The sequence below is a fragment of the Colius striatus genome, chromosome 15 (genome assembly GCF_028858725.1).
Source record: "Colius striatus isolate bColStr4 chromosome 15, bColStr4.1.hap1, whole genome shotgun sequence".
Classification (NCBI taxonomy): domain Eukaryota; kingdom Metazoa; phylum Chordata; class Aves; order Coliiformes; family Coliidae; genus Colius; species Colius striatus.
This window is the reverse complement of record NC_084773.1, coordinates 10,062,927-10,201,648: the sequence shown is the minus strand read 5'-3', so window position 1 is coordinate 10,201,648 and position 138,722 is coordinate 10,062,927. Positions and strand designations below refer to the sequence as shown.

The window sequence follows — 138,722 nt, the reverse complement described above, 5'->3', positions numbered from 1 at the left end:
CAGGAAAAATCCTGTCCTATAAAACACTGGTGCATTGTTCCAAAAATGCATCTCCTCACTACCTTTCATTCTTCACCCCTCCCCCTTCTTTCTCTCATTTGAAACTCAAATTTACATCTGTTCAGTCCCCACTCTGTTGCTCGCAGCATCTTCTCACAGCAGCTTGGCAATGTAGATTTTGAGACCAACGCCTAGAGAGACACACCTCGTTACAGTAATGTATCTAGACTAGGGCTGCACAGCAGCCTCCACACTCTCGCTGGTTCTGGGGCTCACTGGATGGTGCTCTGAGTCTGCTCAGGATGCTGAGCAGCAAAAAGAAAGGCATTTTTGCTTGTGATAGTTTTATGCCAGCTCAATACATTGAGGTAATTCCTTACAGGGTCAAGTGAGAAAGGTAGTGGAAAACAGGGAGACAATGTAGGACAGCATTGCTCAGTAGAGAGGCCGGCTAGGGCTGCTGCAGAGTTGCTGCCTCAAGCCCCATTTTTTAACGCTGGTACATTATATATCTTGTGTGTGTGTTTGTCCTGGTTCTTGCTCAAGGCATTGACCTGAACACACTGTTTAACGGCACTTCTCCACTTAGTCCCGTTCCAGTGAAGATCCATGAGGCTTCTGTGGTTTACAGCCCATTCAATTTAGGTCTTCTGCAAGCAGGACTCTTGATAAAACTGGGGGAGTGATGACACAAATAGTTGACAACATAAATAGTTATGCTGGCAGATCAGAAGAGGTGGCAACCTCTGGATGGGAGCCATGAAAAGCAGCTGTGGACAGACACCTCTGCATGGAGCTCAGCTGCAGCTGAAACAGGATGCAAGGCCCAAGGCTTCAGTCACCGTTTCATCAGGTCAAAGGAAGAAGCAGGGTGAATCAGTCCAGAGCAAATGAAAACTATTCTGAATGCCTGCTCATAAAACTGAAGGGAACTTATTTTGCTGAGATTTTTAAAGATTTGGCTATTCCTCCACCATTCTGTTATTTCTATTGTCAATCTGGTGCCCGGTTTAATTCCCATCCCAGACAAAAGCAGAAATGCCAGGATACCACAAGTAGTTGTTGGTCTCTGTAGCAATTCAGGCCAGGTAGAAGCAGAAGTAGTGGGGATTTCTCATGAATTATCCACTCAGTTTCTAAAAGTGTATCTGAGCAGCCTTGAATATCTCAGCCTCATATTCTCAGTCTCAGCAGATAGTGTAAGGCACTGGCAACGGCACCATTTCTGGCTGAATTCACTCTGATTTGGCTGCAACCATATCTCAGATGCCTCAGATCCCATAAGCTCTTGAGAGGCATCACCTCCATGCATTGCTTCAGGTCTGACTGAGCATTCATTGGAAAGTGAAGACAAAGCAAAGGGGAAACACACTATGTGACACAGAGCAAGGAATGGTGGCAAGACCCAGCAAGACTAAAAGATGCTGCTTGAGGGCAATTCCCAACCATTGTAACAGCCCTCAGGAGAGCTGCTACAAACCAGAATAGCTTGTAACAGCCCTGAGGGACCTGGGCGAGCAAAGGAGTTATCAGCCAGCTTTGTCCCTGTCACAGGACTGAAGCTCAGCATGACTTGGAAAGCAAAAGGTCTATTTTTTCTCTCTGGGAAATGGGGATCTAAGGATGCCCTTAGTCCACCAATCACTTGCTCTCTTAGATCTTTCTCACTTTTGCAGAGCATTGGTAATTCATGATACCATGCTGATGCAGGCTTCGGGGAGCCTTGCTCATTCTAATGGCACCATCAAGGGAAAAACCATCCTTTAGCTGCAGCCAGCCCAGCCCTGGAGGAGCCCTTAACCCTCAGGCCACTGGTGACAGGATGCCTGACACCCACGTAGCCCCAGAAGCATGCAGGGAGATCTCCCGATGCAAAGCCCCCCTGGCCATGTGTTGCTATGCAAGGCAGCCTCCATGCTCTTTGCATTTCAATCACATCCATCTACATCCAATCATCTGGGAATCTTATCCTGACTGGAATAAAGTCCCCTCTGCTCTGTAATTACCCGGCCAAACTAAGAGGGTCCTTAAACTGCTTGTGAGTCAGCTGATTGAGATGTGGCCTAAGGTATCAAGACTTCCAGCAATAAAGGGGACATCATTGTTAGCTAGCCCCCTTCAGGGGCTGGTATGTGGCAAGCACTGGAATCCACCACTTTTCTTCATCTTGCTTGATATAATTACTTTCAGTGTTATTTAAAGCTCTGAGTAATCAAACAGCAATGGCCAGGTTTATAATGCAACAGTGTGTAGCCTGGAGCAAATTCTGGCATAATTACACTGTATAAATTCCCCCATTAGAAATGACACTGCATTGGCATTGTGTACAAAGCAGCCATGGTCCAGTCAACTGGCTCTGTGAAAATCTGTCTGACAATTGTTTACCCTGTTGGTATCTTATTGACACTTCCTACAATGATGAAACTGTTACATGACAGCCAGTGGGAGCCAAAGGCTGAACAGTCTCTCATTTCCTCTCCTTCCCTTCAAGTGTGGTTGTTTTCTTGCCTGGTTTTCTCTGGATGAGGGCTTGCTCAGTTCTGATCGCTCTGAAATAGAAAGAGAAGCATGTGGTTATGGTAAAAATCACAAAAGCCCATAGAAATCCTGGTTGGGGTTGCATCATTTGCTACGAGGAGCACTTACACTCTCCTAGGCCCTGTCCCTTCATTGCAGTGTGGTTGGGGGCCATTGTGGGATTCGTTCCGACCTGGCATCACCGTGTGCCATGGCAGGGGAGCGGCAGCTCAGCTGCTCTCCCGCTGGTTCTGGCACGTGCCAGCAGAGTGGCAGGGCGTCACGATGGGCTAATTTGTTAGACCCTGGCACGCTGCTCTGCAAAATGATTGCATGGCATGTTTGTTTCCCACCACAGTGTCAGGGCCGTGGCACATCTGAATGGCCTGATGAGGGAGAGGCTGCCCTCCTGGCTGGGAGGAGGACAAAACTTTCAGGGCTGTGGCCAACCCTGTTTGGGCAAACGAAGTCAAACTCATTTCCAGTTTTAGAGCACTGTTTCAGTGTGGGACAAGGAAGGATTTTGTCCTTTTCGGTTATTATCTTGTGTGTGTGGGGGGGGAAATGGGGTAATGCTCAGTAACCTGGAGAAACTCAATGAATGTGATGAACATTGGTTATGAAAGCAAAAACTTGCAGAGTGCTTCAAAGGCAGTTTTATCACCGCTCTGAGGGAGGTTCAGGAAGAACCCACTGAAAACATACCTTAAACAACAGGCTTGCTAGCAACAGAACAGCAACAAACAGCTATGTGGTTCAGAGGGCAGGACATGGAGGAGTGTGATTCCAGTCACCTTCTAACCTGGGAGACCTGAGAGAATGTGAAGTACAAGGAACGGGATCTGGAGCCTTTTCAGATCAGTTTCAAGCTGGACCAGGAGAACTCCATCACAGGCAAACTTAAGACAGAAATCAGGGAGGGATGGGGTGGTAGGTGTTGAGCTGCTAAAGTAGGAAAAGTTGAATACCTGTACCCCTACCTGTAGAAGTAGCATGTTGTCTATACTATTTAATTTACAAAATCCCAGACAACTGAGCTTCATTTCCCCACGGAACAGACTATTCTTTAAAGGAGGTAATGCCTTGTCCATTTGGAAATCTTTGGTGTTTTGTGCAATACAAGTAACATTGGTGGAGTTTGCCCATTTTCACCAGGTAAGAAACAAACCACCATTAACTGCCCTCAAACCTGGAGCAATAACTACCAGGTAAGAAACAAACCACCATTAACTGCCCTCAAACCTGGAGCAATAACTGATATTTTTGGTCTGTTTGGTTGTTTTCAGTGTCATCAGGAAAGCTGTGACCTGGATGTGCCACACAGTCTCCTTCCTAAGCAGTAAGTAATGCCCTCTAAGAATGAGATTTTTCTTGATGGTATTCAAAGGCTGGAGCAAAGTACTGAGATGCTGTTGCATGAATGGGAACAGTGGTATGGTCTCTTGCTTGTGTTCCCAAACCCCAGTGTCCCCACATTGAGCTGGGTCCCTGTGTTTCCCCTAGTCCCACTAATGGTATGGTAGGACCTGAGCAGTTCCCCCTCTCTGGGCTGCCTTGGTGAGAAGCAGCATGGAAGAAGTTAGCACTGCTGTTCCCTATGGCAAACCAAGCTGTGGCTAAAGGAGTATTTAGATATCCTGGGCTGCCAGATTGCAACTTCTCTAAAACCAGCAGCAAAATTTGCCTCTGATTCCTTTTTAGGAAAAGAAGGCTGTAGTATAAAGTCCCATTTTCTAGGCATTAAGAGTTTATAACCCGCACCACTAACAGCAGCATTCTATATCTAACTTAACATTTGGTCTTCAGGAACAGCTAGGAGGAAAAGAGAAGGTTCCGTGTTTGTTCTACAAAACAGGAAAGCAGTTGCTTTCTATACTGTAAATATGCATTAGAAAGCTCTTATAGGCTCGTGCTGGGGATTTGATGTTTTTAACTGACTACATTCCTTACATTTTTGTATAACTGCCAAGAAAGCGAAATAAAATGGCTTTTTTAGTGTTTTCTCTAAGAATAGCCCTGCTTCTTTGTAAATATAGCGAAGGAATTGTTGATAATAATTCTTGAGGAGAATAACTGGCGTTATTGATGTTAAAAGGAGAAAGATTACTGTTTCTCTCACTCAGAAATACAGTTAACCAAGCTGGCTCAGGCTTCAGAAAGCCTGAGCATTCCTTAGCCAGTTACTGAGATTAAACTGATTTCATTCCTGTGCCAGAAGGTGTAGAATCAGAGGAGACTGGTACTGAAGATTTGCATTTTATTTCAGAATGCAAAACTGAACTTTTTCCCTCCTTGTTTGCATTTCTCAGTTTGCTGATGATTCTTCCTCCTGCCAACTTACCCTGAAACGCTGGGGGTTAATCTACCCAGTCTGACTCAAATATGCACAATTAACACCTGGGCACCTCTAAACCTCTGCCCTGTTAGGTGAAATCCCATGCTGCTGATATACCAGCAGGCAAAGGCTGTCATTCTTATCTAGAAGTTGACAAGTTGAGCCAAATTTTAGACTAGAGGCTATTATAGACTACATGCCCATCATATGCCAAGACCTTAGATGTGTTTTGTAATGCCATAAGATAAACTAGTGTAAAGCCAGGACTGTAGCATCAGTATTTGAACCCACATCATGCTCTGACCTAAACTTTGTTGCAATCCATGAGTATCAGAAGGTGGAAAGCTCATAACCCACTCCTATGTCACTTCCAGGAAACAAAAAAAAGGCTAACGTTATCTTTCTAGGGTTGACTGAAAGTATCTCTCTTGCCTGCAGTTCAGGCAACCTCTCACACGGGTTCCCTGTCGTGAAGCAGACCTGCCCTCAGTTAAGCCTGCAGAGACTGGGTCCTTGTTCAATTAGGCTTCATCAGGGCTGGAGCCCCTGTCAGGATTATTTTTCAAAGCAGAGACTCAGTGGGGCCAGGCTGTAGTGTACACTGCCCAGATGCTGCCTTCTGTTTGTGCTGGCTCTGGCTCTGACTGACTTCCCTAGCTGCTCCTTACCTGTGCCAGAAAAGGTGGTAAATGATTGTTCCTGATTCACCCTTGCCAGTGCCACACAGCTCTTTTATAGACCTCTATTATGCTCTCTCTCACCTGTTTACTTTCCAGATTGAAACACCTCAGGCCTATTAACTATTCCTCATAGAGATATTGTATGTCAAAACAAGATAATTTGGAGAAAACAGGTGACCATTTGATCCTGTCATGACTTTTTTTCCCCCTCTATTGTCAGACGAGTTACACGGTCTCCTTGTCAGTGACATCTGCATTGTGCCAGATGGCAGTTGAGGCCAAACATCTTGGCATCTTGTGAGCCAATGGAATCGTTCTGCATTTCACCTTTGAGCCTATGCTGGTACCATAGTTTTGATGCTATTCTTTACCCAAAGCTATGATATCTAGAATGACACCAACATTCATGGAGCCTGTAAGGGAAAGGCATCTAATCATTTCTAAGAGTGACTTGTGAATGTGAGGTGAAGAAGGGTGGAAGGCTGAGTTCCCACCCTACCAGGACTTTCAAGGTTTAAAATATTGAAACACCTCCCAGTGGTCCCCACGTCTACCGAGCTAAAAACCAAACACACAAACAAAAAGCCAACAACACTCAAACCCAGTTTGTTTTTATCAAGATTGATTCAAAGGCTGAACTAGAGCACCCATGAGCTTGTCTGTGGTTTAGGAAATTCAGACTCAGATCCTTTACCTCCTTCACTATCATTTCCACTATGCATCTGAGTTGTTGGCTGCTCTGCCTGCATTCCTGCTAGTTCCCAGTTTGGGTTGAATCTCAAGCAGGTAGGACCTTATTCGGGTCTAAACAGCAGCCAACTTAACCAGACTCTCAGAACTTAAATCATAAATGAGGACAAAATCATGAAAATTCCTTGTCCTATGAGGTTTCTGTCATTCTAAGCCAAATGCACATGCTAAGCTTTCTTTCTCTGTTCCTTTTACTGCTCTTTGGAAAAGTCTGAGCACGGTGATAAGGACCACGTGAAGTACAATGGAAGAAGAGCAGGTTTAACATTGCAGATGTGCACAAACTGGGGTTAGGGACAGACTTTCTCCACTGAGAAGCAGTCTGGGATGCAAAACGCTTTGTGACTTCTGCATAACCGGAGAACTGGGCTGTAACAGGATGCAGAGCATCTGAGTGTCTGCCCACGAGAGGCACAGCTTCTTTTAAGCTGCCTGTACCACAGGCCCCAAAAGATCTTGTACTAACTATAGGATAAAATAACTGTTGCTCTACATGCACCTGAGTAAGAGGGATGTGAGCAAGGGCTGAGTTCCCAGAGTGGGTGCTGAGAGCACCGGGTGAGAGCGTGAGATGCTGTGCAGAAACACGGCTTAAGGTCAGACTCAGCTCTAAAGCTTCCCCAGAATCCCAAATCCTCTTTTTATATGAGTTTCACTCAAACACAAACAATTAAAGAATTTCATCTTCTCCTACTGTGGTGGGAAAGCCTGGATGCTTCTCTGATCTCTAAACTTTATTAAATAGCTCCAGAGTGTTCCCTAGATGAGGGTCCCACTTGGCTTCAGACAAACAGTATCTTCATGTTTGATGCCAATAAATTGGTCACTGATGGCAGTTGGCAGTCAGGGAGAAATAACATTTTGTTGCAAAAAAAGGAAAAGGAACAAAAAAAGGCAGCTATGAGCCTCCTGGCTGCTCATCTGGTTGTAGTCATTTGACAAGGACTCCCACGGACAGCAGCTTTTCAGAGACCTCAGTGTGGGCCATTGCACATCTCTGCTATCTGCCTCCTTTTATGCTTCCCCTCCTTAGGACAATGCCCATGGCAGCTGAAGCAGCAGACACGTGTTCTGACACCTGCCTGGAGCACGGGGAGACGCTTTGTGCAGGTTAAATTTTGGAATTTGCCCCATTAATAGCAACGGTCTGGTGGAACGGGGAGACATTCTCCTCCTGGGCTGTCTGGCTCTGGACGCCAGCAGCTCTCTCATCACCAGGGGTTTGTTGAAGCGTGCAGTATGCTAACATCCTGCCAGCTCACCTTTCGCAAGCTCAGTCCAAAGCACTAGTCCCACCAGTGCAAATAAGGTGTCTGCCACATGTCTACTGGCTTCTTCCTGGTTCACTGAGGCAAAGCAGCCCTTCCTTGTCAGTCATTGACCAAAACTGTTGATTCTGGAACAACTGACTGTGCTGGTTTGTAAAGGATGCCAAAACCTCTTGAAAGCTGGGGGGAAAGGTGTTTTCTTTCTAAATGAATTAAGCTGTAGAAGGAATTTCCTTGAGAGCTTGTTTGATACCTGGCTTTCCTTCTCCGTTTCTACCTACTCAACACTCAGAGTCACATCCAGAAAGCCTCTAGACACATCTCTCCTCTCCAGACCCCCTGCATCGCAGTTCCTCTGCATTTATTTCTAGACAGCTGCCAAATGTTCCAGGTGAGTCTAACTTGAATTTGCTTGCCAGCTTAGTGTAATGGACTTAGTTCAGCCTAGGGAGCAGTTGTAAAGCAACTTCTGTTGTGTCAGAAGTTTCTGGCAGGGCTGAGCTGCAGAAAGTTTGGTCCAGTTTGGTTAAACTGTCTGTTAAAATCACAGCCAGTTCCTGAACTACTTGTTGAAGCCTAGGTCTGGTACATCCCACTTTATGTATGTGCTTGATGCTTTCCAGGGAGCCAGCCCTACTCACTTTAGCAGGCAGTTCTCCCACTTCACCTCCCTACAAAGAATTTCTGGCCAGTTCCATGTCCCAGGGTCCCCCAGATGCTTCATGACCCTCTCTGCTTCCCCTGAGAAATACAGCTGTGCAAAAGGAATGCACACCCCAAAAATCTGCATGTGCCCAATGCAGCACAGATCTGTCATATTGCTAAATGTTATCATCTGTTGTGTGACTGACACAGCACCTTGCAAGGCAGAAGGTATTCTGCAGGCACATAGGAGAGCACCCCCATGATAAGTGGCTTGCAAAGAGCAAGAGAGCAGTGGTAAACCCAACTCTACCCATACCTAAAGACACAGATAACACTCGGTGGCACTGAAAAAGCACTGGAGCTGTGAGGCTAATGCCCCTTGGTTTCAGTAGGAAATAGGGCCTCTACCAGCATCCTTAAGTAAATATCCCCTTGTGTCTTAACACAAATACCTTTGCAAACCTTGCTCCTTGCCTGTTCCCCTGTACTCCTTGCTGCTTCTTTACTTTTGCACAGCAGCAGGAGCAAGGAGCTCAGCTGTAATTTGGAGTTGTGTTGTGCTAAGTGCTGTACAGGCACAGAACAAAGGACCTCTAACTGCTTCCCAGCATCTAGTTCTTGTTTTTAAAACAACCCTCCCTTTGGTCTGTTATTCATTGTTTTCTTGATGCCTTTATATTCCTGGTGCCTCCAAGCTAGAATACCTTTGCTGAGCTCCTGAGTAAGCCAGGCCAACCCAGCCACATGGAAAGGGCCTTTTACCTGTGTCCTGCTTGAAGCTGCAAGGGCTGAAATGAAAGGTGTTAGTGGTAATGCTGCACAACAGCTTAGTACTTCAAGGTTCCCACTGGGATTAGGGAACATATGCACTGTTGTGGGGGGAAATAAAAAAGAAGAAAAATAGGCAAAAAAAGCACAAGTGTTTAGACCAGAGAGAACTGAGCAGATGCAAACATGTGCCACAAAACTGAAAAGCTGTGCTCCATGAGAGGCAAATGTACCCCAGCTGTGCCTGGAGTGGGTGAGCCCTACTTTTCCTGTGCCCACACTGTTTATTCGACAGCAACTAGCAAGATGGGATTTCCTCCAGGTTTACGTCAAGGAGCTTCATGTTTTGTGTCTTGACCCTTAACTAGGTGAAAGTTATTGTATTAACAATCAACCAACCTTGGGTTCCATCTCTGGGTGATGATTTGCATCCACCCCCAAATTATGTAAATCTAAGCCACCATATTTTACAGAAAAAGCTCTTGAGCTGGTGTTTCTCGTGAAATCCCAGTGAGGAGAGGTGTGTTTTCTGGGTGCTTTGCTGCATTTTCAGGTTCACTTTGGTGCTCTGCAATTCATGGCAGCTGGTTCTCTGATTATTTTATATTAAGGACCAACTTCCAGTAACATCAGTGGGAGCAGGATTTTAGCTCTAAAGCTATTATTAACTAATGCAGCACAACAATGCCTGGCTTTGGTTCTGTTTTGTTTTCTCCCAGGGTCGGAACGTGTGTATATCCCATTAACTCTGTCCTCGCTGCTCTCATGTTCTGCACAAATGATTTTATTTTTTTTGTAAGAAAATATATTTTACTAGGCAGTTTTATGAGAGCTGACAAAATGCCTCGTAAATAACCCAGCAGGAAATATGGGGTAAATAAAATTTTTACAACTTTATCATAAACCTGAGAAGTCTTTGGTTCCCTTTCGAATGGAATGAGCAAGGTATTTCATTAAAGGAAAAGGCTTGCTCTCTAAAGCCCAACAATTACAGACACAATGCCTTTTTAACCTGCAATTCAGTCAAACAGGTTTGGTGGCAGTGGAAAATGTTAAAGGCCCTGTTTTGATGCTTTGGGTCATGCTCCCCATAGATCGGTTTGTGCTGCAGGTTCCCCACACAGCAGAGCTGGAGAACTGATGTGTCTCTGACCTGCCCCCAAAGCATCCAAGACCTCTCAGGAAGCACGTATGTGGGGCAACATGCTTAGAAAAGGCTGAGGTTTTCAGTTGCCTTTGTGAATCTCCCAGTCAGGGGGCTGTGTCTGGGCCCCTAAGTGCAAACAAATATGGTCCTCAGGTCTTCAGCACAAGCCTGAAATGTGATGATTTGGTCAAAGACCAAGAGTCTGAAATAGAAACGCTTGGAACAAGCCTCAATTCTTGAAGTTTGCGTGAAGCGGGAATTCAGCTCTCAGCAGGAGGGTCTTTGACGTGTGATATTTTGGTACTGTGGGAAGGGGGTGGGGGAGAGTGTCACTTTTAAATCCTTTGCACTTGTAAAAATTCATATTGACATCTATGACTATTTTCTACTTGCAGTGAAACAGAAATTTGGCAAAATGCAACCTGTTCCCGGGTGCAGAAGAGGTACGGAAACTACCTCCCAAAGGAAGCCATAAAGTGCCATTGTGTGCCTGCCTGGTCTGATGAAATACCAGAGTAAAGGTCTTCACCATTTCTCACATCTCTGGTTCTGTGATCCACCCTATTTGTGTCTCTGTTGGCTAAAAACTGAGAGAGAACAGACCTGGGAAGGCCAAGCTTCACAGAAGGATTGGGGATGTTGAGATGCACGTTAATCTTCCCTGCGTGTAGAGCTGGGCTCGCACACTCATCAGAGGAAATCAGAGTGGACTCCACCACCGAGGACTCACCTCGCTGGCACCACAGGTTGTACTGCACAGCTAAGGCTCCTGCCCCTGCTCCAGGGCTGTATTGCATAAAGCCCACCACTCAGGGTGGTATGGGTCTCACCTTCCCTTAGAGGCATTGCATTCCCCTGCATCCCCTCCCAGTCCCTCCCTGCTAGATAGCCCTTCTCCACCCACCCACCAGATCACCTAGGTCCTCAGGACACCAACAGTAACTTCCTACAGGAATGTCATGTAGGGAAAGCATTTAAAGCCTTTGTAGCTCTAATGACATGTAAACAAGGAGGTAAGTCCACCCTGCACCACCACTACAAAGCCCTTTTGGTGTTGATTTCTTTTATGGCTGCCAGCTACACTTTGGGAATGAGGCATCTACAGGAGAGCTGGTCTCTGCACCAATAGGTTTTCAGTCCTGCAGCCTGATTCTACATAATGCTGAGTGCTGGAGTCCTAGCTGACTTTGAAGCCAAGTCAGGGTGTCCCTGGAAGGTTTGCCTGTATAAGGGCTTCAGCCTCTGGCACGTTGTCTGGAAAGCACTGTGTAAATAGGAGAGACAATTATCACAGCCCTTTCCCGAAAGGAAATTCCATATTGGCACTGAAGAGCACGCTAGTATGGCAGAGCACAGCCCTGACAGAGCACAGCCCTGACAGAGCAGGCTGGGCTGCGTGCAGGGCTCTGCCCTCCCCCGGCAGCCACTCACAGAATGTTGAGGGAAACTGGCTTTGTGGTGGGACACGCTGCTTTAGTGAAAGCCCACATGTTACTGAGTTATCTGTTCTGCATCTCCCCTATTATCCCCACACCTTTGTCGCCACCCCCCTGCCTCTACCCTCCCCTCAGGCCCCCACCCTGATGCAGAGGTTAAATAAAATATCGTTTCCTTCTGATTTAACCTTTGTCTTTGGCAATCTAAATGCTCTTCAGGCCCCTGTGGATTCAACCTTCCAGGTCAGGGTAGGACATGGGAAACCCCTTCCCAGGCATTTCACTGTAGATAGTGTCGTGGCTGATTCATGAGATCATTCAAAGCGCTGCCTTCCGCTGCGGCTGCTGCTTTTGGGGCTGATGCTTCTTGGCTTGGGCTCTACCTTCTTTTCCCTCCCGCAACACCACCTCTCCTTCTGGCTGGATTTTATAAACCATCTCCTAAGCAGCTAGGAGACACGGGGGAGGGGGGTGCTCAGAGGAGAAAAAAAAAAGGATAAAGGGCGGGTTATGTTTACTGCAGTGTCTCAGTGCAGGGGAGGAACAGGCTGAGTGAGTCAGAGAGACAGCGAACTCTGTCCCTGCTCCAGGAGGGGCTGAGCCAGGGAAGCAGCAAAGCTCTTGCAATCCTGCTGCTCCCGTTTGAGTCCCTGAGTGCCAGAGTGGACAGAAGAAGCGTGAGGACTCGTGATACTGTTGGGCAGATACAGCAAGAGATGGGAGAATATGTATACCTGCCTATAGACAACTGCACCCACAGCTTGAGGGTGCAATACAAACAATGGCATACATTTTCACTTATTATACTCCCTGTAAACTCCTACTCAGCATCTTGAGGAGTCCTTCTCTAACAAACACCCAGCATGCTGCTAAAAGGACCAGTGGTGTAAGGAGAAGACTTATAGAGGACAGTGATTACCCGTATTTTATTACAGAGTGCTGTTATTTTAACCTTTCCTTCCCTGTGCAATTTTACATACTGGGGTTGAAAGCGCAGAGGCAGCAGGGAGAGGGACAGCACTGACTTCATCTTGTAATGTGCAACCTAGGTAAAAAGGAGGGAAGGCTGGCAGTGGTTTTTTGGCACTTTTAGGGTCTCCAAAGTGAATAGGATGAACATGTAAGGAAAGTCTCCAGTGCTGGTGTCTCATGCATTTTGTTGGTTGTTTGTTCATTTCTGACACGAGTGCAAGTGTGTGGTTGAGGGGAAGCAAACTGCTGTCATGGATGTGCAGCAGGTATACATATTGATGTACTCCAGGTGAAAGCCTCTGTGAGTGCAGAGGCTCTTCCCGTCTGATCAAAACCATTCAGGTTCAGCCCCATGCAGGGATATATGTTATTAGAAAATCACACAAGTGAAAATGAGTCGTTGTCATCCCCCAACTGGTGTCTAGTGGCATGGCTCAGTTTCTGATCTAACTGCTCAGTTAGTCCTAGGACTAGGCCACAGGCATCTCCTCACTGTCTGCTCTCTGGAGGAGACCAGGTAAAGATACAGTAAAAGGCAACGTGTGCATCTGCATTACCATGAGGTTATCCGTGGGTCAAAGCACTCTGTATCTTTGGTGGATAGAGCTTTAGGGAACTAGCTTGAAGGAGTTCAGGCTGTGAGGCTGTTTCCCTGGTTTTCCTTGCAGAAATAGAGCCTGTTTATCTATTTATTTATTTATTTTTAATCATCAACCTCCTAAATAACTATCTAAAGCATTTCAAAAAGCTAAGCTGGCAAGACATGAAAATCAGAGGGGGTCAGCAGGGATGGGAAAGCGCCTGAGTGCCGGGAACAGGGGACAAATGGCCCCCGCCCCAGCAATGGTCCCAGCCCCCCATTCTCACCCTGCTAACATCCCTCCCTTTGGTAAACAGAGACAGGCAGGTTGGCACCTTGTCTGCTGGGACAAAGGAGCTGGCCCTTTGTTTCCCTGTGTGACTCCCTGGCAGATGGGGGCTGGAGGGTGCCTGAGGGGTCTTGTTCAAGGAAAGCCTCCAGTATGCAAAACGCACCCACAGGCAGACAGGAGAGCTATGGGTTTCCTCCTGTGAAAGAGCTGGCTGAAACAGTTTCTATCTCCTGACAGGTTTTTTAGAGATAGTTTTTTCTTTTGACTTTGAGAAAACGTAAATAGGCTGTAGTTTTCCCAATTGAGCCTCTTGTTTTTATAAGAACTGAGAGGGAAACCTGGGATTTGGAGAGAACTTTCTTTCTGAAGGGGGAGAAAGCCAAAATCCTGAGGGCAGGAATGTGTGATATCTTAAATATTTAAAATTCTTGTGAAAAATTTCTTAGGAGGTGAGAATCTGGCCCACAAATCAGTGATTTGCAAGTTGTGATACTGTAAGTCTCTGCTTCCAGCCCCAAGGAATTTACTGGGTTTTATTCTTGTTGCTTTCAGGGTGAGTACGGGAAGCAGATAGAGAGGAAACAGCCAAGCCAGGCGTAAGAGTTGATGAAGAAGTTCACAGTTAGTTGCTCAGCTGGTCTATTACTGACTGGTGTGTTTTAACCAGGTCTTCTTCCAAGGTCATTGCACCGTATATGTGGCCTAACCTTGCTATATATGCTTTCTCTACCCCACAAAAAAAAAATTTAAAAAAAGCCAGGCTGAGGCAATTAAATCACTGAAAAATATATTGATTTCTTCAGGGAAGGTGTCAGGCCTTGCATGGAGAGATTCGTGGCACATTTCCATACACCGCTGTATTGTGATGGCAACTCAGATCTGTCTTTAGTGCTGGGGATTCTTTGGGTTGAAACCAGTCTCGGTTGATGGACCTGACATGCTGGCTTGGAGGTCTCAGACCAGGTGGTAGCAGGAAGATGCCCACACTGCTGTTGGCATGATTTGTCCCCTTGTTTCATTATTTTCCTTTCTTACTCTGACCTATTATTAACAGACCCACCTTCTACCTAGCGCTTCTGTTTCCCCTGATATATTTGTAAAAGGCCTCTTATTCTCCTTAATCCCTTTGGCTATAATTAACTCATTCTGCATTTTTGCTGCCCTTATCTTTTCCCTGCAAGCCTTAACTGACTGAATATTCTTGTTTGGTTGCCTCCCTGTTTTCCATTTCTACTAAAGGTTTTCTGTCTAATCCTTAGATCTCTAAGCAGGCTTTGCACTCTTATTTCTTACATTCTTCTCCTTTATTTACTCTTCTTTTTCTCTCCTACCTTACTTACTGTGTGTGTAAGGATCCCTATTTGACTCACACAGGGGTAGATTTCAGGACTGCCTCACATAGCCCCTTACTTGCTCAATTGTTAAACTCCCTTCAGTGTGTTTGCCTTTTTCCTTTGGCACTGCAGGATTTTTTTGGCAATGTTGAATTTATCCTTCCCACTTGGGCCATTCCCATCTTCTCAGGCATTTCTTTTCTTTCACTCAATACCTTTAGTTCTACAGAAAACATGCAGAGTAGAGTGTATGTTGTTGTTCTGGGGTTTTTTTTAAAAAAAAAAAAAGGTTTTAGTTTGGTTTGGTTATTGCACAGGGTTTATTTTTGATCCAGAAAACTAGAAGGACTGACTTGGGCTCAGTGCTATTCAGGAAAGTGGATCTTGGCTCCCAGTAACAAATTTGTTTTTAAAACCTGGGTTTTTATAACATCCTGGCATCTCTTCCCAACAGGACTCTGCCTTTTACACACCTCAGTCTCCAGCTTTTCCACCCTTCCTCTCAGCCGGGTTTGCCTTTATTGTGATGGATTTGAGCAGGTTTCATGATACATTTTACCTCTTGTGCTGACAGCAATATTACTGAGGGGGCTGTGCTCCTGCTGCTGAGGTTCAGCTGGGAATTGGGAACAGATCTGTGGCACATGGTGAGGATCCATTGCGTTTACCTGAGGGGAAGGTGCCAGGGGCTGGGCTGATGCTGTGTGTTTGAAGGCCAGGGTGGTAAAGGTCCACAGGGGATGGTGGAGGCCTGCTCACCATTGCAGCGCTGAGGCAACTTGTCCTGACCACCACTGTAGGCTGCAGGAGGGGGCTTGGGTCACCCTCTCACTCTTTAGCCCACTGCTAACAGCCACACTGGGAGCAAGCATGGCAAGAGGAAACTCCCACTGCAAGCAATGAGATGGTAAGCAGAGCCATGCTTTTCCTCTCCCTCCCACAAACCCTGCCTGGGCACCCGAAGGAGAGGCCACCAGACCATGCAGGTATGCTGTGGGATTTGGTGGGTAGGGATTGCGAGGTGGAAACAGAGGCTAAAAGAGATTTCCTTGGAGGAGAGTCACAGCTAAGCTTGACCCGTGTGCTGTCAGTGCCCAGGAGGCTGCCAGGATGTGTGGTGAGGGTCTGGCCCAGATGCCTTCTCCATGGGAGGACAGAGATGCCTGAGGGCTGCAGCCCATGCTGCTCACCCTTGGGAGAGGGCAACCAGCTTACCATGGTTTGAAGAGGGCAGAAAGACCATCAAATGAACTGCTCTTACCCAACTAGGGTCCTTCCTGCCAGGTTTCCTGGGCCTCCATGGAGGCAAGGACTTCTCTGCTTGGACAGCCATATGGCAGCAGGGAAGAGGGAGGTTTGAGGGCTGATAGTTGAACTCGCTATCTGTTCCACTCCGTGCTCAGGCCCAGTGAGGGCAGCAGTGGCTGTAAATGGCCATGTCCCCAGCCAGTTTTGCTAGCCTTGGCTCCTGGTATTGCTCTTTCTGCAGTGGTTGGGGACATCTTTTTCCCTTTGCTCAGCACTGTGGTTCAGTGGGGCAGAGTAAGGGGAGGGAAGGAGGAAGAAGTGAGGGGGCTGCTTTATAGAAAAAAAAAGACGAAAAAAAAGTGAAAAGGCAGTCATTTGGGGCCTGGGCATGTTGGTGGTTTTGCTGCTTCCGTTGCCTGATCCACCTTTTCAGACACGCATGAGGAGACTTCTGAGTAACAGCCCCAGGCCAGCGCTGAGCGCTTCGGCACGAGCGCGCACACGCATGCGTGCACACACGCACGGCCCTGTACGCCGAGAAGGAGCCCACCAGGCTGGGCTGCTCCCCAGCACACACTCACACATGCACACCTACCATCCTCCTGCCACAAAAGAGGCTTCTTTCATTTCCTGCGAAAGGAGGAGGTGGGAGAGAGGGAACTTGAAGGCTGCAAATTCCTCAGCCGCATATCTCGCCTCCCTCTCCTTTCCGATGCTGCCTGCCAGCTCCATGTTCAGGAGCTGTGATTCTCGTTTCCCATATAAATAGGCAAAGCTGGGCAGCTGTGCTTTTAAACCTTGTGAGACATTTCTGTTGCTTTATTGGTTGCTTTTTTCCACAGCATTTGTGTGCTTTGCCTGTCAAGAGCCACCTCTTGTTCTGCTCTAACTCTATAGGAGCAACATGCTGGTTAGGAGCGCAGGCATGTCTTGTGCTGTGGTTGAAGCATTTTTTCCACCCAAGCTGTCCCCTTCTTGCCCCCAGCCAACCCCAGGAAGCTTGTCGTCGTGCATATTGACAATTACCCTGTGCTGGAGCAAGGCTTTTCCAAACCCTGCTGCAGTATACATGGCATTTCAAAGGGATATTGCTGTCAAGCACCCAGCTTCTCACAAAACTGTGAGCCGGAGCCACTAAAGCAGCAGGTGGTACCCAGGTGTGTTAGGCTAATCTGCAGCTCCCCTAAGCCAGAGTTACTCTCCCCGGTGAGTACCTAAGACAGAAGAGGCAGAGAGTGTTTCTATCTCACAGCTATTTGGTGCTTTCAGGCTGTCCCTTATTTTTTACAAGGCAGGTAATATTGTTTCCCCTGTGTCATGAACAGAGACATCAAGGATAGTGGTTAAGATCTTATTCTCTCCAGAGCTGTGGCAAAGCAGCATACACCAGCCACCCCAGGGCTGTGATGGCTGTGGGCTGATGTTTCTTAGCCGACTGGGAGCATCCTGATGCTGTGCTGTGACTCAGTTAGAGTTGCTGTTGATGTCAGTGGGAGTCCAGTTGGCTCTCCTGTTCCTTTGCCTGACATTGCAGGCATAAAGAAGCAGTATCAACCAGAAACTATGCCTGAAAGGCTAGTAGATTTTGTGCTTATCTAAATAGGGGACATCCTGTGCATGGAGATTTCAGGACCTGGTGGCTGGAGTGCAGAATGCATGGGGAGAAAGTCTGCTTTTGCAGAACGTTTCCCAAGGCATCCAAGGACTCTCTGAAACCCACAAAGCCTGCTCTGAAAACCGCAGCTTGCAGCAAAAGAGGAAGAGTCCACAGCAGAACTTGGAGCATATTAAACCTTGCAAAATAGGTCTCTCTCTGTGGTGGGGGTTATGTGTATAAATACATACATACGTGTACATGAACAGGGAGCTCGGTTTGCTCGGCATCAGGGGCTAAAAGTGAAAGCAGACTGCAGGAGCGCTGAGCAGGGGCGGTAATTTGGGCAGGGCTATAGCACTGGCGGGGCTGGATCGGAAGGAGGAGCAGCCCACGGCCGTGGCTTTGCAGGGAGAATGACTTCCCAGGCCTTAGTGCAGCAAAAGTAAAGGACTCTGGCTGGTTTGTGAGCCACGGAGGTAAATTCATCAAGGATGTAAACGGGAGAGTGAGATATCAGAAAGAAAGCACCAAGAAAGAGAGTGCGGATGAGAGAGGTCCAGCTGGTGCAGGCTGCATAGGCCAAAAGGAGTGTAATTTACATGTGTCACCAGGGAAGAACATAGGAAAAGAAAGCAAAAAAGAGTGTGTTAAAATGTAGAGAGCTGTCTAATGTGTTGGTATCATCTCTGTCCTTGTCAGTCCAGACACAACCAAGTACAGCTGCTGTTTGGAGTTGTAGACTCTCCCATGAAAGCGATGTTCAAGGCTGGCCCCAGTGAGGCTCTACCTGAGGTGGCTGCATTCTTGTACATTGAGTCAGGAGCTCAGGGTTAACTCTTTTAAGAATTAGAGTCTTTGCTGAGCAGATATGAGTCTCTCATAGTCAGCTTTGCTGGAGCTGGAATGACACCAGACAAAGAGATCTCACCAAAGAAAGAAATTCAAGGACTTTGTGCCTGGACACAATGTCTGTGAGAGCTGTTGATTTATCTGGACAAGCCTCTGTCCCACAGTGCTGGTGCATACTTTGTGAACATGCCTATGGTATGGGTTTCAGTCAGAGCTTCATATTTTGGCTGCTGCATGTATCCAGCTTCAAGTTTGCATTTTTAGGACATGACCATATCCAAGGCCTGCACTAACACAGACTAATGGATTGCCACAATCCTACATGAGGTAGATAAATCCTACCTTAACTGAGAGGGCAGAGACACTAAGCCTCTGAGTTAAACAGGTATAGAGCCTATTTTAGATCTCAGGAGTCTGTAGTTCCTGGAAACAATGGACTCACATTCTGGATCACTTTAGAAAGCACAGAAGAAGGAAATACACTGGAGATCCCACCTACTACCTCTGTTCTTCTGAGAACAAGGTCAGCAGAAGAAAAGCTCTCCATGCTATGTCTGGCTTGCAGGTAGACAGGCTCCACTGGGCAAGTCACAAACGTTTCCCAGTCACCTCATCCCAGCCAGGGATGTGGTTGGAGCTCTCTGACCTCCTTTAGCCCCCACACCCAGACTTTCTTCCCAAGAAGTCAGAACAGAGTTGCTGTAACCCTTAAGGTGGGAGGGTCAAGGGATGGCTGAGACCAGGGTTTACAGTAGCATTTCTATCTCTGGGATTATCTCTGTCTTTCTTTCGACTGGATCATAATTCACTTGCACATCCGTCCAAGTCAGGCTGCTGTGGAAGCGATGGGGAAAGCGAGTAAAGCAGGCAGATAATGCAGTGGGGGGCATTTCTTTGCATCTTTCCTGGGTAGGAACATGTCTCTGTTCCCATCACTTGCACGACCAGCTGTGGCTTCTGGCAATGCCAGACACAGCCATCACCCTCTGCGTTCCTTTCCCTTTCATTGTCCCTCTGGAGAACAGAACTCCTGTTAAAAACCCTGCAAGTGTCACTGAGAGCCAGCTCTATTATTCACCAGCCAGTGAAGCAAGACAGGCATACTCTCCCACAACCTAGGGATGCCCCTCTGATCTATTACCAATGAGGCTATCTTTAATGGGATCAGAGCCTGCCCTTTTCCACATCCCAGTGGGGCAACACCTGCCCACCAGAGAACAAAGAGGAAACCTGTTGTGATGGGAAAAAAGACAGAGTTCTCCCCAGAGAGGCAATGAGGCCATTTGATTAAGAGCATCTTTCCCCCAGCCAGCTGGTTTGCTAGCAAAACAACCAACTAAACTTCATCTTTATGCAAGAGAGAAAATATCTATGAAGCAAATGCCACAAGTCCAGTTTTACTCATCTATATAAACCGTGAGAAATCTGATGAAAACGTTGCAGAAAAAGACTGTAGGAGCAAGAGGGGAAATATTTCTGCCTAAAAGTAGTATTTAAGATATATTTTTAGCAGGTAAATTCAAAGCAATATTTGAAATGCTGCACAACGAGATCTAACTAGAAGGTTCATCTCTTGTCCTTCTCAAAGGACCTGACGGTTACCCATGGCTGTATGTTTCTCTCAAGCCCCAGTCTTTGCAGAGGTGCAGTGTCCTGGTCAGGCAGGTCTAATTCTAGCTGTGCCTTCTGCATGAATGTCCTCTGGAGACTGTCTCACGTGTGCACATCTGCCCAGGAGTGCCTTTCATCTGTAGCGCTCCCATCCGCGTGCAAAGAACTGGGACAGGACCAACCAACCCACATCTCCTCAACGATAGTGCCAAACTCCAGATCAGACTGTGGCTTCGTTTTCTCTCATCACTTCTCAATTCAGAGACCACAGGCTTGGTAGCTAGTGCTGGTCTCATGAGCTGCCCAGGACAAAACTGACATATGAGCATAGGTGCAGGCTCCAAGGGGGTCAGAAGAAAGTTATACGTGACCCAGAGGCCACTTCGTGGTACATGGTTCATTAGCCCTGTCCAGAGTAGGAGCGGAAGGACTCAGGCGCACTTGGATGTGTTTGTGCATCCTGGTCTCTTCAGTGGCTTTCTGATTCTGGCAGAAGTGTAATTGTGAGCAAAGTATAATTGTGGCACATAACAAGAAGTTCACCTTCAGTTAGAGAGGATTTTTAACATGACCTTCCATAAAAAAAGGGGCATTGTTTTGAGTTCTTAAACAGCTGCTGTGTTCCACCCCAGGAATGGATGCAATTCAGCAGTGAATAATATAAGCCTTAGATAAACAGCCGGTAAAATAATTTGGGATCTTTCCTGGCGGGGGAAAGCAGGCAAGTTACACTACAAAAATAAATGATTATTCTCTCTGCTTAGGAAATGAAGTGTTCTCCTTTTCATCACCAAGTGGGCTGTCGCACAAACTCTCTTCCCGCCCTGGTGTGCTGGAAGCAGCCCAATGCCATTCGCGGGTCTCTCCCACAATCTGCACCTTCACAGGAGGCAAGAGGCGGCTTTCGTTTGGATTCTTGCATCCTCTCCCCTTTCTCCTATGACCCTCGTCTGCTTTGCCATCAGTCCCCGATCTTCTTTAAAACAACCTTTCCGTACTGCCCGTATCTAGGGTTCTGCACGGGCACAAACCCCTTCTCCTTTCTCGAAGCAGCCGCAACGTGGCTGCAAGAGAAGCAAAAGTTTCCCTAAACCCCTCCCTCCTGCCAAAGGCCGAGCGGCCGTTCGGGACACGCCGTGTCTGCCTGTGCTGGGGCAGGACTGAAAAGCGCCGGGCCTTGGGTCTTGGCCTCCATCGGATGAACAATTTCCCGTTGAAGGTTACTCACTTCCTGTTTTCTGTATTTAGACAATCTGGGCCTATAGGGAGGCTTTGATTTGTTGTAAACTTCAGCTGGTTTAAACGTTAAGTCGCGGGAGACCGAGGCGGGGGGGAGGAGGGGAAAGGCCTGGAGACAAATTAGGGCTATTTAATACCGTGACTGTTCTCTCCCAGTTTTCTAGTGACCATTAGAGCATGTGAAAGGAAGGTCAGGGGCTGACAGCATGGGAGATGGTGAAAGAGCTGCTTCACAATGGGCTGGAAGCCGTGCATGCCTGTGTGTGTCCGTGTGTGGGGCTCTGTGTGTGTGTACATGTACAGCAGTTGGGAGCAGCCGGGTGACATGCTCCTATGACTAATTTCGCCAATGTGTCATTTTTGCCACAGACAGCCGTATAGACAGGCTAAGGGCAGTGCAACAGCTCTGCAGAGAAGGCAGGGAGGAGCCCCTAACCTAGAGTCTCTGAGAGTGCTGTGCCCTTTCCCAGTGCCTATCAGCACACACCACACATCTGTTAGAACTTGCCCAGAGGTCTGTGAGATTGGAGTCAACACTTGCACGTAGCTGATAGGGCAGGTCATGTCTTTTCTATGCCTGTTTTGCAAGGGGAAACTGAGGCATAGAGTGCTGTGACTTTGCTTGTTATCGGAAAGCTTAGTGAGTGAGGGACTGAGGCGAGTCCTGGCACCAGTCAGGAAGTGGTCTGTCTCCTGAGATGGGCTTCATCATGAAGAACATCTTCCCTGGCTTGGTGGGAGTTATGCTTGGAAAGGGAAAAATAGTGTGCAGCAGCCTAGATTGCTTGTGGGCACAAAGGTGGTGGTCTTGATCTGTTCCTTTTCATTCATCTAGCTCTTTTCTAACAGATCAACTCTCAGAATGGTGTTTTTATTTCAAATTTTTACAAGAATCTACAAAAAAAGAAAAGAAGAAACCTATCAGACAGGCAGAAATGCAGCAGGAGATGGTAAATTAATCTGGATTTTACAGCAAAAGCTAGTAGGGATTTACAGGGTTGCCCTTAAATCACTCTAGCAGTATAACCTGCTGCCAACGTGGGCAGATGGGAGTGAATGAAAGAACGAACCACAGATAAAAAAATCATAAACAAAGCAGCCAGCATAATGGTCTGTGTTCCAGGTAAAGAACTCTGCCATTTCCCCTCTGCCTGATGGAGAGCAGGCAGGAGCAGAATCAACCTTAAAAAACACCAGGGAAAACCTTGGTGAAACACTGAAGTGCTTAGGAGAAGCAAGGGTCCATGTTCATGCTCTGGCATTGATAGGCCCAACTCCAAATGATTTATATACACTCTCAACCCTCCTCAGCCAGAGCCAGTTTCCTTCCAAATTACTTTGTGCAGCCCAGAGTGCAGAAGCACAGAGATGCGGCAGGATACAGCAGGTAGCTGGTCTCTCCCTGGCTTCACTGCGTACGCTGGGTTAACATTATACTGCCCTGATTCAGTCTTTATAGACCAAACAGTAGCAGTTCCCTCACTCGGTGGTATGTTGAAACCTTTCCCTGAAGGAGGGGTTAGTTCTCTAATGTGTTACTACCTGCTGGATGTTTTTTCTGCTGTATCTCCTACGCTGTGATTGCGTGTTGCTCAGCTGAGTTTTTGGTGCTCCAAAATGCTACGTGGCTCTTACTGCAGCTGCAGTGTAGTTCTTACTGCTGCCTCTCCCAGAAGTTTCCTCTGACGGGGCCCTTGACCTCCCAGCAGCACCTTGGTGCAATTTAGGACAAGCTCTGGTTCTGACAGAGGCTCATCAGACCAAATCAGGATTGACTGCAAAGCCGGCATCATGGAGAATTGCACCCAAAGCTGTTCAAGCAAATGGTGTCTCTGAGTCGGCACCAGCCGGCTGCCCTGATGCTGAGGTTTGATCTGTTGGATCCAGAGCAGCCCAGTTTGCATTCATATCGCCATGCTTAAAGAACAGTCACTTAATCTCACTTAGAAATGTTTACTTGTGAGGACCAGATGGCCCAGGGAGTTGGGCTAAACAAAGCATTTCACTCCTAGGTCACACATTCTAATCCAGTCCAGGTTGGTGATAAATTAACATATTCACCTGATAGACTGGCTTCATTTTTTGGTGTTTTTCAGGCATGTTTCCAAGGGGAGATGTCACACCATGAAATCTCCCTCTGTGCCCCGCCACAGTTGGTACTGATTTGACTGTCTCTGTGGAGAAGCCGAGGATCAAATGCTCCATGGCGCCAGACTGTTTTCTTTTGCAGCCTGCAGGTAAGGGGAAGTCGTCCTGGGTCTGGCTGTGTCACGCCTGCTCTGTGGATGGGCAGGATTTCAGTTTGCAAAGCTGCCAGGCCAGCCCCCTCCACCAACGTGAAATTCATTTTAAAAGAATAGGGAAATGTTTAATTGCAGTTGACATATAGGCACTCTCTGCTATGAACTTTACACGCAATCACAGATAACAGCATCAAAATTAATGCCTGCTTCCCACTTGTCCTGCTATAAGCAATAAACGTTTGGCAAGTCAGTAAATAACAAAATTCTCATGTGGCCATCTACAGGTCACCAGGATACTTAAGAAGTTTGCGTTAATTATACTATGTTTGCCATCAAAGAGGGGATGTTAACCCTTTGGAGCTGCTGCTGCAAGAAAGCAGCAAGGCCATTTGGAAGTAAGCAAATGAAATCTTGTCACGAAAAGTGCAGCCTTTGCAAAATTAAAAAGAAAATAAAAATTAAAAGTGTTTCAAGCAAAAAAAACCCCTCACTAGACAGCATAGAAAATACAGTACCTTTTCGGTTTTCCTTTTATTTATTTTGTATTTTGACATCAAACACTCCCTGTAACCTAATCTTCTCAGCTTTTGATGTGGCCGTGGAGACATGACAATTAAGCACGGCTTAAAACAATAATCCCAACAACGGGAACCAAAGGCAAGTAATGTCAGGGTCCCCCCCCACAAAAAGCTTATCCCCCAGTGTTTGGTGGGAGTGAAAGGACCGTAAATCCCAATTTGTTGCCTCGATATCTGCTCTGTGCTTACACTTTACGTTGAACTTTACACACTTGCTCCGTTTCCATTCCCTCCTGTTTGTTTTTCTTCTGCTATGCAAAATGTCTGGAGACAAACGCGATACACGCTTGCAGAGAGATGGTTTGATCTTTCACAGATTAGTGCCACCTGACAAACACTAGATTATTTGTTATCTATGTTGCAGGAAGCGCCGAAGACCCCGCTCAGAAGAGGCTCCTGCGGGCACTGGGGCTGCAGGACCCCTCCTGACAGCTGATGGATTGTGGCCCTGACTCCGCCAGTGGATCAGACCCACCCAGCAAAATGTCTGCAGAGAGGCACCACCAAGGAAAGCCCTCAGCAAAGCCTCATCAGCTGTGTGAGGTACAACCAAAGCCAATAGCTTGATTATTCCATACTAATTTAAAGAGACGTTATTGGTTCTCCTGTTCTCTCCTTGCCTCAGCTGTTCAAATATGGAGGCAGAGTTGCCGAGTTTAGTTCTAACTCCATTTTAAACCTGTCTGAAAAGGAACATGTTTCTTCTTAAGTGAAGCTTGCATGGTATGCCATAAACTGCTTGCCCTTTTTTTTTTTTTGTTTAATGGGTGTTTGCTCTAAGCCTGGCTAAACAAGTTAGAGAGATGATTAACTCGTCTGAAACGATGCGGGAAGGCCTCATCCCAGTGGCGTGTGCTTCCTTCAGCACACGTAGAGCGGCTGCGACGCCTTCTTGCCAAGCAGGGCCTGCAAACAGGGCTGGGGAAGAGGCTGCATAGTGAGAGAGAACCACTGAGAGAAAGGGATGGAAAAAGGAACTCGTTTGGGGTTATTTTTGCTTAATGAGTAAGGAGCTATCCCCAAGTTGGTTTCCACAGAAGTGAGGTGCAACTCGTGGGGAGTCAAAGGAGGAAACCCAAAGTTCATTAGCAGTTTTCTTGAAAATACTGTTTTAGTAGCAGCAGTACCCACCCCTACACACACAGAGGGAGGACTTTGCAAGACTTCACTTTCTAAGGCCCCAAGTTGTTCCTTATGCAGGTCAGACTCCACCGTTTGACAAAAGCAGCCACAAAGTTTTGGCCATGGGAGCGCTGCCAGGTAAGCCCTCTTCCCCATCCTCTCCCCCTGCACCCATGGCAGCACCCTTTGTTTCCAGGACTGTGCTGAGCAGCTCTGGGCTGGCCGTTCCCCCCTTGCTCCCTTCACAGCACAGACGATGCCAAGTGGCAAGAAGCAGGTTTCCAGGTTGACGGTGTTGCCCGTTACAGCAGTGCAAGAACCTACGGAGAACTGTGTCCCGCCTAATACAGGCCCTGCCTTGAAGCCCAATAGGCAGCTGCCTGCTTTTCTGCATCTACAGCGCTTTTAAAACTTGGTTTTCATTGAAAAAGATTTCTCCAAGCACCTTAAAAAACCCAAAAAAACAACCAAACCCCAAAATACCTCCTGAACCTGCAGTTCATCATCTGCACCGTGGCTGCTGCCTGGAGATTTTAAACTGATTTAGAAACGTCAGTGCGCTTCACGGCGTGACCTCATCTCCCCAAAACAACACCCCAGAATGAGCTTTTGTACCTGTGCTTTTTTATACTAAATCATTCACCTTGTTGGGGTTTTGTTCTCCTACCCTGCTAGGTTTTCAAAATATCAACAGGCCGTTCTGTGTAACCTTGAAGCCAATAATTCTACTGGCAACAATGCCGACGGTAATTTCTCCTCTCTCCCAACTCAAAGCAGCCTTTATGACACGAAGCTAGGCACAGGCACTTTCACAAAAAAAAAAAGGGTATTTTATTATTCTTAGCAATATTCACCTTGAAGGAATATGAGGAAAGCATACACTTTTTACAGACAATATATAAACATGTTGTACATAATTAACAATAACTTAGTTCACTAATCAAAAAATAAGCAAAATAAAAATAAAAACAGAAAATACTGAAGATTTTTTTTATGCTGATACAAGTACAAAATAATTTAAATCTCGACTGCCGTTGTCTATGCTGCAGTGACTGACAATATATTGCACTTTGTCAACTGTATCAGTAATCCCTGTCTTCCACCCACGTCCCTTCCCCGCTCCCCTGCCCAAATCCCACAGAAATTTGAGTTGGGTACAACTAATGTACAACTGTACCATCGTAAAAGGTAAAAAGCGAAAAAGGACCCAATTTTTTACCTCAGGAGATTAAAAATCCTTATGATTTCTCCCAACCAATTTAGCTTCCCGTTTTACTTCCACTTCTTTACAAAGTGCACCTACATGCCTATGCAGACCAGAAAAAAAAGGAGGAAAGCAAGATTTTTTTTTTTGGTGGCTGCTTCGTTCTTAATTCATTATCAAACATTTGAATTCCACGTTAAAAAACAAAGCAATTAACGTCCATCCGTTTTTGTTTCATTGTGGTTTTTCTTTTAAGCAGGACTTTTGCAGTAAAGATACAATTGGCTTGATCCAAACAAACAAAAAAAAAACCAAAAAATAAACCCCCAACAACAAAAGTTAAAAATTTTAAAAAATAACAAGCTTGTCACAGAGTTAAGCTTACGTGGTTTACATTATCAAACCCCTCTGCTCATGGGGGCATTTCCATCAGAAGTATAGCTAAATATGTACACTGTATGTTATACTGGAGCTTGTGTTCACGAGAGGCATCGGATCATAACAATCAATAGAATACACTTCACATTGGCAATAGCTTTGTTTTCGCTCATTTACGTACAATATGGTTTCATAATGGGAGATTGGCTTTTTTTTTCTCTTTTTTTTGCAGTTTTTTTTTCATTTTGTTTGTTTGTTTTTCATACAAAACACGCTGCGGGAAACGGCCGTTCCCCCTCCAACCAACGATGCTTTCCCTCCTCTCATCAGCTGGCACTGGGGTTTGATGGATGTGTGAAGCTCAGAAGTGATTGTCTCTCTCTTTCCCCTCTGCAGTGATCTCAACCTCATTTCTGCCCTTCCTCCCTGTGAAGCCCACCGAGGCCCGGCTGCCCGAGACAGCACACACTGCCTGCGTGGGGATTGTGGTGGTGGCCACACTGCCCCAAGTTTACCCAGGCAGCTAATCTGCATTTTTAAGCAACAGCTGCCAACACAACAGAACAAAATGCTTCAACCTCTAAAGTCTACAAGTTGGATGTTCTTATGCCCTGCGATGGGTTTTGCTGCGATAGAAGTCAGCTGCGACACGGTAACTGCCCGTAGCTCACCCCTGGGCTAGTGCAGGATTGCCTTCCCGAGAGTTTCTTCCTCCAACAGTTTGTCTGATCGAGCTGCCTGTTTTGAGGAATAACAAGGTAGGTGGGAATGGGGGCTGTCTTTTAAAAAACAAATCTTTTATGTTAGGGAAAAGAATGAAGAAACTGTGGCAAAATAATCACCCATCTTGGGCACGTTAAAATCCCATGTTATGGCTACATGTTTTGCTTTGTGTGTCTTCCTCTCCCCCACCCCGCTCCAATCTCGTCCTCCTTCCTAGCTCTTTTGGTATGGAAGATAGATGGAGCAAATCCAAGGGGGCTGCTGAGTATATTCCCCACTCTCCCCCTGGTTTTGAAGGCAGGTTTTCTTACAGCACAAAAACATGCAATCGGAGGGGTTGAGGCTTTTGTGGAAAAACAAGAGCAAAATAAATATGACTTTGTGTCAGATTTCATTTTCAAAATTACTGTTTTATAAAGATGTTATTTTCTTTTTTCCTTTTCCCCCTCCCTCCCCATCCCAAACAAAGTCCACGATAGAAATCCAGCATGTCTGGCTTCCAGTGAGCCCGTTCCATCCTGGGAGGCTGCTTATATCTCTTTACAATATTCACAGTAATAACAAAGAGAGAAAGGAAAGCCAGTTCCAAGCCTTTTCCTTCAGCTTCTGCCACCTTTTGCTTCCTGCTGGACAATGAAGTATCAAACAGGTAAGTTCTTTTTCCTTATACCTGAGGGGGCAAAGTGCATTACAGGCACCACTAGACGTTTCTGCAGAAGACCCATCATTTGCAAGGTTTTAGTCCACTTGGGAGCAAAGATCCTCTTTTGCCATCCCTACATTCTCCTCTTGGCAGAACATTTTCTTACTTGGTGTCATCTTAGGCAAAGCCCTGTGTTCTTAATCTCTGGGTGGGTCTCTTGGTCACTGGGTTTTATCCCATGGCTGTAACCATGCTGGATGGGTGTGGATGTCCAAATGAGATGCTGGAAGATGGGTGGATGGGGGTAGGTGTTGGTAGGATGTGTCCAGAGTGGCTGAAAGGTGGCAAGTGCCCCATAGGTGCCATGTGACTAGCGAGGGCAGCAGCGCTGAAGGGAGACGATTTCTCCTGCATGCACTTGGACAGTTCCTCAAAACACTCGGAGCCTTTCTTGCTTTTCTTTGATTTGTTGGACATTTTCCTATTCCGGGTCTGAATCCCTTCCTTCTTCATGGTCAGAGGCCTGTTCACCTGCAAGAAATGAGAAAATCAGGCTCATGCAGACAAAATGACCTTATTGTGCAAAAATGAAAATATTTGGACAGCCCCCATGTGTTTTTCCTGAATGGAGACCTTTCTCTGGCCAAAAAAAAATGGTACTTCTCTCTGCAGAACTTGTTTATATTGATTTGTTTAATAAAACCACACACACAAAAACCCCCTAGACATGAAAAACAAATTGAACTGGATTTGGCAGCTGATGACTCTCTTTCCCGCAGGCTCACCCTCAGTCCTCATCCATTTCCTAATAGAAGGGATCAAACTGGGAGGCACACATTGACCTAACATTCGGTCCCGAGACATGAGCAATCTTGTACTGCTAACCTCTGTTGCTTACACTTTAAATAATTCCAGCAAGTCGAGTGATTCCTGATTAGAATTAATTTGTGGGGTTTTTATAAAATAAAACAAAGCCATATATATATATATATATTTGTTGAAAGTCAAAATGAAGATACTCCATCAGGATTAATGTTTGCACAGAGCCCAGTCCAAATGGCCTCTGTGTTTCTGGAGGGAAACACAAAACACACTTAGTTAACAGCAAGTGTGGTAGCTCTTTTTTTTCCTGATTTGCCCCAGCGTTAGAAGCCAAGCTAATACATTGTAATGTCACTGAACTTAGCATCACTATGCTGACAAAGAATGGCTGTCACTTCCCAGGGGAACCTCAGAGACAGGGGGAAGGAATAAAACAACAACCAAAACCCTGAAACCAATAAAAGCCCAGTGTACACCATGCAGTTAAGACATCAATCCCAGCCAGGCAAGCAGTGACACATGAGATGAGTAAATACTCACATTGTGCAATTTATAGTAGAGTCCGCAGGCATTACAAACCGGGTCCCCGTTTGCATTGCGTCGCCATAAGGTCGTGGTGGTTGTCTGACAGTTGGCACAACAAGTCCCTGCTCTCCGGGCCGCTGACTGCCCAAAAGAAAAGGAAAATTACAAACGGATCAGCAGGAGGAGGGAGATCATGAGAAAGGTCAAGTTGGGCTCAATCCGTAGGTTGGGGAGAAGCAGTTATTAAGAGCGTCAGGGCTGAAGGAAAGCTCCTGGCAGTGTTACGGGTTCGTGGCCATTAGATTTTTGTTTAAATTCAAGTATTTCCCTGGGCAGACTGCAGCTCTGAGCATGGTGGCACTGCATGTGCAGGGGAAGTAAGGAAAGAAACAGGGCATCTCTAACTCCACAAACATTTTGGAGGGGGAAACATCATCTGATTTGTTCAGGGCTTCCCTTTATACGTTTGAGAATGCATCATGAGAACACATTTGTTTATTTTCGTAAATGACCCATTTAGTTTGTGCCAATGATGGGACTGGGTTTGAAAGGAGAGAATGGTCTTAAGGAACGTGATTTTTACTCCTACTCTGTCACTTTAGAGGTGGACACAAAAGAAAACCAACCATATTACTTAACTGGGTGCAGTATTTATCAGAGCCCAGTCACTGAAAATTCAGTTTCCATTTACAAGTGAAAGGGAGAAAACAAAACTGGCTCCAACTTTCTTTAAATATGTAGCAAACCAAATTTCATGCCTTGAAGCAATGATTCCACTGACCCTACTCAGCTCCTTGGCTGACAAGCCCTCACACAACTGTCTCAAAAGAGAAAAAAACTAAACCCAAAACAACTCAACCAAAAAATCCACCACCCTTTCCTAAAACTATTGTTCTGCTGAAACCAAGGTGGGGGGAAAGAAAAATGCCCAAACATTCACCCACCTCCCAAAACAAGAACAGGAAAAGTGGAACAGCAGGCAGCCAGTAATTTCTGGATGGGCCCTTATCTGGCACCCCCCACAATAATAGGTTCTTTGTGCTCGCCTGGTATGGTACCGAGTGTTATGGACTGACTAATTGCACCCTATATTTTGGGAAATATTTTTGTCTTAGAAAGCTTCATCCCTGCCCCTGGAAGCAGCCACAATACAGTCCGTTTGTGCAATTGGGTTAACGCTGAGGACTCACTACTTTCTTTACTTAAATTAGCTGAGTTGACTTTCTAATGCGTATCAATCGCAGTAATTTCCCCAGGGCCTTTCTCCCTGGAGACTTTTGCCATCAGCTGCCAAGAGCCATAGGGTGAAGCAGCAGCAAAGCTGCCATCAAAGTGCAGGGGCGCTCCATGACCTGAGCCCTGGAGGAGTGGGTTTCCCAGAGATGAACTCGGTGTGTTTCCCCGCTCAAAGCACTGACTGGCCCAGCTCGCCAAAGAGGAGCACAGGGTTCCCTTCTTACTTGCTCCCCATTTACACCGTGGCCCTCTGTAACTTTGGACGGCTCAGCAGCTTAAGGCAAGAACCAGGTCCTCAGAGACTCATTTATTTTAATCCCTTACTCACTTGTGAGAACAGGCCAAAGGCAGAAAGAGGGGGTACCCCCTACTGCAAGTACACTCATGCAACCCAAACACAATTAATGCCAGACGTCCAAACACTGCCATTATTAATACGATCACTTTGCTCTTGCATGGCAGATGAACAAACTCCCAAAGATGGCCATCTCTCTCTCCCCTTGCAAACAAGCAAACTCCAGTGGAAAAAGGGGCAATAAACAAAGCTGTAAATCAATTCAAACAAAATGTTTAAACAACTATGGGACAAGAAAACCTCTCTAGTGCCCCCTTAAACCCCTCGCAGTGAGCTAAGCATAACAGTCTCCCGATATAGGGGAAGGTGGAGACCCGTGTTTGCATATTTGAGATGGCTTACTGATACTTAACTATGCTGCTTAACTCTATGGCCTGTTCCATTCAGACTAGAAAGCACTTGAGCCTGAGAGACGATAATGTTACACTGTTGTCTTAACATTTTTCTAGATGTCAGTCACTTTAGAAGGCGAGTCATTAAGAAGCTTGCATAGTTGGAATTCTGACTCGGGACAGCAATCTTCTGTATCCCATCCCAGCTTTAAGAGCGGCAACGCCAATTTTCATCTCTCCAAACCTCACTGAAACGTGCCCACGAATAGCTGAGAGACTTAGGCACCATAAATCACAAAGCTCCCCCCAAAAAATAGTATTTATTATTCTTAGCATTTTACGCTTTATTTGTGGAGTAGAGTGTATTAGAAATTTCAAAACAGCAAGCATGACTGGCAAGGCTCGCCTATAGAAACTCTCTAAAGCTTTTCGAGTCAGGAAACAGATACACAAAGTTTCCTTATCTTCAACGTACAGATATCCGGATAGGAAACTACTACCAGGAGCTTAGAAAGGACATTTTTTTTAAATCACTCAAATGAAAATACAAAGTATAGGTGACTCCATGGAAAAATAATCGGGGTTTTTTTTAAAAACAGTAGGGGATTGTCTGGGGAGGCAACCAATCTTAATATTGCCAGAGAATATAAGAGTGAAAATTACTTCATGGCTTTTAAACAAATAATTATGAAGTAGGGAGCAGTAGCTTTGACTCATCCCATTTGTTTGGCTTTTTGGAGCTGGAACTTTTCTTTTTTTTTTCAGTACCCGGTGGGGGACATTGGCATGCATAACCCTTTCACTCCCAGCCCGAGCCCAAAGCGTCCCAAGGGGCCAAACAAACGAGGAATTAAATTAAAAGCTGTCATCCGAGGATAAAGGGGGAGCCGGATACACGATATCCCGCACGCCTCGGGAGCGGCGGGAGCTGGGGACAGAGCTGGGGACAGAGGGAGGCACGTTTGGCGGCGGTGCCGGCTCGGTGCCCTGCGGTGGGCTGCACCCGAGGTGCCCAGGCTGGGCGGAGGGGGGAGATCTGCCCCAAGGCAGGGCAGTGACCTCAGCGTGACTGACTCCCATGTACAGTACAGCTCGGCTTCGAGCAGGGAGGAGACTCGTTTGGCTCGTGCCTGCGTGTGGTCCCTTTGCCTAGTTTACCCCCAAACCCAGGAGAAACAGAGACACCTACCAGCCTTCGTTTAGGTTTAATGAGAGGTCGGTTTTGACCGTTCATTTTGTGGTAGAGCCCGCAGGCGTTACACAGGTAATGCCCGGTGCCGTCTCTTCTCCAGAGAGGGGTAGCAGTTGCTCCACAGTTCACACACTCTCTGCCTTCTAAATGGAAACACGAAGAAACCGGATTTCTTTCTTTAAAAACAAATTCACAAAAGCTTTTTGCATTGTCCTTTAGGCATTTTCCAGAAGTCAAAACAGTGTGTTAGTTCGAGCACAATCAGACAGCAGTGACATCTACAGCACATGCAGCAGGGAGCTCAGCGTTTCGAGAACGTCCAGAGCCCGGCGAGCATTTTATGTCAAGATCAGAAACAGGCAGCTCTCTCGGCAAGGTGAGAAAGAGTGACACTCTCATTGTGTCAGATGGAAGTTATCGTTTCGGTAACGAGAACTCCCTTAATCTGCGCTGGGCACCGCTCTCCTCCCTTATCTATTGCACACCGAGCCTTAGATGCCGTGTTCCCCCCGCCACAGATACACACCTACACGTGTACACAAACACACACACACCTGCAAACACACAGCGTGGTAAAGAGCGAGGCAGAGGAGGAGGTTTTCTACAATTAAATCCAAGCAAAAAGACCTCCCCCCACCCTTCTGTGCTTGCTTTCTTTTCTGTTGCGAATGCTACGGGATGAGGGAGTAAAGCTGAGCAGACTGGGAATGGATACAGAATGCCAATGGCTCAGCTGTGATTTTTGTTCTAAAAGCAGCAAAACGCCGTTAATGCTGATCTTTGAGAAAGTTCAGTTTCAGCAAGCGCTCTGGAAATTACTGTTAAAAACAGCCTTTGAAGGGGTTTCTTTCCGTTTCTCTGATTTTTCAACAATGCAGTTTGGATTTGGTAGGGAGCTTCCTTATTACTGCCTCATTATTAGTTTTAGCAGCACAACGTGGGAAAGACGGCATTGTAGATGGCTCTATTAAAACCCAGCATGTAACTCCTGCGTGTCTGTTTTCTGCCTCAGAAAGCCCTCTGCTAAAAGTTCATTTGCCTCTGATGGTTCGAGGGCAGGTCTGCTTAATATAGAAATCTCTCTTAATGTAGTTTATGCAAATCCTACAGTATTTAACTGGAGAGGAAATTCTTTTTGCTATTAACTGAGGCAGGCCATGGTGAGTTCAGCGGGGCTTGTGTCTCCTTTAATCTAGGGAGTGGGTGGCTTTTAAACAACACAGTCTAGAGTGAAAAATGAAGGGAGCTCTGCGGCGCTGCATGTGTAGCTTTTGTCCCTCCTAGGGCAGGAAGCTGCAGGAGTCGTGGTGTCGTGAGTCTTAGTTTTCCTACAAAAACACTGCGTGGTCACGAACTTTCCCCAGTTCCTTGCACAGGGGGCTCCCTTACAGAGCAAAAACACACCCGCAAAACAAAACACAAGCAAAGCACTCCTTACTCTCCCCAGCTAACGAGATGATCGGCAAATATGGGGCAAAAATTAAAAGAAAGCTCCTCCAGATCCCTTTATTTTCAGAGACCTGGGTCTTGAATCTGTTTCCAAACATGGAAGGCTGGGGCTACAAATTGCTTTACTTTCCACTCTCTGCACTGCTAAAAAAAAGTATATATATGTGGTAGCAACTGCATTTAACTAATGGAAGAGAGAGGGTGTCTTTTTCCCCTCAGAGGAGCTATTTGAAACTGAGCTGATGAGCTTGTGAAATAGCTGGTATTTTTGTTGCAAAGCTCATAAGAGATCCCACTGCTAAATTATTGTCTACTTTAAAAATAAATACCCACAAGAGCATTCATTAAGCATGTATGTGCAATGATCTTCAAAACTAGGCACACAAGCACATATGTGGCCATGGATTTTTCAAGGGCTATCTAAATTCAATCCCAAGACATCGTAGTCTGCCTCCTTCCACTGCTGAGAATGTTAAACCTGGAAGGTTAGCCGAATTAAACCAATTGCTTTAATTCCTCTGTCTAGCTGTACAACTACTGTGATTTCCAAGTGGGATCAAAACTTCACCCATCACCTCATTTGCTCATTTAGGGCTGCACTTAAAGGAAGAAATGGAAGGAAGGGTTGTGAACACAGGAAAGCTCTGCAGTCAGTCAGGGGGAAAGCAGAGATAGATCTGGTTCAGGGGGAAAAACAAGGATTTTTTCTAGTTTAAGTTAGGCTGGAACAAGTTGGCAATGGCTGGACACCTTAGTCTTTCGCACTGGTATGTAAACTAAATCTGAACTTTCGCTCTGTGCAGGCAGTAAGGGCCTCTGCGATGTGAAAGGCAGCACAGCAGCGGCTGAGTTTCACTTTCATCCTGCTCTGAGGCCTCCGTTCGTGTTAAAGAAGGGACGTGGAAATTACTGAGGGAGAAGTACCTATAACTAGAAAGTCCCTCCGTGTGAGTGAGGCAGGGGCTTTGCCGGCTGGGGAGAGCAGGCTGGGGCCTGAGCCCCTCGGGTGCCCGAGGCCAGCCACGGGCTGCTTTTTCTCCAAGGGAAACATTTTTTTTTCTCTCGTTAAAAATCCTCCGTCCTACAACTCGATCTGCCAGCTCACACTGTGCCCATCCCCGTCTCCCTTGGCCCCATCCAAGCACTCAGGGGCCGGTGCCCTGTGGCTCAGCAGCCGCTCCAGCTGTGTCAGCACCCGCTGAAGCCTGCTACACGCTCCATCGCCTAGTCTGAACACCCAGAAAATGGGACCAAACAGCCACCTGCCCCTCTGTCCCAAAGAGAGGCTGACACAAGCACTCAGCCTCGCAGCAGTCTGCAACCTCACCCCTAAACAGCCAACCAAGTCACCCACGGGGTGTGACACTTACCCGAGCAGGATCTGGCCTTGCTCCGCGGCTTGGGGGTAAAGCTGGATGCGGGACCCCCCAGGAAGCTGCCTGGGTGGAAGAGGCTGCTGCTGTAGTCATGGGCAGCCGGCACGTAGGAGGGGTAGGTGGGGATGGGGTGGTGTGTGGAGGGCTGGGCCCCCATACTGGTGAGGCTGCTTCTGAGCGGGCTGGCGCTCTCCATCTTCATCCCCTCCGACAGCGACACTTGGTACTTGATGCTGTCTTTGTCCTCCTGCCGAGCCCCGGCGGAGGAGGAAGGGGAGGCAGCGCTGGTGGAGTTGGGGTCTGGGGACACTTCCTTGGGAGGGGTGGGTGGGAAGCCGAAGAGGTGGGAGCCGGAGTGCGAGGCCGGGGTGAGCGAAGACACGGAGGCGGTGCTGGACGTGCTGCTGCCCGGGTACACCGAGATGGCCCCGGGCGCTCCGGCCGCCGAGGGGTGCAGGGGTGTCTTGGTGAAGGGGTTGACGGTCCAGGGGTTGTGGTGATGGGCAGACAGTGCCGCCTTGCTGCTGTCCAGCCAAGGGATCCCGGGGCTGTGGATCAGGTGGGGCCGGCACATCTGGCTCCCGGTCAGGCGGGCTGTAGGAACACAAGAGCGGTTGGGATCAGCCTGGAGCGGCCCTGGGAAGCTCCCTGGTCTGCAGGCAGCCAGAGGGGAGCCGGGCATGGGGAGAGGTTTCCCAGCCCGCAGAAGAGTAGCTGGATAGGCACAACGGCCCCTTCGCCCCATCCCTCCGAGGGAGAGAGCTGCCAGCCCGGCGAGAGAGCGGCGGGAGGGGGACACAGGACTGGAGGCAGGAGTGGAGGCACCCCCTGTTCTCCCGCCCCACCCCGGAGCAGGCAGCAAAACCCCTTTTCTGCTGTTTCTTCAGAGCCACTGCAGTGTGCTTTCTCCAGCTCCTAAAAACACCCCCAAATAAAATCCATCGCCGATTTGAATCGGTTTGTATTTTGCATCCGGGAAGTAGCCGTGTCTGAGAAGTTTTAGCCTGTACACACACTATTTCCCCTTCCTCTCTCACCTCCCCCCACTTCTTTCCCTCCCCTCCGCCAGTCCTCGATTATCCCTCAGGTTAAAATTCACCCGTGCCTCCCTTTCTATCCTGTTTTCCTAGATTTCTTCCTTTCCCCCCCCCCCCCCCCGTCTCCGACACACCGAAGTGAAACTCCTCCATGCCAGACACCCGCCGGCCCGCAGGGAGGGCCCCGGGGGGAGAAGGGGCCGGGAGTGCGATGGATTTACCGTGTGCCTGGCTGTAGGAGACCCTGGCCCGGGCATGGGCAGAATTGGCGTAGTAGGGGTTGCCCTGTGAATCCAGATGGTTGAAGAAGACGTCGACTTCATCCGGAGGTAGGAGCTGCGCCGGTTCCATGTAGTTGTGGGCCAGTCCGGGGTGGTGGCTCTCGGGGTGCTGCCCGTTGAGCACGGCGTGGTGGGCCATCCAGCGAGGCTGGTCCGTGGCCACCTCCATGGCCTCGGGCCTCCCCTCCCACCCACCACCGGAGCTGGAGCGAGCGGTGCTCGGTGGCGGGGGGTGATGCTGCTCGGGGGGTGGCTTTTGGCGCTGCCGGCGGCTTGTAGGAAATGGGGTGGCTTTTCTTAAAAAGAAAACCGCCGGGTAAGTGGAGCGTGCCCTCGGAAGGGGATGGGGGACACCCCGAAGTCAGTGTGTCTCTCTGTCACCAGACGGGTGGCGGAGGCAGGTCCGGGGAAGCGCCGGGGCAGCACCTGTAGGGAGAGACGGGCGGGTGAGCGGCTCCCGGCCGGCTTCGTGTCTCGGCACTACACGGGTGGGGAGGGGGTGAAGCGGAGCCCCTCCCCCCTCCCCAAAAATATCCCTTCCCTTAAAGTCCTCGCCTTGCGCCCTCCCTGCTCGTTGCCCCACAAAATAAACAGAGATCCCATTTCAAACTCTTTACCAAAAAAAAGAAAAAAAAGCTTCCTTTTTTCCCCCCTGCTCTCGCTACAAACGTCAACAGGAGTTTTTCCAGCTGGCTTCAAAAGCGGGGTAAAAAAAAAAGGAAGAACGGGCGATCTAACATAGCGTAGCTCTACAGAAGTCCGGCTGACACAAAAGGAAAAGGGGGGATGGGGGGGGGAGAGAAGGAGAAGGGTGTTCAGGGAAGGCAGCGAGTGCGCCCTGGCAGCGGCGCGGCGGCCCCCCCGCGCCCCACACTTACCCGGCGCGGGAGGCTGGTGCCTCGGCGGGGCGGGTGGCGATGGATGCCTGCCTGGAGATGCGAGTGCGGCACAGACGGGAGTCGGGGGAAGGGGGAGGCCAGGGGAAAAAAAAAAAAAGACGAGGAGGGAGCGGGGGGGGGAGGCAGAGCGAGCGCGGGAGGAGGAGAGGAGGCTGGCTGGAGGGTGTTACTCGGATGGCAAAGCCGCTGCTCTGGCCGGCTCGGTCCCATCCCCGCGCATCCTATATGAGCGCTGGCGCCAGCTGGCCGCGGCGCCGCAGACGGGCCGGGGCGCGCAGGGCCGGCGGCCGGGCCAGCCAATCCCGCCGCCCCACACCGCCCCCAGCCGCACCCCCGGCCCCAAACGGAGCCGGCCCGGGAGGGGGGAGCGCGGCGCAGACCCCCCCCCTCTCCTCCGCCCCCCTTCCCCCGCCCGCAGCATCCTCGCCAGGCAGCGCCGTGGGGGCTTTCCCCGACCGGGCTCTGCACGCCCCTGCGGGGCGGGGACGGCAAAATAGGGGGGTCCCGTCGGAGTGTGCGGGGAATGGGGGGGGAGGGGGAGCCGGGACGGGCGAGCGAGGACGAAGTGCGGGAAGGGCTCGGCGGTGGGGCCGGCTCCGTCGCCGCGGCTGCCAGCAGCGCGGCCGTGATGCTCGGGCCTGGGAGGGATGAAGTCGACACCGGGGAGATAAATGCGCTAAAATCCCCTAAATCGGGCACTGCAACGCGCAGCCGGGAGTGGGACAGACCCCAAAGTTGTCGTTCCCATCACATTACTTTGAAATAACTGTCAGAGGGAAGGAAAGCAAATTAAAACCAAGTAAACGCGGAGATCGAGGACAGGCAGGGCTCGGAGGGCCTGGGCAACGGGGCCGCGCCGCGCAGGCTGCGGGGCAGGGACTGACCCTGCCCGGCTCCCCGCCGCAGCGCTGGCATCGGCTCCGGGCTGCCGCTTACCAGCGGCTAGAGCAGCAAACGGCCAGCCCCAGGGAGCCGGGCCGGGCCGGGCCAGGGCTCCTGGGTGCCGGCTGCAGCTCCCCGATGAGGCTGCGGCGCCGCAGCCCCGGCCTTTTCCCTTCTCCTTGGTTTTTTTTAATTAAAAGAAAAAAAGCTCTAAACTATAGTTTATTAATAATAAGTATTTGCAATGATCTGTGTGCTTCGGGCCGGGAGAACAGGCGCAGCCCGAATCAACAGGCGTTTTGTGCGGAGGCGCAGCTCGGCAGCAGCCGGGGCCGAGTCTCTGCCAGCCCCGCAGGTACGGCTAAACGCGTTCGCTTTGGGGTTGGAAAATAGGGAAAAGGGGTGGGAAAAGTCACCACCGACCCTCTCAGAGCGCGGCCCTGTTGTAGGTCCCTTTTCCCCGCGGCTCCCTTCCCATTTCTCAGCCGCTGCTTTCTAGGGGAGGGGGGGAAGGGAAGCAAACTCGGATCGCACCCCGTTACACCTCCCAGCGGGGCCCGGAAACCACCCGGTAAGCGGGGCCGGGGGCGGCGGAGCGCAGCCCCTCAGCCCGCCTGGCATCGGCCGCGGCTCCAGCCCGACGGCGCGGCCGGAGCGAGAGGCGCGGGAGCCTGCGGGTGCCGGGCGGGCCGTGCCGGGGCCGGCGGGGGAGCGGCGGGGCGGCCCCGAGGATGCTGCTGCTGCTGCCTCGAGGGCCACCCCCATGACGGGCAGCGCTGGGGGCTGGGAGCCGCAGCCGGCCTCCCCCGGCCCGGCCGCCCCAGTCACTCCGACGCCGGGTCTCTGACGTCACCCGTCACTGCCAAATTCGCCAGGAAATGAACTTTTTTTTTTTTTAAATAATAACAATAATAATAATAATGATGACGGTAGTAATAATAAAACTCCCTTTCCTCGCTGCGGAGCCCGTCTGACCGGAGCGACCCGGGGCTCCCTACCAAACTTCTCCCACCACCATCCGTTGTTCCCTCCATCCCAAATCTCCCAACAGGGGATCCCCCCAGCGCAGCCCCCGGGAGGTCCCACGGCCGCAGCCTGGTGGGATGGGAAAGCCCCGGGCTGAGGGCGCTTGAGGCTCGAGCAAGGAGAGCCGCTTTGCTCCCCCCACACCTCTCCCCATCCTTTCTTCTGCCGGCGTCCTGCACCCTAAGCCCGAGTTGCCCCTCTCCTCCGTGGCCTCCCGCCCTCGGGGCTGCGCGGCGGCGCCGGGACCGCGGCGCCCCTCGCCCCCTCCTGCGCCGGGGGGGCCAGCCGCGGCGGCCCGGGCAGCAGCTCTGCCGTCGGCTACTGGGCGCGGAAGGGGCGGCGGAGACGGTTTCTCCCGGGACGGGCTGGTGGTCCCGGGCGGGCCGGGGAGAAGCACTGGGCTGGACTCAGTGAGAAGACAGCCGGGGCTGGGGGTGAGAAGGGGGAGGGGGGGAAGTACCCCCCGCGCTGCGGAGCCGCCCGCCCGCGGCGGAGCGTGCCCAGGCGCCGTAAACTGGAGGTACCAGAGAGGAGAGGGAAGCACAGCAAAAAAGCAAATAGAGAAAAAGGAAAGTTGAATTGGAGATAGAGGACCAAACGAGCTTGCTAAAAATCCCGCTTCTTCCGAAGCGATTTTCTTTCTACATACACCAAAAAAAAGCTCTCCAAAACCACTCAAATATCACCCAAAAAGGGGTTTGTTTTTTTTTCCTTTCAAAGAATGGTGAGTATAAAACAAATGTGGGCATTTGCAGGTAGGTCTTCTCGGGGCATCGTTCTCCTCCCAGCCCGGAGGCTGCCGGATCCGGGACGCACCGTGCCCGGGGGATCCTTCCTGCTGCAGCCGGGATCACTCGGGACCCGCCGACTCCGGCTCCCGGGCGGTGGCGAAACCCTCACAACTCCCTTATTAATTGATATGGATGTTTTAATTATTGCCCGCCTGCCATCAGCGCGGGGCAGCGATTTTGGTTTTTGGGGGGGGGGGGGTGGAAAAGGGGTGGGCTGTTTGTTTTAGGCAGGTGATAAAATCGCACTTAACGAGCTGATAATTCGTTCGTGTTTGTTTTAAAAGACAAATTGTAAAGATTAATCAGGCGGCTTGATTTATGGCGAGGCAGACCCCGGCGCTGCCCGGCCGGGGCTCCCTGAAGCCCCCGGCTCGGGTTACCGGGGACTGGCAGGCGAAGCAAAACAAAAGGGGCGAGCGGGCAGCGACGGCGGTCACGGTGCCTCGGGCCGGTTCCCCGCCACCCCCCAGGCCAGGGGTCCGGCTGCCCTCTCCCCTCCCGCCCCGGGGTGCACGCACGGCGGCTGGCGCCTCGCCTCTCCTCGTCATCAACCCTGTCTTTTTGCACAGCTCCCACCCTCCCCATTAAAACCCTTTGTAAAATAAATGACCCCCTCCAGCAGGGATGAACGGTTTCTGCTGAGGGGGCAGTGTAATTCCCGTGCCTGAGCTGAGCTGGGAGATTTCCTAGCCAGCGGCTCGCAGGGCTTTACTTTATTTTATTATCTTTTTTGTTGTTGTTCTTTCCCCTCCGTGCCCTGTTCCCGCTGCCTGCTTTTGGCAAACCGGCTGCCCGCTCCGTTCTCGGCCACTAAATGCCCCGGCTCGGAGCGGCACGGCTCGGAGTTTTTAATTGAATTAATCCACCCGACAGGAGCATCAGCCGCCCGCGCTGCGCTCCACAGCCCCTTCACACGGCTGGCTGAGCAGCTCTGCCCGCGATTTTCTGCCGAGCCCCTGGGGAGAGGGTCTGCCGGGCCCGGGACGCGCCTGCTCCCTCACCCCGCTCCTCGCGAACCCTCATCTGCCGCCTTTGCCCCATCTTTTTACCTTCCCTTTTGTTTTTTACATCCTACACAGCTGGGTCCGTTTTCTTAACTTTATTTTGTTATTGCCATCGCTTTTTTTCCTTCCCCTTTTTTAATAAGGGAGCTCTCCCAGATCTGGGAAGCACAACTGGTTATTTTGATTTGATTGACAGGTGATGTCATGTCGTTAAGGGAGGGGGGGAGACGACAACATGTTTTAGCAACAGTTAGTAGCGCCATGTGATGGAGTTGTCACCTATGCCCGGGCAGAAGCGAAGGCAGAAAGCAAACCCCAGGTCGGGGCTGTTTATTTACATGCCCGGAGTGGCGTTTCTTCCACTTTGGTTTTTCTTTCCCCCTTTGCTCCTGGGTGCTTGCAGCCGGGATAAAACGTACCTGAGCAAACGGGGCTGGGCAGGGTGGGACCCACAGTCCCCAGGGCACTTTCCTCCACGTATCCCCTTCCCAGAGTACTGCCAGCAGCACCCCCGGCCCCCGGAGACCCGGGGGTCGAGACCTCCTGGGATGGCCGTGCAACATCTTCCCCCCATGCACTCCCCACGAAGTACAACCCGCGGCGGCCTCAAGCCGAGAGGGGAGGAAAAACTCAGTGAAAAGAAAGGAAAAGGAGAGAAACGGTGAGCCCCGTGGTACTGACGGCGGGCGATGTGCGAGCCCCGGGGCAGGCAGGAGAAGGCGGCTGCCCGGCGGCGGGGAGGGGGCTGGGACGGCCGTCTGCGGGCGTCCCGCACCGACCCCCCCGCCCCGCCGGGGCCGCGGCACACAGACAACCGGCCGGTGTAAGTGGCTCCCGCAGGTAGGAGCCCCGTGCCCTCTCGGGGGCCAGAACCGGCCGCGATCAGCAGCCCCCCCCACCCTGGCTTTATTTCCTTGGGGGTGATTATTATTTCAGGGGAGAAGACGGTTCTTGTTTCTACCTTTTTCTCTTTTTTTCCGGTCTTTTTCTCCCTCCGATCTTGTCTCCTCTCTGCTTTTCTTCTCCCCCGGCCCTCCCATGGCCTGTTACTAGCGCGTATTAATGGCTGCTAATAGGGTTATAAAATGACACAGTTCCCTCTTAACCACAGGACCCTATTTAAACTGCATTTAAAAAAAAAGAAAGAAAGAAAAAGGGAAAAAAAAAACCCCAAAACAAGCCGCCTCGGAGTCGGGGAATAAATCACAGAATACTTGCTGCTTTTTTTTTTTTTTTTTGTAAATACCATCCGAGCCGCCTCGCTCTCCCCCCGTCCCGCAGGTGATTTCCCCCACCGCGGGAGCTCTGCACAAGCTTTCACCTGTGCTTTGTCCGCAGTTTCCCGGCCGCCTCCCGCGCATCTCGCTTGGCTACAAATAAAGGGGAGGAAAAGCCTCTAGTGGCTCCCAGCCTGCTCACCAAAACGCCTTTGGTGCAACTTCCCAAAGGAAAACGCGTGCGGAGGGGGGTTGCACAAAGCTTTGTACGGAAAAAGGTAAAAACGTATTTTTTAGGCACTGGCAGGAAAGATTTCGTTCGCTGGAGCTCGTTTCAATTTTATCTATTTTTTCTTTTCCTTACAAGCTTATTTCGGGCGCAGCTGTTGCAGGAGGGAGGAAAGAGGCCGATCCCGCAGGTTTGGTTTGTTTCTCCGCAGGCAAACTTGGCCGGGGAGGGACAGAGCCCGGAAGGGGGAGCGGGGCTCGTTTCACGCGCGGCTCTGGCCCCGGCACCGCCCGCGGCTGCTCCCCTTCGCTCCCAGCCCGGCTGCCAGCAGCGGGGCTGCAACCAGGCGCTGGAAACCAGGCGCTGGAACCAGGGGCTGCAGCCAGGCCGGGGCTTAGGCTCCCGGGGGGGGAAAAAAAAACAACTTAAAAAAAATATTGCGTTTAATCAAGACAGTCCAGGGGAGAACAATCCCCGTGCCCCTCTCAGTGAAGTCGCTTTTCTTATTGAAATCTCTTGAAATCCAGGCAGGCTCCGTTCCTGGATCCTTCTGGGTTTATTTTGTTTTCTCTTTGCCTTCCAGCCTCAGCACCCCAAAGCAAAAGGAGGATAAAGAAGGGAACTTTGCACATACAACGGCAACAACAAAAACAAAACCGAAAAAAAAAAAGGGAGCGGGGGGTGAAAAAGCCGTCGGAGAGGAGCGGCCCATGCCCGATGTGGCTGGGTAATTCTAAATCATGCAAAGCCCCGTAAAGCTGCCGCACGGGACTGGGACGAGAGGACTCCCCGGCAGGCAGGTGCAGGGGGAGCGGGGCCGGGCCCCGCCGGCTTCCCAGACTCGAACAAACCCTCGCAGGTTTTTGTTTCTTTTAGCTTTTTTTTTAATGCCCAAATCTGCCAACAATGGGAGCGAGGAGATAGGATGTGGCTGCGGGGAGGGGGCGCGGGGCTTCCGCACACGCCGGCTCCGGGACGTGTCTGCCTGGCCACCCTGACTGAATGCAACTTTCCAAGATGGAGATTTAAATAATTACCCGGGTGACAATGGGAAAGGGAAAAAAAATAAACAACCTTCAAACGCAAAGGCAGCACCGCTGGCTCAGGGTGCCGGTGTGGGGAAAGCCCGGCCGGGGCACAGCCGGCTGAGCCCCGCGCTGCCTCCGGGAGCGGCAGCCCCGGCCCCGGCCGGGCGGGAGGAGGCGGCCCAGGGAGAGGGGGAAGGTCCGGGCGTCCCAGGGGCATTTTTTTCGTTCTTTACAAAATCCTGCCAGGCTTGTTCCCAGGGGAAACTGCCCCGAGCGATGCGCTCCAACGGCGGGACCCGCATCCCGGTGCGCGGCGGAGCGGCCGTGCCGGTACGGCAACCCCGGGGCCGCGCGGAGCCGCGCAGCCGCATCCCCTTACCTCGCCTTTCGCCCGTCCTCGGTTTTTCTTTCAGTTTGCCGCCCGGTGCTCGGAAAGCGCCGTTTCTCCTCCTCCGCGAGGCCGCTCTGCCGGCTGGGGAGGGGGCTCCGGCCGCAGGAAGCCTCTGCCGCCGGCCTGTGCCGCAAGCGGCGGCTGTGCGGCGGGCGGTGGGTGCACGCAGCCCGGCCGAGGGGCTGCCGAGGTGCGCGCTGCCTAAAACTGGCAGCAGTTTACCAGCGGAGCCTTTTTTTTTTTTCTTTTTTTTTTTCTTCCTCTCTCCCTCCCTTCCCTCCTTCCCCCCTTCCCTTCCTCCTCCCTCTTTTACTCTCTCCCTCTTTCCCTCCCCTTTCTCTCTCTCACTCTCCTGCATGCAAGGATGGCACAGAGAGCCATGTGTATTTATGTACATAATAAGGCAGCTCGTCCCCTCCACTTCATTTGCATCATTACAATATCTGTACAAGCACATCACATTGTCTGTTGCTTGCACCTTTTGTTACGGTTGCTGTCACAGTCTACGCGACTTGACTTTCATATTTTAAATGAATTGATATTATACCAACACCACACACTCACATCCCCGGCGCTGGGAAAGCGGACTCCGCCGCAGCCCTAGCCTCTCCCCAGCCGCTCGCTTCTTCCACCGGAGTCCCGGGAAGGTGTGGTGGAGGGACCCGCTTTGTAGGAACAATTATTCGTATAAATTATTCCTATTCATATTAATTTGGTTTCCTCTCCGTAGTGAAGGTGATGGTTTTTGAGTTTTGGATTTTTTTTCTTTTGCCTGGGCCAGCCCGGCTTTTGTATAACCTCGTGTTCCTTCTTCCCCCCTCTCCCTTCCGAAACTCAGTCTTTCAGGCTATGCACCTGCACCTAAGAGATGCAGTGGAGAAGCTGGAAGAGGCGCAAGCAGATATTACTCGACGAGTCGTTGTTATAGCTAGGAAAGAAACGGTAAAATACATATCTCATAGACTGATAGGAAATTCAGCCAGAACGAATGGTTTTGGAAATTGTTGCACGCCCCGGCCTCGGTTTGGCAGTCCTCACCTGCTGGGGATTTGCCTCCCGGTGCGTGTGTGTGTGCGGGGCTTGGGGATGCCCTCTCCGAGCGGCCGGAGGCTGGATGGGGCGCCGGGGCCGGCCGCGGGGCCGCGCCGAGGCGCAGCGGGACGCGGCGGGATTCTGCGGGGGGAGCGCGGCGAGACCCCCGCCCGAGGCTGCGGGAAAACCATATTAATGGAGAGACAAAGGCCGGACCGTCCGGAGGGGGCCCTGCGGGAGCGGGGGAACGAAATACATTTGAGGAAGGGAAGGAGAAAAGTTTCGCGGGAGAGGAATTATCATCATAATGGAGGTAAAAATGTGAGCAGGAGAAAGGGGAGGGGGAATCTTATTCTGCTGGCATTTTCTGTCTGTCTTTGTGATATGGTTCGGGGGGAAAAAGGGTCCTTGATATGCGGCAGATAATTCTTATCAGCCCCACGCAGCCCATTTCCAAAGTAAGTGTTTTAATTACTCCTGTATTACCCTTCATCCTCTGAGAGGAGATACATCGCTAGATTTATGCAGGGGAGAAAAAATACAAAAGAATGCGGTATTAAAATATATACATATATATATATCTCCCCCTCTTGTTTTCCCTTGTGCCCAGGCAGAGGGAGACGCCGTCGCCAGCCGTGCCCTGGGATCGCCCCCGCACCGAACGACTCTGAGCCGAGGGACCGTCGCTCAGGCAGAAAAACTAGGGGGAAAGAGGGCTTTGAAGCCCGTGGATTTTTTTGTCCGAAGCCGGGGCAGACGGGGGTGTCTGAGCCGGGGGCTGAGGGGCCTCAGACCGGCGGAGGAACGGGGCTGTCCACAGCACTGCTGCTGCGTGCCGGCCCGGCTGTCCCGCGGCCACGGCCACCCCCAAAGCGCCATCAGAGGCATTTGGGACCGAAGGGCCGGCGGAGTTGCGATTTTCCCCTCTTGCCCGCTGGAAGAGAAAGATGTTTTCCTCTGCTGTTTTAGCTTTCGTACTAAAGATGTCATCTGAAAGTCTGGGAGGAAGGGGGGACCGTTCTCTGCTCTGTTCCACGGTAACAACCATATTCTGCGTATTGAAAAATATGAGAGACGCTGGGGAAGGCTGGGGTGGCTTTTTTTTTTTCCTTTAAAAAAGAAAACGAACCAACCTTTTCTATATTGATTCAACAAAAAAAGAGGGGGAGAGAATTTAAAAAGAGAAGAAGCAGCACCAGCAGCAGGGAGAATATAGGCTCAGCAACTCTCCAGGTTCGCTTCCTTATTATTACTATCCAGGGGTAATTTTTCATCTCTGCTAGCTAATCTTTGTTCCTTGTGAAGATAATGAATAGCCCAATCCTTATCTCCTGGGCTCCTGGAGGCTGCTGGAGAATGGGGTTGAACAGGGTTGAAAATTGGTTCCAAAGTGCTGCTGAATAAATGGTGTTCCTTATCTCTCGCTTCCAGATTATCGGAACCCTTTCAAAACTCACACAACAAATACAGCCACCGCATCTAATGCATCATTTACCAGAGCAGATCTCCGCGTTTGATCGGCAGATAGGCAAAATCTATGTGTTCCTTGCTTTACTTAGTATGCACGGCCGCGGAGCTGCTGTGCATGCGGGGTGCCCCCGGCCGGGCCTGGGACACCCCCGAGGCTCTTAGCACACGCAGGTCTTTGCTGTGGGCTCTGCGAAGTGATGAGTGTCCCCTGCCTGTCCCCGACACGGAAGAGCAGGGTGGGACAGTAACCCACCTTGCAAGGTGCTACTGCTCGGTGAGCTTGGAAATTTAGGTTTGCACCGTTGGTGGATTTGCAGGGAGAGGGGAAGAGGTGTGAGATTCACCCTCAGCACCCCAGGCACCTGCTCCTGCTCGCTCCTGCACACGCAGTTGAATTTGCCCACACTCACAGCTGTCAATGCTTCAAGGGTGCTGAGCCCCAGCTGCGTGGAAGCATCCCAACATGCACCTCTCAGAAACTTTTAGTCTCATCTGTGCCCTAGTCCTGCCCCAGCCCTCGGCAGTCTCAGGGCTGAGCTGGACCAGTCTGGTAAAACCTCCTGGTGCTCTTCTCAGCTTGTCTCTCCCAAATCCTGGCAGCCCAGCCAATGCCTCAGGTCCCCTGGGTACTGAGGCCAGCTTCCCTGTTGATGCTGGAGGATCCCTCCACATCCAGCTGCAGGAAGAAGAAAGCACCTGGAGCAGCCCAAATTTAGGGGGCAACTGATGATCCTGAGGAGAAAACAAAACAAATAAACCCCACAGCAAGGGAGTGCTTCTTTGCTTCAGGAGTCAGTGAGAATGCTGTCCAGCTCAGGGCAGTAGCAGGTTTTCCTTTCTTCTTTTCTTCCTTTCTGTCTTTCTGGGGTTTTTTTTCTGTCTTTCTGTTTGTCTTTTACCTTTCTTTCTATCTGTCTTTATTTCAGTCTTTCCTACTTTCTTTCTATCTCTCTCTTCTCCCTTGGTTTTCTTATTCTCTTTTCCCCTTCCCCTGGCCCCGACCAAGACCCCCAAACAATCTACATAACAGTAAATGCCTCCTAAGCCCAGCTGTGCAGCCCCTGACTTCACAGCAGATCTTCCAACTCAGAGCAGAGGGCAGACATCCCCTCAGCTTTCACTCACTCCTCCTTTCCCTGGCAGTGCCTGACCTGCTCAGGTACCAAACAAGGTGACACTTTGTTTTGCACTACCATAACACACCTGTGTATCTCTAGTGCTGCCCTGGATCCTGAGCCCAGGGGCCCTGCAAGATTCTGGGTTGGAGACGGGACAGCCAGTGCCCCAATCACCTCTGCCTGTCCAGCAAAGTTCATCCCTCTCGAGCTTGGAAAGGGAGAGAAACTTTGGTGGGAAGTTGTGGGCAAGCAGCAGCCCCAGCCCACCCCTGCTCCTGCTCAAGAGTTTTGCAAATGTTCAACTTGTACTAATTTTTTTATGGCGGTATTCACAGTTGTTCCCTGTAAAAAATGGACCTGTGTTAGTTTATTAATAACCTAAACATTACGTATTAAAGACCTATGAGTGACACAAGATGACAAAAAGCTGTATTTTTCCAATATACACAAGCACACATTTAATAACCTTCTATTGCATCTCAGCTAGGCCTTCTCTCTGATGGTTCCCATGGCAACTGAGATAAAAAAGCAGCCATTTTCCATATCTCTATGAAAGTCTATTATATTGCAGGATTAGTTCATCTTCTGCTAAGGTCAAACACAAAGTCATACAACCTGAAATATTTAGAATCCATGTACATTCATTTTTTTATATGCCCTTTCATTTTCCACAAAAGACTGGGCTCCTCTGAGGTTTTATTCCCCAGAAAATGCTAAGCAAAGCAATAAAAAAATCATGATTAGCAGCTGATGAAAAGTTCAATTGTTTTGGGGTTTTTTTTCTTTTTCCACGTTTTTTTTTTTCCTTAAAAAAAAAACCCACAACACAAAAAACAACCCACGTTGCTATTGTTGGGCAGATAGTGCCTTCCCCATTTATCTCTATCAGCAGCCGTGATTGCAGCCGATAGCCGCTGCCTAATTGGGCTGAGAGCAATTTGCGGGCGGACGGCGTCACCTTCTGGCTGAGGAGGGTGAGACAGCGGCGGAGCGGGGTCAGACCGGGGGAGATGGAGCCGGGCTCTCGTTCTCCCTGCAGCATCTCCCCTCCGCCTAGCAAATCTTCCCGAGTGGAGGTTCCTCATGCCCGGGAAGGCATCACTCCCTAGGAATGACCAGAGTCTTTGCAAACGTCTCAAGGGTCTGTAATCTGCGCGTTCCGCGACGCTTAAACACTTTCCTTTCTCAGTGGGGTGGTGCTGAGGTGCTCAAAAGGGTTTCACCTGCAAGTTTCAGCTATTGCACACTTGCCAAACGACCCCCATCTGCATTGGCCGCGGGTGAGTGTCTCAGGTGAACCCCGAGTGTGGTGTGCAGAAGGAAAGCAAAGTCACTATTCTTCTCTTTTAGCTTTTTATGAAGGGCTTGGCAACGTAATTCAGCTGTTTCTTGGTGACACCTAGAAATGCAATAAACTAAAGCCTGGGCACTTTGCAGACAGTTTGAATGGTGGCAAACGTGTTATCACCCGTGACATGAAGAACTATGGCTCACTCGGGTTTTTTCCTCAAGGTCACTCCTGGAAATGTGGAAGATCAGGGAGAGACGATTTGTGCATGTGGCCACCCTCACTCGTGGCTTTGTTCAGAGGGACCTGCTGCAATGTGACATTTATTCCAGCCCCTTTTAGTGGTGAAAAAGAGGGGCTCTGGAAACATGTGCAAATGGGGAGAAGCTTGTGGGTGGCACAAGGACTGGAGAATTCTTTTTTTCCTTTCTTTTCCCCTTCCCTCCATCCTCTGATGGCCCCACAGGGACATTCTGGTGGCTCTGGCCATGCTGTTGGAGCAGCCCAGGATTGGCCAGGAGGTGTGTTAGCAGGGACGGCGTGTCTCAGGCTACTCCTGGAGACGACCTGCATATGCTGCAGTGCACTGGAGTAGGGGATAGGAACCAGGATGAGCAAAGGCAAATCCCAGCCCTGACCCTCTGTCCCCTGCTTGCCCCAGCCTGGGTGAGGGGAGTGATGCAGGGCACACACTCACACCATGTTGTCCAAAGGTGCTTTCAATCAGCTGTGTGCAGCAGGTGTTGCACAGCAGTGCTCAGAGCCATTCCCACCTCCCAAAAAGCAGGCAACAGCCCCTGCTCTCAGCAGCACACCTGGGAGGGAGGTACCAGGGTGGCTGCCCCACCTGAGGCCCTACTCACCTGGGGCACCTACACACCCATAAAAGCCCACACCTGCATGCTTCCCCTCTCTTTGGGCTCTGCTTTCTTCTGTAGAGAGCAAATGGCTGTGTTTTTTCAGGGCTAGTGCAAAGCTCTCTGGCTTTAAGCCTTGCATCTTGGCACTGAAGGTCTCACCTCATTTTTGCTTTTAATAAGGTGGCATTATGTGTAGTCCCAGGGCTTGTACCAAAGGGAAGGAGCCTGAAAGCATGTCCTGAGCTGAAAGTTTGAAGAAGAATGCGTAGCATCACCAAATACAGGTGAGGTTCTGGTTTAGGTCCTATGGTTTCTTTCCTTCCCTATTTCATCCTTGCTGCCCTGGGCAGAGGCTGGCATGGTATTGACCCTTCTGGAGCCTGCAGCCCTGAGAAAGCTCCTCAAAATCTTGTGAGTCACTGTATTCTTCAGCTAAAGATGAAGTGTTTTCCTGCCTACAGTGCTGGCACTTTCTTCTTGGAATGATGGTGTTGGGCTTCTCCTCTGAGAGCTCTAGTTTTCTTGTGAAATCTGCTGTGGGGGGAGGTTGAGGCTGAGCTGCGCTGGTGCTGGCAGCACGAGTGCTACATGGGGGCTGTTTCAGAGCTCTCTGTGAGCATCCCTCTCCTCCAGCAAGTGGAGATATTTGTGTGCCAGTGCCCACGGGGGCTGTGGAAACCCTGCAGAGCCATTCTGGGTGCTGTGCTGAGTACTGTTCAAACCCAGTATGGAACAAAAATGGGCAAAACCCAAGTCCCCTTTGGGCTGCAAATAGATTCTTTCCAGTGACCAGTTTCTGCTGGAGGCAAGTGGGGCTGCTGTTTGGAAGGTGTAGGGTGCCCACTTGTGCCTGAGAGGAAGGGGCTCCTTCCAACCCAAGGGGCTTGGGGGGGCTGTCGGTGTCTCTGAGGGGATGCTCTGTGCTCCCCCTCCCCAGTGAGTCAGGTGCTATGTGGTTTGGGATTCAGGGCAGTGGTGAAATGCCCCAGTTTGGCCCCTGGTTGTTTTTCTGTCTCTGTGACATCTGGTGTGTTGCTGTGAGTTCCCAGAAAGAGGCCCTGATGGAGGATGTCAGGGTAGGAAGAAGGGAGCTGACCTTGCTGTTAGAAGGCAACAGAAATGGAAATGTTTCAGGCTGTTTCTAGCAGACATCTCTGCAAAGAAAAAATCTCCTTGCTCTGCTCCATCAGGGCCTCATGAGCAGGTTTTTTCTGCTAATTGTTCACTTGATACCCCACTGGAGGTGTTTAATTCATCCTCATCCCCGTTGCTGTGTCTGAAAAGATCTTGTGGTGTTTCTGATGGATTTAAGTCCTATTGATCCCTCAAGACTTTGTATGTTCCTGGTCTTACAGTGACGCCAACAGCCCTGATGTTTTTGGACCAAAGTCGCTCATCTTGAGCAGGACGAGTTTGGAGGCAGATCCTGCTCTGAGTGCAGAGCAATCCCATTGAATCCAGCCCAGCTTTCCCAACAGAACTGCTTTAAAGAGGGAATTTCTTGCAAATCTGTGCTCTGAGCAGGGTCTCATGGCAGAAGGAAACCTCACCATCACATGGCTGCTCCTCCTGATGGGGGAGAAGCAGAGTAATTATCGAGATTAGTGAAAATAAGCTTTGCTTACAGCTCGAGATGAATTAATGTTTTAAACCCTCTTGGCTTTTTTTTTTCCCCTCTGAGATCAAATGTGGCATCAGTTTAACATCTGTATCCTTTATCTAGGGAGTGAGAAGACTAACCTTTCTTGATGCAGGGCATGAACTTGATTTAAAAGGTCTCTCCTTCAATTTTTTTCCCCTGTGCTGTGCGATCCTGTGAGGTGATACTGTGGGGAGCAGAGGCTGCTTTGCCTGCCTGGAAAGGGAGAGAAGGACGAGAACAGCATGGGAGGCTGTGCTGATCATTTGGAGAACGATGAGAACAGCACATTTGAGATGTGGCTGAGGGCAAAGCCATGTGCTTGAGGACAGTGTGGGCACAGTGACAGCACAGCCATGGGGGTTGAGATGAAGGGATAGTCCCTGCTGGCTGCAGAGCCACCAGCTCCCCCGGCTCAGGCTCATCGGAGCTGCTGCCCACCGAGCCACAGCTGACAGCCTGTCTCAGAAACCCGAGCAGTGTATCTGCAGAGGCATAAATCACCCGCAGTGAGCGTACCTGTGCCCAGCCATGCTCTGCCTCTGTCCCGCCAGGAGCTCACAGCGGCGCTCAGCTGCTGCCGGGGGCTCGGGGAGCAGCCACCCCAGCTAACCACCCAAGTGACTAGCTCCAGGAGCGGAGGCAGCTGCTACTGACCTCAGCCAGGTGTTCCCATTGCTCAGGCTGGTGTTTACCAGCCGCTGCCTGTGGAGATGCTGCCTCAGCAGGGCTGTGGTGGTGGGAGGTGTCACTGAGGCACTCCGTAGAAGCTTTGAGCACAGAGCAAGGACAGCTGAAGGTTATCTGAGATCAGCCTCCAAGTGCTTTTTGGTGATGTTTCCTTGGGATGGGTGTGCCTGGCTTGGCTTGTTGAACATCATCTCCTGCTGCCTGCTCCAGCTCTGGAGTGCCAAGTGTGGCTTTGTAGACCATACCTGGGCTAGTGGCCTGTGATGCTGTGGCAGTGGCCAAAGCTGGGCAGCCAGGCTGGCATGGCCTAAACGGTGAAGACATGGATCTGTGCTTAGTGTAGGGGCTCAGGAATGGGCCCTCCTGCAGGGTTTCTGCATTCTGAGTACGTTTAGCCTGTACTGAACTGAAAGCATTGGCTTCACCTTCGCCATTGCTTTCTCTTGGCATATTGCTCTCCCTGTACTAAGGAACAGTCTTTAATGGTGACAGTGCCCTGAGCAAAAGAGAACAAAATACCTTTGTTTTGCATCCAACAGAGAGAGAAGATGGTATCTAGTAGAACCTAGGAGCCTTTTACCCCTTTAAGGGCCAGGCCTGATGCTTGTTTAAATAAATCAGCCTGGGCTGGCACTGTCTAGCCCTGCAAAGTAAACCCCATGTGTGTTGGAAGGAGGTTTTATTTGCTGGTCCAGAGAAACTGAAGCACAACCTGAGAGCAGGGCTGGAGTAAGTGGCACATGAAGTGGCAGAGCAGCATCCTGCACCTCTGGTCCTCAGACCTCCTGCACATCTGAGCAGCCCCTCGAGCTGTGTTGCTCCAGACCAACATAGGCAGCTTCAAGTCCATGGGTGGATGTGATGTCCATACCTGGAGACTCTCTAGGAAGGTCCTCTCACCTTGTGAGACTAAGATAGCCCATGCTGGGAGGCAGAGTGGGTCGTGTTTGACTACTGTGGGCTTTTAAGAGCCCCTGGAGCATCTGGTGTAGCTGCTGCCGGGGACAGGATGTTGCAGGGGGGCATCTGGAGCAGCTCCACCAGGCAGTTCCTGTGCCGTGTGCTGTGTAATGCACACCAGCACCGTGTGTGCTGGCCAGAGTGTGTGACTGGGCATGCAGTATTTATTTAGGTGTTGAAGGTGTAATGAATCTCTGCTGTTTCCCTCTGGGCTGAATCTTTACCTGCTCCCCCTGCTGAAAGCCAACACTTCCTCTCTGGAGCACGGGAGCCTCATCCCAGGATGGTGGGTGGATGTTTCCCAGACTTTGGGAGAAAAGCCTTTTCACCTTCTATCCCCTAATGAAACACTCACTCTCCCTTACCCATCTTCCCACCCACTTTTACCTTCATTTCCAAAGGCTGGTTGGGCTGCTGCTGCTCTGCCTCTTTCCCCTTGTTTTTCCCGGCTGTTTTGGAGCCCAGTGGGTGACTTCAGACAGAAACCTGCCCAGCCCACAGAAGCCATAAAAATGCTTCCTATGGGGCTGATAAAAGGAGGTTGTTTTGGTTTGGGTTTGGGGTCTGTTTTTTGCCAGAACCTAAAATAGCAATTTGTAGTGCAACAGGCACATCCCCACGAGGTCAGCTCAGCACAGTAACCACAGATGCTGTGAGATGGTGATGCTCTGGAGGAGGCAGCTGGGCTGCTGCTCTTCCCTAGCTTGCCCAGGTGAACTGGGAACAACCCCACTGGGATCCATGGGGCCACTGGGTACATCTCTCAAGGCAGCATTTCCTTAACTTGTTGATCTCAACTCTTGCCCACTGGGCTACTGTCGAAGCTCCTAAACAAAGCCCATCCTTCATTGGGTAACGTGGCTTTTTGACAAATGGATAGATTTCACCATAAATCATTTTTTTTTAACCAAATTAAGTGGTAAGAAAAGGGGAGGAAGGGAAACCCCACAGCCCTTGTCTTGGTGGCTTGTCATGGCTGCCTTTAATTGACAGACTTTGTTATTAATGTTTTCCAGCCGCCTCTCATCCAGAGCTCAAACCTCCCTTTTAGAGCCCTGTCATGTTAAAAATTGACATGTGTTGACTTTGGCCTGGGAGAAGCCTGGCCCTGGCTGTAGGTAGGAACTGCATGTGTTTAGTCTGGCTTACATTTTATTTTCCCCTTTCATCAAATTAGTTCAGCTGTACTTTTTTTTTCTGCAGGAAAGAAAAGAAATGAAAAGAAAAGAAAAACTGTTTGACAATCCAAGGCTCTGGGTTAGAATTGCAGCATTGTGTTGAAACAACAGAAAACAGCTCACAAATGTGGGCTGTGGAGACGGGGCCATGGGAGCAGGGGTGGGAAAAGCTGCTGTGAATAAACACCACCTCTGAGGAGGTGCACAGGGATTCCTCCTGCAACCCCACAGCCTTGGCTCTTTGTTTGATTTATTCCAGTTGGGATCGTTGCATCCAGCCTTTCTAAAATTAGTGTTGTGCTGACTGCATCAGGTTTGGGCTTTTTCCCTCTTCTAGTTTAGCCAGTGCAGCAGCCTTGCAGTGGGCACCTGAGTGCTCCAGCCCAAAGCTCAGCCAGTGATGTGCTGCAAGGGTGAGCATCAGGCTGAACAGGGGCTGCCAAGCCAAGGAAAACCTGCTGCTTGCCCACAAAGTGCCTGGGATTGGGAGCTATGTGTCATGTTTCATTGGAATCGCAGTAAAGGTCCAAATTGCATCCATCAGGGATGCTCCTGCCTGTGAACATGGAGTAGAGGAGTTCCCACAGGTTGGGGAGAGCACATCCTGCTCCAGCTGCCCCAGAGTTTTATTGAAACCTTAGTGCCTTGCTATGGGAGGCCCCTGTCCCCCCTTCTGACGTCTTTCCCCAGATGCTTCAGGGTTAAATGCACCAGAAATGTCAGTGGAGTCCATCTAACATCTAGGAGATCTCCCCAGCCCCAAGAGCCATCAGCTTTCATTTTGCCAAATGAAAGAAATATCTGAAACCTCAGGAAGTCACTAATGTGCTCGTGTCACCACCCTGCCTGTGCCCAATCCAAACCTGCTCTGCCTGGGGCAGATGAGAGACACCAGCCCAGGGCTGGAAACACCAGGTGTGGCTGCCAGCAGGCTCCATGCTCTCTAAGAGCGTGGCGGTGGCATTCCCTTACAGTAGGATTTCTCCTGCAGTGCCTGCAGACATAGGTGAAATGTGGCTCAGCATTTGCTGCTTGGTCCATGCCATGTCCATGCAGAGCCAGTGTCTCTCCTGCAAAGAGAGACTCTTGTCATATCCAAACAGTGCAAGTGAAATAGGAAACAGGCTGAGAAGTATTCTCATTTGCCCTGGGGAATGCTGGGGACAACCTGCCTTTGGCTTCTGAAAGGTCTCAGGGGTGGGTGCTGGCTTAGTATCTCTCTGGCAATTCCTTTTTCCTGCATCTCCTGATGCTGTTTCTGTGGTCCCATGGGATGCCCACAAAGTGCAATGCCAGACCCCACCATCCTGACAGCCCCAAGACCCTCAACTTGGAATTATCCCTGTTTTTTGGCCATATGAGTGGACAAGAACAGGTCTCCTCCATGGTGCTGGCTGCCCCACAGATATTATTGCAAACCATTGGGAGCTGGAGAGTTCCTGCCTCCCTGGTGGACCCCTAATGCAATAGTTGCACCCAGGGAAGTGTGGAGAGATATGGCACTGAGACCTCTTCTCCCTGTAACCACGCTCCTTTTGAGCTGGGCCCAGCTGGGCAGTGTGCCCACGCACAGGAGGACCCGGCCTCTCCTGGTGTGGCTGCAATGTCTTCTAGCAGCTACTTTGGTAACATTAGTAAAATCAAAGCAAAACGTGTCAAAATTCCCATTAAGGCACATTTAACTTCTCTTGTTTCTAGACAAAGTGTCTTTGCCTGGAGGCAGGTTTCGGGTTTGCTGCTGGGCCGTGGGAGACTATCGGATTACAGGCAGCACAGAGCCTGATTTTGCTCTCTTCAGGGTAAAGGCTTTTTCTAATCAGGATCAGTTTAATTCTGTCATCTAAATTATTAGCTTGGTTCTGTTTCTGACCTGCTCAGGAAGGAGATGAGGGAAAGGAGCCTGTTGCTGGAGGAGGGGAGGTGAGAAGAGAGAGGATCTGAGCCCCGAAGGGCAAAAACCCCATGTTCGTGTTCCACATGATGATGGATGGTGGAAGGTGTGAAGGCCTCTGAGGGCAGATTAAGCCTTGCCACATGGCTCTGCCATTAGAGAGGCATCAACCTGATTTACTGGTGTGGAAACTGAGGCACAGAGCAGAGAGGGAGGCCTCGGAGTTGTGGTGGTGGCGGCAATGCTGAGCCACCCCAGCCTGCAGAGGAGTGAGATGAATTCCTCAATGGTAAAATCTCTCCTTTCCTCCTGGAAAAAACAGCATCTCTGCATCCTGGCTCATGTGTCAGGGGAGGCTGTTTGGGCCTTACCACATCCTTGCTTTGAAGAGGATACTTTTTTCCTCTTCCTTTTTTTCCCCCCCAAGAGTGAGGGTGTGCATGGAAATTTGAACATAGTGTTTTCCATGTTATTTCTCCAACATCCTCCCTCCCTGTGTCATGGGTCCTATTTCTGATCCCCATTCCCAAGTGGATCTGGATGCTTGTGCTCTGGACTCTCACAATCCTGCTGCTTTCAGCCCAGGCTCCCTAAGGATCATTTTGGCTGTTTAACCTGCTCAGAGGAAACCAGGCAGTAGCAGTAACATAATTATTATCTTGGGTGGGTATCATAAGGAGAATGTGGTAGGGTGTATTAGCATGGTGTTGCTGAGCAGGGTCTGGGCAATGCATCCTGAGTGGCCAGTGGCTGAGGTTTGGCTTATCTGCACTGCTGAACGGGATGAAATGAAGCTACACTGAGGCACCGAAGGAGACCTGGTGCTTGCTCTTGGAGGAGAGGCCAGCCCTGCTGCCTACATATTCCCAGGTGGCTCTTCAAAAAGAATGGGAAGGTTCCTGGCATGAGGATAGCCCCATTTTTGTTTCATTCATACAATTGCAGAGAGTGGGGATGAGCTGGATACCTGCTTGTCTAAGGCTGGCACTAAGACACCTGCAATGAGAGAATGCAGGCATAGGAACCGTGGGCACCATTAGCCAGGCCACCCAGGCACCCTTAGGGTGGCTGAGGCTTACAGGAACGCGCCAGGACTCCAGCACATCTGATTTAAAGCTGTTAAGCAGATCCACATGCAAAGGCACCCAGAATAGGGTAATGGTGGCTCTGAGATGAGCAGGCAGTGCTACAAGGATGGTCCTCATACATGTCTCCAAGTAGCAGGAGACATGGGAAGAGATAGAAATAAGATGGTGGGTGAAGCCAGTGCTTGGAAGAAGCAGCTGAGAGCTCAGATCCCATATGAAAAAGGGAAAAGAAGATTGTTTCCATCTGCTTCTAAGGGAGGCTGCAGGTCAGGCTGCAGCTGGGTTGGCTGGTAGGAGGGCAGGCAGTCCTGCAGCCGGGCTGACCCATGGACTCACCTGCACCTTGAGGAGATCCCAAGCTTTCTCCTGGGCTGCCAACATCTGTCCTGCAGCTGGAATGCTGACTGCTTCCAAAAACCACCTCCAGAGTAAGACACTGGCAAAAGCAGCACAGTGCATCCTCTTCCTTGTGCCAATGGGAACGTGGCCACTCAGGTACATTTACACTGGGGCAAGACATAATTCAATGATACCTTCCCTGAAGTCTCATGTTGGTGAGATCCCTCTGCCCTAATAATCATGCTCAAGCCAATGGTCATTCAGAAGACTAAGCGTGGGTAGGACTGAGATGTGTTGGCAGAGCTGGGGAAAATGGATGAGTTGCAAAAGACCTGGGGAGTCCTTAGCAGATCTACCAATGAGTTGTGACTTACTGTTTACTTTCTAAACACCTTCCTCGACACCCATGAAGAAAAAAAGAGACCCAGCTGGTATATGAATGGTCTTCAACCTGTTAGATTTGGGGACAGAAGAGCTGTTAGTTCCCTGCCTGGTCCAGTCCTGAAGTGGGAGCAGGGAGATCCAGTACAGGGGTGATGTGAATGAACTGGAGTCTGGCTCACTGGTGATGTGGAACCCATGACTGGATCCATATTGGTCAGCCATGTCCCTGCATGGCAGAATCCCTCGAGTGGCAGTGCTCAGCTCCAAAGGGATGGATGCTGATGTGATGTTTTTGGCTTTGTTCCTTGCTGGCGTAATCAATCTTCTGCAAGAGATGCTCCCCATTCAGCATTTCTGATGTTATCTCATTCCCTCTGTCAAGTGCAGGCTGAAAAAGTGTCTCAGCACTTTAATTTTCAGCCACTTCAGCCCTAAGGATCTTTGAAGCCTTGGCTGCACGCTCCCCTCTGCATCCATGTCTCCCTGCTGATGAGCAGCTGTTGCATAGAGAAGCCAGCCTGTATCTTTGCTGTCCTGCCCCTGGTGCTCCTTTCCCTGTGGCCTCTCTTGGTCCACAGACTCCTTTAGGTTCCCTGTTTCAGACATTATCTCTTTCCCTCTAGATCAGGAGCTGATGTCCAGGTTCAGGAACACAGCAATTCCAGAGGCCTCTTTCCTTGGTGTGCTTAATCTGATGAAGTCAGCACACTGGCTCTTTTGCTGGGGCTAAAGTTTTTCCACAGAGGGTAGCTTTGTGGAAGTACTGCTGTGGGACGTGCTAGTTTGCATTTAGGGTTGTGCTGTGTATTTTAAGGCTGTCAAGGGTTTTGAGATGTGATGTCAACATGCAGGTTGATGTTGAGAGTAAATGTTTCTTTGAGCCACTGCTGTGGGCTTCTGCCATGATGCTACTGGAGCTGGCATCTCGGATGCGTGAACATCTTTGAACATCTTTCAGCCCAGTCCATGTATCCCGATGGCTCTCTCCCTATTCTAGAAAGAGGCCAAGGAGACGTGAGCTTAGGCCATGGAAGCTTTCCCCTTCCATCAGGAGACATTGAACCTGGGTGGCAGGGATGGTGCTTGCCTGGGCTATCAGCTGGAACAATTCACAGCCCCCCTGGGCAGCTGGCCAATGACTCCATCATGCCTCAGCAATGCTCCTTCCCTGGGGAGGTTGGTGCAACCTCAAGCCCTGTCTTGTGGCTACTCCTCAGCAAGCACAGGCTGTGTCGGTAGCTCCCATTTGAGTGTTTCATGGTGTACTGTCACCCATCCATGGGAGAGGGGCCTTCTCCCAGCTGCTGGGGATGGGCAGAGCTGTGAGCAAGCCCGTGGGTCTGCTGTGCCTCCAAAGCTGGCTGGTGCCAACCTCCCTCACCCCAGGGTGCCTCACCAAAATAGCTTCTATGGAAAGAGGTTTGTTGACTTGGTTTTTCCCCTTTCCTTTTTTCTTTCTTTTTTTTTTCTTCCTGTGCTCAAACTTCCCCAGACCTCCTCAGAAGGCTCTGGCATATCATCCTACAGATGTGGCATAGAAGCCTTGGTTGCAAAATATATCCGGCATGGCAGTTGGTAGTGTTGTGCAATCTCCATCAACTTACGGAAACCACCGTGAGATACTATTAAAGAGAGTCTCCGGCCCCATCCATCACTCCAGCCGCAGTCACGTGTCCTGCTGTCAGGCAGAAGGGCACAGGCAGGCAGCTCAGGGGCTGTAGGCACCAGGAGAGCTTTCCCTTGCAGTGGGTGCTCTTGTGCGGAGGCAGATGGGATACGACCTCTCTTCCGGTGCCCTTTGCCGTTCAGATCAGATCCGTTGCGTTGCCACTTGTGTCCTGCCATTACATATTCCTCCTCAGGGTCTGTCAGTGCTGCTGCTTTCATGCCTGTGGTCAAACTGGGGGTGTGTGGATGGTGGTGCAAAACTCAGCAGGGAAGCGTGGCAGAGGTGATGGTTGTAGCAGCTCTGAGAGGCCAGACATGACATGGGACAATGGAAGCTGCTGTCCAGATCTCAACATTTCCTCTTAACCCAGCAGAGACCATTCCACAGGCCCTGTGGGCCAGGCTGTCTCCCACAGCAGTCAGTGCAGGGTGCTCAATCGAGCTGTCCCACCACATCTGACCACAGCAAGCATGTGTGAGAAGGAGCTGTGGCAGCTGTAGACCCCAGGTACCTCCCTTGCAGGAGAAGGATGTTGTGCAGGTCAGAGAAAGTTGTGAGAGCTCAAAGCCAAAGGAAGGGAGGGGACTGCAGGTGTCAGCAGGAACAAGAGCATCCACACTGTTCCTATGCAGCCAGATGACTTTTTTTCAACTAAAATGTAGCCCTTTGGGTGAGCAACATCAAATGGGGAGCAGGATTCTTCCTGTCTGTGTGCAGAGAGGCTCCTGGAGGCAATAGCCAGGCCAGCAATGGGACATCTCCCTCCCATCCTGCATCTCTGTTCTTTAGGGCTTTTGCTAGTCGCCTTCCCAAATAAGTGGGGCCTCGGCTGCAAGGGCACTTGTGCAACAACTCAGGTCTCCTGAGTTGGCAGGAATATCAAGGGCTGTGAAGATGAACTGGCAACCCTCAACCATGGGCAGCCTTGGGATAAGGGCCACAGGCCATGGGTCTCACCACCCCAATCCATCCCTGTCCTTGGGACACCTTCCCACTGGCTGCGGTGGGCCCTGCCGAGCACTGGGAAAGGACACATTGAGCCATCGCTCACCATCACTGATGAACCCTGCTCAGTGTGGCAGGCTCTTTATCACCATGGCTTTATTGCATGGCACCTCCTGGCCCAGCTCCCTCTCTCCTGAGCTGCCTCTCACCCATCCTACTCTCTGCAGGCATATTAAATCCCCGAGGTCTGGCCGGGAGAAATTGCCGCTGCTCCATTACCCGCTGTCAGCATCCGCTGCACTTGTGAGAATCAGGCTCTGCATCAGAAAATAATAAAGCCAATATTATGAGCAGAGGGGAAAGGAGATTAAAAAACCTGTTTAAAGAGCCTTCTGGTCCCTGTGCTGTTTATTGCACATCGTGACTTTGGGTTATTTTTGTTGTCACTGAAGTTGGACTTTTAATTTTCCTCTGACCATCAAGTGACTGGTTTGTAATTTCCCTATGGCTGTGAGGATTAAAAAAGGCTGTTTTTTAAAGTACCTGTTGCTCCCTGAGATCAGCTACTGATACTTTCCCTGGCAGCTGAAGTGCTAATTAAATCTGTGATTTAGCCAGAGCACAGCCATGGTGTGCGCTGAGTCCAACCCTGAGACTGAGCCAAACTCATGATGGCAGTGTCAGAGCGGCCTGGGGAGGACCTCATGTCCCAGTGCTGGGCTGGCTCTTTCCCCTTGGGATCTTGCTGTCACACGTTCATCCAGGACTTCTTTTTTTTTTAACATGATTTACTTTTCAGGGTGTTTTGGTCAATTTTCGCCCCTAATGCCTCTGGCTAATGAGCCTGCTGAATTGTACAGAATGGGTTTTGTGCACTGCTGTGGGTTGGCAGCACTATAAAGGAAAAGTATTTAAGTCCTCCAGCCAAAAATGCTGTCTCCTTCACCCTCATGCCAAATGCTTTATCTGTGATAGGATTTTTTGGTGGTGGTGTTTTTAAACTGGTGGGTAACTGCACCTATAAACCCCATGAACTGCAGAAGCAGCAGTGCTGGATGGGTCCTGTGGAGCTGTTGTGAGTTGATGCCACAGCAAGGATGTGTGGCAGCCCTGGCCTGGGAGAGCTGCTGCCAGCTTCCCTGCCTGGGTGCTGCTTGCCCTTTGTATCAATGTGTTTGTGTTTTACCTCCCCAGCCAAGGGGACAAGGCTACCTGGAGTGACTTAACTCATTTTATTGCAGTGTGTGTCCTTGCCAAGCCTGGAGAGTTTCACCAATGTGAATCTGGGGTCTATCACATAAGCAGCTCTGCCTGCAGGTCCTTCAGCTGGCTGGCTACAGGAGAGGAGGGTCAGTCTCAGATGTTGGCTGGAAGCCACTCCTGGAGGGCTCCAGGTTGAGAGCCAGGAGTGTTGCTGGCACTAGATCAGCTCAGCTCTGGCTTTGCTCAGTCAAACCTCCAAGGATGTGCCTCCTCACACCCCTGGAGAGCCAGCCCAAGGCTGCACCCTCATCCTGCTGGCAGCAGGAAGGAGCAGGTAGGGATGAGTGTGAGGCTGAGCGTGGCTCCTTCAGGCACAGCACTCAGCTGTGGGGCCATCGCAAACACTGTCATTGTGAGGGTCTGGTGAAGAAAAATGAGCCATGACAGATGCAGTTACTGGCATCTCTACATGGCAGAGCTGCTGCAGGCACTGCTGCAGTGCCCAACATGTGCCTCTGCATTGGGGTTACTTATTGCCCGAGATGTGTGATGAGGCCTGGGCTGTGCACGCACCCAAAGGGAGCTGGAAGTGAAAGCCCACCTCAGGAGTTACTGCTTCCTTCTGGTTTGCCATCCTCTCTTTCCCCACCCTGCTACCTGGCCATCAGCATGAGCAGAGCTCTGCCACCTTCCCAAAGGTGAAGAGGTTGCCTGGAGATGAGCCCAAGTACCACCATGGCACTCAGCTGGCAGAAGGAGAGCAAGGCTCTGCCTCTCGTCCTGTCTGTCCCTCTTCCTCCTGTCAGTTCCAGGGAGCCAGGTTTGGGACTCGCCCACCACCAGGTCATGCTGGAACCAACGATTAAAATAAAACTAAAGAAAAATCCATGTTTCTAAAGAAAACTCCAGGCTGAGCTTTCCCAGCTGGAGGGTAAGGGACGGTTGCTTTGTAATCGCACCAGGCTTACTGTTGAAAACATCTCGGTCAGATTTTTATCAGTGCCTGAACAGGAACAGGCCTGAAGGACTGTCTCTGGGGAGATTAGGTGGTTGCCTAGTACGGTGTGAGACACTCCTGCCCAGTCAGCTGAGGTGCAGTGTAAGCAACACTGATTTGGTGTCTGGCTAAGGATGGATGTCCCTGGTGTTTCATGGCAGAGCTGGATGGCTGCTGTCTGCCCCAGTGAGGATGATCGGCTGCTGACTGATGTCTGTGGTGGGCTGTAAGTGTGTGACCAACTCCTGCTTGAAGTGTCAAGAGCGAGCTGGGGATGACCTGAAGGCAGGTGGGATGAGTTTACCCATCCTCAGAATGGGGTGAAAGGAGAAAAGGACAAGGAGGCTTAGGGCTGCCTTGCAGGGAGAGGATTCGCTTTGAGGGTGAGGCTTGAACTGCAAAGAGGTGACCCTGCAGGGACCTGACAGGGAGAAGTGTCTCCTGCAGAGATGGGATCAAGGGGAGACCAGGCAATGTGAGTCAAGCTGGGCTGGAAGTGGTGAGAAATTATATGTGATGTTTTTAAGCAGCTTTGGGGCTAAGGTAGGTCCCAAGAAGGTTAAAGTATCCCATGGGGTTAGAGGGGAGAAGCTGGGAGAGGAACTCACATGAGACAAAGTAGATGTGAAAGGGTGAGAAACTGCTGGTCCAGCCTGAGATGGATGTACAATGGGCAAGGAGGAGAGTGAGACAGTCCCCTGGGGGAGAGTCTAGGTGTGGGGCCTGGGCGATGGGAAGGAGAGTGGGCTTTAAGGCAAGGGGAATGAAGAGTGGTGCCTCCACCAGGCACTCAGCACAGTTCTGTGTGCCAAACCCTGCAAGGATGAACTCTCTGCTTGGCTGATGCTGCTGTGAAGGCAGTGGGAGCATCCTAGATGATCTCCATGGAGAGCACCTGCCCCAAAAGTCCAGGCAGCAAGTGGGACGTGTTGGCTTGCACTATCCATGGCCTTGAAAGCCAATGTCATCTCCCACTGCCAGGACTTCTGCCACTTATCCCCCTTGCCTTTCTTGTCCTATTCCACTTCATACCCCTGTGGAACAGGACAAGGGGTAACAGGCACAAGCAGGAACATAGGAAGTTCTATTTGAACATGAGGAGAACTTTTACTGTGAGGGAGCCCCGGCCCAGACTGCCCAGGGAGGATGTGGAGGCTCCTTCTCTGGAGGTTTCCAAACCCAGCTGGACATGTTCCTGTGTGACCCGATGGAGGGGAACTTGCTTTAGCAGGGGGTTGGGCTGGATGAACTCCAGACATCTCTTCCAACCCCCACCACTGTGGGATTCTGTGAAAGAAAACCAGCACTTTGCTGCAGCAGCAGCACAGGCAGAGGGGAAGGGGGAGAGCGGGGCTGTGGCTCACGCCAGCCCTGTGGCACCTGGGCAGTGCTGGTGGCCAGGCTGGGAGCAGCGGGCACAGCTCAGGGTTTCCAGTAAGGCCGTGGCGGGGGCAGGGCCGGGCAGGAAGCGTGCGGCAGCAGCAGGAAGCTGTCCCCACGCCGCCCCGCCGGCATTCCTGCGTGCTGGAAACACCAGTCACGCTTCCTGCGGCCCAGTGCCTCCGCCCCAGCCCCGGCGTGGATACAGCCCCGACTGCAGGGCCCTGTGCTCAGCTGTGGGGCAAAGGGGTGCAGGGGGCTTTGGTTCTCAGGGTGGGATGTCCTGAGGATGCTTCAGGCGCAGGTCATAGAATCAGATGCACAGAACGGTGGGGGTTGGAAGGGACCTCCAGAGCTCATCCAGCCCAACCCCCTGCTAAAGCAGGTTCCTCTCCATCAGGGGGCACAGGAACATGTCCAGGTGGGTTTGGAAACTTGCTGAGAAGGAGTCTCCACACCCTCCCTGGGCAGCCTGGGCCAGGGCTCCCTCATCTGCCCATCCACCCTTTAGGCACTTATAAGTGTTGATAAGGTCCCCTCTCAATCTTCTCCAGACTAAACAGCCTCAAGCCCTGCAGCCTTTCCTCATAAGAAAGATGTTCCAGTCCCCTGATCGTCTTGGTGGCACTGTACTGGATTCTCTTCAGCAGTTCCCTGTCCGTCTTGAGCTGAGGAGCCCAGAACTGGACACAGGACTCCAGATGAGGCCTCACCAGGGCAGAGTAGGGAGGGAGGAGAACCTCCCTCGACCTGCTGCTCACTCTCTTCTTAATACAGCCCAGGATGCCATTGACCTTCTTGGCCACGAAGGCACATTGCTGGCTCATATGAAATCCAAACTGCGGTGATGATCGCACCTCAGTCAGTAGTTATGCTGAGGTGAGACCACAGCTAACTGCAACAGGTAACAGTACATTCGTGTTTTGGGTGATCTTGGTGTGGAAACAACCAGTGCCCCGTGGCAAGGAGTCCCAGACCAAGCACTGTGCACCCATGGCAGTGCCCTGTTGCTCCTCTACAACTGTAGTCTTGTCCCAGCACGTCTGCTCCATGCCAGGCACCCACAGTGCCCCAAGGGATCTTGTTTCCATGTGTATCTCCTGGGGTTTGTCCCCAGAGAAACCTAAGCTGTCCTGTGTTACAACAGTTGTTGCCATTCCTAAGGAATGGCATTATCCTCTCCTCCAGCCACACGTGGCCCACAGCAGGATCACAGCCAAGAGGGAAGCTTGTCACTGTGTCCCCTCCAGCTGGGGTTTCCCCCTTTCCTCCTGCCTGTCCTGCTGTCTGCAATGCAGGCAGGGCAATGAGACTTTGGGTTCTTCTCCCAAACCTCTTCCATGCCTGTGCTTTGGGTTATTTCCTTTGTTAAGATGCTTGTGCTTTAGCTGGAAAGACCTCAACTGATGAATAACTACGGTGATTCCTTTTACTTTCCTCCTAGAGCTCTATGATTCCCCCTTGCTTATGCTCGTAGAAGGTTTTATTAATTGATGTGCTGATTATACAAGCCTGGGTTCTGCATCAGTGCAACAACATGTCTCCAAGAGAGTTGTCAGCTTCGTTCTCCTCTGACAGCCCACCAGGTGAGCTCAGTCCTCTGCAAGATGCCAACGTCCAAGTTTACTCTTGCCACAGAAAGTCCTGCTGTTGGTTGTGTCCTGGCTGCAGGTCATCTGGCAGTCATGCAAAACTGCTGCTGCCCTTGATTGCAGCACTGCTGCTCTGGACCCTGTCCTTTCTTTCTGGAGATTTCCCTCTCAGGGTGCTGGGCAGTGTTGATAGCCATTGAGGACAGTGGCACTGAGAGTATGGGATGGCTGCAGGAGCCCCTGCTTCCAACCTCGGCTGGCACAACTGGCCGAGGGTATAAGCGGTGAAAGATGTCCCACCAGGCAGCTTTTTGGCTAGAAAGAGGATCCTGGTCTTCCTATTTGAAGCTGGTACATGACATATAGCTTAGAGGTGCAAACCAGAGCAGTTGAAGCCCTACATTTCACAGCAGGGGAAAATATCTCAAGCAACACCTCAAGGCCAGTGCCACGCATTCTCTAGGCCCAGAAAACCTGTTTTTCTGTTGTCTCTCATTGTAGCACAAGTCTAACTACTCTGGTGAACGGGGCAATCCTCTATGCTACACGGTTTTTCCAGTGCAGCTCAGCCACGGAGAGGGAATTTGGGTTATTTACCCTGGAGAAAATGAGGCTGGGGGGAGACGTGATCACTCTCTACAACTATCTGAAAGGAGGTTGTAGTGGGGTGGGGGTTGGTCTCTTCTCCCCAGTAATGAATGATAGGACAAGAGGAAATGGCCTCAAGTTGTGCCAGGAGAGGTTTAGATTGGACATGAGGAAGAACTTTTTTACTGAGAGGGTTGCTAGACAGTGTGCCCAGGGAGGTGGGGTAGTCCCCATCCTTGGAGGGATCCCAAAGCCGAGGTGCTGAGCTGCTGAGGGCTGTGGGTTAGTGGTGGGCTAGGCAGGGTGAGGGGAGGGCTGGGACTCCAGGGGCTCAAAGGGCTTTTCCAACTGAAATGATTCTATGATTCCAGGGTTGGTCTGGCTCAGCCTGCAACCTCCCAGTGCTTTTCCTTGCACTGGGAGCAGGCTGTTGCCTTGGCTGCCTTTCCCTGGAAGCAGACCCATCCCCGTGTGAGAGCCAAACTCTGCCTGTGAGCTTCACCAAACCCCTCGAGCGCAGCCCAGCCCATGGGCTCTGATGACTCCTGTGAGCGCAGTGCCCACACCGCTGCCACCTCAGTCCAGCCACAGCTCCCACTTGTTAACCTTTGCCCCCTGTCCCAGATCCCAGAGGCAGCTTCCCTGCGGCTCTGCCCCGCTGTGCAGGGCTCAGCCCTCTGCCAACCCACCGCCGTAGGAAGCGGGACAGCGGCTGCGGTTTCCCGCACGGCCACGTTCCCAGCCGAGATTGCAGAGCTGCAGCCCCGAGTTCCTCAGCCCTCCGAGGAGCGGGGAGGGTTTCCAGGGAAGGAAATCCCAGCGCTTCATCAGCTCCATCCAGTCGCAGGAAGCGCTTGTTAGGAAGGAGCAAGGAAACGGAGCCGCTGCCTCGACCCCAGCCCAGTTTTTAGGACCGGAAAGTGGGAGCGGGAAGGCATAAAAGCGCTTTGAGCTGTCGCAGAGGATTGCAAAGGGCAAAGGGTGAGGGGAGAGGGAACAAATACCGGCACGACGCTGGAGGAGGGGGAGCCGGCGTGTGCGTGCTGTGGAGGGGACTTCACGGTGGAGCCGCTAATTAAGTAAGAAAGGCTCGTCTCCATGCTTGTTAGGTTAACTCAGCGGGGACATGGCAAAAGCAAATTCCTCCCAGCAAGTGTAATTAGGGGGCCGGAATTCCTCCAGTTCCTCGTCCTCTCTGCAAATCCTGCTAAAGCCATCAGGTGAGGACACAGGGTGAGGGGGGAACACACAAGTCCTGTGCAATAACAACCCCCTTCCCGGCGTGGCAAGGATTTCACATCAAGGCTTGACATTTTTTCTCTCTGATTATTCCAGGGTGGAAAATATACACTCAACAAAACAGGCTCTCGCTCCGGGCTGGGCCCTGCAGGGTTGCTTCCCCCGGGTCAACACACTCATGTTGGAGGTGGAAAGAGGACTGTGAGAGGTCTGGGCAGGGCACCAGCAGCTCCCAGCCCACAGGATTTGGGAGGTGTCCATGCACAGCACGGTGGTCCTGGATGGTGCTGCTGATCTGTCACTGACCTGCCTCGTCTTCCTTGCCGCAGGGCACCTGGCCCTAACCTGGCACATATTGGCAGCGTTTGTGCCAGTGCTGCTTGTGCAAGGAAAAGAGGAAGCTCCTGAGGGGCAGCACACAAAGATGTGTCACACCTGGCACTGGGGGACACCAGGTACCGCGGGAAAAGCGGGAGTTAGGTAGCATGGGTGGAAGGGGAGAGCTTGGGACTGGCTGGAGGGGATGGAGGGCATGGATGGAGGGTGAGGGGTTAGGAGAGGAAATATGGGGGGAGGAGAAAGGGTGAGCTTGGGACCTTAAAGAGCAATTAGTCAAAGCTGAATTGTTTTCCTAAACTCTTAATGAAAACAAAGAGTGGGGCATGGCCCAGATGGTGCCAGGGGATCAAATAAATGTCGCACTCAGGAAGCAGCTGCTACTGGGAATGTTTCCTGCCAGCCCTGCTGCTGCTCACAGCCACTTCTATTATTTGTTATTTTTCAGGATTGCAGCTGGGGTTTCCCTCCAGCTGTGTGGAAATATGCTTAAGGCTGGTCCATGCCGAGAGATGAAGGGCCTGCTAGGACTCGTCCTTGCCCTGGGGCACGCAACCTCCCTGCCCGGCAGCTGTGGCCACCCTTCTCCATGGTAAGTCCTCTGATGGAGATGGTCTGTTCTCTGCAGTCCCAAGGGCTAAAATACCCTTGTTTTAAGGAAAAAAATATATATCACAACCAAACCAAAGCTCCCCTGACTCCAGCAGCCGGGATTTAAGAAAAGCACAGCCAGATTAGCTCACTAGCCATGAGCTGGCTGCTGTGGGCAATGGTCAGCCTTGGGGCTGGCAAAATGCAGCTGAACAGTTGGAAAGCTGTCTCTGTAGGACAGCTGCTCCCAGACCAATGTGCTTTTAAGACAAGGATCATGGTGAGTTGGTGTGTATTCAAGAATTTAATTGGGAGACCAGATGTAGGACAAGAGGAAATGGCCTCAAGTTGCACCAGGGGAGGTTTAAATTGGAGATTAGGAAGAACTTTTTCCCTGAGAGGGCTGTCAGACCCTGTGCCAGGCTGCCCAGGGAGGTGGGGGAGTCCCCAGCCCTGCAGCTACTGCAAAGCCGTGTAGCTGAGGTGCTGAGGGCCACGGGTTAGTGGTGGGATTGCCAGGGTGAGGGGAGGGGTTGGACTTGATCTTGAAGATCTTTTCCAACCAAAATGATTCTCTGATTCTATGTAGGGACCACTCTGGTCCCTCCTGAGGAACCATGTGCCCAGCTCCCACCCCTTGATTTTTATACATGGAAAAAATATCGAACATGTGATGTTATGGCTCAGCCTCATCTCTAGAGGATCTCATTTTCTACCCAAGCCCCTCTGTGTGTGCCCAGGAGGTTGAGCATGGGTGGCTTTCTGAGGCTTGGGGCAGGCTCTCACTCAGTGTCTTCGTGCAGGGTGGGCTGGAAACCTCTGAGCAGGTTGTGCCACTACCCAGGCAGGGGGATAGCCCCAGACAGCAGGTATGAGGGACTTCTGAAATCCCAAAGGAGGGGAAGGAGCTGGGCAAAAGGCAGCAACCATGGAGCAGTTGGGGAGATGCAGGAACCTGCCACGTGCCCGGGGCTGGGCAGCACAGCCCCAGTGCTGTGGTCCAGCGCACTGGCAGGGCAGGACCCTCCCTCCTGGCCCATGTCCCAGCAGTTTTGCTCCAAACCCTTGTAGCAACTCAGAGATGGCCACTGGGGGTTTGGGGGGGTTCAGAGAGGGGGACTGTTTCCCGGCTGCTCTGGCTGAGGCTTTGCCAACTCATGCTGGAGACGCCGCTTCCCTGCCCGTCACGGCGCAGCCCAGCACGTGAGGTTATGTCCTCTGAGCTGTTTGATCCACTAAAGTCACAGCTGATCAAAGGGGCAGCTTACGAGAACAGAACACTGGGTGACTTCCTCCTATGGTGCCAGAAGGGCAGGCAGCCCTTCATGGCCAGAGACAAGAAAAGAAGAAACCTTTTAAGTACCAAGTGCCTTGGCTGCTCAGACAGCCACTGCTGTGCCGCCCAGGTGAGAGCCGAGGGACACAAATAAAACAGATAACTTCTGATAGATGACCTTGGATTGCCACCTGTACACATACTTAACAAAAACAAAAAAGTGAACTCCTGCATTTCCAGGCTCATGAGCAAGCTTGGTTGGTGCAGGAACTCCAAAGCAAAAGCTCTTAATCAGCTCATCTACCGAACGAGTGTGGAGCAGAAGCCAATGGGCCCGTGGGGTCTAGGGTTTGTGCATCAGCTGCCAGAGGGAAATCACAGCAAAAGCAGGGGCACCTGCCATCAGCCCACTCACTGTATTTCTTTCAATGAATGTTTTGGTTGTTAACATTACTTTTTGCTTGAACCAGGGAAGAGATGATGATGGTCCTGCAGCAGTAAGCATGCAGCAGTGGCCACACGTTGCTCTCCTGCCTGAGCCATGGGGAGTGCCACAGCGTGGGAAGAGGCTTGTCTCAGGTAGGCGCTGCCAGGCTGTCTCAGCTGCAGTCTCCCTCATGGTCCCTGTGCTGGGTGACCCTCCAGAGCTTCCTGACTCTCTTTTTGGCTTATCTATAGAATTGGGAGGTTTGCTGTTGACTGGGATCTGTGCTGAGCATCTTTTGTGGAAACTGGTTGTTGCACCAATCCCAGTGGTCTCAGGAGTGGATGGTATGGGCTTTTTTGGAGGGACAGTGTAGGAGTGACCACCACACCAAAATGGGCTTGGGCAGGGTTCAGAGCAGCATTCCTGAGAGAGACCTTGCTATGTGTTACCAGAACATCCCACTGCTGAAAACGGAACCAGTCCCACCTCACAGGAGCAGGGGGAGACGGGCAGAGTGTGGAAAGTCACCCTGTGGTGGGAAGCATTAGAGAGGGTTGGGCAGAGGGTGCTCCCAGCTGCCCTCGTGCTCTGGAAAAAGCTCACTCCCCAGGTAGAGGAGGAAGCTGGCAGAGATGACGCTCTCCGGATGTCACCGTGCAATTAGGGAGGTTATTTATAAGTCACTAATTGATTAGGGCAGCCACAGCAGGAGGAAACGACTTTCAGTAGTGATAGAAAGCTGCAGTGCCCAGCCAGCTTTGTAGAGGTCTCATGGAGAGAAGAGAGTCCCAGAATGATCAAAAGGCTGGGATGGTGCCTGGCCCGGGGTACCTGTCCATGCTGTCTGAGGGGCCGGCTCCTCAGTAGGACAGAGCTGTCATTGGCCTGGAAGCCCCATGGAAACACTGGTGGCTGTACTCCGCACTGGGCTGTGAGACTGAGCTTTTGACTCTTCTCCGTATCTATGCCACCATGACCTTTCTACCTCTTCTGAGCTCCAGTTAGAGCCTTTTTCCACTGCTTGAGTGAGGTATGTTCTCTCCAGCCGGGGGCTGACCTCACTGTTGGCCATTGGGCTGCTCAAGTCAGAGCATCTCAGAGCAACTGCAGCTTTTCCTTACAGCCTGGAAGACGCCAAGTTGATCTCAAGAATAGACATGGGCAATGTCATTTGCCCCTGACAGAGAAGAGCCCATTTTCTGGAGGTCCTGATGTGAGATGCCAGCCTGCATGAACACAACTAAGGAAAAGCCAGTCGTGGCCGTGCTGGGGCTGCCCGAGGTGGGTGTACTAAGCCAGTGTGAGCTGCAGGAATGCACTGTCTCTAAGTCTGCTAGTTTGGAAATGGTGCTCTTTTCAACGGTTCTGTTATCAGATGGAGCATTTCCTTCATCAGTGTTAATATCCATGTAGTGAAACAATGAAAGGGCTTCCTATCAGTTCCAAATAGGACGTGAAAAGCTCTCAGCGTTAAGAGTAGAGGATGCTGGAATAGGGCAATGGGAAACGCCTGAGTCACTGAAATGCCTCTTTGATTCCATGAGGCTGATATGTTCAAAAGGGAAGAAGAAAAAAATAAAAAGAGAGAGAGCAGAGCTAGTTAATGATCTGCAGGACAGAGGACAGGAAGGGCCAGTGCTTGCAGCGAGGGCCCTGCAGAGGAGGGGAGGCACAGAGGGATGTCTGGCAAGCGCTTTGGAAAATGGAGAGTGCAGAAGGGAACTGCCTAGTTTGTTTTCAGAGAGTGGGGAGGCTTCATGGATGAGAAAGGCTTCCCCAGCCTAACTCCATGCCCATCATCCTGCTGCCTCTTGGCCAGCATGTGCCGGCTTTGCCCCCTCCTTGCCTGAGTGCTGCTGGGCCTGTGGTCCCAGACTGGAGCAGGGCTGTGCAGTGCAGCACAGCATGGGATGAGGAAACAGGCCAGGGCAATGCTCTTCAGCAAAAACTGCACGGACTGAATGTGTCCCTGATGCTCTGTGCAGGTGTAGGACATAGAGGCATCTTTTCTTCACCTCTGCACTGTCAGACCCAGCTGGGAGATGAAGCTGCTGGATGGGCATGGAAGGGCTGCACCATCAGCACAGCACAGCTGAGACAGCAGCAGCCAGCCCCCATCCCATGTGCAGGGAATGGGCTCTCCACGCTGTCTCTGCAGCCTGTGGCACTTTGGTTGCCAGCCCTACTCAACTAGAGGCTGACATTCTGCAAAGCAAACTTTTAAATCACTGGGATTTAATAGCCCCTCTGAGTGCTGCAGAGGTGGAGTAGGGGAGGGGGAAAACTGCTTTGCAAAGGCCTCGAGGTGAGCAGCCCACAGCACAGAGGCACTGACCCTTTCCACAGTCTGTTGTCCTGGCCAGAGCTGAGTGTGAGAGAAGGAGCCAGGGGGCTGCTGAGATGGGGCAGCACCTGCTGTCCTGGGCAGGAGGAGCAGGATATCCCGAGCCCACAGACATCCCTAGCCCGGAGCGGGGCCAGCGGCTGGGGCAGCGCTGTTACTGGCTGCTCTCCTGCTGCCGCTGAAGCCCTCCCTGCCTGGCCCCACTGGCCAGGTGTAAACCTCAGGGCCACCAAACAAACACACGGGCTGTGACATGTGCCAGGTCAGGGGCTGCCAGCAGATTTTTCGCTGTTACAGGAAGAACTGCAAATACTTTAGATATAACCTGTTTTCTCTCTCTGTTTTCCAAATGGTTCCATCTCTTGCAGGCAAACACCCATCAGCAACTGCCTCACTGTCCTCCCTGGGGAAATTCCTCAGTGAAATGAGTTAGAAACTGCAAATAGAAGGAACTGGAGGAGAGGAGGAGGTCAGATTCACTGCTTGATGGTGGTAAGAGCATTGGTACTGCAGAGGTTAGTGAAGAGCAAGCCCTTCTGTGAGGACCAGGTTTCTGCCCACCCTGAGAAGCACCACAGAGGGCTGTACTGGAGAGGCACAGCTGCTCACTGCAGCAGTCTGCACCCAAAATCACTCCTCTCCCAGATGCATGGCTGCAGGTGGGAGGCGTTCTCTCCCTGGCAGGCACAGAATCATTTTGGTTGGAAAATGTCTTTAAGATCAAGTCCAACCCCTCCCCTCATCCTGGCAATCCCACCACTAACCCATGGCCCTCAGCACATCAGCTACACGGCTTTGCAATAGCTGCAGGGATGGGGACTCCCCCACCTCCCTGGGCAGCCTGGCACAGGGGCTGACAGCCCTCTCAGGAAAAAAGTTCTTCTTAATGTCCGATCTAAACCTCCCCTGGGGCAATGTGAGGCTGTTTTCTCTTGTCCTATCTTTTGCTACTTGAGAAGAGACTGACCCCCACCTCACTGCAGCCTCTTTTCAAGTAGTTGTAGAAAGTGATCATGTCTCCCCTCAGCCTCCTCTTCTCCAGACTAAACACCCCCAGCTCCCTCAGCTGCTCCTCATCAGATTTGTTCTCCAGACTCAGCTTTTTGCCCATCTCTAGACACACATCAGCACCTCAATGTCCCTCTTGTAGTGAGAGGCCCAGAACTGAACATAGTATTTGTGGTGCAGCCTCACCAGCACCAAGTACTGGGGGACAATCACTGCCTTGGTCCTACTGGTCACCGTTTCTGATACAAGACAGGTTACCATTGGCCACCTGGGCACACTGCTGGTTCATGTTCAGCCACTGTCAACCAACACTGCCAGGTCCTTTTCTGGCAGCCAGCTCTCCATTGGAAATGACATCCAATGGCATCCAGGAGTGCCAGTGAGCCAGCTCTCTTAGGGCTGTGTCCTGCCTTCCATCCCAGTTTGCCCAGGAGCTGCACCTTGCTCCCTGGTTCCCTCTGTGGGGAGCCCGGCCCCGGGGAGCCCAGCCTGCATGTGCCGCCCAGCACACGCCATCCCGCTGCGGCTCCCGTCCCCACACAGGACAGGGCTGCCCTTTGTGATGGGCGAGAGGAGAGGCGATGAAAAGCTGAGGGGAAGCGTGCCAGGGCTGGAGGGAGCTGCGGGCGGCAGGGGAAGGCTCACACACAAAGGGCTGTCCTGTCTTCACACCTGCGCGGCAGCCGGGGCGCTGACAGGGGGGATGAGGCCGCTGACAGAGGCCCGGCGCTGGCAGGCAGCAGCAAGGTGCTGCAAATAAAGGCAAGCAGCAGGGTGACAGGGGACGTGCCTGAGTCTGACCGGGCAGGTGAAGGTGTCTGCAGTGGGCATGGGCTGAGGACAGTGCTGGGGACCCTGAGGGAGGGATGAGGAGAGGTCAGGCAGTCACCTCTCCTCCTCTGTCACTGCAACGCTCAAGCCTAGGGAGTAAGTTTGTGTTTGCTGTGCTGTGCTTTGGCCAGGCTGCTTTTTGCCATTGTGGGAGAACTAGGTGGTGAGCAGAGGCTCAAGAAAAGGCTCGGAGAGGCTCTCAGAAAAGGCTCCCCCAATCTCCATCTTCCTGAAAAATATCAGACCCCAGCTGTCAGGTCTTTCCAGGAGTTTGCCGAAGTCCCAGAACAGGAACCACTGTGGATTTCCAGCTACTTTTCCTACTACTCAGGTGTGACTGTCTTTGAACTCAGGGCCATGCTGTTAGCTTGGATCTCAGCCTCTTGCCCAGGGCACATTTACTCCCAGGACTGCAGGCAGTCCCTGAGTGGGGCTGGGGTTCTGCAGGAACCAGCATGGCTGAGCTCAGGTGGGCACTCAGCAATGTTTTGCCCCTACCACACTTCGGTGGTTTCAGCATGGGGTTGTGGTGGGTACCCGTCACCAGAGGGTGATGAGTGCAGGCTACCCAGCCCTTTCCTTACAGTGTGCACCAAACTACACTGCTTCTAACCCCGAAGTACCAGCATTGCCCCTCCAGAGAGATGCAGCACAGGGCTGTGAGGCTTTTCTTGTTTCCCAGGAGGACCAGGAGCCCTCAGGAGCCATGGGATCACTTCCTCTCTTTGGGATGCTGAGGTATCATCTCTCTTGGGTCCTGTTGTCCCTTGGGTCCTGCTCCCTCCTGCCCGTTCTCATGCGTCCCACCGTGTGTGCGGACGTTCGGGATGCTGCAGGAGCGGGGGCAGGTCCGCGCATTAGAAAGCACGTCGTAGATGTGAGCAGGTTTAAGGTGCCTTTGCACAGCGCGGGGTGCCAGCCGCTGTGTGCAGTGGGGCCGGCGCTGAGCGCCGGCAGAGCGGGCGGATGGTGCCCTCCTGCGGCACCGGCACCGCGCCGACAGACACCCCCGCGCTTGCCGAGCCAGCCTCTGGGATGGCGAGTTTGGATGGCTCTTCGGCTCCTTTCATTTGCTCATCGGGAGATTTTTCCCTGTCTTCCCGTCTGCTGAGCTCCCGGTGCTGCAGCAGCCCGGTGGCAGCTGAGAGCTGCGCAGGGACAGACCCTTCCCCACAGCCGGGCTGGAAGGTCCCTGCAGCCTCATCGGGGACGCTGAGCCTGCCAGGCTCCCACTCAAAGGGTGGCAACAGACACTTGTCTTTAGGTTCAGGGAATCTGGAAGCCATCTAGCCTCGGGTGGGCAGGGAATGGAGCATTAAGGGATGAGGGGACTCTGGTGGGATGGGCACGTGGGGTTGGGCTCTGTTCCGTGCTGGTGTCCTCATTGCAGTCACCAGTGCACCCATCTCGGGCCCTGAGCATGATGCAGCGTGTCTCTCTCCTGTCCCAGCTGGGAAGGACTGGGTCCCTGTCAGCTTTCCTGTTTGTGTTACACCCCGCTGCTCCCCAGCAGCCTGGCCCTTGCAGGGTTGGGGGCTGAGGATTGTGGCATTCCCCGGGGTACCCCTGGGGCTGTCAGAGTTCTGAGACCCTGCTCCTCTCCCACCAGGACCTGCTGCCTCCCCAGGTATCTGGGCTGTGCAGATCAGTCCCTGTGGAGGTCTGAGCAGATTCAGAGCCCCTTGCAAGCTTCCCCGAGCCACCCTCTTGGGGCTTTGGGAAAGGCAATGGGCAGATCCCAAGAGTGGCTTGCACGTGTCTTTCCCCTCTAGCTGGGTTTTGCTGCAGGGGGGGAAAGGGGAGATGATGGGCAGAGCTCCCTCCAGCAGTCTGTCCCATCCCACCCGTGCCCTCGCATCAGGCTGGTGGTGAGAGATGTCTCCTGGAGCTGTCAGGGGATGTCAAGGGAGGACAGAGGCTCCCAGCCCTGCCCTGCAGATGGGCTGAAGCAGGACTGCCTTCAAAGCACAGCGTGAATGCTCCCAGGATTAGAAAGTTAAGGGCTGGTATTGTTTTCTCAGGTCCAGAGCGGGTGGATACCTGGCAGGATTAGTCTGGCAAAGCTTCCCAGCGTGCTCAAAGGGGCACAATAGGACCTTGAAGAGAAGAAGCTGCACTGATGACAGGTGAGAGGAGCATCTCTCAGCAGCCTCTGCCTCTTGACACAGGTGGGATGTGCTCAGGGCAGGTGCTTCTGCTTTGCAGCTCTGTCTCTGCCAGGACACCCTTCCCATGTGCCCCGGGACCCCCCAGCACCACTGATCCTGTAGGCAGGCAAATGGGGCACAGGGCACTGCCACGGCGTTTGTTCACAGAGTATTGAGGACAGATAGCAGCTTCTCCAGTTGCTGGGTTTGTAAATGACATTTGGCTCCAGAGGAGCTGAGAGGACTGCTGAATCTGAGCACCTCTGACAATTCCTGGGGGCAGGGGAAGCCCACTGGGGCACAGAGCATGCCTTGCTGCAGCCAGCTTTTCCCAGGGCATCTCTCTGTGCCAGCCAAGGCCATCACTGCCATGGGGAGGTGCTGGAGACCGCTGGGATGTTGTGTTGGGACATATGTGAAGGTACCAGCAGAGCCTGGGACAAGGGAGGTGTGCAGGGAAACAGGTAACACATGCAGAAGGGCAGTTATTTATTTTGTAGTAATGTGCAATAGGAGTAATTAGAATGGAAAACCTGGAGAGTGACAGCCTCTCTGCCTTGCTGGGTTGCTGCTCCTCAGGGCTTTCCTGCCCGGAGACCCACACCAGCACCATGTTGGGTGGCACCTCCTTCCCAAAAACAGGTCCTGTATGGGCATGTGAGGGAGGGGACAGGCCTCCTCAGGGGCTAGGGGACAGATGGGTTTTACCTGTGGGCTGTTGCTTCCTCAGGGCACACAGCCATACCTCAAGCAGGCACTGGGCAGGGGGAGCTTGTGCATGTGCACGGGATTTCCCAGAGCTGCTCTCCTGCTTTCTGCAGTCCTTTTGTGCCTGCTCACTCCTGTTTCTTCTCACCACATTTTTGCTGAAGCCTCAGTCACCAAGAGCCAAGTTTAAACGAGTAGAACCCTGCACCCGAGCAGAGCTGAAAAGAGAGGCAAAGCAGTGCCAGGGCCACCTATAGCAATGCAAGGAGCTGCTCCATCAGTGAGCTGCAGTGATTGCTCCCTGCTGAAGCCACAGCTTCACCCCGCAACACACAGCACCAGCTTTTGCTTGGCTCTGATAACCCATTTGCCCTGATAACTGATGAAGTGTTGGGTAATTTGAACACATGCCATCACCCACCTGCCCCAGCTCCTCCAGCATGGGTCACACCTGGGCTCGGCCCCATCCTGCCCCACAACAGCCTGGCACACAGAGCTGTGCCCAGCCGGGCCACGGAGGCACCCGAGCTGCTGGGAGAAGGCAGGCGGCCTCCACAGAGCCTCTGCCTTGCTCACGGCCTGCCACGTGCCATCTGAAGCGCCGCAGCCCGGGCTGAGGACCCAAGAGGCTCAACACACGCCTCGGGCTTCTCACCCACCTGGCCCCAGGATGGGTGGCCTGGAGCAGAGGCCCCGGACCCAGGCCGTGCTGGCTGTGGGGAGGCCGCGGGGGGCTCGTGTTGCCAGCGCGGTGTCGGGGAGCAGCCGGGGCATCCGTTGGGCTGCGTGGGGCCGGCAGGCCGTGTTTGTGAAACCCGCCGCGCTTGCGGTTGACCAGAGCGCTGAAATAAGCCCGGCCGGAATTGGTGCAGCGCTCTGTATCCTGATGTGGTGAGCAGCTCCCAGCGGCGAGGGGGGGCAGCCCCACTGGGGAGCCTGCTGGCAGCGGGACCGCGGGGGCCCGGCGGCACCAGCACCAGGCCCGCACGCAGGGCCCCGCTGGCGCCCGGAAAGCTCAGCCTGGCACTAACGGAACTGTGATAAAAATGAACGTGACCAGGACAGCGGCGCGGGGGAGATTAATGTCAGATTGTCAGAGGGGAGGAAACTCAGGCGGACAGCACTCAAACAGATACTGGAGCGTGCTGGTGAAGGCTAGATGCTGCTTTTCCCGGCGTTGCTCCATCTGCAGATCTGCATCCCCCCCTACAGCCTTAGAGGAGAGAAGGGACGAGGGGTTTGTCTGAAGCACGTGCATCGCCCTCGCCAGACCCTGTCCTGCAAGTCCTCCCACTGCTGCAGGTGGGAGTTCTCCCCTCCACACCAGCCCGAGCACTAACTCGGGGATGGGAGAGCTCTGGGGTGCAAGAAGGTGCTTCACCAGGGCTGGTTGGCAGAACAAAGCTCCCCTCAGCATTGCTAGCAGCTGCTCCAGCCTCGCTGCACTGCCAGAGAAGCCTGGTTGTTCAGTGTCTCCTGCACTGCCTCATTTCCTGGTGTCACCACGGCCTCTCCGGGACCCTGCAGCTTCCAGCCATGCAGGTACAAGAGCCTCTTGGGGGCCGCCTTTGCTCCATCACCTTTGGTGACCCCGGTGGTGGTTTTCTTTCTAGCCCTCCTTTCTCAGCTGCTCTGCCAGGCAACATTCACGTCAGTGACTCACACCCTCTTTCCACCTGAGTGAGGCAATCCACGTCCTCTCCCAGCCTTCCTCCCCGTTCCCTGCGCTCTGTGTACATCTCTCCCAAGGGAGGGGTATCCAGCCCCTCAGCACCAGCGCAGGGCACGCTCCCACGCAGCAGCCTGTGAGGGCAGCGGCCCGGCCCGGCCCGGCCCGGCTCGGCTCGGCAGCGGCTGCGGCCACCCGCGGGGCTGCGGGGCCCCCTGGCGGCTGCTGCCCTCGCTGCGGCCTGCGCGCCCCGGGGCTCGGCTGCCCTACAGCATCCCCGCGGCTGCTGCGCTCGTAGGAAGGAGGAGAAGGGGAGATAACGACTTTTCCCTCCCCTAGGCTGGGTAGTCAGGGAGAGGCATTTTCTTTTTCAGCCCCTTCCTAGTTTGGTTTCCCTCTCGCCTCCCTGTGGGTCTGCGTGGACGGGCAGGCTGCAAGCACATGCAGAGCTGCTGCAAGACTCCCGTGGTGTGGAGGAGGAGGAGGTTCAGGAGCACGGCCCCAGGCACCACCAGGTGGGTGACAGAATCCTGCAAGCAGCCCACAGTCCATGTGGCAGGAGCTGCGAGGCCAGGGTGTGCAGCGCCCGTCTGCCTCACCTGCGCCTGTCCCCTCACCGGGCTGCTGGGACAACCGGGGATGCTGAATGCAAGGCAAGAAAACTAAGGTGCACTTGCAAGTCTTCAGCAAGTTTCAGCACTGCGCTCCAGCAGATTTGCCTGTTCATAAAGCTGCTATTGAGAGACACTCCGTGGCACAGGCACCCGGTACCCCAAAGGCAGCAACACCTCCTGCGGGCTCCGCTCCTCCAGCACCAGGATGCCCCAAGGCTGAAGCTACACCAGATGTTGAGGGCACAGCTGTCCTGGGACATGGCCTGGCCTGTGCCAGTGAAGGCAGGGGGCACTGCGGGCACAGGAACCGCAGCGGTGGGGGAGGAGGGAGGGAGGCAGGCAGGGTACAAGCCCTGCTTACCGCTCATGGGATGTGCATCCTCCTCCCGTATCTCTGGCCCCTGTGGGGTGAGCTGGCCGCTCTTCTGCTCTGCACTGGCCACCTCAGAGGCTGTTCCCTTTGCCAGGGTTCTCTTGGGCTGCTGGCTGGGATAAAGCAAAGAGGAGTTCTGAATCCACAGGTGGATGCAAAAATCCACAGCCTCGCTCAGAGGTGAGGAACACTTATTTCTCTGGTCAATGCTGAGCCTTCAGCTTCTGCAGCTCTGCCCTGCCAGCTCCTTTCTAAACAAGCCAGGTGGTATATATCCTGAACAGCAGCCCTTGCTATCAGGGACCAGTTTCTGTGGGACAGGGAGCTCTGTTAAGATGCTCACTCTGATACTCTAGCTCTATTACTTACTTTTGAACTTGAGTACACAGGTAATTTACTTTCCCAGGGCTGGTACTCACTTGTTCCTCCATACCTGAGCTCACGCCTTATCCCTGCTGATTGCTGCTACCCCACACCATTTGGATTTGTTCTTTCAGCATCATCTCTTCAATTCTCCTCCTCATGTGACCCTCACCTTGAGCAGCTCCCTCTGGCTGAGGGCACCAGCCTGCCTTTAGGAGCAGCATCTCCCAGGGGCTGGTCCAGCTCCTCATTGCCACTTCCTTCACCAGTCTCTTTTTCTCTTTGCATGGCAAGTTTGCCAAAGAGCTGCTGGGCATTGCCTTCTGCATCCCCACTCTGAACCGTTGCCACTGTGGTGCTGTTCTGTGGGCGGTGAGCATGGAAATTTCCTCCTGGCAGGACATTTGCTAAGTCAGCATCTCTGATCTTTGGCCCAAGCCCAGCAAGCCCTAGGCCAGTTGAAGAGCTAGAAGGCAAGAAGTGCCTTTTTGCTTGTGTTCCTGGCTGAGAGCAAGGACTTGTCCTAACAATGAGCTCCAGGGCAGAGCCCTGCATGGCTGACCAGTAGCTTCCTACAGTCAGGAACTGAGAAGGACAGTGTGAGAGGACCAAGTTGTGTTCCGAGCAGAGGGATGTGAGAGGGCTGAGTGGTCAGAGGCACAATGACATGGAGGCAGCTGGCAGAGCCTGTGTCCCTGGGCCAATATCTGCTGTTGGTGAGGAGGGACCCGATGCAACGTGCAGTGTGGCTCTTGCTTTAGCCATGAGCTTGCTGATTCTCTGCCGCCTGCCTGTGTGCTCTCAGAGGTGTTAGGTGGTTGTCCTCTCTTTTGAGTGCCCCATGTCATGCCGAACTCAGAGGTGTGGGATTGGGTTGCTCTTCACTGAGGGCAGCTTTCTCCAGCCCGTGGCTGTTGGGTTGATGCAGCCGCATCGCCGCTGGCCAAGCAGTGCTCTGCAGCTGGTGGCTGGGCCACCTGAGCCACTACCACGTGTAGCCCTCGTGTCCCCATGGGAGGAGGATACTGCCCACTGCCCCTGGAAGCCCTGGCACCGCAGCAGCTTCAGGCTGGGCTCTGTGCCGGTGGCACCTGTGGGGAACATCTCCTGAAGCCAGAGCCATCAAAGCCAGGTCTCGCCTGCCACGGCAGAGGAGGCCCACGCTGACCCCACAGTGCTTCTCCAGCCATGGTGTGCAGGGCCGCTGGCCTCGGCAGGAGGAGGCAGCTCAGAGGTGCCAGACGGGGCCCAGCACAAGATGGCGGCAGGGCTGGGCAGGGAGGACAGGGGTCCCGGCGGGCCTGCCGTGGCCCCAGCGGGATGAGCTGCCTCGGCTATGCCCCAAGACCCCGGGGCAGCCCCGGAGGAGCTCCCCAGGCCCAGGGGACGTTTCCTGTTTGCTGCCCAAGCTGAAGCATCGGCCCTTCAACCGCCGCCAGCGCTCCGCTTCCGGCAGGGGCTCCCGCCCGGAGCCCCCCTGCACTATCAGCTCGCCAGATGCCTTTTTCAGGATACTGTGGTAAAACTGTGCCGGCCAGGCGCTGTCATTTGGGGTTTTCTCTCATGTCAGCCTCGAAGACAAATTGGACGAGGAGGAGCGAGAAGGGGAGGGGGGGAGAAAGAAGCAATCATAAATTTAAACAAAACAACAAATTAAATCAAAAAAGAAAGATGCTGCCAGCATCCTCAGTGAGGGCTGGGCAGGAGCCTGGCGGGGCAATGGGTCCCCCAGGTGCCAGGGCGGGCGGTGGGCTGGGGCCGGGCGGGATGGGGTGGCCAGCGTGGCGTGGCCAGCATGGCGTGGCCAGCATGGCGTGGCCTCCCTGGGCACTGTCGGCCTCTAGTGGCAGCGGAGGCCCAAGGTGCCACGGCCACACCGTGGGCCCACCAGCACCGTGGGGATCTTTGGCCTTCTCCCATCACTCCTGGCACTGCTGCCCACGGGGACGTGGAACTCTTCCCGGTGCTGGCATCCAGTGGGACACAGTCCTGCTCTGGGACATGGCCTATGCTGTGCTGCTGAGGGAGCTGGAGCCATGGGTGATGTGAGATGCTGCAGTGATTCCAATCCAGCTGGGTGCTCCTCAGGCCACTGCTCCAGAGCCATCAGATGGTGCTGAGCAGCCGCCAGACTGGGCAGACTAGAAGCCAGGCAGCACTCCTGGGCATGGATGGAGGGACACAGTGAAAGAGCATGTGGCACATCCATCTGCCTGTCTGCAGAGTGGTGGCTGCCAGGTTCAAGTTCCCCAGTTGCTGTGCCTCACTGAGTCCATGGACAGACAGGTGAAGGGTCAGACCATGGCTGTTGTTTAAGCTGGGAGGTCACCAACCCCCTGTGCTGGTGCGGGGTGCATGTATGGGTGTGCAGGCGTATGTGAGGTAGCAGGCAGCATTGACACATAGCTGCTGGCACGGTGCTGGGCATTGCTCCTGCCCTACCTCCTGGGCTCACGGCGGCTACAAGTGGCATTCCTAAAGCAGCTTTGCTTTTGGACTTGCTTCCTCAGGGTGTAGAGACACAGCACCCCTCAGAGCTGACCACAGACCTGCAAGATCTGCTCTCAGTTCAGCCTGGTAGTTTTATTTGGTTAGAGGAATAAATAAATACATAAACAAATGAAATGGTTGGTCCCTGTAGAGCAGAGGGGAGGTGTCAGCACAGGGAGGGGGGACAGGGTGGATGGCACAGAAATAGGACGGGGCTATCCCCACCCAGGAGGAGGCTGACTGGGGCGATGCACCTGACTATAAAACCCAATTTCCTCCCCATCCCCTAAGTTCGAGCATCCACTGCAGGATGGGTTGGACCTCCTGGGCGAGCCTTCAGTTCTGCAGTTTCCCTTAGAGGACCATAAGAAGTCTAAGAGAGAGAAGTTGTTGTCTGACTGCCCGGGAGCCCCAGGAGAAGCTTTGGTAGCGCCCTGGTGAGAAGGGGAGCTGTGGGGCGTGGGGAGGCCAGGGGGAGCAGCAGGAGCCGTGTGCCAGTCCCTGAGCAGGTGGCTGTGCTGAGCTGGGGACCTGCAATCATGGCTGCTCGCTTTCGCCAGCAAATCTTGCATTTGTGTGGTTTCCTTTTCCTTCTTCTGTGTATAATTTTTTCCTGCTCTCTTGTTCCCTTTGCTGTGGAGACAAATTTCAGCCCTTCCAGCCTTTTGGTTCCAAACTCTGCACAGGAGCAAAACTCATCACCAGCTGGGCACAGCTTTAATTACCCATGAGGTGTTAATCTGATGGAGGGTCTCAAGTGCTCCTTTATCCAAGCCTTCCCTTTCCTTCTGCTGCTCTGCAGTTCCTGTGGCAGATGCCTCTCAGCTCCTTGCAGCCTCCCCAGGCTCCTCACAGCCTCCCCAGTTCTTTTCCTGAACAAGATCACAAATGAACCTCCTAGCCCAGGAAACCTTTTGTGCAGAGCAGCAGGGACAAAGCCCAGTCCTTTTGCAGCTCTCAGCTCTCCCCTGAAGGCCTGGCAGTTTTCAGGAGGATGGAGGTCATCCTGTGCATCAGCTTGGGATTCCCCCTGGTTTCAGGTTAGATGCCCATGAGCAGAGCTGAAGGGAAGAGGAGCCCTCCTGCCTGGATTCCCTGTAGGCAGTGCCCACATTCCTGCCTGATGTTGACTGCGATGCTTTAGGAACCTGCTGGCTCTGATTCCTCGTGCTTGATGAGCTGCTGAGCCTGGGAGAAATAAGGGATATCCTCAGAAAGCTGGAGTTCAGGGAAATCCCTAACCCATCAAAAAATGGTGCCAGCAAGGCCAGCCCTGGCCAAGGACCAGCTGGGCTGGCCCTGGTGGCAAAAGCCAGCATGCTGACCCTGGCTGAAGGATGCAGTGAAGCAGGCACAGTCTGAGCTCCGTGGAGGAGAGCTTGAGCTCCCTGATGGCTCTGCTGATGGACACCCTTTCGGGCTGCCCTGCAGGCACCTTGGGACACACATCTGTCAAGTGGCTGCCTGTCACTGAGGTTTGAGAAGGGAGGTCATTTCAAAACCTCCTTGGATGCATTTAATTCATGAAACCCAACCACAAGAATGATTTTGAAGTCAGATCTCCTCAAGCCCTCATTGCTGAGGGGGAAGATTGCAGGAGGTGAGCAGCTGCCTGCCGTTCTGGCCCAATGGCCCTCCCCCTTTTTCTCCCATCCCATGGATTGGAGGCTGCTCCCTTTAAGTTTGGCAGAGGGAAAGAACTACAGCCTTCATTAGTGCATTTGCTGCCATCAGGTGTTGTTGCTGTGATGCTCTCCCGGTTCCTGCAGGCCCTGAGCTTCTTGTAAGTGCTATGTTTTGTCTTACTCCTTTTCTAGTTTATTGTCAGGAGTACATTTGCAGGAATCCAGAAATTGTTCTGGTTTCTAGGTCACCCTGCTGCTGTGTGCTTGTTGAAAGGGTTCCCTGATGTACGTGCTGCTGTGGGCTGCTCCTTTTGCTGCCTTTTTTTGTGAGAGCTCAGCCTGGAGGGCACCTGGTCTCATGCTTTGGGGTGTGAAATGCCTCCTCGCTGGGCCTTTGCAGCAGTCCTGTGGGTTCCTGGCACAGGGGAGCAGGTACAAAGGCTGGGGACCACCCTGGGGGTGATGCTCGCCTTGGGGAATATCCCAGCATATGTGTCTCCATCCTATTTCATAACCCAGGTGAAAAGTCTGTAGGAGCCAGAGGTTGCCTCCCAGGGGGCCCTTGCCGAGCCCAAGGCCGCACACTGAGCCCCAGCACAGGGACATCCCTGGGCCCCTGGCCCCCAAAGGGCCTCCCCTGCATGAGCTGCCCTGAGGGTGGCACAGGGGGCAGAAGGGAGCTGCAGGATGAGGAGCCAAAGCATCTCTCTTTGCAGCAGCTGGTTTATTCTCAGCCTCTGGAACTGGGGCAGCTCTCCCTGGGGACTGGAGGCACTGGGGCTGCCTGCCTTCATCCCGCCTATTTATAGCTGCTGTCTCTGCAGCCGTGGTTTCCACTAACAAGCAGGATCTGAAGCTGCCCAGCAGCTGAGAGGCTGATGAAGCAGAGCCTCTGGGGATAGGGAGGGGAAGATGCAGAGACACACTGTCAACCCTCCAGGGCTTTGTAACAGGCACAAGCTCCACTGTACCCTTGGGGGTCTGGGGTGCCTCCTAAGCCAGGCAGGATGAGGGAAGGATGGGTGGCACTGCCTTTCCTCTGCCAGGAGGATTGGAAAGCTAAGGGTGTCTCTGGGATTACGAGTTTGATCCCACTTCTCTGGGTGCCACTGGCAGCTTCCATCTGGCTTTGGTGCCCCTGTACCTCTCCCAGCACTCTGTTTTGGCCCAGTGAGTTAATGATTTGATTTTTAGTTGTAGATCATCCCCAGCATGGTCACAGGGTTCCAGGGGACACACGTGGGGCAGGGCGACACACAGCCCCTCCTGCTGTCTCCTGGTTCGTTCTAATTAGAATCTCCAAGCCCTCTGGTAACTGACCAAGCCCTCCCCGTGCAGTGAGGAACAGCTCCCCTGGCAGCCCTGCAGCCAGCTCAGGGGCGTACAGCAGTGCCCTGAATTGTACTGTGAAATGAGCAGGGAATTGCAGACAGCCCTGGGGTATCCAGGTGTGAGCAAGGGCTGGCCCAGGCAGAGCAGGGGAGGCAGGAGCTTTGGCAGGTGCAGCAGGAAAGCAGGGAGAGGCAGGAGGGGCATGGGCTTTCTCCTCACGAGGGTGCAGGTGCGTGCTCCCGAGGGAACAAGGGCTCAGGTTTCTCCCCTGCCTGGGTCAGGGCCTGGGGGGGTGGCAAAGCTCTGCACTGAAGGCACACAGCTGATGGGTGGTCAGAGTTGACTCCGCTCCCCAGGGAGCCTGGCTGTGGGCAGGACAGGGCCACCCAGCTCCTCTGCCTCCCCCCAGCACATGAAGAGGCAAAGCATTGGTGATTTTATTTCAAAAAAGAGCAAAGGTATCTTTTATTCATCGCAGAGATGTGACATTGAGCTTGGCCAGCAGCGTGTCTGTGCTCAGCTGGGCTGGCTGTGTGTTTGGTCACAGCACAGTGTACAGAGAAAACCAGAAGCAGGGCACTGTTGTATAACCTGGCTGACTCTCACCTCTGCTAGGGAAACCGTTACCCAGCCAGCATGGTGGTGTGGTCCCTCACACAGCACACGTTGCTGAGCAGAAGCTCTATGGAAAAACCTAAACTCAAAATGAACTTTCAGACATTTCACATCAACTTTTCCCCTCATTTTGCTGGGAGGGAGTTTTGGCTCAAAGTGGATCCACTCCCAGGCTTCTCATCTTCCTTCAGAGCTCTCCCCTCCACGTGGCCCTGCCCCCAGGGGGGTTACAGGGCATCCAGGATGTTGTCAATCCTGGTGACCAGGTCCTGGCGCTTGCTGGAGTGCAGCTTCTCGTTCTCGATGTATGTGTCCTTCTTGAGCTTGCCGGCCACCAGCCGCTCCGCCTCGGCCGACGACTTCAGAACCAGCTCCTTCACCTGCCCGTCCAGCTTCTGGATCTCACTCACCTTACAGGGTGAGAAACAGAGGGAGTATTAGAGGAGACAACAGAAAGCCCTCTAAGTGAAGCTGGAGCAGAAGATGAAGTCAGTGCGAGGAGGAACAGTCTCCAGTCCCCGAATATGGCCTCCTGAGGCAGCACCTCTCTCTGGCACCGCACCATCATGATGGATAATTAAGCAGTGGAGGTAAAGGGGCTCTGAGGAGCCAGACTGGCAGGAGACAGGTGCAGGTGTTTAATGACAGGTTCTAAAAGCTTCAATCTAAATCCCAACCTTGGAAGCTGTGTCCCTACAGTTAATGGTGTGAGAGATGCAGGTCTGCAATGACAGAGCTCCCGAGGTAATAACAGATGAAGCAAGGTGGCCACTGGCTGAATGGACTTTGGAGACCCTCTAAATGCCTCTCACTTGGGGTTAAGTGGCTGTTCCAGGTAAGTGCTGACATACAGTGGAGGAAGGAAAGGCTGGTGGGTGCGTGCTCACTTTGCCATGGCTTTCAACATGGTACAGCACAATATCCCCCCGAGGAGCATCACGTTACCAGAATCCTGTCAGCGCCACGTTCACATGTGCAAGAAAATAAGAGATGAGGGAGAAGACTTTGGTTTGCCTGATTTCAGTAGTAATGCCAGAACTGATAAGGTGTTGATAGTTTCCATTTTTGCCTAAGTCCCACTGTCATGAGCTCAGTGAGAAGCATCAGGATTGTGTTACAAAGCATTAATCTGCTCGTGCAGCTGTTTCAAGGGCTGTTTCAGAAACAGCATAAAGCAGCTGTTTACCAGCAGCAGTTGCAGGGCTGCAGAACCAAGATTACTGCAGAAAGAACAGACTGATCTTCACACCCTCTGGCAGGGATCAAGCCATTTTCAGAGGGGGGGAAAAAAAAAGATATGTACAGGCTGCAGAAACTAAAGCCCCAATTAAAACTCGCCCAGAACGCTCGACAGAGCCAAGCACAGGAAAGCTTGGAAAAATAAATGAGAATTGCTTACCTTATCACATAAGTCAGAGCCTTCTGTCTTCAGTTTTGACTGCAGAGAGGCTATTTCATTGGTCAGGGCCTTGTGCTCTGTCTCCAAAGCCTTCTTGCCACTGTTGAGGGTGGAGATGTCCCGGGACTGTTTGTATTTGTTCACCGCTTCATCAAAGTGCCGGTACAGACCAAGTCTCTTGTTCACCAGAGTAAGCACCTGCTCTGTGATGCAGGCGACCTTCATCCGAGCTTCAGCAGCTGGATCCTGCAAGAGGACAGAAGGGAAGGTCAGAGCAGGCAGATGTTTGATCTGCACCAAGTCAGTAATACTCCCACAGGGCTCTTCATCATACAGCACCTTAGTGATGGAGAAATCCAGTCTCACGTAGACAATCACAGTGAAGAACAAGATGTAAAAGGCTCCAACCACCAGCAGAGGCTCCTGCAGCATCAGGATTTTGTTGAAGGTGTAATGAACCTGAAAGAGAAATTCAAAGCACTGAGCAGTGGCCTGTTTCTGTGGGAGAGAACTCCTCTGCTCAGGCAGCAGCAGAACTGGCCGTGCAGCCCCCAGCAAGGAGTTACTCCCGGAACCCAACCTGGGTGTTTGGATTGTGCTGTTTAACTCATGGGAGGTGCAAGTGCTCAGGCAAACCGTGCACAGAGGCCACACTCACCACAATGTCTTGGATGTGCTGCTCCACCAGGTTGCTCTTGTGTGCCACAATAACTGGGCGTCCGAAAGTGTCCAGGTAGGTGTAGTGAAGTTCATCTGAAGCACGGTTGATTTCATAGGGGCTGTCCACATGGATATTCCTGTGGATAAAACCACACAGTCTCACATGACTCCACAGCGTTGGAGATGATGTAACCCAGGACTTGGCCAAACCATGGCCTCTAGCATGAGGCCAATTATGCAGCTTAACACTGTAAAAGGGAGCAAAGCTTGTCTTCCAAGGTCTCCTCCACATGCAGAGTCATGGTTTTGTTTTGCTGTCCTCGGGCCATTAGAGGCTGGAGAACTGCCACCACCAACACAGCACTGTCTGCGGTAAGAAACCAGGAGTAATGACACTTACTTGGCACCTTCTGGCAGGACAATCTTGACAGTCAGAGAGTCTGTGACTTGCTCATCAAACACGTGGTCAACAAACCTCATTTTCAGAGCATACTGATCACCTAAGGGTGCAGAGCAGAGGGGTGGTTACAACTCCTCAAAGAACAAGGGGCCTTGAAGCCTTGAAGCTCAGCTACAAATAGCAGCGTGAGCAGAACACGGGTGGATGTGTTTGCAGCAGGGGGCCCTGGTTCACCCAAGAATATTTTAACCAGATGCCTACAGAAACCTGAAGGAAGCACAGAAAAGGGGCATTTGCATACTGCAGAAACACCAGCTAGCAACTGCTCTTGCTAAGGTGCAGCAGACCACAGCTTCGAATTCTTTACTGTCAAGCAACCACATTTAACCAGAAAGGAGGTGGTTTCTCTTGCCCTCCCCTGTGCCACTCACCAAGATTGTAGAGGTACTCGTAGCTGGGCAGGTTGTAGCCGATGATGTAATGGGTTTTCCACCCCCCGAAGAGTGGGAAGCGGGGCCGGATCTCCATCTCCACAGAGTCATCCAGGACAAGGAGGTGGCTGGTGGAGATGTTTCCAATTTCATCTCTGTAATAGACGTCCTGAGCAGCAGCTGGGAGAATGGTCTGCAGGGAGAGAGGCAGCAGCCAGTGCAGCGGCCAGGAGATGCTTCCAGTGACACTGGCAAAAGCCATGATGGCTTTTAAACACTGAGAAACTCTGCTCCCGTGTGAGAGCTGACAAAATGGCCATTCAGCTCCACTGAGTGCTAACATTGTGCTATTATAAGCAATCAGCCACAGAAGTGGCTGCCAGCACTAAAATCACTTGGCTTCTAAATGAATGTGCTTTCTCTAGCCCAGTCTCAAATATCCCAGGCAGCAAGGGAGCTCATCATGCCCACCAGGACAGCAATTCCCTCTTCACTCCAGCCTGCAGCCCGAGCTCACCAGCTTTACACTCAGCAAAATGAGATTTCTGTTTGGCTGCACCACCTTAGAGAATTACAACAATCAGTCCTGGAGCCTTCAAGCAGCAAGAAAGGCTTTGGTTCAGATGAAAACATGTAGAACTCCTCACATCTGTCTAGCAGAGCCACAGCTTTAACTGCTGTGGAGTGCTTTGTGAGTAAGGAATGAATGGGTGAGTTTCCAATTAATACCGTTCAACGTGATGAAGACGTGACAGAGAAGGCAACTCTGAAAATGAAGAGGGTGGGGATAGAATGGTGCTTGCACTGTGGAAAATGGAAAGCAGAGCTGTCAGCACAGGGATTAGGGGTTTTAGAGTCCCTCACACCGGAGGGGTAGGAGTGTGGATAAACCCTGCGTGCCCTGGTATATGCAGCTGTTTGGACAACAGATGCAGTAAAGAATATAAATTCCTAATTCTCTCTCCAAAAGCTATTCCAATATAGCAGGAGCCTTCCCTGAAACCACATCAGAGCTCTAACATTCCCTTGTTACTTGGGTATGGTTGCCAAAGAAAAAGCAAAGAGACAACGGTAATTTTTTCCCCCTCTGGGGATACAAGAAACGGAGAAGCCAACAGTAAACAAAGACATATACAAAATGTCAACCTTGAAAGACTTGACAGAAGAGATGCCACTGTCTGGTTGTCTCTGGTAGTCGTATCTGGAGAAGGGCCCTTTCAGCACTGCTCCCGTGTGCTTCAAATCAACCGTCTCTTCAACTGCAATGTTCCCCCAGTGGGACACCTCGATGACCCGGGTCATGCTGGTAATGGTCAGGAAGGGGCTGTTGTTTTCATAGTGCACCTTCAGGGTGTCCTAACAAAGGAAAAGGGAAACTCTTAGACCTAAAGCAAGCAGCAACCTCTCCTCACAGTCACCTGTCTCCACATCCCACAGAAAAACGTCCTCGACAGGCCCTGCAGAGGTGAAGCTGAGCGCAGGGGACAGTCTGAGCCACTCTAGCCTTGCTGGCACAGCCCAGGGCAGGGGACACCTAGGGTGTCCTCACAGGTGACCCTGCACATGGCTGAGCTGTCATGGTGAGGGGGCTAGAGGTGCAGTCTACCCCAGTGCAAATGCACCCTGCTAGGACCGTGCACAAACTGCCTTTGGCTTGCTCTGTGGACACCAAGCAGTGCTCTGCAATTGCATCTGTACTTGGAGCACCTGGCTGCAGCCTGTGTTCCCAGCCTGCACCTTAAACAAAAGCCTCCCCTTCCCACTCTGCAGCCTCTGAGACACAGGTGTTTGCAAGATGCTCTGTGCAGAGCCATAACCCCTTTGCCCCGAGGTTCACCTGGCTGTATGGAGGAATGTCCTTGAAGGGGCCGTACTCAATGGTGTCCTCAGTGCGGGAAGGGTTGCCCAGCTTGCTGTAGCTCTCCACGTTCCTGGAGGCCAGTTTGACCCGAGTTGTTTGGGTCTTGGTCAAGTATGGGGAGTAGAAATAGTGGTTTCCTTCAAAGACCACGAACTGCTTCTCACTCTGGGTGATGTGGGTGGGGTAGGGCTGCAGGACGTGCGTGAAAACCATTTCAACAGACACACGGACCTTGGCTCCTGGTGCCAGAGGAGATGGCAGCTTCACAGAGAAGAATTTCCCACTGGAAAGGAGAACCACAGGTAAGTCATGCAAGATCTCCCCTGAGAGAGCTATCAGCTCCAGGCTCTGCAACATCCTTTGTGGGTGGGAGCCTACACAGCACATCTACTGCGTGTGACTGGGGCCAAGACTGTATCTGCTCCTCCAGGGCATGCAGGTGTCTTGTCCCAGAGATGTGCTCACTCTGGGCTGGGGCAGCAGGACAGCAGGCAGCACAGGAAGCTGTGTCCCAGCACAATTACTGTCTTTGCATGTACAAATGTCCAGAAGACAAATCACAAGTATCCTAAGCACCTACTCCCACAAAAGTCTGTTCACTCCCAGCTTTTTGCCTGCAGGATGTGAAGCTAAGGAAGTACTAGAAAATGAGCACCATTTTGGACTGAGGTTCTACAGACAGGATCAAGGCTTCCCCAGACCTGTAAGGATGCATCAGATGGACTGAGGCCAGGACAGAAGTGAATGCCCTTCAAGTCATTCCTGGTGGCTCAACAGTAGAGTCACATGAGGCCTTCAGGTACAATCAAAACCACCTTGGCAAGTGAACTCCATGGCTACTGTCCTCTTCACAGCCAGCAGTACTGTGCTTCTGAGCCATTTTACAAGCGTCTTTTATTTCTCAGCTCTCACAGCTCAGAAAGCACCTGCCTGCCCAGCCTGTATCTGCACAACACCCCGAGCCCAGCCGTGCAGGACAGCACCAAGGGCACCGTGGCACTCCCCAGCGCAGCCCGAGTGCTCTGGGGACACAGCCAAGGAGCACCTGCAGCCTTCCTGTCATCACCACTGCCCAGCACTGAGAGCTCAAAAAGGGGCAATGGGTAAGAGCATGACAACAGCTAAAATGCTGCTCTTAACTGATGTCCCTCAACACAGGGACAGGGAATTACTTATGGCACTAAGTATTTGGGACAGCTGAGCCCCCTGACAGCAGCCGAACTGCACTGACGAGTAATTCTCTCCCTTACAGGAGGGCTCTCATTGAAAGCTGTGAGTGGCTACAAGAAGCAGGTATGTGCTGGGCTCAGAGCAGACAGATAAAACCATGTGTGCAATCTCTCAAGGAAGGAGCATCTGAGGGAGGGGAATTGCTTCTCCTGGGGCTTCTTGGGATGCAGGAATTGGTTTGGCTGCTTGTGTGACCTACAGTTCCTGGTGCTGTAGCACCCCAGGATGCAGCCTGAGTCAAGTGGAGCTTTTCAAGAACAAAAGCACTCGAGGATCTCCAGGTATGTGAGACTGGGTTAGTATTTCTGCTCTACCTTGAGGACGATGATGGAATGACCATTCATGACTCCAGGTGCTGACCTTAGAGACTGACACTCACCTCTTGCCCTTAACTTTTGTTTCTCTCACTTCCAAGGTGTTCTCCTCCTCTTCCTCACCCTTCACCTGTTCCAAAACAACAGACTGGTCAGTGTGCTGCTGTTTGAAAGACTTAACATGTCCAAGGCAAACTTCACGTGGTCTCTATCCACTTTTTAAGGGGATGCCCCCAGAAAGCAGATGGAGAACTATCAAAAAAAACAAACCAACACTTTTATAACGTTTTTATTGATACAAATGGCAGTGTGGTCAGTGTGCAAGAACTCATACTGGAGCCCTCTACCTGTGCCGAGTTCCCCTCAGCCTGGCCCCAGGCCAGCACGGTCACTGCAACGTGTGCAAGTGGGAACCCTGGTTGGCTGCTTTGTGGTTTTCTACAGCATCTGGGGAGCGGGCAGGCCGCCGCCAGCAGGGACTGTGGCTGGGCCAGCGCAAGCAAAGAGAAGAGCAAATGCTCCTGGAAGATCTGCCTCGCACACAGGCGCAGCGGGCTGAGGCTGGACGCCGGCCCCAGGGGCTCAGTCCGCGCAGCGGGGCCGCCGGTAGCCCGCTCCCCGGCCCGTCCCGCCGCAGCCATCCAGCCCGAATCACAACGCAGCCCCCTGGCCTCGCCGTCTGCCGGGCGGGCACAGGCGCAGCGCGGCGGGACCCGCGGCACCCGCCCATCCGCGCCCGGAGCCGCCGCGCCCGGAGCCGCCGCGCCGTGCCGACGTGTCGCTGCGGCGCCCGGGCCGAGCCGCGGCCCCCTCCCCCGGGCCTGCCCGCCGCCCCCTCCCCCGGGCCTGCCCGCCGCCCCCTCCCCCGGGCCTGCCCGCCGCCCGCGCTCACCTGCACGCCCAGGTAGGCCAGGCGCGGCTCCAGGCCGGGCTCCAGCGCCAGCAGGAAGGCGGTCGCGGCCGCGCCCCCCGCCGCGTTGGCGAGGCTGAGGTCGGCCGACACCTTGGCCAGGTGCGTGCTGAGGTCCACGGAGCGCCGCGCCTCCTCCAGCAGCAGGTCGGCGGCGGCCCCGGCGGCCGCCAGGCACAGCAGCAAGCGGCACAGCAGCGGGCGGCACAGCAGCCCCGCCATGGCCGACGCGCCGCACCGGGAGGGCACAAGATGGCGGCGCCCGCGCTGGACGGGGACCGCACAAGATGGCGGCGTCCGGCGGGGAGGAGGCTTCGCGATGGCGGCGCCCGGTGGCGCTGGAGGCCCCCTCCCGAGGGCGTAGGGCTGACCGCGCGAGTGCCTGAGGAGAAAGAGGGCTGTGTGCGGCTTCCCGCTGCCCTGGGCCGCCGCCGCCTCCTTTCCCCGGCGCCTCCCGCCGGACAGCCCCGGGCGGGAAGCTCCGGGGCTCCCGCGGGGCGTGCGGGCTCACGGCCCTGAGCCCTGCCCGGCTGCCGGGCCTCGCGGTCGGTCAGGCACCAGAGGCGCCCGGGAAAACCGCTGCGGGGCCTGAAAAGCAACTGCAGCGTCCCGCGGGGTGTGAGGGGCCCGCTCCTCCCGCAGCTGCAGCGAGCAGCTCTGTTGCCATTCGGAGCAATGCCGGCTCCTGCTCTCGTAGCGGTGTCATGGAGTGGCCAAACGCTCGCACAGTGGTGGCTTCAAAGGGCCAAGAGCTCTCGTGTGGCTTCCGAGTGGTCAGGTGCGCGGTGGTGCCCGGCGTGGGACGGCCCTGGAGAGGGGCTGTCAGCACGGGTGGCACTGGGCGCTGCACGGAGATGGAGTTGGGTGCTTGTGATTACCCTGACGAAGTAATGAGCTACAAATTGGGACAGTTTGTCTCGCTGGCCCCGCTGCTGCTCTGGAAGGCAGGGTTTTACACAAGAACCTTTTAAGCTGAATCCAACTCTTCTGCTAAGAAAGGCTGATAACTGACAGCTAAACAATGCCAGAATAGAAGTGGTTTACCGAGGCACAGGAACCAGCCCTGAGCCGAGAGGCAAAAGAGAGCAGGAGAAAGGAAAATGTGAGTGGTTTAACACATGACTGGGAAGGAGGTGATTGCCACTTCGCTCACAAACATCTAAAGCAGATAAAAGCCAGGATGTTGTCTGCCGTGATTCCCGAGCAGAGCTTTTGCCTGGGAGCCCTGTGGGACAACAGACTTTTCATGTTTGCATAATGTGATCCAGGACTCAGCCTTTCTTTAGGATACTAATATGAGTGATGAAGATAATGATTTCAATTGGCCTGTGATTGCCAAGTATCAGGAGGGGATTTCCTAAATGATGTGAGTTTGGATCTGGAGTCAAATAGCCCCTTGGCAAAGGCTAAATACAATGGGATATCTCCTGGTGCACTGTATGCAAAACAGCGTCACCTCTTAACCTGCCTTCCCTTTCTCCTCTCACTGCCTCCCCCCTCCTCCCCCCAATTCCTATTATGCAGATTTTCTTGGCAAATTCCTTCAGTTTGCCTTGGATTTATTCAGGCCCCAGAGCTGTGAATTTGGCAGCTGCCCCTGTTAGCTATCCTAGCTCAAGCAGGTCGTTTTCTCTCCGTGTCTGGGTGACAGTGGGGCTATCTTCTAGCAGCACGGCAGGAGATTGGTTGCAGGAGTGGGTGTCCACCTCCTCAGCCTCGTGCTTCCAGCTGAGGAACTGTTCCAGGTCCCTGTGCTCTCTAGGAAAAGCATGTTTCTCTTGGCACTCTTCTCCAAAGAGCCAGGCTTGGAGGCCTGGGAACTGAGTTCAGGGAGAAACAACCGCAAAACACACGGAGGGCTGAGTGAAACAGCCATCCCTAATTTAAGGCTGGTCTCTGATTCAAGGCTGGACAGCAGTGCTGCATCTGGAGACTCCCTGCAGGTTGGTTTTGCTGTGGAAAGTTCCTCTGCTAGGAGCAGCTGTCATTGTCCTTCCTTCAACCCCAGCCTTCATGTCACAGAGAATAAATGAACTCCAGGCTGTGTCTTTGATAACACTCTAGCCTTTATTTCCCCTCTCTCCCTCAGGGCAATTTCTCCTGGCAAAGGGAAGGGTAGAAATAAATGCACATCCCCCTTGTGTCTGGAGATAATTGGGCTTCAGTTGTTACATCCTGGGCCAAAGGTTGATCACTGATGGGTTCAGCCCAGAGCCTGGATCTGAGCTTGCTGGCGACTGCAGAAGTTGCAACATCTGACCCAGGCCAGATCCTGGCAAGCTCTGAATCAGGCTGTTCTACACTAACCCCGTGTTTGGATCCATTTCTCATTGTCATAATTGAGTCATGATGAGCCTCTGCAGCATTTGTTACAAGATTCCAGCCCTACCATGGAGGTTAGATTCATCTTTGGGATGAAAAGCTGCAGCTTTCAGGCTTGCTTCAAGGATGAGTTTGGCTCTGCAGGCCCCTCATTGCTTCCCTACATGCTGTGTGGACTTTTAGGCTTGCACCAAGCCTTGCAAAGCTGTTGTTCCTTTGTGTATGGGTTCATTTCACAGCTGGCAGCAGGCCCCTGGCTGAGTGTGCTGAGTTTGGTGGCTGGGATAGCTCGTGGATAGCTTGCAGGCCATGTTTGATCAGGGAGAGGCTGCTTTTACAGGTGAGGAGCACTGCAGGGCCCTCCTAATTGTCCCAGGCTGTCGTGCCTGCCTGCAGATCCGGCCACCCAGGGCTGATGCCAAGCAGCAGCAAGAGACAGAACTGCAGAGCCACTTGTTTTTCTCTATGAGTTTGATTGTTTGGTTCTTTTGTGGTTTTTAACTCTGCCATTGTGAGGAATGCTCCCCTCCAGCAGCAATGCCCCAGAGGGCTGTGAGTCAGAGGTTACAGACCCCACTGCCATCCAGGCACAATGCCCCAGCTGTGGAGAGAGCACATCACCCTCAGGGACACAGAGCAGAGGGAGGGGAATAGCCACAACAGAGCTGGTGCCAGCCCAGCCGTCTGCCAGGGCCGAGGGACAGGAGCGGTCTCATAAATGCCTCTGGCAGGATAAGCCATGGGCAGAACTGCACCCCAGGAAAAACCCTAGGCTCGTCTGTTTGTACAGGGCTGCTGCCAAACTCAGAGCTGTGTCATCTGTCAGAGCAATTTGTTCTCAAGGAGGAAAGGAGAAGAAGTTGTTTTCCTGAAGGAGCGAATTGGCTGTGGCCACGGGAGCACACTGAAGCCTGTAGCAGCAGGGAAGAGGATTTATCCCAGTGTGAGCCGTATCCCAGTGGGGAGCTGGCACCAGGCATGTGCAGGGACCATGATATCATGTGTTGCTCTCTGAAGAGCCCAGGCCAGGGGCAGGAGATATCAAACAGAGCTCAGTGTATGTAGCAGAAGTCATCCTGGCAGCACCTTAGCTTGCAGATCTTAGTAAGAATCTACCAGCAGTCCTGAAAAACAACAGGAGCACGTGGCTGTGGTGGTGACAGAGATAAAACTCTGGGGTTCAGGTTTTAGTGGTGTTTCACTATGTAATCCACTCCTGGCTGCCAGTGGGAGGCCGAGGCCACTTCTCTCTATTCAGTCCTGGCCAAGGTCTTGCAGTTCCCAGCCACGAGAGCGCAGGTATGACCTGGCTGGGTGCTGGCACTTCACTGAGCCCTGCAAAAGCGCTGGGGGAGAATAATAACAAGAAGAAAAAGAAGCCTTGCATTTTCATTATTTTTACAACCTCATTTTTCAACTAGTCAGCACAACTCACACCGAGGCTCTGCCAAGCAAAACACCCTGATCCTTGCTTGGGGCTGGCCTGTGATCTCCATGTGAGGGGAGGGCCTGGAGGGGGGGCTGGTCGGGCTCAGCTCCTGCGCTTTGTTCGGCTGCCCTGGAAACCTGGCCTGCCTCTTGGAATCTGCACTAGCTCCCCTTACAGTGTTCACCTTTCTTTAAAATAATAATCTGTTTTCCTTCCCACGTTAGACCACGAGACTCAGAAGAAGTGGTGAAGACAGTCCATGCAGAGCATCGGGAAGCACAGTGGAAAACCCAAGGGAAGAAAGTGGGAGAGCACCTCTGACCCTTGTTAGGGGGTGAGACCACTGTGTTACAGGCATTGGTCACAAAAGAGAGGGGGAAATTGCAGCAAGGAGATCACTTTGTCACTATAAAAACTACTTTTAACTGAGTTTGTAAATCTTACTGGAAATGTAACTGTAACAGCCACGGCCAGGCACTGGTGGGCTGCTAATGCAAGAAACCTGCTGCACGTGTGAGGCTAAAATGCAGAGCCTGAGCAAGGAATGGGCACGCTGCCCACCCGAGGAGACCTGCTTTGGCTTGGATGAGCCTGGGTTTTGTTGTGGGATCAAGGCATAGTGCTGGCTTAACTGTCAGGAAATGAGGGTATGCTGAGGGCTGCCACTGAGTACTTCCCAGAGCAGGTGTGACCTGGGTACAACGCCTGCTTCCAGCCAACCCTGACGTGGCCTGTCCATGTCACACTGAAGCGGGAAACTGCCTTTGGTGGATTAGTGTCTGCAAAACCAGGGGAGGCACAAGGACAGGGTGCAAAGCTTGATTGGGAAATACAAATGTTGCCTTTTGCAGAGAACCAGGAGGTCTGAGAAGCTGCTGCCCTTCCACGCTCCGGCGGAGGGGGCTGGGGGTCTCCAGCCGTGTGCAGAGGGGTGATGGTTGGCTGCTGGGGCAGCGGCTGACTGGCACCCTGGCACTACAGGCTGGATGTGTTCAGCCAGGGCCTGGGACCGGATCACACCTCAGCCAGCTTCTCCTTTTCCCCTGGGCTGCAACGGCCGTGCCCCCTTTCCCCGCCGTGCCCCCTTTCCCCGCCGTGCCCCCTATTCCCCGCCGTGCCCCCGCTCCCCGCCGTGCCCCCCTATTCCCCGCCGTGCCCCCCTATTCCCCGCCGTGCCCCGCTCCCCGCCGTGCCCCCCTATTCCCCGCCGTGCCCCCCTATTCCCCGCCGTGCCCCCGCTCCCCGCCGTGCCCCCGCTCCCCGCCGTGCCCCCTATTCCCCGCCGTGCCCCCCTATTCCCCGCCGTGCCCCCGCTCCCCGCCGTGCCCCCGCTCCCCGCCGTGCCCCCGTTCCCCGCCGTGCCCCCGTTCCCCGCCGTGCCCCCGCTCCCCGCCGTGCCCCCGCGCGGCCGCCAGGGGGCGCGAGGCGCGCCGGGCCGCGTTGCGGCGCGGGGTCGGTGTCGCAGCGCCGCCCCTTGGCGGACGGCGCTCGGGGCAGAGCCGGGCCCGGGCGGCCGAGCCCCCGTCTCCCGGGTCCTGCGGCTCTCGCCGTAGCGGCAGCGCTTGATGAAGGGCAGCGCCCAGCCCGCTGGCGGGGAGCCCTCCCGTGCTGGGGCTGTTTGCGGCGGGCAGATACCCCCGGTCTGTGGGGGTATCGCGGGGATCACCGGGCTTCCGTGCGGCCGCCCCGGGCCATCGCCGCCCCGGGCCCGGGTGCTGAGCGCAGCCGCCGGGGCTGCCGCAGGGAGTGGCGTTTGTCCCGCAGCACACGGCAGCGTGCGGGGACGGGCTGTGCGGGAGCCCGCTGCCACGGGGCCGTGGGGTGAGAGGCCGCCCCATCGCTCACATCAGCGCTGTTGCATCTTTCCAGTGGTGCTGGGCCCCGCCTCGGAACCGTGCAGTCCCAGGGCCACCGTCCTGACGCCAGCGTCAGCAGAGCCCGGTGAGGAACCGTCACCCACGGCTCTGGGTGCAATGACCGAGTTTCCATCTTTGCGTGAAATCCTCTTGGCATGCGTTCTCCCTCTCAGCTTGTGTTTGGAAAGGAAAACGCTTGCGGGTGTATTTACCTCGGGAGCCTGTTGTTCACGTAGATTTAAACCTGGATTTCAAAGGCTCGGTTTTGCAGGGTCTGCCACAGACAGTGGGAAGTTGAGGATCCCGCTAACTGCAGCAAGGGGAGGGGGGGTCATTTGCAGATTGGCAGCTCTTGCTGTGCCTTCTGCTTCCTCCAGGAGCCTCGTGTTTGTGCTCTGCTTGCTGTTGAGATCATGCAGGTTTCTCACCGGGTTACTACATTTCAGAATCTGTGGGCGGGGACTTCCCTGCATGATGCCCTGCAAAGTACCAGCTGGGATTTACCTTTCTTCTGCTGAGGCAGCCCCTGTGCCCCTGCCAGGCTCAATCAAAACCTCTGACCCAAGCCTGACTGCTTGTAGACCTCAGGCATGCAGTTCGAAATGTCCCCTTCCCCAAAGACAGTCCCATCCTGCTCTGACAGATGGCAGGTGATGATTTCTTCCCTCAGCAGGCTCTTTGATATGTGACCCAAAAAGAGAGAGCATTAACCCTCTGTGAACAGCACTGGCCTGCAGCAGGGGATGCAATCCTCTTTCCTGAGAAGAGAACCACTGAGATCAAGGGGAAAAAAACCCCAAACAGAAAATTAAAGATAAAAGATCATTGTTTCTTATTCACACTTGTCATACACATCTCTCCTACCTGCTTGCTAAGAAATGTCTGAATGTGATGTTTGCATTGTTTTTCCCTAAGTCACAGGTATTGCTGAGCAAAGTGACTGACCCCAACAGAAAGGATGGCAGGTATTGAGGCATGTAGTCTGACACAGGTCACACAGAAAGCAGCTAAAGGGCAGCCTTAGCCTCTGCCCTGTACTCCAGCAGGCCAGCTCCCTCTCTGATCTTGGGGAGGCTCCAGGGCCTGAAGCAGTCTGGCAGTGGGTGGGAGGGCAGATGGGGCAGAGCAGATGCTCCCCAGCCTGGTGTTGTGCTGGAATAATGCATCTTTTGTAGCCTGATAGCTCTCAGGATGGCTGAGGACTCCACTAAAGGAGACAAACCCAGAGAGATCTTGTTCAGCTTAATAAAGTAAGCAGTGCTGGGTTTTATTTGCCAAAAAATCAGGCAGGGATATGGAGGCAGCCCTGGGTGCTGGAACCAAGTAAGTGAAGCTTTAACACCCACTTACAACCATTTCAGTTTTAGGCAATTGTGCTTTGCTGGGCATACCTTCAATTTGGTGGCTCAGGGATTTGCAAACACTGAGTCATAACTCCCTGGGGTCAAAAATGCAGCTGCTGAGGCACCAGGCATTGAAAAGCCTTGTCCGAGATAAAAGCAAAGCAAACCTTACTGCCCACACACTCTTATCCTTCAAGGCTGAGTATCTTTGTCACCTTCTTTGAAAACATGCACTCCAAATTATACAGGCTTCCCGTGGTTGCCATTGATACGGAATTTACTTCTCCTTTTAGAGCAGACAAGAGGGGATTGCAAAAATATGTGACTTGAAAGAGCTGAGGCGGATAGATCTGAAGCTAATAGACAGCGCCCTGTGCTTGCAGAGAGGTGGCTGGTGTTCAAGGAGGGAATTATGCTGTGGGATGTGGCTGTGTCCTTCCCATGGAAGGGCCCAAAAGAGCTCCCTGGGCCTCTGTAGAGGGTCTTTATACATCCAAGATGGACCTGCAGATCCTGGAGACCACACATGCAGCCAGTTTGGTTCCTACCCATGGAGCACTGTCTTTCGGACACCTTTTGGCACTGACTCACTGCTAAGGAAGAAGCAACATGTGTGTCACCTCTCCCATGAAGTGTCCTGCTCCCAGGGGTCACGTGGCACCAGGCTCCTGTCCCATGACACATTCTGGGTACAACAACAGTATGACACAGCCACCTTTGCCACGAAACTCCTAATTGCAGAGCTGATGTGGCTGATCCACCCCGTCACAGACTGCCCCACACAGAGAGGAGCAGTGGCACGGAACCTGTGGGTCCTGCACAGTGTTCTGGGCACTGCCAGCCATCAGCCTGGCCCCATGCCTTCAAACCCACCAGTGTCATGAGCTGAGAGGTCTCAGGCATGCCAGGCCACCACTGTGAGGGCTTCAGAGCTTGGTAAGGGTTAGCTTGCAGAACCTGCTGCTTTGGTAACACACTCCTCTATCAAAACCTTGATTGATGAAGAAAGGCCTGTGCAGTTCAGTGCTGGCTGTGTGCACCTCTCTCTGTACCTACTTTTATACCATTCCTACAATTTTAAAACCTTTTGGACATGCCCATGTTTAGAGGGACCCAGATCTGACAAAATAACTGACTCACTCTGGCCTCAGGGATGTTACTTCACTCCCTGGATCATCTTCTCCACTTGAGTCCTGAGAGCAATCCTATGAAATTACCCTGCATCCCTCCAACACAGCTGTAAAAAATTAATTAACTGGTATTTAGCACCAGCTGTAAAAGTGGGAAGGTGCTGGAGAACTTCTGCAGCTGGGAGGCCGGTGGGGGATGCTGCTGATGGTCACTATTTATGTGCCAACCTCTTGGGATTACAGTCATGAATAGGAAGTAGGTTCCTCTCTGTCACCAAGCCCAAAGTCTGGACCATCAAAACACCCCTTTACCTCCTGACACTTGAATATAGGCTTTGACTTCCACCAGTCCAAGCTCCAGATAACTACAGTGGTGCCAATGGGTAAGTACTAAGCTGGGTAGTGCTATCTTATGCCATGGCATGTGGTTGTTTCTCCCTGCCTGTCTTTCCAGGGCCAGCCTTGTCTTAGGGGATTGTCTGTAGTCTCTGTGGGAGGTTGTGACTCAAAGGCAGAGCAAGGGAGAGATGGGGACCTTCACATCTCAGGGTGTGAGCTAGCATCTAAGGGGAGGTGCCAGCATTGCCACCTCCTAGTATCTAAGGGAACACAGCTCTGCAGTGGTTTGTGGCTATTACTGTTGAGCAGGGGAAAGCCATCAAACTGCCAAAGTCATTCCTTTTAGGTGTTTGTGTCTCCTTTGTCTGGTGGGAGAGAACCTGGCAGAGTTATGCACTGCAGGACAACCCACTGTGTGGGGCTGAGGCTTCAGTGGCTGCATTTAGACCCTTTATCAGTGCTTTGGTTTTTTTAGATGTTCCCCCTCCAGCAGCTGTATTTATCAGAGAGCACAGATGCTGGTAAGCCCTTGTTCTATATGCATGTCCTCTGCACCTCAGCAGGTCTGATTAAAGATCTGCCGTGAGATAACATGATTGCAGTTGCTTCCTATGGTTGGTATCTGGTCTTGTCCAGAGCTTTTTGCTTTCATATGTTGCTGCTGGATGACTAAGAAATCAGCTGAGGGTTGCAAAGGTGAAAGCATTAGTAGATTACCAGAGCAGTATTTGCCCTGCTGGCAGGGATTAGAAAAGAGGGCAGGCAAAAGACTACAGCTGCACTCTTGCCAGTGGAAATGCACACCTGGCCATGCAATAGCTGAAGGTTTCTAATGAACAAAATGCCAGCACAAGCAGGGGGAATCTGCTTTGGACAAGATAAATCAAAGAATGACAAAGCTTGGAGTACAAAAGCAAGAGACTTTGTGTTTACTGCATTTTACTTCCCCTTTTCTAATTTTAGTAAGTTAGATGTTTATAATGATCATTTGAGGAAGCTGCTCTGGAAAGCCAGAGGTGACAAGAGGGAAGCTAGTTGAGAGAGGACAGCTTTTTGTCACTGAGCAGTACATTCACTGTGGGTTGGTGCTCCATCTTTCTGGGCACAGAAGCAAAGAAGGGTCCCAGAGCTGTGTCCATTGATGAGGACGAGGGCTTGCAGGACTCTGAAGAGCTGAAATATGTTGGACGAGTGTCAGAGGAATGAGGAGGCTCTCCCCAAGCTTGTAATGCCACAGATGGCCAAAGGCAGGGTAGCTGTGTGTCCACAGAAAAAGGTGAATGCATTAGGTACTGTGGGGAATGTCAGATGTTCACAGCTAATGTCAAGGATTTGTAGGTACCACAGCTAAGGTGACGTTCTCCCTGGACCTCCCTGCAGGCCATTCCAAGTTCAGCAACCAGGTGGTGGGTCTTATGTCTGTTCACTGTGCCACTTCATGGACTAAGAAGAGAAAGGGAGGGTCCCTTTCTGTCCAAGGACAAAAGCAAAGAGACAGTACAAGATATGTAATGTTTTACTGTCTCTAATTGGATCAAGAAGATTAGTAAATAGAGGTTAGATGTCACAAAGGGAAGAAAATCAAAGCTGGAGGCATTCTTCCTTCCTGGTTTAGAGGGATAAGTGCTTGAAATAGGTTGAGGTTTCTCCACTGGTAAATGTCTTAAGAGCCATCAGTATAACTTTAGAGATCTGCTCACCTGTGTGTAGGTCCCTCAAGGACAGAGGATGAATTTCTTAAGAGTTATTTTAGTGATTGGCAATGACTGGCATCATGTTTCAAATGGATCCACTTTTATGGGTTTTCACTGGATTTTGCTATTAACAAACAAGTGATGAGATGAGGAATACGGTTTTGTTCACAGGCTACTGAAGGTAAGTGTGGTGGGCTGCTCACTGCAGATTTCTCCCAGGTCTCATGTATTTTGGTGGAATGGAGGCAGCAGCATGTGTATGTCCATAGAGCCAGACAAAATGCAAGAGCCACAGCTCAGTACTTCCATTTGCCACTCTCCTACCACTGTCTTCTTACATTCCCAGTGGCAGAATGAAAGTATCTCTCATCTGTGCCAAAAGACAGGCATCCAGCCTGGATAGCAAGGACCTTTCTGCTGACACTGATCCTCCTGAGTGCCAGGAGTCTTATGTTCTTCAAGGCAGGCAGGATCTTGCCTCGTCAGTCTGAGAAAATGCTGCATTCCCACAGAGGATGAGAAACTTGCCACAAACAGCTATTGCATGACACAGCTGTTGGCCATGCCAAGAAAGCTAGCAAATGACACAGGAACTTAGTGTGAGGTTACTGCCTGTGTAACAAAGGTATGTAGAGGAGGAAGGAGGAAATTTCACAGGGGTTTTGATTGCTTTGCACATTGTATCAACAGACATTCAAAAGGAAACTTTTAGGAAAAGACAGCCAATGGACACTGTAACTCACCATGAATGACTGCTCATAACAGCCCAGCACGTGGGTCTCCTGTTACAGCTGGGACTGGGAAAAGCTCTGCGCCACACACTGCTGTCATGTGCAGGGCCCATAGTCCTGGGGCCGAGCTGTGGGGATACTTTCCTCCCCACTCGAAGAAATCATGTTGCATTTGAAAGGGTTTTTTCTCCATCATTTCATTAATCAAAGCTTTTCTTTTGTCCACTCCATGTTTTAACTGGTCCCAGGTTCTTCTGCAGCTGTGTCTTGGCAGCACTGACAAACCAGATGTCACAGGCTCCCCACTCTTGAGAGATGGATTGGTAACAGTGAGACAGTCCTGCAGGTGAAGAAGTGAAGATGGAAACCTGGTAATGAACTTGCTGGCATCACATAAGGAGAGTCCAGCAGCCCTGGCTCCCATTCACCTTCTCTTAGTTTGCATTTCCACAACTTAAATGAGTCCAAGGATCAGCAGCCGTGTCCTGCCTCCCTCCCTCTCATCAGGTGTGCCTTGCATGAAGCCAGTTTGGCACACTGAGCTGGCAGATAACGTACCCATGGTATGTTTCCTGCTAGTTATCAGCAGATTCAGTGCTAAAGTGACTCAGGGCAGGCTCAGCCCCCAGCTGGCACCGGTGTGCAGGAGGGAGAGTGTGACGGTGAACACCTGGAGTAGTGTGGGGTTGGGCTGCCCTTTGGAGCAGAGGTGGTTCCCACTGCAGGCAGCACACACAGGCTTCTCTGGGCAACTCAGAGGCCAAATTGGTCTCAGGCCCCTATGCTTTTCTGAAGTAGGACACTGTAAGAACACCCCATGTGTTCTGTGATAGATATTCCTCAGAAGGGATTGAGGTCGGGCTCAACAAGTAACGACTTTAATAGCACACTGGCTGTGCTGCACTACCTTTACACTATGGATCTCAAATTGCTTTGTGAGCACTGCTGAACCAAACCCTGCAGCATCTTTCTGAGGTGAGCATTCCTGTTTCCAGGTGACACACTGAGAAACTGCATTACTCTACAGAGGAGGCAAGCAATTTGCCCGACAATATCTGACAGATTTGTCTCAGGACAGATGGAAGAGCAAAGGTCTTCTGACTGCCAGTACTGCCATCTCTCTGCGAGTCACTCCCTGTCTCTTGGAGAGCTGGAAGCAATCTGCTGGATACTGCTCACAACTGATTTTCTTTCTAATGTAGCTATAAGTAGCTTTGGACCTTTTATCTCTCTAATTAATTCTAAAAATATTTTTTCCTTGGTTGCTTTCCTGAGTTCACTGGCTAACTAAACCCACAACAGGCATGTGACTTGGAGGAACGTAAGAGTAGTCAGGGAAGTGCTGAATAATGATGTGAACTTGCTGCCAACAGGCAGTGTAGAGAATATGGATTCCTTCTGGGCGGTTATGATCCCAGGGATTAAGGTGTGTCTCTCCATCCCTTTCCTTTGACAAGTCACTCCCTGTCTCTTAGAGAGCTGGCAGCAGTCTGTTGCTCACAAGGCAGCAGTCTGCTGTATATTGCTCACAGGCCTCTCCACCCTTTTCCTTCTCCCCTGAGCCCTCTGAGGGCGGGAGGGTGGCCGCACAGGCACGGTGTGGCAATGGCAGACCGGGGAGGAGGCAGGTCACTTCCCACCCACGGCCTCTGTGCCTCCCCAGGGCCACGCTGGGCCAAGCCCCTGTGCCACACAAGCTCCTCGTGCTGCTGGAAATTGTTACCCAAGAAAACTCTCCAACCCAAATGCTGGTTTAGAAAGCAGGCGTTGGTTTATTACAGGGCTGGGTGGAGGGGGGAGTCTCTCCTCCTCACCAGCACGCCAAGGGACAACTGCACCCTCCCGATTTACATTAAGAAAGTGGATATTCATCCAAAACTATTGTGTGTGCTGATACCTCACAGGTCTGCTGCTGCACGACGACATCGAATGTGGGAGAGGTCTGTGGGGGCCGCCTGAGGTCGACGTTAACTCGGTTTGCCCTCACACAGTCACAGGTCACAACCTGTGTGCCAGCTCTGCGATTGCCCCTCAGCCAGGGGGGCCTTTCCTCCCCTCTTGGTGCACTGACAACGCAGCGGGGGCGGTTTCTCCCGGAGCCCGCCTCAGGTGCCCAAGGCGCCGCGGGCCTTTCCCGCGCGGCCCCGTCGCGGGCTCGGCAGCCCAAGATGGCGCCCGGGCCGCCGCGGCCACGCGCGCGCCACCGCCCGTCCCCTCCGCCGCCGGCCCGGCTGCGCGCTGACGTCATGGCCAGCGGGCCTCGTGACCGGAAGTTGTCGGGGGGAGGCGGAAGTGAAAGCGGGGAGGCGGTGGGGCCCATTAAAGCCGACGGAGGCGAGCGGGGGGCGGCAGCGAGTCTCGGGCGGGCGCCGCGGCACACGCAGCAGGTGAGGCCCCGCGGGGTGCCGGCAGCGCCTCACACCGCGGCTGGGGGCGGCGGTGGCGGTTCCGCCCCGGCAGTCGCCGTGCGGGGGGCGCCGCTCCAGGCCCCTCCCCGGGGAGGGGGGGGTTGCGCCGCCGGGGCCCCTCCGCGGCGCGGGGGGGGGGGGGGGGGCGGTGACGCCGGTTTGCCGGTCCCCGGGCGGACTACGGAGCTGGAGCTGGCCCGCCGGGCAGGGCTGGCGCTTGCCCGCCCCGTGGCGGGGTCAGGCGGCCGGCGCCGCCAGGTTCGGAGCTCTCCGGAGCCGTGCCGGGCCCGGCCCAGCGTTTCCCTCGGAACAATAGAGCTGGGCCGCGGAGGCCTCCCCGGGAAAGGGCAGCGCCGCGCTGCGGGAGCCGGGACCCGCAGGCCTTTGCTGAGATGCGCGTTTCTTGAGGCCTTTGTGGGAGCCTTCTCTCCCGAGAGGCTTGAAGCGGCCCGTAGTGGTATCTCCCCAGGAGGAGAATGTATTGTCTGTGACATGTGCTGCTGCTGCATCTTTCCCTCAAAGCCCGAAAAGGCTTTCGGGCAGCCGGTGGCCGAAGTGGCCTGAGCGCCGGTGTTTGGAGAAGCACCGCGTTGGTGCTGGGTTGCTGAAATGCTAGTCAGGGTGGTCGATGGGTATCGCTGTTAAGATGAGCAGGCAGCCTGGGAGCGATTAACGTGAGAAAACAGGCGGCTGAAGAGACTGGCAGTTATTGCGAAAGGAGCTCTTGGCGTGTGTAAAGCCTGAGTCAGTTCTAAAAAGTAGTAGAGTGGACGTTAGAAGTGCTTTTGGCTGTGACTGTATAATAAGGTAAATGAAATAATAGCTATGTTATTACTCTGTGGGTAAATATAGACTAATAAATATAGAAATACCTAATTCTTGTACTTAGACAACTTCACTGTGAACGATGGGCTTATTTATTAAAACAGCTGTAAAAAGATGGGCTTAATCTGAGTTAAGATAGGTAACCTCAGTATCAAAATGAGCATGTCTTACCCAGTAACTCCAAACCTGTTGAGTCAAAGCTGGAGTTCTCAGTGTTATCTCACTGAAAATACTTGCTGATAAGCAGAGCTGCTGTGATATGTGTGTATGAGAGGTTTTACATGTAAACTGAGAACACGTGACCCAGCAGAGTCCTCCCAACTGGAGGCAAGCTGTTCTTTGTTTGACAGTTGCCTGATATGGAAGCTTGAGGCCTTCCAGTACTTGCCAGTGGCTAGCCAGCTCTGGCCTGTGCCTAGCACTCTGTTGTGTCCATGTGGATTTGGGGCCTGGGGAAGTGGAGAGTTCTCTTTTTGAGGAGGGTGGTACACACACCGTGCTCTGGGGCTGCAGTGGCACTGTCAGTGTGTGAGAGGAGCCTCAGCCTCGCTGTGCTGTGGGGTGGTGGGAGTCCACAGACCCTGTTTTCTCAGTAGCTGTATTTGAGGTTGAAGTGGGTGGAGTCATTTGAATATTCCTTGTTAAATAATCAAGGCTTCATTTCTGTACTTACTCAGGAAGAACGAGTATACTTGTCTCTCTCTTTTTTTCTTTCCCCCTTGTGACTCCCAACAGCTGACTGAACACATGACTTGCCCTCCATGAACTAATGAGTAGCCCCACCATGCCTAGCCTGAGCCCTCAGAATCCAAGTCAGCGCTAATGCTGTTACTTTCAAGTGCTACCCCTGTTTCTTTTGTATATGTGTGTGTGCTGTTATGTTAATTCTCCTTGTGTAGGAAAGCTGTAAAATGGGGTCAGTCTGACCCCTCAATAAGGAAAACTTCAAAAATTCACTAGCAGTTTGTTGCACTCTTGACCTGCAGTGAGAAGTGTAAGGGGTAAGAAGTGCAAGGCAGCAGCTATGTTCAACTTTCCTCTGCCCAGCGGTGCCATGCCTGTGTCCTCAAATACCCTACTGATAGTTCCACATGGCACACTCGGAGTTGTCCCTCAAAGGTCCCAAGTTAAGAATTTAAATATCTTGCAGTTGCTACATGCATTCTTGCCCTCCTACCAAAACCAGTGAATCAAACCCCTTGCTGAGCAGCACAGACATCTTGTGACACTGGTGAGTCCTTTAACTGGAAGCAGAAAAGCTCTGCTATAACCTCTCTTCTGAAGTCACCTAGGGAAGACCCACTTTGCTTGGTTTGCTCCCCAAAATGAATGCTTAGAAGCAAGAGGGCTACCAGATTCCATTTCTGCAGCACCTTCTTAAAGCTTCTGGTTTAACACTCTTGAGTTGGAAGGTCATGTGAAGTACCTGTCGGAGCAAATCTCTGGCAAAGCTTGTCCTTGAGGAAACATGACAATTACAATCGAACCATCTGTGCAAAACTATAAATAGCCTTGTCTCTAACATACATGGGATTTTGGTCTGACTTCTCTGTGAAAATGAGACTAGTTTATGCAGAACTTAACATTTGGTTGTAAACAACATAGCTTGTGCTTGCCTAGGATGCGTTTTTAAATGCTGCATCGTGAGATAGGTGTCTTGTGAGCCCTGGTTTGGGAGTAAGGGCTATTGAACAGGGCACTTGGTGTTTGCATGCTCTAAAACTGTGGGCTGTGTGGGCTCACAAGGACATATTGGTAGCTGTCTCTGCTGATAGCAGTTTCTTCAGTAACTAAACTGAACATCTGGTAAACAAGTGCAGAACCCTCACCTTGGATGCTGCCGGTGTTCCCTAATGTCATCTGGACTTCTCCTCTGTGACTTGAACTACTCTTAAGCCCTTGTTACTGGGGCCTGGTGGGCTTAAGATTCCCTTACAGACCTGTGGAGTGACTTAAAGCTGGTTGCTGCCACGGAAGGGAGTCCAGATAAGACCTTCCTTGGATGCTGAACTTGGCTGATCACTAGCATGCTTGCATGCTGTTTGTTTGACAGCAGTCCTGCATTCTTCAGATGCTGAAATACTTCATCCTTGCAAAGCATTGTTTTGATAATTGCAGTTTAATTGTCCGAGTTGGAGTTCAGTTGGCTTCTCCCTGCAGCTTCCTGAAATGATCTCTTGTAGTTGCTGTATAACACTTCTGCTCTGTGCCAGTAGCCTGTGATGATAAAAGGGTCACTTTCTGCAGTGACAGTCCAAATGTGAGCTATGCATCTCAAAACTGAATCAGGTATGGATAATGAGCTGAATGATGATAGCTAATACACCATCTTTCACATCTGCAGTTAGCTGCTCTATTGAGGCTCATATTTCCCTTCAAATGCACCTTGAATGAAGCTTCCAAATGAGTGCCCAAGGTCAGTGACTCCCCATGTGCTGTTCAGAAATAGCAAGCAGTGAAAGGAAACCCCTCTCACATGGTCTCTTTCAAGCTTCCAGCGCGCGTGTTGCTCTTGTGCCCCACTGGTGGGGACGCAGCGCTGGAGCCTCGGGTGCTGCTGCATTTTCTGCTCACTGAGGGCTGCCTGGTGATGTCATTGTTGCTGTTAGCACTGCTCCTGTGAGACTGCTCCTCCTCCCCGATGCCAGCAACCAGCTCCAGCCATGGGCGAAGCTGTGTCAACACTGCCGTTGCTAACTCACGGTCAGTGCAGGGGAGGGAGGCCAGGCTTGTCAAGGCCACTGGAGTCTGTTGATTTACAGCTGATCTCAAATAGCCTTGACTTCTCTTGCTAGGAAGCCTATTCTTGAGGCCATGGCTGTTTTCACAGGGCAGTGAAACTTCAGAAGGGGTGCACTGCCTTTGAGATGGCACAGATTCTTACTGGTATAATTCAAAGGCTCTTGTAGTGAGTGATTTGCTCTTGCCTCTCTAACACTACTTAAAATGACAGCTTAAGGTGATTAATTATATCTAATTATATTATATACTTGCACGAGTTTGAAGCAGAAATTCCTCAATGAAATACAGCACATCTTTATATTGTCAAATAAGAAAAAAGTGTATTTCTGGAGTGTGTCCTGTGTCACTGCATACTGTAACATTGGCCACTTGGCAGGCAAGCTGGATGAGTGAGGTGCTGGGCAAAAGTGAAGGCGGGCAGCTGGAGCTGCCTTCAGAGGCTGCCTGGCTGGAGTACCTGGACCTTGGCTGCTGGGGTTACCAGTTTATCTTGAGTCTGTGCTGAACCCTTGATCTCTCTACAGCCGGGAACCAGCAGCCTCTTGAAAGTAACCTGCTTGGTGCTTGTCTACCTCAAGTGGGCTGAATCACTTGTCTCTGTGGTGCTCTTTTCCTCTCGGCTCCCAGGCATGGATAATGATATATGAAGTCCAAACTGGCACAGTGGTAACAGTCTCAAGCATGAGAAGTCAGATGGTTGTAACTGAGGCATGTCTAGGCCTGGTCTCTCCCCATCCTGCCCCCAGGACTGCTCTCTTAATCTTACTATGCAAGTCACTACAGTGAAGTCTTTTTGGTCCTTTGTGGAGCTTCATTAAGGGAATAGCTGAACTGGTAAAGTATTGCTGCAGGATCTGTGCAAGAGGTCTGAGGGCATGAAGAATGAGTCTGAAACCAAGTCTCCACAGTAGGAATTCCTTGTTAGGTACTGACTCAGATATCATGGCAAGCTACCTGTTACACTCCTATCCTGGACTGGTACTGAAATACCTGTCCTTCCTGCTCTGCAGCCTGCATTAGCATAGTAAGAGGTATTGAGTGTGTGTAGGATCTGGAGTTCTGTTCAGGGATCAAAGGTTAGTTCTTAGATTGCAACTTGTCCCTAGAGGAAGCTTCCTCTCTAGAAGAGTCATTACAAAACAAGACCTCCTGAAACACGTACAGGAGTAAGGGGTTTGCCCTTAGTGCTGATCCTGTACTTCTTGTGCATCTACTTATCTGGTGGTAGGGTCTCCCATCAGTGTGTTTGTCTTGTCTCTTTTATCAAGCTGCTGGTGCTGAAGGAGACAATATCCCTTCACAGATCTGAATCTCAGGTGTAATCTACAGGGTCCAGCAGGCCTCTTGAGGGCCATTGTTTGATTTGAAGGCCTGAACCTTGGTCAAAGTCTCCCTTCCGCCACCTGTTCCAGCCCAGCCTCTAGGAACTAGTGGAAGCTAGCAACTAGTAGATAAAGAATGCTTATTTACCACTGCCAAGGTCTAAGATCTGTGCTTTGCTTACAGCTGCAGAGGTTATCTAACACCTCCTATTTGTGTTTCTAAAACCAAAAGCATGACAGGAATGTGTGAAACCTTAGGAAGCTGTAGACAAAACCAGAAATTAATCTGAGTACTTCAAAAATGCTGCCAGATACGGTACAGATTTAACAACTTCACTGGTTCTTAGTGGCCTGGCTAACTTGCAATGTTTTGAATTGCTTGGTCTTATCTTCTGAATGTGAAGATTAAAACCCAGCTGCCTCTGGCACTGCAACTGATGTAGAGAAAGCAATGGGAGAAGGATGTTTAGTGGCATGGCCTGATGTGAGAACCGTGCTGGGCTAGCAGTATTCATAGAGAGGCTACTGAGACAGTTGGGTGGCTGTGTGCCAAAAGGCTGACAGACAGGACTGGATAAACCAGGCTGTATGGGCACTATAGCTGTGTTCCAGTTAGTGGTGTAAGATTTGTCTTGCTTGATTTGAAAGCTCTCCACCAAGGAGACCATCCTGGTAGAGGCCTGGCAACATGGAAGCTATATTGGTAGAGCTGAAATGCTTTGCGTAGGCAAGGCCCTTAGTCAAGACACATGGCTTGTTGCCTAGTGTCTCCCAGCAGCCAACAATGTGCTCAACTCTCCTCCCACATCCTGAGATTGTCTCCCCCAGGGCAGAATAGGGGAAGTTGAGCTTGCTCTGATAAAGGGGGAGGGGTGTTAAAGCAAGCATGCCTGTTCTTGTAACAGCTTGATCCGTGGGGAAAATCGTCTGGGAACTACCTGAAATGCTGTAGGATTTACCGGGGAACTGCTTCATCCTGGAAGGTAGGAGCACAGCAGTACTGATTCTTGAATGACCACATAACTTGAGCCTCAAAGGAAGCATAGCTGAAGCTCTTCAGGCACTTGCTATCAACCTGTGAGGGCTCTGTATATGTGTCTGTTGCTGGCAAAAAGGTATCCTGTGGTATAAGGGCCCTTGAGCTGCTGGAGGAACTGGTGGGCTACAAAATTTGGGGCTGGTGACATCGAGTTTTCAGTGAAGCTTCTGGGTATGGCTTTCTCACAGAGCTGTCTTCCTATAACCTGAAGACTGCCATTTCAGCAGTCCTGGCTGCTGGTCTGGGCCTCTGGGTGACATTAATTTTAAAAAAGCCTTCCTGTGCACAGCTGCAATCTTCAGATACCTGCTACCTGCTGAGGAGAGGATGCTGAACATCCTCAGTTTGCTGAGGAGCAAAGTGATCTGTGTAGGATGGCTGTCCAGCAGAGCTGGCTGCATCACTGGGGATGCTTTTTACACTGCCTTCCCTCCCTCCCTCTGGCTCAGGCTGTTCATCACCTGGAAGAGCCTACATGTATTACTGTAATCTTGGGCTAAACAGCAGTCTAGGCAAAAGTAGTGTTCCTGTAGACAGCAAGAAATGATCTCCAGACCTTTCCCACTGCTCTTAAGCGCACTGGTGGTCTGGCTAAACATGTAGAGACACATCTGCCTTGGTACTGTGAGCAGATGCATTTACGTGCTTGCTTTGCTCCCACTTTCAAACCACATAGTCAGATCAACATGATATCTCCTTAAGAGAGGGTGGCTGCTGTGATATGTAAACTGGTAGATCAGTTTCTAAGTGTTATACTTTCCTGGTTGTGGGGGTGGGGGCTAGTCCTACATAGCTTGCACTTTTCTAGGCTAAAGTCACAATTCATCATGGCAGCTTTGGAGGAAGAACCTTGTTCAGTTCCATGTGTAGTATTTAAACATTGTGCAGGCATAAACCAACTCTGGAGAAATGCCAGGAGGTGTAACAGGGCTGTGAATCAGGGAGGCTTGGGCTAGAGAACTTGCCTTTGAGAACTGGGGCTTTGAGTCTGATCATCCGCATCAGTGCCCCTCAGGAATGCGCTCCTCTCCAAATCGCAGGCACTCACAGTCCCAGTGGAACTGAGCTGAGCTGAGACCTCAGGCAGGGCAGACTCTTTCTCACATGTAAGCCCTGTGATTCCACTGCAGACGTGCTCCTACCAGTGGCATTGCTTCTGCCTTCCTTTTTATCAGCTGCACTCTGGCAAACTGGCCATTAGCGTATCCTCTTCCAAGGAGCTCTGAGTCCATGCCCACAGCAGGGATGTGTCTAGAGCCCGCAGCTGGGGACTGAGGGACTGGCTGTAGGCAAGCAAAACCTTATTGCCATTGAAATTAATGTCTTCCCCAGCACTGGCTCTGGAGCTTCCTTAGTCACACCAAGAGGCTGTTCTGCCCACAGCTGAGCTTTTGCATTCTAGATGGGTCTCCTGCATGTTTCCCCAGGCTGCATGTTGCATTCTTTCCTTTTAGCCCTGAGCTATCTTAAGAGCATGTTATCCATGCACAGGATGCAGCAGAGTACGTTTGTGGGCCTGGTGTCATATATCCATCTGGTAGCCAGCTCACAGACCAGGTTGGTTGGCTATTAGCACCGTGTCACATCAATTTGGTGCTCACATTGAAGTGGCCAATGAACTGAATTTGAAGCCATGAAGCTGGCTGCTGGCTAGTTCCTGAGCTTCATTTGGTCCTAGGGCAGCTCCTCTGGTTCTGTAGGCTGCAACTCCACCCTTCAAATGAGATGGAAACTTACTGCAGACAGCTGTAGTCTTAAAAAGCCAGTTCCTCTGGGATGCTGAAACATGTTTTAAGATTCTATTTTGATCTGAGCCATGTCAGCATGCTAGCAAGCATCTAAAGCTCTGGGCTCTTCTTCAAGGTGAGGCTTCTGGCTCAAGACACTCAGGTAGGGGTAGGAGACACTGGGCAGCATACCTACACCTGACAACTTGCCACATAATGTTTTACACAGGGTATCAAATGGTAGCTGAGGCTTCCAGCCCTCACAGGGCTGGCTGGGAAAGGCACCAACAGTACAGAAGCCTGCTCTTGGTGAAACTGCAGTAAGTAGCAGGCAGCCTAGCTGCTCCTCCTGAGGATGGAATGATGAGCTGTGCTTGAGCTCTTGGCTGGGTACCAGCAGGAAGGAATATGTTGGTAAGAACAGCAACATAAATGTGTGGGGAGGAAGGAGGTGGAAAGCAGTTTTCAGATGCTCCTGATACAGCAGCAGCTAGAGTGTACTCTTCTGTGAAGCTGTCACAGGAATACCTTGCCAGCTGCTTTTGATGTGGGCTTCACTTCAACTGACTGCTGCTCTGTGGTGCATCAGTGAGTCCTGAAAGTGTCTAAAGCACCCCTGACTGGACTGTAGGAGCCTGTTGCCCTTAAAAGCAACCCATTTACAGAGACTAGTTCTTGCAAGTTGTCAACCTGAATGGCAAGATGTTCCTCATTTGCTTTAGGCACAAAGCCAGCATGTGTCCCTACCAAGTGTGAGGTTTTGAGCCTCAGATTGGCATCTTCTCCAGTTAGGAAAGCTGAGCTACTAGCAGACCTGTCCTGGGAGTAGAGAGTACTGTCCTGCTTGTGCAGCCCTTGTCAGTGCAAGACTCAACTTGCTGTTAAAACCAGGTGCTTCTGTAGCATCCTGTGAGGATGCTGGGTGGTTGTTCCACCTGTAGAGCACTCAAGTTCGGTAAGGAAAATATGCAGTTAAACAAATCAAAGGCAGGTTTATTTCTAGTTTCTTCCTTAAAGGCAGCTTGGCACCTTTTCAGCCATCTTCATATGAAAGGAACAGCTACTGCTGACTGTCCTCTGGCTAGCACTCAGCTTTTTCCCAGCTGAAAGGACAGGGCACCTGCTCAGCTCCTGTTGTGTCACTGGTGAGAATGCAAGTGAGGTATGTCAGAGGCTGCTATCTGCTGGTCTCAGGTAGGCATTCACATGCAATTGCTCAGGCTGTCACTTGCAGCTTTGCTAACAAAGCATCTGTTAATGCAGTGGCTGTGTGACCACAGAGCTGGGACCAAGCTGTTGTTAGCAAATTGTATTGGTAAAGCTTGTTCAGCTCCACCTTGAGCTCCTGCCACAACTGGAGACTGAGGCTTTAGTACAAAGGGTGTCTGGGCTACTTGGGTGCTCTGCAAGTGGGAACTGTGATCCTGGTCAGCTAATGGCAATTGCAGACTACCTGCCTCTCTTTAGGATGAGGCCTTACATTTTCAGAGTAACTGAATTGGGTCAAATTCATGTGACAAGCCTTTGCTAAATTTGTCTTTAAGTCATGGCAAGCTACAGTGTGACCATGAAGCAAGTGATCTGTGTCAGTATGGGGTGCTTGATCCTGTAAGAACAGGATAAACATCCAGTGAGCATCTCATCTCAGTGGATGAAAGTCTAAGCTGACATAACCCCCTGAGGTGCCAAACATGCTGGGGAGCTTGCTACTTCTGGGAAGGAACTGGTTCAATCTGACTGAGCTGGTCCTGAATCATTCTTCCAGCTTCAGTTTCCTTGAAGAAATGCAGAACCATTGGGGGGGGGGGGAAATAAAAATAGCTCTGGTGTAGTACAGAGACTTTGCAGCCTCCCCCATAGGAGAGAACAGCAAGCAGAGGTGGCATTTCTGTGTTGGAAATGCATTTAGCTGCATTTTATGACACTTTTCCTGCATTTCAGGACAAAGTTCTTCTAGTGTTCAAGTGTGGCTGTCTTCTGCTTAGCCTGGTCACTGCAGTGTGTGGCATCCCCTGATGGAGTGCTGCCCTATCCACATTGGCTTGGGTGCTTTTGCTAAAGGTCTTATGATAGTGAGGTGAATGCTCTGCTTACCAGCTGCAGCACCCAAAACAGACCTGCAGTGCTTCAGGTTCAAGTGTGCCTCTTTGTGAAACACCTACATTTGTGCTACTGCTGGGACAGGGCAGCAGAACTGGGTATTCCCAAGTGCTGCAGTGAGTTAGCATTGCTTGAAGTTTGCTCACCTACTGCTTTGCACCTTATCAGCCTAGTGTTAAATATCCCTGGCAAAGGATATGAGGAGAGGGGTGCAGTCCAACAGCCTTGCTTTGGCCAGCTTCTAGTGGAAGGTGCAGATGGCAAGCTGGTAGATGCAGAGGCAGAGAACTCCTGGTGAAAAGCCCCAGTTCTTTTAGCCTCTGCATGAACATGCTTTTTTCTTGCTTAGGATTGTGATTTGAACAGTAAGGGCTGTTCCAGCAGTGAGTCAGGAGGTTCAAAACTGGGATGCGTATGCTGCTGTTCAGGAAGCTGTTGCCTTCTGTGGAGATGAGATTCTCCCTCCCCTGCAAGGCTAGCTACTTTCATACTAAACCTGTCCATTAAACGCCACTTAACATGGCTCTCCTATTGCAAGGCTTACCTAAAGGATAGCTAAGAGATCTGGTGGGCCAGCAATGCGAGCTCCTACTGTTCTTTGCTTGTATCAACCTAATTAATATGCCTGCATTGTGACTTGACACATGTGAACATCTCTAAGGAATCCTTAACCATCCATTTCTGCTTTCAGTTAAAGCAGCTGTCTTAATATAGTAAGTGAAAGGACAGTTGTACTCTGAAGCAGCAAGGGAAGCCTAATTAGATTTGGCATAGGCTTCATTTGCTCTTGCATCTGAGGAGCTGTAGTGCTATGGAGCTTCCTGGAACAGTTTTTGACTCTTCCTTTGAGATCAGGTGAGGGAGTAACACTTACTAGATCAGATGTCAGGGGTTCTCTCCTGCTGCTCCAGCAGGCCAGCCTTACAAAGGTGGTAATGCTGCTGGGGAGGAGAGGAATACTGGGCTTAATTTCATGAGGGTCGACCTACTGTTAGTGGCTTGTTTGCTTTGTGGAATAGGCATTAAAAATTGAGTGGAAGGACTCTTCTCCTGCATTAGAGGCAGCTGTGTCATTCCTCTAGCACCAGTTGAGCCAGGAGCAGGAATGATGCTGACTGGTTTCTGACGGCTCCCAAGCAGGGTTAGCTGGGTGTGCTGGTAGGCTGTGTTCTGAGCAGTCATGCAGGTTACCTTGCTCCAAGAGACTTCACGTAGTGTAAGATAGAACTGATGTCTTGGATCAAATCTTAACAAACAGGTTTTTCTTCATGGTATCTCTGAAAAGGGAAGTGCTTGTTCAGAAATACTCCGGGGACCAAATCTGAGCCCTGTGTGAGCTTGCACACTGCCATCTTAAGGGCTTGTGTTACTCTTACAGGATGCTGCTCTAGAGTAATTATACCAAATATCATAAGGCAAGACAAGCTGCATGTGTAGTGCAAAATAGTCTTAGACTTGTGTACCACTGACTCAGCACTATCACAGTTTTGATCTCAACTCAAGCTGACCTTGGTTTTTGCAAGAGTGGGGAGTAAACCCTGCACAGCCTACATCTCAGCTCAGTAATTTAATGTTTCTTGCAGGTATGACTGCAGAAACTCTTCATGTGAACTAACTGCTCCTTCAGGTGTTGAGACTTGCTTCATCTGTGAGCTAAAGCTGTATTCTTTTTGACCTCCCTTAGTTGATTTTATTCTAGTAGAGTTCACCAGTGTAGCTTAGAGAATGTATATGGACTCGGTTTCTGTGACACAAGGCAGTAATGAGTGTACTCAATGCCATGCAATGTGAGAAACAGCCTGTGTTAACAAGGAAATAATCCTAATTTGATTCTGACTTCAGGCAAACAAGTGTTTGAGTACTGAACCTGGCCCAGGGTGGGCTGGTTGCACCATATTCTACTGACACAGCAAATGGCATGCTGTAACCAGGGTTGACTGGGGTATTTCTGAGCTTTGAACTGCAGCATATGGGAGCATCCTCTGCCATGGAGATGTTGTATTTCCTGCTGGCTTAGTATGAGCTGGAGTCCTCAATATCCTTTCCATGGTGTTGAGGAGGCTGCAGTAAGGCTTTACTTACAGGACCTTCAGAGAGCACTAGTGTCCTTCACTTCAGTACTTCAGCTTGTTAAAACCACTGTGGCAGGAAGTAATCACTGGAGGAGACGTGGTATCCTGTCACTGGAGAAGTTTGACCCTTTGGGTTGCTTCAGAAAACTCCAGTTAAGATAATCAGGATGTCTTCAATCCATCTAGATTGAAGATCTCAGTAGGAGCAGCCAGACTTCTGTTTAGCACAAATAGCTGATTTAAAGCTGAGCAGGTCTCCAACAGTAGCTCTAGCACCACAGAGGAATTGCAAAGGTTGTGCTGTAGAGAGCAACTTGATGTTACTTCAACATGGGGGGGCTTCCTTCAATAGGAAGGCTCCAAGAGATCTACCACTGATCTGGAGATGTGGTCTCCTCCAAAGATGAGACCTCTGCTTGTACTGGGCAAGGAATAACTCTGAAGTGTTGGTCTGATTGTAACCATGATGAGAAAACTAAGAGCTTGACCCATCAACTGACTGGGCCTCAAAGCAGCATTGACCAAGCCTAGTGGAACAGGGCTGGGAAACACTGAGCAGTGTCCCTGGCAGCACTGAGTTCCTCACTGTCTCGTGGCCCAAACCAAACAGTGAGCTGAGACAGCTCCTTCCGTGCTATGGCTCACATCCGTTGCATCACCTGGGATGGAAGCTGAGTGTCTCACCTGACTGCTGTTCATGAGGCAGCAGGAGCCCTTCATGCTGATGGGGTAGCCCGTCAGCTATGACAGGAAGGCAATGCCAGGTCTGACTCAGACTCCTTTCCCATGTCTGCAGGTGGCTGCTCAGCTTGAGCCACTTCTCTGAGGTAATGAGACTTGACAGAGCAGTTTCTCCTCCCTTCCTAGTGGGATTTCAGTCTGTGTTGACCTTAGGTGCTAAGCATCCAGTGTGATTTAGTGTTGTAATTTGTGCTCTGCAAATCCCTCCCAAGCATGAGAACTCATGCCAGCTTGTCCAGAGCTGCTTGGAATAGTGGGAAGCACTGAGCTGCAGCAGCCAGCAGTGCTGAAAACACGCAGAGGACAACAGCAGTGGTACATGCTGGGCTCTGGCACACTCACTTCAGGGTGAGTTGTTTTCCTCTGTCCTGAGGTTCAGGACCTGAGCCTGTGCAGATGTTTTCCATGACACTTCAGCATACACAGCTGTCTTTAAGCTGTTTCAAAGCTCTGCTTGCTTGCTTCTACAACACAGTCAGCCCAGATGGAGCAAGAAGTCTTTGGCTTGACTGACACATATGTCACTTGTGCTATTTGCTCTGAAAACACAGGAGGTGCAGCCTACTTAAAGGAGTTTACATGGACTGTTCTCCCCAGCCTTACAGAGTGTGGATCTTAGCAAGAACAGAGGTGGGACTAAATGCCGGGGCTGTTGACAACTTTCATCTGGCCATATCTTGGCTGGGCTGCCAGTTGGATTGTTGAGCAATGCGGTCCAGCACAGCCTGGGAAAGGAGAGGTGTTTACACTTGGAGATACTGTGCTGTGTGGGCTCTCTGGTGTCTGGTAACACCCAGCCAAGGACAGCATGAGCTCTGTGGGTGGCCTGTCACTGCTGTTCACTCAGCCGCCTCTGGATGTTTTCTCACCAGTGTTTCCCATCTAGGTGCATCACTAGATGTGTGAGGAGGGTGCAGTCCAACAAGGTGTAGCTGTGAGTGTATGGCTACCCATGGTGGCTGCAGGGGGGCTGCTTCAGCTTCTGCAGCATGCACTGACTGCACAGCTTTTAGCACTCAGAGCTTGAGATGATTAAGACCTTTTGCAACTGGACCCTGTATCTAGTAAGACTCCTACAGCTTGGAGCACGTTACCAGCTGGAGTAGTGGGATGAAGCAGGTTGCAGTTGTCAGTGGTTTAGGGTGCTGCATATGGGATATGCACAGGACTGAGCTGCTCAGGAGACCTGTGTTCATGTTGTTGAAGTGAAGGTCTCCTTAGCTGTGAAAATCAGGAGTAGCTCATTAAGAGCAGTTGTGGGGTGCAATGGATGTGGTGTAGGAAGAGGGGAATTTTAGGGTATCCAAGTCCCCATGCAAGGGCTGGATATCTGAAGGCCTTTGAATTCAAGTAGCACAGTTGTAACTGTGTTCTGGCTCCTCTTGCTCTGCAGAACCTGCAGGGCTCCTCAAGGAAAGCCAAGGAGTTCTTTTGTTGTGGACCAGGTCAGGAACAAAACATGGTCTGATCTGCTCAAGCCTGAGCACCTAAGAAAGGTTTTTCCCATCCCCTCCTGAGACATAGGGAGAAGAGCCTCCCGGTAAGGGTGTGCTCAGCCACTAATACCAAGACTGTACTTGCTCTCACACTTCTAGATGTGCTGTAGCAGTATCTGGGCCTGCTGCAGCTGAGGTACCCCCAGCTTCTTCATTAAGCAGAAGGAGACCTGGGAGCAAGTAAGAGTGTGTATCTCTGGAGATCAACTCTCACTCTTGAGCCACTTGCCTATGACTGGAGCCATGCCAGGATGCAACTGAGCAAACAGCTCATTGTCTAACAGCTGGATGTTGTGGGGTTTGCCACAGTAGCTGTGTCCTTCCACTGAAGGTGAGGTGGCAGTGGTTATGCTCCATATGCTCTCAGCAAAGCCACAGAGCCTGGCAGCAGTCTGGTGAATTGAGCTGTTCAGCTGGCCTGTGGGGTCAGCATTTCCTTGGGACTCAGCACTTACACAAAGCACGGCTGCTGGAGAAAGCTATGGCTTCTCCAAGCTCAACCTGGAAGGTGGAGGAAGCTTACTCTTTTTTTCTTGCTTTCTGCTGGAAACTACTGAACAGCCTAAACCTTGTGTGGTATTAGACACATCCCTGCTTAACATCTCACTTAATAGCACAGGTAAGAATTAGGCTGTGTTGAGAGCTGAAACGCTTTATTGTGCTTCCTCTGGTCAGGCTAAGGGAGGAGGCCAAGGCTGGTGTACCCCCAAAATGGCCTGGAGACAGGGCTCTGAATGCACTCTGTAAAGGATGAGTGCTTGGCTCATCTGCCTGTTGGTATAAGGTTGCCACTACTGGTCTGACATGGCCCTGCCTTTGAAACACCTGGTTTAGTGCCCAAGTGTAGCCTTGAACTGAAGGAGTGTGGTTACAGGAGAGCTGTGCTCTGCCCCAGTCTGGCTCCTTGCTGAGAGTCCAGTTTCCCAAACTCCAAACGTGCTGCTTTGTGCCTCCAGGAATGACATGGTGTCTGATGTGATTGTTTCTCTTCCATTCCAGTGTAAAAGATGACTTCTAGGAAGAAAGTGTTACTGAAAGTCATCATCCTTGGAGACTCTGGGTAAGTGGAGGAACCTTTAAGCTGCCAATCTACATCTAGCTGGGGCAGTGCTCTTGACTAGTAGGAGCCTGGATGCACTGCGAGAAACCAGTAGTGCCAGCAGGAGAGGTTGTACAGCCCCAGACAGCTGTGTTACCTTATAGCTTTGAAAACCCTTCACCACATTGAATGTGGTGAATATCTTGAAGTCCTGCCACAACATGAACCAGAGAGTGTGGTGGGGAGATCAGTGCAGTAGCAGGACTGGATAGCCTTTCTGCCAGGAGGATGTGTGCTGTTGAAATGAGCATTTCACTTCAGTAAAATCCTGCAAGTAAGCAATTTTAGATGGCTTTTTAAAGCACTGCTTTTGTCAGAGGTATGCTTTATATCCTGAGCCATCTGCTTGGCTTCTGTCTGCTCTGGCCAGAGCCTGCCTGGTGGAGTGGAAGGCACTGCTCTATGCTGTTGAGCAAGGAGTCTGCTCTGCTGTCACAGGTTACTTGACATGCAGGCTGTAACCTGACTCCCGTGACACAAGGCTTATTTATACCACTGCCCAGCAAGCTGTTGATCTGAGAGTGCTTCTCAGTCACAGAGGAAGCATGTGAGCCTCTAAGCTGGCTCTCTAGGGTGGTCCTTCCACCTGTGGGTGCCTGGCAGATGTGAGTGTGAGCTGTTGCCAGCAGACATGGCCTGTTCTGTACCACCTCCTGCAGAGGCTGAAGATGACTGCTTCTGATGGGTTTCTCTGGGGCGCTTCATCTTCTTCCAGAACTGCCCTCATGATCATAATGTGAAACATACTCCTTACTGAGGATCAGATTACTGATGGGGAAACAAGGTTTCTCAAGTGTGTAATCAATCCTGTCCTTAGGTAGCTGATGCTTTGGCTCAGCATGTTGCCTCAGCATCTGTTGCTATAAAAGCCCCTTCTTGCAGAGGTGGGTGTGTTTTCCCTGGTTGAAAGCCCCACAGGCAAAGGGCACTGGGATGTTCTCTTCAGGGTGGCTAATTCAAACACTGCTGTAGAAACAGCCTGCCTAGTCTTTCTGCCTTTCTCTCCAGAGTGGGAAAGACATCACTGATGAACCAGTATGTGAACAAGAAATTCAGTAACCAGTACAAGGCCACGATAGGTGCGGACTTCCTGACGAAAGAGGTGATGGTGGATGACAGGCTAGTGACAATGCAGGTAAGGAGGGACTTTGCTCCCTGCTGCAAGGGAGCCTGGCTTCAGAGACCACCCTTTTGTGGAAGATTCTGCTTCAGTACAGTCCAGAGCAGTGCATGGCTCTGAGGAGGTGCTGAGGGACGTGGGTTAACTGTGGGCTTGGCAGTGTGAGGTGAGTGGTTGGGTTCAATGATACAAAGGTCTTTTCCAACCAAAAAGATTCTATGATTCTATGAATCTTGCCTCCTCTAAACAGCTCTTGGCCATAGATGCTACTGGGCTTCTCTACAAACCTATGCATGGGCTGAACAAAGGAAGGCCAAGATCAGTTTGGGCTCAGCTAAGAGCAGCTTTGCCAGGCCCAGTTTAAAAGCAAAAAAGTTGGTACTGACAGTAAACTAATCTTGTTAAAGATCCCCTTCTCCAGTGTTCAGGAACTAGAAGGGATTCCTTAGTCAGGTCAGCTACTTGTGCTGCCCCGAGTCCTGTGGGTCTAGTGTTAACCTGCCAGCCTGCTTATGACTCCAGTATCTGAAGCTTTCATCTCTCAATGAGACTGACTGCAAGGTAGCAAAGGCCGTGTTGCAGCCATCAAAGGAGTATTTGGACCGTGCTGGCACCCAAGCACTGCAGGCAGATCACCTACTGACCCTAATACCCCAGTCCTGCTTGCCCAGGACAAGAAATGTCCCTTGCTGAGGCTGAACACACAAAAGATTAACTATCTTTAAAAGTGGTTTTCTGGCTTCTGTGCTTACAGAAATCCCCAAGCCTTCAGGTGCTCTTCCCGGGCTAGCTGGGGGCTATAGATGTGGAGTTCTCAAATGAATTGTGGGCTGTGTGAGTAGAGCTGCCTTCTCTGCCCCATCTTTTATTTCAGATATGGGATACAGCAGGACAAGAACGATTTCAGTCTCTGGGAGTTGCCTTCTACAGGGGAGCAGACTGCTGTGTGCTGGTGTTTGATGTCACAGCCCCCAACACATTCAAAACCCTAGACAGCTGGAGGGACGAGTTCCTCATTCAGGCCAGTCCAAGAGATCCTGAGAACTTTCCTTTTGTTGTGCTGGGAAACAAGATTGACCTAGAAAACAGACAAGTAAGTTCTGGGATTTGTTTGCTTCCTCTTGGGGAATTGCTGGAGTGGGAGACTAGGAACACAAGAGAGTTATCTGAGAAGCAGGAGTAGGAGGTGCCCGAGTGTGGCTCAGCTGTTGTGTGCCACTGGGGATGAGTTTCTCCTCCCTGGGGAGGTTAAAACCCTGTGCACAGCGTGCTTCTGCCCACTGCTGGAAGGATTGCAGCAGGTTCCTGCATAGATGCAAGGAGAGGAGTGATCCGCCTCCAGAATTGCTGAGGGAGTTCCTACAGGAGCAGAAACTGTCTGTGCCCTGGGGGCTCACCTTCCTCAGGCAGGAGCTCCTCGTCCTGGGGCTGAGGGCAGTGGGTGCTGGGCAGCAGCCTGCTGTGCTGTCTCAAGGCTGTAGTTTTGATGAGAGCAGAACTAGTGTCCTCGCTCAGACTAGATGGGAGAGGGCCCTGGCCTTGCTCTGGGAGTAGCTGAAGGTAGTGATGCTGCTCTCTGTTCCCCCAGGTCACCACAAAACGGGCACAAGCCTGGTGCTACAGTAAAAACAACATCCCCTACTTTGAAACCAGTGCCAAGGAGGCGATTAATGTGGAACAAGCTTTCCAGACGATTGCACGAAATGCACTTAAACAGGTAGGGACGGGGTGGGTGGGGGCCGGGGCCAGGGCCCGTCCTGCCTGCCGAGCTGGGCTGCTATGGGCAGCCTCGGGCTCTCCTCAGCTGAGAAGGGCTCCCTGCATGCCAGGAGCTGTCTCTGGAGCCCTGGCACTAACACCTCCCTTCTCTCCCCCCAGGAAACTGAAGTGGAGCTTTACAATGAATTCCCCGAACCCATCAAACTAGACAAGAATGACCGAGTGAAGGCTTCTGCAGAGAGCTGCAGCTGCTGAGGGGAGAGGGAGGGGTTGAGCACAGTCCTTCACAAATGAATATCACACTTAGGCCTTCAAACACACAGCCCCTCTTCTGTGTTTAAAACGAAATTTAAACAAATTTCCATCTCCAGCTGCCAAAATCCACCCGTCTCCCTGGAGCGTCTGAGAGCCCCGCGCTCCAGAGCTCACGTCCCCACACCATCCACATCACACTTCATGGTAACAGACCTTTCTCTTAGATTAAAATGGAAACTCTTATGTATGTTTGGAACTGAATCTAATTCCAGGTGTCCAATGGAGAGAAACTGTTTACAGGTAATCTGTGTAACCAGTTACATACATTTTTAACTGTCTCGTGTTTTCCCCCGTGAAGGCTGCAACTGGAAAGGCTGATTACCCCATAGTTCATTGCAAGCTCAGCACTCAGTCCAACTAGGTTGAGTTTTGTATGTATCTCTGTTAATGCTTGTTACTTTTAACTAATCAGATCTTTTTACAGTATCTCCATGTATTATGTAATGCTTCTTTAGGAGAAATCTTATAGTACATGTTAATATATGCAACCAATTAAAAATGTATAAATTAGTGTAAAATTCCTGAATTTACATGTTCAAGTTCTGAAACACAGTTTGTGTAGAAAGTGAGGAGGACACTTGTGACCTGCAGCGTGCTAGCAACACAGAGTCCAGCTCGAGACAGTATTCTGTACAGTAGAGATGAACTATGTGCGCCTTCTTGTGCTGAGGCCAAAAAGGCTTCCTCTTCTGGAACATCTGTCTGGCTTCCTTGTATCCAAATTCTCAGATTTGCATAACAGCATTGATATGCACACTGGAGTATTGGATTTAAACAATTAAATACAGCTATGAAATGACCTCATTTGTTCACCTCCCCTCCTGCTTAACTCCTAACAGCCTGGAGCGAGTGTAGGAAGGAGCCAGAGCTGAGGTGTCCCGGTGTCTCTGTACTGTGGAAGGAGCTCCTCTCCCAGCTGGGCTGTGGGAGCTGTTTCTCGATGAGTGACCTGGACTATGAATCTTCCCTTTCTTCTTACTGACTGCTAATCTGGATTTTTGGTATGGGAAAACTTGGCAATCTAGTCCCTTTCTTCCTTTCTTCCTGGTATTTGTTCTTGCATTTGTAGCTTGCTTAAATGGAGCCCTTCTACCTGTTTTCCAGAGGTCTACATTCTAGTACGTAGGCTGAGCTCTTATGTAAAGAGACAAACATGATGCCAATAAACTTAACAAGAACAAACCTTCTTGTTTACTCCTGTTTCTGACTCCCTTTTTTTTCCTGTCACTAATATGCTCTTTCCTCTGTCTAGTCACTCTTTGAGCAAGCTGCTGCCTGCTCCTTGGAGGATGTTTGTGCTTCCTCCTGACTGTCTGTGCCTCCCAGGCTGCCTTTCAGGAGCAGGGGGAGCAGACCCTGCTTGCTCTGCTGACCTGGGACTATGGCAGAGCCTCTGCTCTTCAAGCTGCTTGCAGAGGCATGAACTGTGCTGGATCTGTCTGCTCCTCTGTGCCTAGTCCTTCAGTGCTGGCCTGAGCATGTGGACAGTGCTGTTAAAGCTATGGCCGCCCTCCTCTGGAGTGAGTGGGCAAAAGGAGCAGGCTCAGCCCTTCCCAGCTCTCCAGGTTGGTGCTGCAGCTGGAGGAGAGGGAAGGCTGGCCTTCCCTCACTCCAGCCAAGTCACAGTTAAGCCTTTAATTCCTGGGTGTGAGGCATGACCCTCTGCCTGCAGGCAGCAAGGCTGAGCTACTCCTGTGCCCACAGGAACATGGAAAACAAAATGTAGAGAAATGAGGCCAGTTATTTCAAGATCCCTCAAACACTTTGTGCTCTCCAGCCTGTTGCATGGCTGTGCCCTAGCATGCTTTTTCTCTCACTTGCCTGGGCTTCTGCTGTCCACATCGCTTTGAAATAACTGCTCTGCAATAGCAGCATCTCCTGCTGGGCCCACTTCCCTGTCTCTGCCTTTCTGAAAGACCTTCTGCTCTTCTCCCTTTGAAGCATCACTTTGTACTTGCTTTCTGTAGGGGCAGTTTGAGCCAAACTGGGGGAGGTGGGAGCAGTAGCTAAAGTTTGGGGCAAGAGGATGGTTTTAGTTCTGCATCTGGCTGGGGCCTTGGGTAGTGGGGCTCAGGGTGGAAGGGTTGCAAGGTGCAGCTGTGGATGAGCCAGGAAGAGACCCTGGGTTTAATCTCTCTCCCATCTGCCCAAGGGGTAGTGACACAAAGTGCAGGGAAGGGGGAGCTGTGGAGGCCTTTGCCTGAGGGTGTTAGAGATGTGAAAGGGGAGAGCACCATTTGCCACATATAGACTGATGATTCTGCAGGTGGGACTATGATGCATACACAGGAAAACCAGTGAAGGAGGCAAGCAGGGGGTGGGCAAGCGGGTTTCTTCTCCCCCTCTACTCTGCCCTGGTGAGGCCTCATCTGGAGTCCTGTGTCCAGTTCTGGACTCCTCAGCTCAAGAGGTACAGGGAACTGCTGGAGAGAGTCCAGCACAGGGCCACCAAGATGATCAGGGGACTGGAACAGCTTTCACATGAGGAAAGGCTGCAGGGCTTGGGGCTGTTTAGTCTGGAGGAGACTGAGGGGAGATCTTATTGACTTTTACAGATATCTAAAGGGTGGGTGTCAGGAGGTTGGGACATCCCTTTTTTTCTATGGTAGCTGGTAACAAGACAAGGGGTGATGGGATGAAGCTGGAACACAGAAAGTTCCATTTAAACATAAGGAAAAACTATTTGACTGTTCAGGTGAGGGAGCCCTAGCACAGGTAACAGCTGCTGTTACACAGGAGCTGAGGCTGGGGCACATGGGGACTGGTTCCTGCAAGCATCCCTCATCACCACTGGGCTGTGAAGGAGCCTGGGCCCAGAGAAGAGCCTGGATCTCTTCTCCCTGTGCAATAAAAGTGTGCTTAAAACTTCTGCTCACAATCTCTCCCAGCACCAGTTAGGTCTCATGGCTTTCACAGAATCATAGAGGATAGTGTACCCTCAGCAAGTTACCTGCTGGCACCAAACTGGGAGGACTGGCTGATTCCCCAGAGGCTGTGCTGCCATTCAGCGGGATCTTGACTGGCTTGAGAGTTGGGCAGAGAGGAACCTCCTGAGGTTCAACAAGGACAAGTGCAGAGTCCTGCATCTGGGAAGGAACAACCCCATGCACCAGAACAGGCTGGGGGTTGAACTGCTGAAGAGCAGCTCTGCAGAGAGAGACCTGGGAGTCCTGGTTGATAATAAGCTAAATATGAGCCAGCAATGTGCCCTCGTGGCCAAGAAGGCCAATGGCATCCTGGGATGCATCAAGAAGAGTGTGGGCAGCAGTTCAAGGGAGGTTCTTCTCCCCCTCTACTCTGCCCTGGTGAGGCCTCAACTGGAGTCCTGTGTCCATTTCTGGGCTCCTCAGCTCAAGAAGGACAGGGAACTGCTGGAGAGAGTCCAGCACAGGGCCACCAAGATGATCAGGGGACTGGAACATCTTTCATACAAGGAAAGGCTGCAGGAACTGGGGCTGTTTAGTCTGGAGAAGAGGAGACTGAGGGGAGATCTTATTCACATTTATAGATATCTAAAGGGTGGAGGTTGGGACATCCCTTTTTTTCTATAGTAGCTAGCAAGAGGACAAGGGGTAATGGCAAGAATCTGGACCACAAAAAGTTCCATTTAAACATAAGGAAAAACTATTTGACTGTGGAGGTGAGGAAGCCCTGGCACAGGCTGCCCAAGGAGGGTGTGGAGGCTCCTTCCTTGCAGGTCTTCAAGACCCACCTGGACACGTTCCTAAGTGATCTGATCTAGGTGGACCTGCTTCTGCAGAGGGGTTGGACTAGATGATCTCTAAAGGTCCCTTCCAACCCCTACCATTCTGTGATTCTATGATTTCAGTTGGAAAAGACCTTTAAGGTCACCAAGTCCAACCCCTCCCCTCACCCTGCTAAGCCCACCACTACCCCATGTCCCTCCACGGCTTTGCAATGGCTCCAGGGCTGGGGACTCCCCCACCTCCCCAGGCAGCCTGGGACAGGGGCTGACAGCCCTCTCAGGGCATGTCCAATCAAAACCTCCCCTGGGCCAAGGCGAGGCCATTTCCTCTTGTCACATCATTCATTACTGAAGAGACTGGCCCCACCTCACTGCAGCCTCCTGTCAGGGAGCCGTAGAGAGTGATTGTGTTTAGTCAAAGCCTCCTCTTCTCCAGACAGAACTCTCCCATCTCCCTCAGCTGCTCTTTAGCCTGGAGAATTGTGCTACAGACATTTCTCTAGCTCTGGTGCCAGTCTCTGGACACAGTCCAGCCCCTCAGTGTTCTTCTTGTAGTGAGGGACGGAAATCTGAACACAGCACTCGAGGTGCAGCCTCACCAGAGCCCAGCACAGGGGGACAATCACTGCCCTGGTCCTGCTGGTCACACTGCTTCTGATACAGGCCAGGATGCCCTTGGCCACCTGGGCATGCTGCTGGCTCAAGTTCAGCTGCTGTCAACCAACACCCTCCAGTCCTTTTCTGCCAGACAACAGTCAGGCTTCCCCAAGCCCACAGCACTGCATGGAGTTGTTGTGACGCCAGTGCAGGGCCTGGCCTCAGCCTATTGATCCAGCCTGTCCAGGTCCCCCTGAACAGCCTTCCTGCCCTCGAGCAGGGCTACACTCCTGCCCAGTTCTGTATCAGGGAACTCACCAAGGGTGCAGTCGATCCCCTCATCCAAATCACTGATAAAACATTAAACAGAACAGGCCCCAGCACTGAGCCCCGAGGAACAGCACTGGTGAGTGGGTTCTAACCGGATTTAACTCCCTTCCCCACCACTCTCTAGGCCCAGCCACCCGGGCAGTTTTTCACCCAACACAGTACATCCATCCAAGCTGTGGGCAGGCAGGTTCTCCGGGAGGATGCTGTAGGAGACTGGGTTGAAGGCTCTGCTAAAGTCCAGGAAAACCACATCCACATTTTACTTTACATTTACTGACCTTTTTGGCTGATGAGCTGCAGGTGCAATGCTGATGTGTGCAAGGGTGAAACCATACAGGAACTCTCCTGGAAGAGGCTGAGCTGTTCAGCCCATGCACTGAGGCAGCTGAGCTCAGAACTGGCTTTGTTCTTTGCCCAGGTCCTGGCCCAGCAGGAGGAGGAGGAGGAGGAGGAGGAGGAGGAGGAAGACCCAAAGGTTGGAGCTGCTGCAAGTGGAAGGAACTAGTTCCTCAGTCCACACCATGTAACAGGGAGCAACTTATACCCTGAAGGTGTGAACTGGTGTGATCCCAGCCCTCACCTGGGGTAAATCCCCTCCCCTCTGCTAAGTTTGCATCAGGGCCCCAGGTGTGGGGCTGCAGCTGATCTAGGGCTTGGGGCTGTTAGTGAAGGCAGCTGTGTTGTGTGATGCTGGTACAAACACAAGGCTGAGGAACCCCACAGCACAGATGGGGCTATGGGGACTGTAGCAGCGGGAGGGGGCAGGGAGGAGAATCAAAGAAATTACAGCCTGACTGCCATTGTTGGTGCGCAGGGAAAGCAGCATGGACAGGCCGAGCTGTGGTGCTCAGGGGTGCACTGGCATCAGAGTGAGCTTTGGAGCTGGATGTGTCCTGCATTGCAGCCAGCCTTGAGCCCACAGCAGGAGCCCTCCTGCCAGCCCAGCCCGGCCCTGCGCACCGGGAGCCCCAGATGGCCCCCCAACCCCCCTGCACCCCCTGCCTGCCCTGCACCCAGGTGTGCACAACCCCCCCGGGGTGCTCCATGGGAAATGGGTGACAGCAGCACAAAAATCAGCTCAGCATTCTATAAGTACAGAGAAATATTTTAACCTAAACATCTGCATGTGGTTTACATGTTCAAACAGAGCCACACAAGCAGCAACGTGTACACATATTTACCAAGACACATCTTTTGTCAGCTGGAGAGCAGCAGAGCAAACCCCAGAGCACAAACTGTGAACACGGTGGATGTGTGTGTGTGTGTGTGTTGCTGTGTTACACATGCACAGACACATACCCCCACGGCCCCGAGAGCAGAAGTGAGCTGAGCTACAGACCTCCACTGCAGAGGTAGCTGTGGCTGCAGGCATATTGAGGGGACACGACAGGAAGGATTTAGTTCTTCATATGCAGATAGATTCAGAGGAAAAAAGAAACCCCTTGCTCTCACACACAGCTATGGCTACCCTCAGATATTTAATGTATTTATATTAAACCATTTCAATAGCAGCTAGAGATAGATATATACACATTCAAATGTGTGTCTGTGTTATTTATCACCCCACAATCATACACAGACATTTATAATTATTTCATACTTACATGCTTGTATTTCTGTCTGTGGTTTTTCTCTTTCTCTCTGTCCACACAGATGTGCTCCCACTTTATTTATTTATTTATAGAATTATACATTCCTCTGTGTGTTCTATACATATAATTTATATTTTTCTCTTATTTCTATGCTTACAGCTATAAAGGGGTCATGTACACGCTGTGCTTGTGTGTGTGTGTGTAGTTTATTCTTTGATGAAGGAGTGGGGGAGGGAGGGAGGCAGGGAGAGAAAATGGAAGAAAATAGACACACATAAATAAACATTTAAATAAATTAAACCTAGAGCTGGATGTGGGGATATCTGTGTGTGAGCTCAGAAAGAGAACAACCACAACCACACACTAACACAGACACACACAGAGACACAGAGTGAATAATGTGTGTGAATGGCTCTCACATTGTGTAGGGGGGAGTGTGTGGTAAAGGACTAATGGATTTGTGCATGAACAGCTCTCCAACTGTAGCTGTATATATTGGAGGGGGAGTAGAGGGGGTTGTGTGTTTCATTCTCACTCTCCATGTATATATGTGTATGTATGGGCATGTAGAGAGAAACAGAGAGAAGGGAGGGGATGTGTACAAACAAGGGTCTCAAAGTATATATGCCTCTGTGTGTGTGTAATTATGTTTGTGCATACAGTCTGTGTGTGTATATATATATATATATATATATATATATATACAGAGAGAGAGAGCAAGGAAGCATTGTGCATGTGAGAACAGTTCTCTGAACAGCTCAGTATATATGTATATATGCATATATGCCAGGAGGGGGTGGGGGAGAGAGACCTGCTACTTCTCTCCCCCCCCCAAATATATATGTGTATGTGTGTGTATGTGCTACTTATGCATAGCCATACAGAGAGAGAGCATACTGACATATAGATCATATATTTATGCATCTCAGAGATTATATGTGTTACAGGGGCCAGGGTGATGGACTGTGTTTGTATGAATTGCTCTCACTTGTTTTGATTCATATATATGTAAGTCTAAATGTATACATACAGTAAGAGACATTGTGTGAACAGCTCTTTCTCTGTGTGTGTGTATATATGTGTGTGTCTGCAGAGAGAATATACTGTGTGTGCATTTGGGTGTGACCGCTCTTTCTCAGTGGAGAGGTAGATATGCAATAATCTACAGAGGGAGTAGCATGTGTGTGTGAAAAGTGCTCTCTCTCGCTCTCTCTCTCTCTCTCTGTATATGTGCACACTGAGAGAAAGAAGCATGTGTCTCAGAGAGAGAGAGAGAGAGGGAGAGAGAGTGTGTGTGGTGAGAGACTGTTGTTTGTGCTTGAACAGCTCTGCCTCCTCCCTTCTCTGTCTAAGTGTGTGTATATATATATAACCATATATACACATATACAGTGACAGAGACCTCTATGTGTGAGCATCTCACTCTTTCTCTGTGTATGTATGTATCTATTGATACATACCTGAGAGAGGTGTGAGAGTGAGAACAGGTCAGCTTTTTCATGACATGTATGTGTGTGTATATATATATATATATATATATATGAACATTTTTAATATACTGATAGATTTATGTGAGCAGCTCTGTGTATGTGTAGCTATGTATGTGTACATGGCTATATATATATTTATGTGTAACAATCATGTGTGTGTATGACCAGCTCTCTCTCCCTGAGTATACACGCATACATAAATATGCAGTGTGAGAACCACATGTGCTTGAGAACAGCTATATATGCATGTGTCTGTGTGTATGTATATGGGGAGAGGGGAGTGAGTTTGTGCATGAGAACAGCTCCCTCTGAAAACACACCTATACATAGATGTGTGTATATCCATACAGAGTGTGTGCATACATTTATGTACCCCAGAGATCATACATGTGCATGGGGTGGGGAGAGATGAGAGAATGGTAGGCAATGTGTGTGCATGAAAGAAGAGCTCTGCATGTATCTACACAGAGATATCAAGAATGTGAACAGCTTGCTCTCAGTTTTTATGTATTCATGCATATATATATATATAGACATAGTACTGTGTATTTGTGTGTGAACAGCTGAGGACAGAGAGATATATGCAATTCTATACATTGGGGTAGCATGTGTCTGTGTGTGAAATACCACATGCTCTGTGTGTATGTGTGTGTATACATAAGTGCATACAGACAGGTTGAGAGTGTGTGTGAGAGCTCTTGCTTCCATCAGTATACATGCATACATAGATGTGAGGCTGCGTGTGAGTTTGACCACTACACTCCCTCTCTCACCCCCTCCACTTCTACATATGTCTGTATATGTCTATAGGTATATATAGTGACAGAGAGCTGTGTGTGAAGCGCCCACATTCTCCATGTATTTATGTATATATATGTACATATGCATGCTGAGATAGAAGTGTGTGAGATGCAGTCCTGTTTATGAATATGTATGCACATATGCCCATATAGAACTGTATGTGTGGCACCAGTGACTGTGTGAGAGCAGCCCACATGTATACATGCATCTACACAGCTGGGAGAGAAGCACGTGTTTATGTGTAAACAGCTCTGTTTAGAGGTCTATATACAAACAGGAGAGTATGGGAACAAGACTCACCATGTCTATGTAAGCATACATGCACACACAGGGACAGGATGTGCTGGGGGGGCTGTTTGCTCCCATTCCACACCCCTCTCTCTGAGCAGCACGTACATGCTGAGCCTCCCCTATGCATTTTGTTTCCCCTCTGTATTTTGTTCATCTCCTTCTACGCACCTGTGTGTGCTGCTCTCGGGCTGTGGTGCGCTGCACTGACACCAACCCCTGCCCGAGGGCATCGTGCAGCCCAGCCTCCCCACCCCCGAGGAAATACCGAGATATATATACGTTTACGCCACTATTTAGGAACCACACGGCGAAGTGTTTGCAGACATGCATGCACTCGCATTTCTTTTAAGTGTACATTTAGCTATTACAGCCCATAATTGTCATGCGTTACCTGTATATCACACACACGCGACAGTCCCCGCCTCCACAGCACACAGGCGGCTTGGCTGGCAGGTTCCATGCGGTTACGCCGGTAGCTTGACACACGCAGACACATGTTGCCGTCTTCCACACGTGCCCACCTATTTATACATTGCACACCCGCTCGCCCCCCGCCCCTCCAGCTGCAGCTGTGCCGGCGGGGCGCTGGGTGCGACGCCGCCCGCCCCGGGGCCGAGGGGGCCCAGCTGGGGGGTCCCAGAGCCGCGGACACCCCGCTCCCCGCACACCCAGCCCACCTCCCCCCAGCTCCCAAAGGCCGGACGCAATTCGTCACAGGGGTGCCTCGCCCGGCTGCTATTGGGGGCGTCTCTCCGCGTGAGGGGTGCGGGTAGCGGGACAGGGATCCCCACTGCGGGACGCTGGCGGGAAGGGGGGGTCACGGCCGGGCAGGATCGGCTCCGGCAAGGGTCGCTGAGACCCCACCGCCCCCGCGGCAGGGCAGCGGAGGTTTGTCCCCTCCGGCGGCGGGGGCGCGGTAAATGGCGGAGCGGAGCCGGGGGATGGGGGGAGGAGGGAGGCGGCGGGGCTGTGCGTGGGCAGGGCGCGGGATCGTGTGCGTGTGTGTGCACGTCTGTGCGTGTGTGCACACCCCATACGTTTGCCCCGTGTGACACGGGGCACGCTCCCGCAGGCCCGGACCTGGAGCTTTGCAAGGCAGACACTGTGCACACACCACACCACGCAACTCCTCGGGAAGCCTCGTACCCCTTGTGGGGTTTCGGGGCGGCTGGGGGGTATTTGGGGGGCTCACGGCACCGCTGGTGCCCCCACTAGCCCATGCAGACCTAGGGCCTGGAGGGGGGCCAGGCTCCGCCCCCCCCATCCCCAATCCCGGCGGCGCTCAAGAGGCAGGGGGGCACGGCAATGATTCACACCCCCTCCGCACTGTGCCAAGCCGGGAGTCGCGCCCGTCGTCCCCCTTTCCCCCCGGTCCACCCGGGCCCGCCGCGCTGCCTGCATCCTCCGCTGCGGGGCGATGCCCGCCGGGAGTGGGGGGGCACACCGGACACGCAGGGCTCCTCCCTCGGGGACCCCGTCCGGGAGGCTGCGGGGTGGGGGGCGGTGGGGGGGCGGCCCCGGTCGCCGGGGCGGGGACCCCCGGCCTCGGCGCGGCATCTCCGCGCTGCTGCCGGCGGCCGCGGGAGGGCGTCGCCTGTGTTAGTTCCCTGCGGAGAACCCGGGGCCAGCGCCGCCGCCGCCGCCCCCCGGCCCCCGCCGCCTCCCCCTGCTCGCGGCGGCACCTCTTGGGCGGCGGGCGACGCCGGAGGCGACGCGGGAGTGGCCCGCCGAGGGGCTACAGCCGCCGCCGCGCCGGGTGCCCCCCTCCTCGTTCCCGCCGCCGCGCCGGGCGCGCCCCCGAAATCGCGGCGGGGGGCGGCGGGCGTCGCGCGGCGGGGGGCGCGGGGGCGGCGGCGAGCTGGGGGGCGGCGGGACGCGGGGCACGGGGCGGGCGGCGCGGCCCGGGGGGGCCCGGCCGCGGCGCGGGCGCCCCGCGAAAGGGCCCCAAGAAGCACAAGTTGGAGCTGGCGGCCGCCCAGGCTGTTGTTGTTCTCAACGTGGTCCGCCCCGCGCTGATATAAGGGGCGGCGGCGGTGCCCGCCCCGGCAGAGCGCGGCGGCGGCGGGGAGCGGAGCGGAGTCAGACAGCACCGCGCGCCGCGCCGGGCCCCCGCCACGCCGCCGCCGCCCCTGCGCGCCCCCGAGCCGCGGCCCGCGCCCCCGCCGCGCCACCATGTCGGTGGAGCTGGAAGAAGCTGACCTGCCCCTGACCGAGGCGGAGGAGGTGCCGCTCGCCCCGGAGAAGAAAGCGGCCGCTAAGAAGGCGAAAGGCGGCGGCTCTTCGCTGTCGCCGTCGAAGAAGAAAAAGAACAACAAGAAAAAGAACCAGCCGGGCAAATACAGCCAGCTCGTAGTGGAGACGATCCGCAAGCTGGGCGAGCGCAATGGCTCCTCGCTGGCCAAGATCTACAACGAGGCCAAGAAGGTGGCCTGGTTCGACCAGCAGAACGGCAGGACGTACCTGAAGTACTCCATCAAGGCGCTGGTGCAGAACGATACGCTGCTCCAGGTCAAGGGCACCGGCGCCAACGGCTCCTTCAAGCTCAACAGGAAGAAGCTTGAAGGCGGCGGCGACGGGGGCGCGGGCAGCAGCTCCCACAAGAAGGCGACGGCCTCCACGTCCCGGCGGGCGGAGAAGAAGCCGACGGCCAAGAGCAAGAAGCCCGAGAAGAAATCGCACAAGAAGGGAGCCGGCGGCGCGCCGGCCAAGAAGGACAAGGGCAAAGCGAAGAAGGCCACCAAGGGAGCCGCGTCCCCCGGGGGCAAGAAGGTGAAGAAGTCGGCAAAGCCCAAGGCACTCAAGAGCAGGAAGGCATGAGAGCGGGGCGCAGGGAGCCCCCAGACTGGGAGCCCCGCGGCACAGGACGGACCCCAGGGGACCCGCTTTGTCTTTGTGTTGCTGACTCGGCTCCGCAGCCGCCGCCGTGCGCGGTGAGCGGGGCTGCGGCTGCCCCCCCCCCCCCCCCCCCGAGCCTTCCCCTTCGCCTTTTTTTCCATCCTTCCCTTTCCCCCGCGGCTTCTTTCCCCCCGTCGCGCCCTTTTGTTGTCGCCATGCCCCTCCCTGCGCAGCCGGCTCCTGCCCCCGCCTCCCCTCGGCCCCGCGGCGCTCGCAGGGCTCTTTCCCGCCCGGTTTCCATGGCAGCCATTTTGCGGCGGCGCCCCCGCTGCCCGCGCGCCACGTGGGCCGGCTCGCGCCGCCGCGGCCCCGCCCCTCCCGCGCGGTTCGAACGGCCACGGCGCCCCCTATTGGCTCGCGGGCGCCCGGCGCCACGGCAACGGGCCGGCGCCCGCCAATCGGCTGCCGCGGCGCTCTGACGGGGCGGGCGCTGGCGGGCGGCACCGCGCCCCCTGGCGGCCCGGCCCGCGCCGCCTCCGGCCGCGCTTTCAATGGCCTTTAGGGGTTTTTTTACTCGGTTTTGGGCCGGTTTCGGTTCTCTTGGGGGGGGGGGGGGGGTGTTGGGGGTTTTTCGTTTGTTTTTTTTCTTTTTCATTTATCGTCGTTTCAAATAAATTGTTACAAAACGTCCGCCTGTGGTTGGGCTGCGGGGAGCGGGCGGGAGCGGCCCCGGGGCTGCGGCCCCCGCTCAGGAACCGGGACGGAGAGCAGCGTCCCCCCGCGCGGGAGCCCGGGCACAGAGCAGCCTCCCCCCGCTCGGGAGCCCGGGCACAGAGCAGCCTCCCCCCGCTCGGGAGCCCGGGCACAGACAGCAGCGGCCCCCACCGGGGAGGCCCCGGGGCTGCAGCCCCGCCAGGGCACGGAGAGCGGCTTCCCCCGCTCAGGAGCCGGCGCGGGAGCGGCCCCTGCGCGGCTGCGCACGGGGGGGCTGCACTAAGGGACACCCCGCAGCAAAGACCCCGCCGCCAGCCCGGAGCCCTTTGCTCTCACGGCAGCCGGATTAGCGGGGATGTGCACCCTCCCTTTGAGCCCCAGCGCGGGGAGCTTTCCCCCCAGCCCGGAGCCGTGATGCAGCTCCCGCTGTGCCGGTGCGGGGAAGGCGCTGGGAGCCGAGCCCGCCCTCCTCCCTCCCCCCGCGCCTCCATGGCCGCTGTGCCTATTTATAGCTCACACCAGGGAGGTTGCATAAAACCCTGCCAGGGATCTGGGCCATCTTCATTCACCCGCCTGCCAGAGCCGGGGAAGCCCACAGCTTCCCCTACGCTCATCGCCCTCCCTACACCCAGGACCCTCAGCAGCAACGTGAGGGGTGGGCAAGGAGCCCAGCCCACACGTTTGCCCTGCGCTGTTGGGGCCATCCAGCCATCAGCCAAGGCATAGCCTCACAGCAACGGCCAGCTCAGCTACCTCCCCCAGCAAGGGAAGAGAGCACCAAGCTGGAGCATCACCCCAGGACGGCTGCCACCCCTCCTCTGTGCTGAAATCAGGGAATCAACACACTTGGGATCAGCACCAGGCTCGCCTGAGAGGGGACAGAGGGACAGGTGCCAGCCAGTGCCTGGGGACAGCTCCAGGTGAGCACAGGGCACAGTCCCCACGCAGCTGTGTTATCCCTCAGAACACAAGCAGGGTGCAGGGAAGCACATTCTAGTCCCTGAGGAAAGGTCCCTCAACTAAATTCAGCAGGAGCAGCCAGTTTTGCAGAGCCCAAGCGTG

General features: G+C 52.2%; 5 protein-coding genes and 2 long non-coding RNA genes across 12 annotated transcripts; 4 read left to right on the top strand and 3 right to left on the bottom strand.

Annotated features, from left to right (window-relative positions):
- Positions 1-26,086: 26,086 nt before the first annotated feature.
- GATA2 (GATA binding protein 2) lies at positions 26,087-37,885 on the bottom strand. Of its 2 annotated transcripts, none has more exons than XM_062008194.1 (6): positions 37,643-37,885; positions 36,705-37,190; positions 35,441-36,040; positions 32,619-32,797; positions 29,522-29,647; positions 26,087-28,690 (listed from the first exon to the last, which is right to left on the bottom strand). In XM_062008194.1, exons 2-6 carry the CDS (start codon positions 36,931-36,933, stop codon positions 28,391-28,393), a joined length of 1,434 nt encoding a protein of 477 aa, XP_061864178.1. In that variant the 5' UTR covers positions 36,934-37,190; positions 37,643-37,885; the 3' UTR covers positions 26,087-28,390. The 2 variants fall into 2 exon arrangements, with proteins under 2 accessions (XP_061864178.1, XP_061864180.1); XM_062008196.1 differs by having other exon boundaries at positions 32,619-32,764.
- On the top strand, positions 36,520-48,340 carry LOC133626821 (uncharacterized). Of its 4 annotated transcripts, XM_062008198.1 has the most exons (7): positions 36,520-36,812; positions 42,705-42,861; positions 42,951-43,002; positions 43,396-43,539; positions 45,070-45,173; positions 45,874-46,300; positions 46,695-48,340. In XM_062008198.1, exons 1-6 carry the CDS (start codon positions 36,781-36,783, stop codon positions 46,255-46,257), a joined length of 873 nt encoding a protein of 290 aa, XP_061864182.1. In that variant the 5' UTR covers positions 36,520-36,780; the 3' UTR covers positions 46,258-46,300; positions 46,695-48,340. The 4 variants fall into 4 exon arrangements, 3 of the variants coding, with proteins under 3 accessions (XP_061864182.1, XP_061864183.1, XP_061864181.1); XR_009819786.1 differs by having other exon boundaries at positions 43,396-43,671; positions 45,874-48,340; XM_062008199.1 differs by having other exon boundaries at positions 45,878-48,340.
- A 38,010-nt stretch (positions 48,341-86,350) lies between these two features.
- Positions 86,351-94,017, bottom strand: RPN1 (ribophorin I). The gene is made up of 10 exons (XM_062008066.1): positions 93,718-94,017; positions 92,891-92,955; positions 91,258-91,564; positions 90,567-90,776; positions 89,421-89,613; positions 88,990-89,089; positions 88,588-88,726; positions 88,269-88,388; positions 87,930-88,175; positions 86,351-86,940 (listed from the first exon to the last, which is right to left on the bottom strand). The coding sequence occupies exons 1-10, from the start codon at positions 93,955-93,957 to the stop codon at positions 86,758-86,760; spliced, it is 1,803 nt and encodes a 600-aa protein (XP_061864050.1). The 5' UTR covers positions 93,958-94,017; the 3' UTR covers positions 86,351-86,757.
- LOC133626815 (uncharacterized) lies at positions 88,650-93,109 on the top strand. Its single transcript, XR_009819779.1, has 4 exons — positions 88,650-91,583; positions 91,902-92,080; positions 92,187-92,384; positions 92,534-93,109. It is a non-coding gene; the product is annotated as an uncharacterized LOC133626815 (long non-coding RNA).
- Positions 94,018-100,573: 6,556 nt separating the features above from the next.
- LOC133626854 (uncharacterized) lies at positions 100,574-106,792 on the bottom strand. 2 transcript variants are annotated; one of them, XR_009819802.1, is made up of 2 exons: positions 106,477-106,792; positions 100,574-104,919 (listed from the first exon to the last, which is right to left on the bottom strand). It is a non-coding gene; the product is annotated as an uncharacterized LOC133626854 (long non-coding RNA). The 2 variants fall into 2 exon arrangements; XR_009819801.1 differs by having other exon boundaries at positions 100,574-104,884.
- An 88-nt stretch (positions 106,793-106,880) lies between these two features.
- Positions 106,881-126,486, top strand: RAB7A (RAB7A, member RAS oncogene family). Its single transcript, XM_062008451.1, has 6 exons — positions 106,881-106,966; positions 122,051-122,111; positions 123,159-123,285; positions 124,145-124,363; positions 124,859-124,987; positions 125,149-126,486. The coding sequence occupies exons 2-6, from the start codon at positions 122,059-122,061 to the stop codon at positions 125,242-125,244; spliced, it is 624 nt and encodes a 207-aa protein (XP_061864435.1). The 5' UTR covers positions 106,881-106,966; positions 122,051-122,058; the 3' UTR covers positions 125,245-126,486.
- Positions 126,487-136,174: 9,688 nt separating this feature from the next.
- Positions 136,175-137,636, top strand: LOC133626856 (histone H1.10). Its single transcript, XM_062008596.1, has one exon. The coding sequence runs from the start codon at positions 136,284-136,286 to the stop codon at positions 136,926-136,928; it is 645 nt and encodes a 214-aa protein (XP_061864580.1). The 5' UTR covers positions 136,175-136,283; the 3' UTR covers positions 136,929-137,636.
- The last annotated feature ends 1,086 nt before the right edge of the window (positions 137,637-138,722 follow it).

Coding starts and splice junctions, on each gene's coding strand:
- LOC133626821 (XM_062008198.1), top strand. CDS start 36,781: ATGGTTGAAGAAGACGTCGACTTCATCCGGAG. Junction 36,813..42,704: donor GACGTCGACTTCATCCGGAG/GTAGGAGCTGCG, acceptor CTTTGTCCGCAG/TTTCCCGGCCGCCTCCCGCG. Junction 45,174..45,873: donor TTATAGCTAGGAAAGAAACG/GTAAAATACATA, acceptor CCTTGTGCCCAG/GCAGAGGGAGACGCCGTCGC.
- GATA2 (XM_062008194.1), bottom strand. CDS start 36,933: ATGGAGGTGGCCACGGACCAGCCTCGCTGGATGGCCCACCACGCCGTG. Junction 29,648..32,618: donor TTAAACCTAAACGAAGGCTG/GTAGGTGTCTCT, acceptor TCTTTTGGGCAG/TCAGCGGCCCGGAGAGCAGG. Junction 28,691..29,521: donor TCTACTATAAATTGCACAAT/GTGAGTATTTAC, acceptor CATTTCTTGCAG/GTGAACAGGCCTCTGACCAT.
- RPN1 (XM_062008066.1), bottom strand. CDS start 93,957: ATGGCGGGGCTGCTGTGCCGCCCGCTGCTGTGCCGCTTGCTGCTGTGC. Junction 90,777..91,257: donor ACATTCCTCCATACAGCCAG/GTGAACCTCGGG, acceptor TTCCTTTGTTAG/GACACCCTGAAGGTGCACTA. Junction 88,176..88,268: donor TGGATTTCTCCATCACTAAG/GTGCTGTATGAT, acceptor GTCCTCTTGCAG/GATCCAGCTGCTGAAGCTCG.
- RAB7A (XM_062008451.1), top strand. CDS start 122,059: ATGACTTCTAGGAAGAAAGTGTTACTGAAAGTCATCATCCTTGGAGAC. Junction 123,286..124,144: donor ACAGGCTAGTGACAATGCAG/GTAAGGAGGGAC, acceptor CTTTTATTTCAG/ATATGGGATACAGCAGGACA. Junction 124,988..125,148: donor CACGAAATGCACTTAAACAG/GTAGGGACGGGG, acceptor CTCTCCCCCCAG/GAAACTGAAGTGGAGCTTTA.
- LOC133626856 (XM_062008596.1), top strand. CDS start 136,284: ATGTCGGTGGAGCTGGAAGAAGCTGACCTGCCCCTGACCGAGGCGGAG.